At 44.4% G+C, this 121896-nt stretch overlaps 1 protein-coding gene and 2 non-coding genes across 9 annotated transcripts; all 3 read right to left on the reverse strand.

Annotated features, from left to right (window-relative positions):
• Positions 1-48480: 48480 nt before the first annotated feature.
• Positions 48481-111607, reverse strand: LOC140198067 (uncharacterized). 7 transcript variants are annotated; one of them, XM_072258938.1, is made up of 10 exons: positions 111078-111607; positions 74004-74312; positions 68845-69096; positions 65683-65796; positions 63197-63295; positions 60532-60654; positions 60375-60446; positions 56840-56938; positions 50955-51004; positions 48481-50401 (listed from the first exon to the last, which is right to left on the reverse strand). In XM_072258938.1, the coding sequence occupies exons 2-10, from the start codon at positions 74272-74274 to the stop codon at positions 50342-50344; spliced, it is 1140 nt and encodes a 379-aa protein (XP_072115039.1). In that variant the 5' UTR covers positions 74275-74312; positions 111078-111607; the 3' UTR covers positions 48481-50341. The 7 variants fall into 7 exon arrangements, 5 of the variants coding, with proteins under 5 accessions (XP_072115039.1, XP_072115038.1, XP_072115036.1 ...); XM_072258937.1 differs by lacking the exon at positions 111078-111607 and adding an exon at positions 92961-93381; XM_072258935.1 differs by lacking the exon at positions 111078-111607 and adding an exon at positions 86378-86569 and having other exon boundaries at positions 65689-65796.
• Positions 106207-106370, reverse strand: LOC140198512 (U1 spliceosomal RNA). The gene has a single exon (XR_011886180.1). It is a non-coding gene; the product is annotated as a U1 spliceosomal RNA (small nuclear RNA).
• A 3384-nt stretch (positions 111608-114991) lies between the features above and the next one.
• LOC140198516 (U1 spliceosomal RNA) lies at positions 114992-115155 on the reverse strand. Its single transcript, XR_011886184.1, has one exon. It is a non-coding gene; the product is annotated as a U1 spliceosomal RNA (small nuclear RNA).
• Positions 115156-121896: the final 6741 nt, after the last annotated feature.

Raw genomic sequence — 121896 nt, forward strand, 5'->3', positions numbered from 1 at the left:
TTTACACTCCCCTGCCCTGGGAGCAAGACTGTGACCAACTACATTATCAATATCTCTTATGATTTTATATACCTCTTACTCCCAGCGTCCTGTGGACCAGGGAAAATTGTCTCAGCTTATCCAGCATCTTAGAATCATGGAGCCATTGAGCCATAGAGCACTACAGCATAGTAGCAGGCCCTTCAGCCCATCTAGTGCATGCCAGACTGGTTTTCTCCTAGTCTCCTTTACCTGGATTCAGACCATAGCCTCCATTCCTCTCCCATCCATGTACCTAGCAAAACTTCTCTGAACTATTCCAATTGAGCCTGCATTTACCATTTCTGCTGGCAGCTCGTTCCATGTCCACACCACCTTTCCTATAGCTCAAGCCCTTCAGTCCAGGCAACATCCTTGTGAATATTTTCTGCAGCCTTTCCAGATTAGTGACACCTTTGCTATAGCTGTGTGGCCAAAAACTACAATGAATACTTGAAGCGAGGTCTGAGCAGTGACTTGTAGCTTGAGTCCCAAATCCTGTACTTATTGCCCTGCCCGATGAAGGTCAGCATGCTAAATGCCTTCTTCATCACCTTATCTACCTCTGTTGGCACCTTCAGGGAAATATGTCCCTGAATCCATAGGTCTCTCAGTTATACAACACTGTCCAAAGCTCTTCTATTTCCTGTCCTGCTTAAATCTCATATTTGTCCAATTTAAATTCCAGCTACCATTTATTGACCCACTTTCGATCTAGATCCTGATGTAATCTTAGACGCTTTCTTCACTGCACACTGCACCACCATTTTTGGTGCCATCTGCAAAATTATTAACCACTTTAAAAACATTATTATCAAAATCATTAATCTGGATGCAGAACTACAGAGGACCCAACATCTGTGGTCACAGGCCTCCAATCTGAGTAACAGCCCTCCATCACCACCTCCGTTTCCTTCCACAATGTTGTAAGCACCCGAGATCCCATGTAATCTAATCTTTCAGACAAGCCTGGCATGTGGGTCCTTAACCAAGGACCTATTAAAGTCCAAATAGGTAACATCTAGCATCCTGATCTTGTCACTCTTCTTCAACACCTCTTCGAAAGCTCTGAGGTTCCAGCTGTCCCCGGAGTTGTGGCCTCATTCATAGACAACATCCCTGTCAATCAGGCGTTAAGTTTGCTGATGACGCCGCTGTTGTCAAAGGTGGTGATGAATCAACATAAAGGAGGGAGACTGGAAATCTGGCTGAGTGGTGCATCAGTAACAACCTCTCACTCAATTTCAGCAAGACCAAGGAGCTGATCATTGACTTTGGGAGGAGGAAATTGGAGGTCCAGTGCGCTTTGGTGGATCAAAGGGGGAGAAGAGCAACAACTTTAAATTCCTCTGTGATATCATTTCAGAGGAACTTTCCTACACAAAAGTGCAATTACAAAGAAAGCATGGCAGTGCCTTTACTTGGAAGTTTAGATTCGGTATGACATACTTCTATAGATGTGCGGTGGAGAGTAGATTGACTGGTTGCATCACAGCTTAGCTTCGAAACACTAATTTCCTTCAATAAAAAATCCTACAAAAAGGTAACAATATGGCTTAGTCCAGGGATGGCCAACCTATGGCGTATGCGCCAGAAGTGGCGCAATGAACAGTGAGAAAATGAGTTCTTATTCATAGCGGGTCCATCAGGAAAACTGTTGTGCATTGTTTGTGAAAACACTTTCTCACATAATAGAAGACATGATCTTGTTAGACACTATAAAACACAACATCAGACTGAAATAGAAGGAAAACTGGGGCTAGTGCTTGGGTCTGAGTTACAGAAAGAATATGTGATTAAGGAAAAGGAAGAAATCAAAAGAAGACAATCAAAAGTCTCATTAAGGTAAGCGATGTTTATCTTGTTTCATATTAAATCAATATATCATGTAAAAATGCTAAATATGTCTATGTTAACATATTTTTACAAGAATTGAATGGAGGTACTAGAGTTGTATGGCGCATCTGAACTCGTGCGTGAAAAAATTGACGCATGGAATGTAAAAGGTTGGCCACCCCGGCTTAGTCCTTCACTTCATCATGGGTAAAGCCCACCCCATCATTGAGCATGTCTACATGGAGTGTTGACCTACAGGAAAGCAGCATCCATCACCATGGACCCCCACTATCCAGATCAGGCTCTCTTCTCACTGCTTCATCAGGAAGAAAGTACAGGAGCCCCAGGACCCACACCAGCAGGTTCAGGGACATTTATTACCCCTCCACCCTCAGGCTCTTAAACCAGTGGGGATAACTTCATTCAACTTCTCTTACCCCATCACTGAACTGTTCCCACAGCCTATGGATTTGCTATCAAGGATTCTTCATCTCATGTTTCCAATATCTATTGCTTATTTATTTATCATTATTATTTCTTTTTTTCTTTTGTATTTCACAGTTTGTTATCTTTTGCACTTTGATTGTTTGCCCGGTTGGATCTGGTCTTTCATTGAATCTATTATGGTTCTTAGAGTTACTGAGTATACCCGCAGAAAACGAACCTCATGGTTGTATATGGTGACATATATGCACTTTGATAATAAATTTACTTTGAACGTTGAACTTCTTGACATTGTTCCTGTATGTAGTGACTAATACTGCACACAATACTCCAACCTAGGCGCACCAATGTCTTATACACTTTCAACATAACATCCCAACTCCTGTACTCAATACGTTGATCTATGAAGGCCAATGTATCAAAGACTTTCTTTATGACCTATCTACTTGTGACCACACTTTCAAGGAACTATGGACCTGCATTCCCAGATCCCTCTGTTCTACCACACTCCTCAGTGCCCTCCTCAGACCTACCCTAGTTGGTCCTCCCAAAGTGCAACACTTCCCACTTGTCTGCATTAAATTCTACCTGGCATATTTCAGCCCATATTCTCAGCTAGTCCAGATCCCACTGCAATCTCTGATAGTCTTCCTCACTGTCCACTACATCCCACCGCAGTTCTTATTGAGATGTTTTAGTTTTGTTTATTATGTACTGCAAAGTAATGCTGCAGCAAAGCAACAGATTTCACCACCAATTCAGTGATATTAAACCTGATTCTGATTTTGTGGCCACAATGGTGAACTTCTGTTCCATCACCTCAACTCCCCAGAGCTGCAGTCTGTCCCTGTAAAACCAGTTACTATGGTTTCAGACAATGGGAATCAACAACAAGCTGGAAAATCCCCAGAAGTGAAACCAGGAACCAGGTCACAGTAACCACGGACTCCATGTGATGGTTCCCGCTTCCCTGCCAGTATTCGCCAATCATAGGCTGAGCCAACCTAGCATCATCGGTTGCTGGGTAAACCATACAGCTGGCGGTGCTGCTAAACTGCAGTGAGTGCAGGCTGACCCCCAGAGGCTGGTGGCGGGACTGCAGGTGGGCCACTGTTTTCTCTCCTGCCCCAATCTGTGGGTCAACTAGGTCCTGATGAGGCTGATCATTCAAAGAGCCATAAAGCATTATTAACCCAGAGCTCAGGTGCAGCTAGTTTCCAATGGTCTGGTCCCTGCACCCTGAAAATGCTATTTGGATCATAAGACTATAAGATATAGAAGCAGAATTAGGCCATCCTGCCCATCAATTCTGCACCATCGTTCTATCATGGTTGCTTTATTATCTCTCTCAACCCCATTCACCCACCTTCTCTTGTAACTGTGGGCACCATTACTAATCACAAATCTATCAACACCTGCTTTAAATATACCTACTGATTTGGCCTCCACAGCCATCTGTAGCAATGAATTCCACAGGTTCACCATGCTCTAGTGAAATAAGTTGCTCCTTAGCCCTGTTCTCAAAGGACAACCTTGTAATATGAGGCTGTTCCCTCTGGTCCTAGCTTCACCTACTATAGGAAACATACTCTCCACATCCATTCCAACTAGGCCTTTCAATTTTTGATAGGTTTCAATGAAATCCCTCCTCATTCTTAAACTTCTAAGCTGAGAGCCATCAGATGCTTCTCATTCACTAACCCTTTCATTCACGGAATCATATGCATCAACCTCCTCTGGACCTTCTCTAATGCCAGCTCATCCTTTATTAGATAAGGGGTCCAAAACTGCTCACAATGCTCCCAAGTACAGTCTGACCAATGTCCTGTAAATCCTCAGCATTACATCCTTGCTTTTATATTCCAGTCCTCTTGAAATGAATGCTAACATTGATTTTCCTTCCTTACCATCAAATCAACGTTCAAGTTAACCTTGAGGGGATTCTACATGAGGGCTCCCATGTTCCTTTGCAGCTCTGATTTCTGAATGTGCGCCCTGTTTAGAAAAAAGTCTACACTTTTATTCCTTCTACCAACGTGCATGACCGTACACTTCCCTTTACTGTAATCCATCTGCCATTTATTTGTCCATTCTTTTAATCTGTCTAAGTCCTTCTGCAGACTCATTGCCCTTCCACCTATAAACTTGGCCACAAAGCCATCAATCTAATGTTCAGCTAATGTTGTGCCTTTATTTCAGAAGGGTAACAGGCATAAAGCAGTGAGCCATGGGCTGCTGGCAGGAATGTTATTGGAAGGGATTCTGAAGGACGGGATTGAAGGGAAATCCCAACCCTACCCAAACCCAAACCCTCTCCAGATCCCTGCTATTCACTGTGTATGTCATGTCCTGGTTTACATTCTCAACCTGCAAGACCTCAAATGGAAAATTTAACTTTCTCTGTTGACCTTTATTCTTCTTCACTGTCCACCACACCAACAGTTTTGTTGCAATCCACAAACTTACTGATCACGTCGCGTATAATACAATCTCATTAATATGTATGGGATTGCACAGTAGCATAGCGGTTAGTGTAAAGCACGGGCTGTAAGCAGTTTGTACGTTCTCCCCATGACCACATGGGTTTCATCTGGGTGCTCTGATTTCCTCCCACACTCCAAAGATGTAAGGGTTGGAGTTAGTAAAGGGCATGCTACAGTATGTTGGAGCCAGAAGCATGGCAACACTTGTGGGCTGCCCCCAGCACATCTAGGATGTAAGTAATGCATTTCACTGTATGCTTTGATGTACATGTGACAAATAAAGATAATCTTTAATCTCTCTAGCTCCCTGTACATGGGGACACACATAGAGTAGTGAAGAAGGCATTTAGCTTGCCTGCCTTAGACAGGGGTATTGAGGAAACATGTTGGAAGATCATGTAGCTGTACAAGACATTACTGAGGCCACACTTGGAATATTGTGTGAAGAAATGACGTAGTGGGAGACGAAAATGAATGCAACCCCCTAGGATGTTACCTGGAGTGGAGAGCTTGATTTATAAGGAGATACTGGACAGGCTTGGACTGTTTTCTTTGGACTGAAGGAGACTTTTAAGGACTTTTTAAATTCATGAGGGGCATAGAACAGGTCAATAGTCCAGACTTTTTCCCAGGTTAGGAGAGTCCAAAGCTAGAGGGCATAGGTGCGCAATGAAAAAGGAAATATTGAAAGGGGGCCTGAGGGACAAGCTTTTCACACAGAGGGTGATGGGTCCATGGGATGAACTGCCAGAGGAAGCGGTTAAGAGCAATGTCTAAAAAAACATTTGGAACAGTTCATTGATAAGAAAATATAAAGGAATATGGCCAAATGCAGGCAAGTGGCATTAGCTCAAAGACATCTTGGTCAGCATGAATAAGTTGGGCTGCAGTGCCTGTTTCTATGCTGTATGAGCTCAAGGCTCTATAGAAGGAGCTGTCTTTAGCAGTTCATATCTACAGTAACCACACGAATGTGGACAAGTCCCAAAATCCCCTCCACTAGTCTACAGTTCCCCGTTCTGTAATGTAACTTGTGCAATAATTTGTGGTTCCCTCTCATACTTCTGCTTTGGCCCCCGTCACACGATCTGTCCTGTCCCGTCCCCCGATGAAGTCAGCTGGAATGTGGAGGGACCCTGTGTAGGTTTTTGCAAATAAAACGAAGTGAGGCTTTCTGTGTTTTATTGAACAAAACCTCAACAGAAAAGTGCGCTAAATATCTTCACATCATCATGTCACCACATCAGACCGACCTTTTAAAGTGAAACACCAGCTAATGTCAGTGGTTGTGAATTATGTACATTTCTCCCAATTATGTTCCCTACCCTGCCCCCCGCCCCCCAGAGTTCACTATAACCGGCACTGTGAGCCTGTCTGGAGCTCAGGTGAGCCGCCTGGCTCGGCTCCTGTGTTCGACGGGTGGAGGAACAGCAGTTGCCTCCGGCTCATCCAGAAGTGTGTTGATGTCCTCATGGTCGTGTTGTAACATCAGGGGCATGGCAGCGGGGTACTCCAGACCTTGGTGGGCTGGTTTAAAGTGATCTACCAAAATACATTCAGGTTTACCCCTCTTGTCTATGATAAAAGTCTTTTCTCCCCATTCCTAAACTCGGGACGGGCCATCGTCAGGAGGGATGAGGGGATGTTGGTGCACATTATGGAGAATGAAAACAAATGAGGCAAACAGGAACCCAAGGATGCTTTACGCCATGATGGGAGGTAGGAATAGGTGGAAAAGGAATTGAATTTGCTGAGGAGGGTGGAACACTTTTGAGAGGCCAATCAGGTGGTCGCAGCATCAAGAATGAAATCATCAGGCACTTGTAATAGCTACCCGTGTACCAACTCTGCCACGGACGACTGCAGGCCCTCTTGTGGAGATGTTCTGAGCCCCCGCAGGACTGACAGGAGACAATCATCTGTCAGAGATGTCCTCAGAGCAGACTTTAAAGAGCGGTGACATCACTCACATTGGCCTTTGCACTGCCGGTGATACACCGTGGTGTTATGTAGCCTAACGCCAAGGCCCAGAGGTCTGAAATTAATTACAGAGCACGGTCAGAAGAAATAGCAGATTGGGTGCCAAACTGAGCAACCCAGGCGCTGACGAATGCCCGAGCCACATCTGCAGCCATCATCGATGCTAGAAGGACATCCTCTGACCAGCTGGTGGTACAGTCCACCATGGTAAGAAGGTGCATGAAACCACAGGAAGGGGGGATGAGGACCAACAAGGTGCACATTGACATGATCAAACCGTCACCTATGGCGCCTGAACATGATGTTTAGTTTTCGCCCACTGGCACTCCACACAGGCTGCTGTCCAATCACATACGTCTTTTCTAAGGCCATGCCACACAAACTTTAGTGCAACCAGTTTCTGTGAGGCCTTCCAGCTCAGATGTGAGAGACCATGTGTAGAGTCAAAAATGGTCCGTCTCCAGTTTGTGGGCACGATGGAGCAAAGGCGACTATTTGAGACATCGCTCAGGAAAGAAGCCCCAGGTTCCCCAAACTTAATGGCAGCCAACCTCAGGCCCGTGACTGCTGTTCAGTAAGCCCGGACTTCTGGGTCAGTACTTGGTTGGCTGCCATGCCAGCACAGTCAACCCCTATGTGTACGGCCTCAGTGGCTGGCAGTGAGATGAATTATTTTTCCCTTGATATGTTGTATATCAGTTGTGAACTTGGATATGTAGGCCAGTTGGTGACGCTGCCGTGCAGACAAAGGTTCTGATATTTTGACCATCGTGTGCATGAGGGGTTTGTGGTCAATGAATGTTGTGAAATGGTGCCCTCGAGAAGAAAACAAAAATGGTGGATGGTCAGATAGAGGCCGAGAAGCTCACGGTCAAATGCGCTGTACCTCGTTTCTGGCGGGATGGAGCTGAATGCTGAAGAAGATGAGCGGCTGCCACGTGCTTCTGACCAACTATTCGTACACAACACCCACAGCATTGTCTGAGGCATCAGTAGTAATGTTAACAGGTGGTTTAGGGAATGGGTGCACCAGTACGGTCAAGTTGGAAAGAGCTTGTTTGGTATCATCAAATGCCCTGGTCATGTCCACTGACCAGTCGTGCATGTGATCAGGGTGAGAGAAATCCACCATGCCTGTCATTTTTCAGTAGAGTGGGGCAAAGAGAAATCCATAATAATGGCTACTTTTGATGGGAGGGGTTTTGCACCTTCTGCAGAGATGCGACGGCTGAGAAAATCAATGGTTGACAACCCGAACTGGCATTTAGCAAAGTTAATAATCAACCCGTAACGACTTAAGTCCTCGAAAATTATGCAGAGACCAGATACATGTTTGGATTTGGAGAAGTATGTCATCCAGGTAAACAAGAAGAAAGTCTAAGTCTTTTAATGGAGAGTCAATCAGCTGATGGAATGTCAGCGCTGCATTATTCAGTCCTAACGGCATGTGCAGAAACTCGAAAAGGCCAAACAGGGTTATCACATCTGTCTTAGGAACGTCCTCCATGCACACAGTCACCTGATGGTAGTCCCTAACTAGATCAACTTCAGAAAAAAATAACTTTCTGGCTAAACATGTTGAAAATTCTTGGTTGTGTGGGAACGGGTAATGATTGGGGTGGTGGCCTCATTAAGGCATCAGTAATCACCACATGGGTGGCAATCACTGTCAGATTTAGGGAGCAGTTGGAGGGGTAAAGCCCAGGGGCTATGCGAATGGAGCACGATGCTGAGCCTTTCCATGTTGGCAAACTCAGCCTTTCCAGTTGCCAGCTTCTCTGGGTCCAGTCTACGCGTGCGGGCACAGACAGGCAGGCCAGTTATGGGAATGTGGTGCCTGGCCCCATGTTTTGAGACTCAGTGGAGAATGTGGGATTAGTGAGATCTGGGAATTCACCCAGCAGTTGAGTAATCTCACATGTGGTTCTGCATGCACTTGACAGAGTCCTAATGACCCAAAGACCTTGACATCCACAAGCCGGCAGGATCGGCTAACAGTCCTTGGACAGACAGGAAATCTACACCGAGCGGAGGTCTAGCCTCTTTAGTCAGGACAAAGTCCCATGTGCAGTGCACCTACTGAAGCAGAGTGTCACCCGTCGTCTGGATCCTGCTGCCATTGGCAGCTCCAGCAAGCTTCAGCGCTCTTTGCCTTCTCATCAACAGGCAATGCTGGTGGCACACTCACTCGAGCAGCCACGCCACACACGAAGTGTTGCCCTGAAGGGGTGTCTGTAAAGAACAGTAGGCCACCCCGGCAGCTGGAACTCATCGTGTTCACAGACCCTTGACGTCCTGGTGTGCTGGCACTGTCGGAGCTGCAAGGCGGTTGGTACTTCGTAGTGTTCATACCAAAGCATCCACGGTAAAAACACAGGCCTGGTGTTGGCTGTTTCACAGCTGCGGGTCCTTATGTTGGGGGCCTTGCTGACTGGGCTGATTGAGGTAGAGAAAGGAGGAATGATGCACCACTGCCTAGCTGAGTGTAGACTATCAGCCTTTTTAGCAAGCCCCCTATAGTCTTTAGTGAGGGCTATGCAAACTTGATCAGGAATTTGCTGCATGAAGAGTTCTTTAAAAATGCAACAAGGATTTTCCAGGAGAGAGCATGTGTTTCATTAGCTCCAAAGGCTTACCATCACGAAGGCTGGGCAAGGTGATTGCACTCAGACTCTAATAGTCCAAAAGTCCTGAAAAGATGAGTTTTCAGCGATCGGTATTTATCGTCTTCAGGCGGGTGTTCAGTCAGGCTCACCACTCTCTCAGCCGTTGAGCTGCTGAGTGGTGCTACCTTGTAGCAGAATTTGGTGTCATCGGCCGTGATTTCTCACAGAGTGAATTTGGCCTCAGCTTATCCAAACCAAGCAACGGCATTTTGCTCCCAGAACGCCAGCAGTTTCACAGCGACCCCTGCTGGCCAATATGTTCAATTACTCTGGAATCGTCCCAGGGCATCAGGGTCACCAATGTAGGCTTTCGCAAATAAAATGAAATGAGGCATTTAATATTTAATGAAACCCGTAACACATTTTATTGAACTTCAATACCACAGCGCAAAAGTGCGCTAAACATCTTTACATCGTAACATCATCATGTCAGTCCATGCCTCACAGGAAGTGTCACCCCGAACGGTCAGTGGTGGTGAATTATGTACGTTTCTCCCAATTATGTTACCCTACACCTGTCTCTCCCAGAGGTGAACACACACCTGGTGTAGATCATCACACACCATCCCTCCGCTGTACTCGAGACCTAATGATCAGGTGAATGCTGAAGAAGGAGATGTTGTCAACCTAATGTGTTCAGTACTAGCCCCAGAAATGGGCAGGCTTCCTCGCAGGAGCTTGTGTTTACTGGCAACTCAGTGATGGGACGTTGCAGTGAGAGCTTCAGTCTGTGTTCGACCTGGTCATTAGGTGTGATTTGCTGTCAAAGTTCAAACACAAACAAACAAGAGAAAATCTCCAGATGCTGGAAATCCAAGCAACACACAAAAACTGCTGGAGGAACTCAGCAGGTCAGGTAGCATCAACGGAAAAGACTATAGTTCACATGAGTCCTGATGAAGGGTTTCTGCCCCAAATGTCGACTGTACTCTTTTCCATAGATGCTGCCTGGCCTGCTGAGTTCCTCCAGCACTCCGTGTGTTGTTTTCAAGGTTGCCTGATCTCCCCTCTGCCTCGGTAATCACTTGGGTTATCTAATTCATCTGGGGATCCAAGATCAAGTGAGTCTGATGAGTTATGATGCACGTCCCTTAATAATGGAGGCAAAAGTATACCCAACACTACCTTTATCCTGATGACTACCTTCATATGTAGCTTCATCGTGCATGTGTAGACCGAACAAACATCTAGTGTTAGTGCGTTTGTTATGCTGCGGAAGATAGGTCTGTCCCCTCAACCATGTAATGCCCAGTCAGCTGGACATTGCCACACCACCTGCCCTTTGTGGAAGAGTTCTTCGGAGTAAACACCTTTGACCACAAGTCCATCTAGCAGAGATCAGCGCAGAATGTATTGTAGACTCTGTGGCAGAGGGTCATTGTGGATTCTGTGGGCAGGTTCCCCGAGCAAATGTTCAAAACTTTAAGGATGAAGGCCTCCTTGCCAGGTCTGACCAATAAGCACAAAGACATCACTTGGCTGGTGGTAAGAGATGCCCTCCGACTCAAATCCTTCCTCTACAGATAACATATCACTCCTCCATATGCTGCCTTTGGGACAGTTGCGGTTGGGAAGAAACAGTTACATACTCTTTGCAGGCTGTGAATATGCTAAGAGGGTGTGGAGTCTGATGTAGGGATGGAGTCCCAGTTCATGTGCAGCCACTGTATAACAGAGCACTCTCTGATCTATAGTCTGTTCCATGGGACACTCACCAAGACAGGCATCAGGTAGTGCCAGACAGTCATTGATTCAGTGAAGGATGCCCTTTGGTTTGCCTGAAACTTTTTGGTCTTCCAGCACTGCAAAATGTCTGTGAAGGACTGTTGCCAAACGGCTCAGTCCAGGCTGAAGGAGTATGTCCTGAGAGGTGCACCGAAGTTCAGTGCAGCCAATGCTAAGGCTTTGTGGGGAAGGACCACACCTTAGGCTCCATCTGCTACCACACACTGAGAGGCAGCTGTTGGGTGAGGAATGATGTAATATACTGACAAAGAATGGAAAGAGTTTTGTTTTTTCTGTACTGCTTCTATATATTTTTTATCATGAATAAAGTCTATTTTTTAAAATAATGAAAAATGAGGTCACAGGATGAAGCTATCCCATTGCACTTTGGGTTGTGCTGATGCCTACAATGTCCTAAATGTGGAGTACTCAACTGCACAATTTGTGGTGGGGAACTGTGTTTGCACCCTCACCAGGATTTCAAAGGATAAACAGAGTTGACTTGCTTTCTCACAGGGTTAATTTTTTAAGAATATGTCCACTTCTTCAATATTTTCTTGATTTATAGCTTCAGTGCTTTCTCTTCAATCTGAAAATTCTTCCTCCATCACACTTTCACTTCTGCATTTCCTCTTCCATTAACTGATACTAACGAACTTCCTGCTATGGCTGCAACTTCCCTGTACATGGAACGAGCCTCCATCTCTGCTCCAATCCGAGGTCAGTACACAGATTGATCAGCATCTGGGAACAGCTTGAGTTGGTATCTGGAGCCAGAGTTAACAGCATGAAGAGTGAGGCCATGCCCTGGTATCTGGCCTGACCTATCCACTGTCCCCTTTATCATCAGCTCTGACGACTTGGAGGTGCTACTTCAGTGAGGCCAAGGCATGCAACGAGATTTGTCTGGGGCAGATAGGGAAGGTAAAAACAGAAATTGGGACTATGGGACTGGCACTCTCTCTCAATAACTAGGAAAAAGTTAGTCATCAGGTTTAAAGTGTTGGGATTTTGAGCAAATGTGTCCCATCCCCCACTCAGCTAGGGATTTGTTGAGTATTTAGTATTTAAGTTGCCGGCTGGTGGCTCAATGACATCAGTGCCAGACTCCGGAGTGAAGGTTCCTGAGTTCAAACCCGGTTGGGCCGCTCCTGGGCACGCTTTCCGTCCATGCCGGATTGAGTGTCGAGCTAGCAACTCGGCCTTGTAAAACAAGAATAACTTGCTACGGAAACACCATCATAATGGTGCCCAATAACTCCACTACCGAGTTAAGGGCTATTCTTCTTCTTCTTCTAATATTTAAGTAATATTGTAAATATATTGTTTGATTAAACATTCTTGTTTGTTTAAATAATTCATTATGGGTTATATGTATAAATACACGAATTGTGTAATCATCACTCTATCATGTGATATGTGTGCACCTCATTTAAAGTAAACCTAAAGTTAGACCCACATTCCCAGTCTCCCATATCTTCCTTTGAATTAGATTAATGTTTTGCAGTTATATGACAGAACATTGACGATGAGGTATTTTTAAAATGAATCCAAGACGGCTACCGATCTGTTAAAGTGCAGTGAGACATTCCAACTAAGAGAACTCAGTGAGAGCAGCGGCAGGTAAGAAATCCAAACCCAGCACACGCCGGGACAGTCGAGTTAAAAAAATAACAGTACAGCACATGTTCTTCGGAAGTCAGAAAATGGAAGAAATCACGGATTCATAAAGAGTGAATATTGGGTGATAATAATAATTTTTTAAAAGAGCAGAAAGGGCTGGTTGCATCAGAAAGATTGATGCATTTGATTACAAGGCAGATAACTGGATTTTATATACTGAACAGTATTTTGAAGCAAATGAAATAGCCAAGTGTATTGAGTTTAAAAGCAACACACACAAAATGCTGGTGGAACGCAGCAGGCCAGGCAGCACCTATAGGAAGAAGTACAGCCAATGTTTCGGGCCGAGACCCTTTGTCAGGACGTAGGGTCTCAGCCCGAAACGTCGACTGTACTTCTTCCTATAGATGCTGCCTGGCCTGTTGCGTTCCACCAGCATTTTGTGTGTGTTGCTTGAATTTCCAGCATCTGCAGATTTCCTTGTGTTTGGGTTTAAAAGTATTCAGTTTGCTTTGAAGTTTAACTACTTCAGCCAAACCAGCAGAAATGAGTTTGCTGATATTGTAAAATTAATGCAGGAGCATTTAGAAATGAAGCTGTTGTTGATTGCAGAACACTTTAGGTTTCATAAATGAATCAAAAAGAAGGGGAGCCCATTTCAGCATACATAGCTAAATTGAAGAGATTGTCAGAGCATTGTCAGTTCTATAATGCTACACTAAGAGATCTTATAGTTTGTGCAATCTTATAAGAAAACATTCAAAAATGGCTCCTAACTGAAGCACAACTTACATTCAAAAGAGCAGTTGAAATCACTGTTTCAGTGGTAACAGCAGACTGGGATGCGATTGAGTTGCAGTCAGGAATGAAAGTGAGTGTGAACAAAATTGGAGTGATGAAATGGAGGCCTGACTGGCTGAACAAATTGTGCTATTGTTGTGGCAGGGGTTACCATACATCAAGCCAATGCAGGTTTAAGGGTGAAACTTGTAGAAAATGCAGCAAAGTAGGACACATAAAAAGAGCATGTCAGGCAGATGAAAATAAATGCACTGGACCAAAATAGAAATACCTAAAAAGTCATGTTATAGTTTCAAAAAGAGCACTAATCTGCATGCTGTTGATGATGAATCTGATAATGATGAGAGTGACGCAGGACTGAATAACCTTAAGATTTACAACATGAAAAATGACAAGAATCAAGCAATATGGCTGACACCAGAAGTGAACACCAAATTAATTAAAATGGAATTGGACACTGGTTCGGCTGTGGTTCCACAAAATGAGTTTGATCAGCAGTTCCAAGATACTGAACTAAAGCCTGCAGATATCCAACGAAGAACTTACACTGGAAAAAAAATAATTTCTTTTGGAGTGGCAATGAGAGGGGGTGCAGGAGCAAGATATACCAACTAGTGGAGTGGTGTCATAGCAACAACCTTGCACTCAATGTCAGTTAGATGAAACAGCTGACTGTGGACTTCAAGAAGGGTAAGATGGAGGAAAATTTACTAATCCTCATAGAGGGATTAGAAGTGGAGAGAGTGAGCAGTTTCAAGTTCCTGGGTGTCAAGATCTCTGAGGACCTAACCTGGTCCCAACATATTGATGCAGATATAAAGAAGGCAAGACAGAGACTATACTTCATTAGGAGTTTGCAGAGATTTGGTATGTCAACAAAAAACACTTAAAAACCTATAGATGTTACATGGAGATCATTCTGACAGGTTGCATCACTGTCTGTTTAGGCCAAATTACTATGAGGAACATCTAGACAAATGAGTGCGGGAGAAAAGAGGACAGGAATTTGAACATTGTGGGATATAAAATAAGTAGAAAAAATATAGAGGGGGAAAGGAGAGATAGAATATGGTGCTGATATAAAGGCAAGAGTAAAAGGGATGGAGCTACAAGCAAAACAAAACCAGAATCCTTGTGGATGTTGTTGGAGGGAAGCAGAAGGAAATGGCTCTACCATCTGCAGTGTTGAGCTTTGGCTGGGTGATGCTGGCTCCCCTTCCATGCCTTTATCACTAAAGGGAGTGGTGGGGGTGGAAGAATATCCCCCAAGGTTTAACTGCATTGGGGAGGGGGGAGTATTGGTGGGCACTTTTCCCTACTTTGGTGTCATTGGGCCAAGCAAAGGTATTGTGGAAATGACTGGTTTGGAAACAATACATTAGTTGGTTTAATGCATTTTAAAAAAGTTACATTAATGTTATTGCCTTAATCACACTAATTGACAGCCTGACTTACTTGTTTTTGCTCTGTGTAAAGTGTTGTCTAACAATATTGTTCCACAAATGTGTGCTTTACTGTATTAAAGTCTATGTTAAAATGTGATGGGTGCAAGGACATGATGTGAATTTACCCAGGGGCTTCACTGTTGTACATTTCAGATGAATATTGTGGCAGCAACTTCATATCATCATAGCTATCATATCAATGGTTGAATGTGAAATAATGTTATCCAGCACATTTCTGGTTTGCCACTGTAAGTATCAAAATAATCAGATTCAGATTTGTCACGTGTACATCCAGACATACAGTGGCATTAACAACCATCACACCCAAGGATGTGCTGGGGGCAGCTTGCAACTGTCACCATACATTCCAGTGCCCACAGTGTTCAGTAGAACAACAACAACAAAATGATACAAGACAACGACAGCATAACAAACCCCTTTCCTACCCTCTCCACCAACTGTCCCACCCACTCACTCACACAGACAGACCTCCAATCCCTGCACAGTTCACCTCCGGACTTCCAGTCCTCGGGCCCAGACTCTCAGATCCGCACACATTGAACATCCAATTTCGGACTTTGCCCCAGGACTCACTGATCACAGGTTTGACCTTCGGGCCTAGACCGCAGGACTCACTGATCATGGGTTTGACCTTCGGGCCTAGACCACAGGATTCACTGATCGTGGGTTTGACTTTCGGGCCTACACCGCAGGACTCACTGATCATGGGTTTGACCTTCGGGCCTAGACCACAGGATTCACTGATCGTGGGTTTGACTTTCGGGCCTACACCGCAGGACTCACTGATCATGGGTTTGACTTTTGGGCCTAGACCGCAGGACTCACTGATCATGGGTTTGACTTTTGGGCCTAGACCGCAGGACTCACTGATCATGGGTTTGACTTTCGGGCCTACACCACAGGACTCACTGATCATGGGTTTGACCTACGGGCCTAGACCGCAGGACTCACTGATCATGGGTTTGACTTTTGGGCCTAGACCGCAGGACTCACTGATCATGGGTTTGACTTTCGGGCCTACACCGCAGGACTCACTGATCATGGGTTTGACCTTCGGGCCTAGACCGCAGGACTCACTGATCATGGGTTTGACTTTCGGGCCTACACCGCAGGACTCACTGATCATGGGTTTGACCTTCGGGCCTAGACTGCAGGACTCACTGATCATGGGTTTGACTTTCGGGCCTAGACCGCAGGACTCACTGATCATGGGTTTGACCTTTGAGACTCAACTTCCAGACTCACATGGACCTCCAGCGAAGTGGGGTTGATCACTGGTCCTTATGACTTCCACCCATAACTAGGAGTCACCACCCATAAAGTCCTTTCAACCACCAACCAGGGGATTGTTGGTCTTCTCAGCACCTACTGACTCAAAATTCAGAACTTAGTTTCTGATAGATAGCAAATAGGCCGGCTGGTGGCATAGTAGCATCAGGGCTGGACTTCGGGGCGAAAGGTCCCGAATTCGAATCTGGCTGGCTCCCTTGCACGCACTCCATCTGTGCTGGGTTGAGTGTCGAGCTAGCAAATCGACCTTGTAAGAAAAACTGGAGAGGGATGGGCTCCGCCAGATGCCCAAGGCATGCCAAAAGATCGGTGCAAAGCTTGTCATGACAGCACCCCGACAACTCCACCAGGAGTTATGGGCGCGCGCGCGCGCACACACACACACACACACACACACACACACACACACACACACACACACACACACACACACCCACACCCACCCCAAATGTGAGTAAATTTCCAGAATATGAGAGCAGGGTGATTATGCTACAACTATATGAAACATTAGTTGGCCACGGCGGGAGTGATTTATTCAGATCTGTCCTCCACACCTAAGGAAGCATCCGATTTCACTGGCGACGGTGCAGACATTCACCAGAATGTGGTCTGGGATGGAGAGATTCAGCCACCAGGAGAGACTGGCCAGGTTGTGTTTGTTTTGTTTCGAGTGGAGAAAACTGAAGAGGGACCAGAGTGAGAATACAAAATCATAAGAACTATATACTGTGGAGGGATGGGTCAGTAAATTTGCTGATGACACAAAGGTTGGGGGTGTTGTGGATAGTGTGGAGGGCTGTCAGAGGTTACAACGGGATATCGATAGGATGCAAAACTGGGCTGAGAAGTGGCGGGTGGAGTTAAACCCAGATAAGTATGAGGAGATTCATTTTGGTAGGTCAAATATGATGGCAGAATATACTATTAATGGTAAGACTCTTGGCAGTATGGAGGATCAGAGGGATCTTGGGGTCTGAGTCCATAGGACACTCAAAGCTGCTGAGCAAGTTGACTGTGTGGTTAAGAAGGCATACGGTGCATTGGCCTTCATCAACTGTAGGATTGAATTCAAGAGCTGAGAGGTAATGTTACAGCTGGTCAGACCCCACTTGGACTACTGTGCTCAGTTCCGGTCACTTCACTACCGGAAGGATGTGGAAACTATAGAAACGGTGCAGAGGAGATTTACAAGGATGTTGCCTGGATTGGGGAACATGCCTTATGAGAATAGGTTGAGTGAACTTGGCTTTTTCTCCTTGGAGCGACGGAGGATGAGAGGTGACTTGATAGAGGTGTATAAGATGATGAGAGGCATTGATCGTGTGGATAGTCAGAGGCTTTTCCCAGGGCTGAAATGGCTAACATGAGAGGGCGTTGTTTTAGGGTGCTTGGAAGTAGGTACAGAGGAAATGTCAGGAGTAAGTTTTTTATGCAGGAGGTGGTGAACGGGTGGAATGTGCTGCTGGCAACGGTGGTGGAGGTGGGTACAGTAGGGTCTTTTAAGAGACTCCTGGATGGGTACATGGAGCTTAGAAAAATAGAGGGCTATGGGTAACCCGCAGTAATTTCTAACGTAAGTACATTTTCAGCATAGCATTGTGAGCCGAAGGGCCTGTATTGTGCTGTAGGCTTTCTATATTTCTATGTTCTATGTTTGTATGTCTCGCGCTCTCTCTCTCTCCCTCCCTCCCTTCCCCTGCCCCCCCTCCCACTTTACACTAGTACTTTCCTATGCATCCGGTACCTGCACCTGCACAATGACCTCACCTTCCAGGCAAACATGTTCCTCACCATTATCCACTATGCTGGCTGCAGACTTGTTCTCTTTTGGGTTTCTCAAAACATTCCTGTGGACAGGTTCTCTCATACTTTCTCAAAACAATCCCACTCCATGCTAACAGTCTTACAGAATTTCATTTTAATTTATCATATACCAAGGAGGAATCACCTTTTAATGTATCCTTACACTCCACCCTCCATTCCTCATTGAATCATTACGGCAAATACAACTAGAATTGTTATGATATAATTACTTAAGTAGCGGGATTATAACACAAATTCAATATAAATTCAAATAAGCCGCACTATATGCACAACTAATATAAGTTCACTTCCCCTATTTATTCCTGTCCTACATTTTAGTTTGTATAATGCTATAACGCAAACCCGATCGCAATTAATCACGTTTAAATTTCAAACGTGTGTGTGTGTGTGTGTGTGTGTGTGTGGGGGGGGGGGGGGCATCAGAGGACATCTTCTGCTTCTATAATCGGTCTTAGTATATTCTTCTGGCACCTCCAGACGGTGACTGCCAATCAGCGGAAGGTCCATGAGGTTGGAAGGATTAATTCCAGGGCTGTTATTTCACCTGGGAGTAAACAAAGTATCTGTTATTATTGGTCTACAAAGATTGAATTAAGTCTTGTTTGGAAAATTCTCCCTGTTTAAACTCACCGGACGGTCTTTCCCTTGTACCGATACCCAGTATGTGTTACCAGCTCCGTTTGCTACCCCCTTGCAAACCGGAGAAATTGGAATGTACACTCATACTTTCCCCACCTACCGTGGGAGCCCTTTCTTCAGTGCCCGTTTCCTCCGGTCCGGTCCCAGGGTACACTGTATCATCCTGGTCATCGGTGATCCTTGGTCCGTTGTTCAGGGTGGACAAGGCTTGGGACAGTACAGTCAGCCACCCCTGTAAGGTGTCAATAAACAAACCTGTTGTTTTTAAAGTCCATTCGTTCCTTCCATGAGCCCTGACGTTTGGGGAGTGATGCCTTTATTGGCAACCCAGTCTTTCACAGCTTGTGCTGAGAAATGAGACCCAGTAACCAACTGTATCCCTTGAAGGTCCCCATAACAACTAATTAATTTCTACAATCTGTTCAATGTGTGATCGTGGTCAACTGTGTACAAGGAATTGCCTTTAACAGGCCTGATGTGGTGTCAAACCATGGTAAGCAAATATTTTAATCTCTGCTGCCATGGCAGGGACCCGATGTCATCAATCTGCTATACGTGGGCTGGGCCAGCTTCACCCCTCCCTACCTTCCCCCAACTTTTAATGTGGGCAGTTAGCTTCTCGGGGAGTACTCTTCTTTTAAGCTGCTGACAAATATCACAGATGGTAGCAATTTCTTTAGTCACGTCACAAGCAGGAGCGAATCTGCAGATGCTGGAAATCCAAGCAACACACATAAAACGCTGAAGGCATTCAGCAGGCCCGGCAGCACCTGAGTCCTGCCGAAGGGTCTCGGCCCGAAACGTCGACTGTAAGTTTTTCCATAGATGCTGCCTGGCCTGCTGAGTTCCTCCAGCATTGTGTGTGTGTTCTTTAGTCACATCTACAGGAGCAGGTAGTTGCTTAGCCATTCGATCGTACCATGCACTCCCAAATGACCAGCCATGTTATGTATCTATTGTCCTATCGCACGGAACCTTGCATACACGAAACTAACTGGTCCACTTTATTATTAAAGGTGGTAGACATAAATGAGTCTTTCTGCTGTGCATCTACGTGAATAACAATGGTCTTCATTTGATGGGCTGCTTCCCAGATCTTTATCCAGAGAGGCTGCCCCACAGGGGCTTTCCCTCTATCTGCCAGGTTCATTGTAGCTACCCTATCATCCACACAGTCATTCCATTTGCATCTGCCCAAGAGTCTGTGTATAGAGTCATAGAGCTAAAGAAAAGTACAGCACAGAAACAGTCCATTTGGCCCATCTAGCCCATACTGAACCTTTTAAACTGCATAATCCAATCGGGGACATAGCCCTCCATACCCCTACTACCGATGTACCTCTCTAAACTTTCCTTAAACGTTGAAATCGAGCTTGCATGCACCACACTCTCACCATCCTCAGAGTGAAGACGTTTTCCCTCATGTTTCTCTTAAACTTTTCACCTTTCACCCTTAACCCATGACATCTAGTTGTAGTCCCAGTCACCCTCAGTGAAAAAACCTTTGCATTTACCCTATCTATACCCCTCAAAATTTGTACACCCTTAGCAAATCATCTCAATCTTTTATGTTCCAAGGAATAAAATATTAACCTATTCAATCTGTGCTTATAATTCAGAGCCTCCAGTCCTGGCAACAGCCTTGTAAATTTTCTCCTTATTCACATATTTCCTGTAGGTAGGTGACCAAAACTGCACACAATACTCCAAATTAGGCCCCGCCAACTTCTTTAACATCCGATCTCTTGTACTCGGTACTTTAATTTGTGAAAGCCAATGTGACAAAAGCCTTCTTTACCACCCTATCTACCTGTGACACCACTTTCATTAAATTATGGACCTGTACTCCCAGAACCCTTTGTCCTACTGCCTTCCCCAGTGTAATGCCATTCACTGTGTAAGACCTCCCTGGTTGGTCCTACAGAAGTGCAACACCTCACACTTGTCTGTACTAAAGTCCATCTGCCATTTTTCAGCCCATTTTCTTCTAGCTGGCCCAGTTCCCACTACAAACTCTGATAGTCTTCCTTGCTGTCCACTATTCCTCCAACCTTAATGTCATCCTCAAATTTGCTGATCCAATTAACCACATTATCATCCAGATCATATAGGCAACAAACAACATTGGACACCGCACCGACTCCTGCTGCACTCCACTGTTCACAGGCCTCAGATCAGAGAGGCAGTCATCTGCTACCGCCTTCTAGCTTCTCCCACAAAGACAATTTCTTGAATGCCCAGCAACTGAACTTTCTTGATGGACCTCCTATGCCAGTCCTTGTCAAATGCCTTGCTAAAGTTCATGTAGACCACATCCACTGCCTTACCGTCATCAATTTTCCAGGTAACTTCCTCGAAAGACTCTAAGATTGGTTAGACACGATCTACCACACACGAAGCCATGCTCACTATCCCTACTCAGTCTGTCTCTTTCCAAATACTCATATATCTGGTCCTTTAGAATACCTTCCAATAACTTTCCCACTACTGAAGTCAGGCTCACTGGCCTATAATTTCCTCGTTTAATTTTAGAGCCTTTCTTAAACAGAGAAACAATATCAGAATCCTCCAATTCTCCAGTCCCTCAGCAGTCGCTAAGGATGATTTAAATATCTCTTCAGCTGACTTGTTTCACGGTGCTAAGGCAATGTGACCACTGCCAGTTCAGCCAGCTGGCTGCAACTACTCTCTCCTGTTGCTAGAGGACTGTTCCTGTGACTGGGCTCAGCCCAGCAACTCCCCACCCCCTGGGCACCAGCTTTCCAGCGACTGGAGCCATCCGTAAACCGGGTTTGTCTGCCTCAGACATGACCGGGACAGCAGCAGTTAACGGGCGGGCAAGTTTAGTTAACTGGCGATAAATCAACTGTCCTCCTCCCGCTGCAGTCCGATTTCTTCACTGGCGAGACAGGACTCAAAAGTTGTATGCCTTGTTTTAACAACCCTGCTCCGGCGTCTGAGACTTCCAAATGTCCTCTCTGTATTCGGTACCTCTTCACACAAACCATGGATTTCGGTAGGGATAATGTCAGAGCTAGCCCCACTAAGGCAGTTGTTTTTAAAACACCAAATGTGAACTTCCCCAATTTAGTCTGCATGTTCTGTCCCTACAGCACATTCCTTCTAACTAAGTTTTCAGGTAATGTGGCTATCAGTCCTCAGGCTTCCAACTGCATTTGCTGCACAAGGTGTGGTGTCCCCGACACTGAGCAGGTGGGGCTCTTGGCCTGGGGCTCTCCCAGGGTGCGTGCCTGCATTGAACTGCCTGAGGAATCTACACTCCCGGGAAACAGGTCTGAACCACACACAGGGTATTCCTCACAGTCGGAATATGGGGAGACCAGACGGATCCTGAAGGCAAGGACCTGCGGGGTGACCTAGTCCTTATGCTGCGATTTGAGACCATGAAAACGGCGATCATCCGAGACAGTGACCCAGCAGAACCTGCCGACTGATCAGTCGGAAATTCACCCAGAATGTGGCCCGAGACAGATGCAAATAAAATGCCGGAAGTCGGCCCTGTTGCGATTGAAAACTGACACGATTGTGCAGCCAGAAACGCAGTTCTGTCAGAGGCTGTACGTTTCCAACAGGGAGGAAGGTGAAGAATAAAAAATATCAAATCAATGAACATTGGAAACAATGGTGCGTGTAGAATTACTGAATAGAACTCTATAACACAAATATATCTCCCCCGTCGGAATTATTTCTGGTTCTATTGGGCTGATTGTGGAAAAGTGATACTAAATTGGACAAAGCAGCTGGTTCCTTCAATACCTATCAACCACCTGGAACATTTAAGCTCACCCCATCACCCGCGTGCAAAGGCCACAGTGGGCACGGCCGACAAAATACACCACTGTTACTCGCCAGTCAATGCTAAGTGAACCCCTGAACCTGCAGACTCTGCCTCCAAGAAGGAGAAGTTTTGTATTACCATGTGCTCCTGTCCCTGCTCCTGCTCTACTCCGTCTCTCACCTGTTTCTCATTTTTACCTGTATTGCTGCCACCTGTGTCTCATTGTGCTCCACCTATCATCTGCCTCTCTGTTCATTGCTCAGTGTAGTCCTGCGTTTTCACCTCTTTGTTGCTAGGTTGAGCCAGTGAATTTTCCTGAGCCTTTCCAGCATTTGTATCTACTCTGTCTGTCTGAATATTGACTCTGCCTGTTTCCTGGTTCTGGTTTTTGGATTTCTCTGGATGTTTTGATCTCTGCCTGAACTTTGATGCTGACTTTGTTTGCACCTTGGGATTTGTTACTCAATTACTATCACTATGTGCACAGTACTGGGTTTGTGATTGGATCCCTGCTCCAGCATCCTGACAGAGATATGCAGAGCAGTTGTTTCATAAACACTGAATATACTTGGTTGTTGGAACAAAAGACGGAAATGGCAGATAAGCATCCACCCCACTCCCTCCCTACCAGAGCTTTTACGGTTGTTTCTTTCATTACGCTTGCCCAGCTTACTTAAGGAAGCATATACTGGCTTTGAAGATGGTGCAGAGGAGGTTCTCCAGGTTGATTCTAGAGATGAGGGGCTTAGACAATGAGGAGAGATTGAGTCACATAGGACTGTGCTCACTGGAATTCAGAAGAATAAGAGATCTTATAGAAACATATAAAATTATGAAACAGATAGATAAGATAGATGCAGCAAAGTTGTTTCCACTGGCAGGTGAGACTAGAACTATAGGACATGGCCTCAAGATTTGCGGGAGTAGATTTAAGATGGTGATGAGGAGAAACTACTTTTCCCAGAGAGTAGTGAGTTTGTAGAATTTTCTGCCCGATGAAGCAGTGGAGTCTACCTCAGTAAATATATTTAAGACCAGGTTGGATAGATTTTTGGATAGTAGGGGGATTAAGGGTTATGGGGAAAAGGCAGGTAGGTGGAGATGAGTCCATGGCCAGATCAGCCATGCTTTTATTGAATGGCGGAGCAAGCTTGATAAACCAGATGGCCGACTCCTGCTCCTATTTCTTATGTTCTTATGGAACACCAGAAGAGAAAATAACAAGTCTAACAGATAGGATTTTAGCTTTAACTCCCACTGTTGAGTTCTTTCCTACATCCACACAGCAAGGGAGAGTTGAACCATTTTCCTGAAACAGAAGTAATGCTCACTATTTTAACGTTATCCCATACAGGGAGCGTCCCCTCTCTGCTCTGGGTGAGTCTTCGTGTACCATGCAGCTCATTAACGTGGACAATAAGGTCTGATGCCCCTGACTGAGCAGAGACTGCAGTTAACAGACTTGTAATTTTAGCCAAGCAACACACAAAATGCTGGAGGAACTCCGCAGGCCAGGCAGCATGTATGGAAAAATGTACAGTCAACATTTCAGCTGGAGAATTAAAAGGAGCACAGTTGCCCCTCCATGTTAGGTAGAAATTTATTCTCTCAGAGGGAGTAGACTCAGGAATTTTCTATTTCAGCAGGTGGTGGAGGTTGGATCATTGAATTATGTAAAATGGATGTGGATGAAGGTTGGATAGGAGGAGGGAAAGATGGGTGTGGGGAAATGTCCCTGAAGAGGAGTGAAGATCAGCATGGATCACTCAGGATCGTGTTGAATGGCTGGGTGACTCGGTAGACCTGATGACCTACTCCTTCTCCTAGTTACTCATGATCATGTGCGTTCTTTCATAGTGATCATTCAATCTCTGTTTGGCTTCTTCAGTGTAGAAGAGGGCACATTGTGAAACCAAATGCACGAGATTGGAAGAAATGCAAGTATTTCAGATGGAAAGAATGTTTGAGTCCCTAGATAGTGGGAAGAGAAGAGGTATACACAAAGGTGTAGTTCCTCATGTTGTATGGATACGTATGACACAACGTGAAATGGTTGATGAGGATGGAAGCCTGGACCAGGAAGTTTCAAAGGGAGTGATCCCTTCAAAGAAGAGGTGAAGATGATTCATCTGTTGTGACATCATTGTTGATGGTGAAATTGTGAAAAGGGACGGATGAGTCTGGTCGGCTGGTTCTGGCTTCAGGTGAGCTCTGCAGGACTGGATCACTACAAAATTGGAACCTGAGCAGGGAACGTCTCTCTGAGAAGAAAGGTCCCTAACTGGTGACAATCAGGTTGATCAAAGTCTTATCAGCAGAGAGGAATGAAGAGATTGAGGGAGTGTGAAAGGCCAAAAGGTGGGGATTCTGGAGTTGGGAGAAAGGGTGCACAGTCTGGGATAGAGCTCCTGCCAAAGGAATGGATATAGTGGTACAGACAGCAGGTGAAGATTTCATCCTCATATTGGGCTCAGTATTCATTAAACTGAAGACAGAGGGGGTCTCTGACAAATGCCCCATTTCAAAGGCTCCTATTACCACCTTCTTCACAATGGAGTAACTCCTGATTCTGCTTCCATATCTTCTGCCAATGAATTCCAGACAACAACAGTTTGCTGTGAATTTTATTTCCTTTGCATTTCCACCAGCTGTTCTGATAAACCCCCCACACTGCCCCAAGGTTTACAGGCACTCCTGCTGCTGGAGACAATTATCAGCTCCATCAAACCTTTCATGGTTCTGAACACTGATCAGTCTCTTAGTTCTTTGCTGTGTGGAGGATAAAATACATCATCTTTGATAATGCCATGTAGCTGGTGTCTTTTATTCTTGGTGTCTTTTATTCTTGGTGTCTTTCCAGTAAGTCCCCAACTGTCCTGGATATTCATCCTAGACTCTTGCGTCCAGCATGGAATCAATAACACAGGAGGTGTGTGTAAAGGTCCAGCACTATTTTATGTGTCTCTGCTGTATGTTCCTGTTTATAAAGCTCAGGGTGAGGTGGTTTAGAAGGTTCTCAATGTTAGAAATGTCCCTGCAGCACATTTCACTTTGTAAGATGTGGTTTATATGCTTTTCCTGATTCTTCATGTTTTCCTCTGTTAAATACTTCTGCTGTTGGGTTTGACTTTTTATTCCATGTGTTTTGATCCTGTGGAATCCTAGAATTATGTAACATGAATTAGAGGGACAGAGGTAGAGTACATGAAATATCACATGTTTACATCAAGGGCTTTCACAATAAATTCTGTGCTGAAATTTTACCAGGACAAGTGATTACAGACTCCTAAAGACTATCAATATATTTCTCATTAATAGCGGAGGATAATTACAACGTTGAAGAATGTGCTCTCCCTCTTCAGCGCCTCAAAAATTCCATTGAATTGGTAGACATGGCCTAACACACAAAAAGCCACACTGACTATTCGTAATCAATCCATACCTATCCAAACGCTCATATATCCAGTCCTTTGGAATACATTCCAATAACTTTCCCACTACTGATATCAGACTCGTCAGCCTATAATTTACTGATTTATGTTTGGAGCCTTTCTTAAACAGTGGAACAACATTGGCTATCCTCCAATCCTCTGATACCTCTCCGGTCGCTCAAGATACTTGAATATCGCTGCTAGCATCCCGGCAATTTCTGCACATGCCCCTGTAGGGTCCGAGGGAACACCTTTTCAGGCCCTGGGGATTTATCTGCCCTGATTTGCCTCAGGACAGTAAACACCTCCTCTGTAATCTGTATAGGGTCTCACTTCTAAAGACTCTGTATCTGTCCCCTGAGTAAATACAGATGTGTGTGTGTGTATATATATATATATATATATATATATATATATCTAAGATCTCCCCATCTCTTTGGTTCCACACATGGATTACCATTTTGATCTTCCAGAGGACCAATTTTGTCTCTTGCAATCCCTTTGCTCTTAACATATCTGTAGAATCCCTTAGGATTCCTCTTCACCTTGTCTGCTAGGGCAACTTCATGCCTTCTTTTACCCTCCTGATTTATTTTTTAAGTGTTCTCTTGCACTTCTTATACTCCATAAGATCTGCATTTGTTCCTACTTGCTTATACCTGCTACGCACCTCCTCTTTTCTCTGATTGGCTGCTGCTCAAAGCTGTCTGTACCAGTCTGATGTTAACTTTAGCTAACCATTTCACGTTTACACATCTGTAAATATTAGGCTTGCAAGTTTCACAATGACTCCTTTTGTTTCTAACTTTCCCTTTCCTGGTCATCTCACCGCAGAATTCTGAAATATTCCTAGTCCTCAGGATTGCAGTTTCCTTAGTAGTTCAGAAGAATACTTTGGACTGGCGCATGTTATGTTTGGCTTTCAGGATACAGAAGCCAGCTGGATAAGTTCTGAGATAGATGTCAAGAGGACGCGGGCAGATGGGACTGGCAAATGTAATGGGGGAGTCTGACTCCACTATCTTTTCACTATGGATGTGTTGGCCCAAACAGCCTGTTTCCATGGTGTACAACTCCACCTCTGAACCCCACAGCATCAGACACAACCTATATCACCCTCTTAAGGTTGCCTGAGTCCTCACCACCTCAGCCCATCTACTATTGAAACCCTCATCCTTGCTACTGTTGCCTGTACAGTCCAACAACCCCCCTCATTGTAAACTCACGGTCATCTAAAACTCCTGCACCTGTGAGTGACTAGCACCGGGTACCGTTCACTCATCAGCCCTGACTGGATTCAATTCAATTTCTCACCCCCATTTCAGACCTTCCCACAGCCTCATCCCTCCCTTTCCCTTCCACCTCCTCCCACCCTACTGTGATACCTGCACTCCCCCCAATCTCAGCTTCCCTGCACATCCCTGGATTTAGTTCTTCCAACAAGGGAGATAATACCGGTAGTTTCCTGGTCTTAAACCCTGGCATTCCCTCTTATATTCTCATCAAAGTCTCCTTTTCATCCTCTGAAAGGCAGCTTGATATTTCCTAGAAATGGTAGAAAGTCCCCTTTAAATAATTCAGCTCATCCAGACTGTCTCAAGAGCTATGCACTGACATCACACGGCAGCGGGTTTGAAGCCCTGCATCTCCAGGCTCTTCGAGTACACATTGCAGTCCTGCTTAACTGTGGCGGGGAAATCTGCCTCCATCATCTTTCCAGCAACTAAGTTCAAAGTAAATTTATTATCGAAGTATGTATGTGTCACCATATGCTACCGTGAGATTCATTTTCTTCCAGACATTCACAGTACGCGCAAGAAATACAATAGAATCAATGAAAAACGATACAGAAACAAAGCTGGGCAAGTATATATACCGCAGTGCATTTATCATTCTTTGCCCTTTTGCACAGTTCCAGTGAGGTTCAGTATGAGCTCTGGAAATTGCACATCATCTTCCCTCCAGGCCTGTTGCTTCCTTCAGGACTCAGTACTATTCAATTGGGTGTAAATTGTTACTTTTCTTTCTTTTCTTTTTAAATCTTTTTATTGAATAAGTATACAAAAGGGTAAGCCATACAGGCACTAATACACTGTTAGAATATAATAAAATTACAGGAGATATTAATACAAAAAAAATGATACAAACAATGTAATTTAAACATAACATACTAAGGTAACATAATAGTATACTAATTTTTATATATATATATCAATAGAGTAAAGGAAAAAAAAAACCCCAAAAAACCCACCGTGCAACTAACTAAAAGCAATGGGCTAACTTGGAACCAAGCAGAGTTAAAAAACTTAAAATCACGTCCTCAATCCCGACCTCCATTAAAAACAGTAAAAAAAAACAAGAAGGGTATATAAATATGGAGCAAAAAAAAGAGGAGAAAAAAAAATTACATTAAATGAAAATATTGAATAAAAGATCTCCAAGTCTATTCAAATTTAAGTGAGGAATCATAAAGATTGCTTCTAATTTTCTCCAAATTCAAGCATAATATCGCCTGAGAAAACCAAAAAAAGGAAGTTGGAGCATTAAGCTCTTTCCAATGTTGTAAGATACATCTTTTCGCCATTAAAGTAAGAAATGCAATCATTCTACGGGCTGAAGGGGAAAGATTACTGGAAATTTTAGGTAGTCCAAAGATAGCAGTAATAGGGTGAGGAGAGATATCTATATTCAATATCTTTGAGATAATATTAAAAATGTCTCTCCAAAAAGTTTCCAGAGTAGGACAAGACCAAAACATATGAGTTAAAGAGGCTATCTGCCCCTGACATCTATCACAAAAAGGATTAATATGAGAATAAAAGCGAGCTAATTTATCTTTGGACATATGTGCTCTATGAACAACTTTAAATTGAATTAGGGAATGTTTAGCACAAATAGAGGAAGTATTGACTAATTGTAAAATCTGCCCCCAGTCATCCACGGAAATGATAGACCCCAATTCCTGTTCCCAATCTACCCTAATCTTATCAAATGGAGCTTTCCTAAGTTTCATAATAATATTATAAATCATAGCCGATGCACCTTTCGGACATGGATTAAGGTTAATTATAGTATCTAAAATGTATGTAGGAGGAAGCATTGGAAAAGAGGAAAGTATAGTACTTAGGAAATTTCTAACTTGTAGATATCTAAAAAAATGTATTCTTGATAAATTATATTTATTAGATAATTGTTCAAAAGACATAAGGGAACCATCTAAAAATAAATCCAAAAACCGTGAAATACCCTTAGTCTTCCAAATTTGAAAAGCACGATCCATAAAAGAGGGAGGAAAAAATATGTTACCTAAAATAGGAATCAATAGCCCAAATTGGTTAAGATCAAAAAATTTCCTGAATTGAAACCAAATACATAAGGTATATTTAACTATCAGGTTAGATACCTGTTTGAGGCGTTTCAAATCAAAAGGAAGAGAGGAACCTAAAATAGAGCCAAGTGTATAACCCTGAACAGATTGTAATTCCAATGCTACCCATTTAGGAATGGATAGTATATCCTGGTCAAGTAACCAAAATTTCATATGTCGAATATTAATTGCCCAATAATAAAATCTAAAGTTGGGTAATGCTAAACCTCCATCTCTCGTAGCTTTCTGTAAATGTATTTTACCCAGTCTCGGGTTTTTATTTTGCCAAATAAATGAAGAAATTTTTGAATCAACTTTATCAAAAAAAGATTTTGGAACAAAGATTGGTAATGCCTGAAATATATATAGAAATTTTGGCAAAAAAACCCATCTTAACTGCATTAATACGACCAATCAAAGTTAAATATAAAGGAAACCATTTAGATGAAAGTTGAGTAATATGGTCAATTAAGGGTAAAAAGTTAATCTTAAATAAATCTTTGTATTTACAAGTAATTTTAATTCCAAGATATGAAAAATAATTATTAATCAATTTAAATGGAAAGTTATGATATAAGGGAAGTTGTTTATTAATCGGGAAAAGTTTACTCTTACTAAGATTTAATTTATAACCTGAAAAGGGACTAAATTGTGCTAATAGCTCTAAAACAGCAGGGATGGATTTTTGAGGATTAGAAATATATAAAAGTAAGTCATCAGCATAGAGTGATATTTTATGGGACTTTAAGCCCCGAATTATCCCAGTAATATTTGGAGATTCTCGAATGGCAATTGCAAGAGGTTCTAATGCAATATCAAATAATAAAGGACTAAGAGGACAACCTTGTCGAGTGCCTCGAAAAAGAGGGAAAAAAGGTGAGCTTAGAGAGTTAGTACGGACCGAGGCCACAGGAGAATGATATAACAGTTGGATCCAGGATATAAATTTCGAGCTAAAATTAAACATTTCAAGCACCTTAAATAAGTAAGGCCATTCTACTCTATCAAAAGCTTTCTCAGCATCTAAAGAGATAACACACTCAGGAACATTTTGTGAGGGGGTATAAGCAATATTTAACAGTGTGCGAATGTTATAGAAAGAGTAACGACCTTTAATAAAACCCGTTTGGTCTTCCAAAATAATAAAAGGAAGTACTTTTTCTAATCTGTTTGCTAATAACTTAGAAAAAACTTTAGAATCAACATTTAATAAAGATATTGGTCTATAAGATGCACATTGAGCAGGATCTTTATCCTTCTTTAATATTAGAGAGATTGACACTCTATTGAAAGATTCGGGAAGTTTACCAAGTTTTAATGAAGCCTCGAAAACCCTACAGAACCAAGGGATTAATGAAGGTGCAAAACATTTATAAAATTCTATGGTAAACCCATCAGGGCCAGGAGCTTTCCCCAAATTCATAGAGGAAATAACATTCTTAATCTCATCAGTGGTAATGGGAGTATCTAACATAGAAGACATATCCTGTGAAATCTCAGGGAAGTCTAGGTTATCTAAAAAATCATACATATATTTAGAGTCTCGAGGAGACTCTGATTGATATAAGGAAGAATAAAAATCACAGAAGGTTTGATTAATCCCCGCATGATCAAGTATCAGTCGGTCATTTTGATTATAAATCTGATTAATTTGAGACTTAGCATAATTAGACTTCAATTGGTTAGCCAGCAGTTTGCCAATTTTGTCACTATGTACATAAAATTCACCTCTTGTTTTCTTTAATTGGTTTACAATCGAGGACAAAAGTAATAAACTGTGTTCCATTTGAAGTTCAGTTCTTTGTTTATATAACTCCTCAGAGGGAGCTGTAACATATTTCTTATCAATTTTCTTAATCTTGTCCACAATTACCAACTCCTCCTGCTTCAGCTTCTTCCTCAAAGCAGCAGAATACAAGATAATCTGACCACGAATATAAGCTTTAAAAGTATCCCAAAGAATGTTCACAGAAATATCCTCTGTATAGTTGATTGTAAAAAAAAGATCAATCTGTTCATTCGTAAAGTTAACAAAGTCCGAGTCCTGAAGCAACAGCGAATTAAAACTCCATTGTCTATTATTTTGTGTATTGGCCTGAATTTTAATAGAAAGCTTAAGTGGAGCATGATCCGAAATGGTTATAGAGTCATAATCACATTTAATCACTGAAGAAATAAGATGAGAGTCAATAAAGAAGTAATCAATTCTTGAATAGGAATGGTGAACATGTGAAAAAAAAGAAAAATCTTTTTCCTGAAGATGCAAAAAACGCCAAATGTCCGTCGACCCAGAATCAGAGAGGAATGAATTAATCAAAGTTGCAGATTTATTAGGTAAGGTCCGTAGAGGAGCCGAACGGTCCAAAGCTGGAGATAAACAGGTATTAAGATCTCCGCCCCAGATCAATGAAAACTCATTCAAATTCAGGAACTGATTGAATAATGACTTATAAAATTCCGGATAGTCCATATTAGGAGAATTGTTACTTTTCTTGCAATTTAACTTTCCTGTGCTTGATTGTATTTTTACAGAATCACCCGCATAGTGTTATTACTCAGTGAGTTTTCCAGTAATTATGGTAGAGCTGCTTCTGTATTTCTCTAGAAACTTCGTTTGCAGCAGCAGGTGTCACACTGCTTGAATCTAACTCTTTTTCTAGTTAATGGTTATCACTGGAATTTTATGTAATATCTATTTTGAATGTGAGACAAAAACAATTTTTCCTTTGTCTTCTCTTTGTTCTCTTCTTGTTTTTTTTACACACTCTTCAAACAATGATTAACTACAAGTTTTACACCTCATTCTTGACTTCCAAAGAACTTTCGGATCACAAAGCCATCAGGATCCAATTGTAACCTGCCTTTCCTATTGGTGTGACGAGAGTCCTTGATGAGGATGGTTTGGACCATGGGGTATCCAAACCAAGGTTCGAGACATGGTATCAAACTGGGTCTGAGCTCAAAGCAAACACTAGATGATATCACTAGTAGGCTTATGATTGAGCACCGAACCACTTTCAGGTGCTCCTTAAATGCTCATTTCTTCATGCTCAAAACATGATTACCAATTAGTAAGACCTCTCCCTGATAGTTTTGGGTATGCTAGTTATAATGTATGAGCTTATATTCCACCTCTGCTTAGATGTTACAAATGTTTGGGCATGTTGCAGCAGTAAGTCATGGGAAACTAAGGCATAGCATGTGTGGTGAGGAACGTAAGTATGAAGATTGTGAAGACATAAAGTTTAATTGTTGTAATTGTGGAGGAGAACTTAGTGCAGCTTATAGAGGATGTGAAGTGCTTAAGAAGTCAGCTGAAGATCGACAGGTTAAAGTACAGTTAGGTCTTATGCAGAGGCCTTGCAAAAAAAGTTAAACCAAATGTTGATGAAATATTACCAGTCAGAGACTGTATGTGGGCATTACAGTTCTCTTAGTAAAGATAGTTTAGTAGCTGATAAAATGAAGTTTGTGATGTTTATAATGGGTGTGGTGAATTGTGCTGTTCAGACATCTAGTCGTACTGAGAACATTAAAATTATTTTGAAAGCTGTAGAGACGTATCCTGGTATAATTAGTGTTATGTGGGAATCTGTAAATGAAGCTCTAATGGCTGGGGTAGCTGTATCCCAGTCTACTTGGGAAGGAACATAATGGGATTAGGAATATGGCAGTGGAATGTGAGAAGCCAGATTTCTAATGGTCAAGACTTTAAGAAGTTTATTTCTGATTTATTGAATCCACCTGATGTTATATGGTATCAAGAAACCTGGGTACCATGTTTAAGTTTTTCTTTGCAGGATTATATTGTAATTAGATGTGATAGGTTAGTTGGTAGAGGGGGCGGTGTTGCAAGTTTTATAAGAAAAGGGGTAGGATATGGAGTTGTGGATGTGAATGAAGTGTATGAGGTATCAGTAGTAGAAGTATTCAATTCAACATGTAGGGGTACTAAAGTGGTAAATTTACAACCTTTGTGGAAAGTTTTTGATTGATTTACTAGAAAGTGTATGTGGCTCTAGCTCGCTAAGATGTGGGGATTTTAATGCGCTTAGTGGGGGGTTGTTTGCGGAAAGATGGTAATGGTTTGATTGTAGAAAAATTTTTAGATATTTCCCATCTTGTGTGTCACAATGATGGAGGAGTATGAGACTTAATTTTCATAATAGTTCTAAAACTGCTATAGATATAACTTTAATTTTGAACATTCTGGCTGGAGTGAGTGAGTGGGATGCCATCGGAGATGAAACATTTGGGAGTGATCATTTTCCTATATTTATCACCTTGGGTGTTTAGTTATATAGGGGACAGGAGACCACTTTTAGGAGGTGGAATTTTGGTAGAGAAAATTAGGAGAAGTTTAAGGTTTTATGTGATGAACCTCTGTGGGCTGAATGTTGAAGATGATGTGGATTTCTGCAATGAGAGGTTAGGTTACATTATTCATCAGACTGCGGTGGAAGTGATTCCTACTAAAAAGGGCACTAATAGGAGAAAGGCTGTACCATGGTGGACTGTGGAGTGTGCAGAGGCAATTAGGGAGTGAAATAAGATGTTTAGGAAAGTTAAGATGCATCACTCTCTCAGTGACCTTATTAAGTATAAAAGGGGCACAGGCCATGTTGTGGAAAATGGTGAAGGTTATGAGAAGGTTTACTGGAGGTCATATTGTGATAGTATTGGAAGCGATATTACACTTGGAGAAGTTTGGGGAATGATTAAGAAAATGGGGGGGAATTCATAGGACTAATAACATTCTAGTACTGATTAAAGAAGGTAATATGATTGTTAATGAAACAAAGAAGTTTGAGTTTTTGGCTCGGTCATTTGCTTCAATTCATAATCAGTGTAATTTAAGTGAAGAGGCTAAACAACATAGGGGTAAGGCTCAAATTGAATACCCTGATGTTTTGGAAGCAGCTGTAGCAATGAGAGTATTAGTGATGTAGAGTTTCCTTTGTGTGAATTTATGAAAACTATTAATAGTACAGGTCAGACAGCTCCAGGAAAGGATGATATATGGTATTGTATGTTTAAACATATGACCGACAACTCTCTTGAGATAATATTAACATTTATGAATCGTATTTGGAGTTTAGGCCATCTTCCCTTATGGAAAACTGCAGTAGTTCAGGTTCTTTTTCGTTTTTGACTAGTCTTAAAACAGGTCATTCTAGCAGTAGATCAGATTTACTGCTGGAAGCACAACAAGCTTTATATCACATTCAAAGTATTGGTCTACTTGTGCTCTCTTTATGAGTCCCTGCACATAGAGGTGTTAAGGGGAGTGAGTTGGTTGATTGTTTGGCCAAAAAGGCTGTTAAGAGTTCAATTGTGGATATAGACCTTCCACTTAGCAAATCAGTAGCTAAGGGGTTGGTGGGGATGAGAATGACGGGATGATGGCAAGACTTGTGGGATAATGGGCATAAGAGGAGACACCTTTACAGAATACACAAAACTATTGGGTTGATGGGAGAAGGGGGTAAGACAAGAAGGGAATGAATTATATTGGCTCAACTTAGAATTAGGCACACTATGCTTAATTATTCTTTGTGTCTTGTCGGAGAACATCACTCTGTATTGTGTCGGTTTTGTCAACATCATGAAACAGTTGAACATATTCTTTTACAATGTGAAACATATAAGTTTGAAAGAAAGCAAATGCAGTCTGCACTATCTTTGGGGGTTGATAGCTTTCATTTTGAAACTTTACTAAGCTATGCAAGTGACTTTAATTCACAGTATTGTCTTTCATTATTTACAATTTGTAGGGCTTTTTCATTTGATAAAGAACTAAAGTAGGGGGTTTATCTCCCAGTCCTCTACACCACATTCCAGTCCAGTTGATGGCAGTAATGCACCTTTCAGTTGGACTGTCAACCACCATTAAGTCAGAAGAAGAAGAAAAATGTTCAGTACTCAATTGTAAACCTACCAGTAATTTTGTCTAGAGTTTGTTTTGTGCTCAATTTCTTGGTCCTGTTTGAGACAGTGTCTCGATGCCAGACTCAGATACTCCAGCACTTGTGACGAAGCCATCCTCGTCAAAGACTCTCGTCACAGATAATAAATGTAATTTGAACTTTGAACTATTGTTGAACCTCCCCAGTGCCATTACCTCGTGGTTCTCTGGATCCGTTTCCATTTTCTGACCAATGTCCGGACTCCCAGAACATTGGGTAGAAGCAGGTGAAACCAAGGTGAGGACCCTGCACAGAATCATCTGAAACTCATTGTTCATTGTTTCAAAAATGGCTTCAATGATACTTTAGGCACGCTGATGGATCTTCTGTACACCTTCGAGATACATACTGACATTTTCCCATAACTCCTTCCATAGGACCAGGAGCCACGTTCGAATCTCCGCGCTCCCAGTCTGGGCTTGTTGAACACCAGCCGGACCAAGGATGTTGAATTACTGCCACCCTGCAGTACCGGTTTTTGACAGCAGGTGGAGGTCGCGCGCCGTGGAACAGCACAGGCCCCTGCACAGCTCGCCATCGCCATCATGTGGTAGGATCCGGCTCTACAGTAACTGTCCCGGACTCGGGGAAACACTCATCTCCCTGGCACATACGAGATGCCGAAGAAACTCCACGGCAGCATCTACGGAAGGAACCGGATAGTTGACATTTCGGATCGCGACCCTCATCTGGGCTGAAGGATATAAGGGAGATGGTATAAAGGTGAGGGAAGGAGCGGAGCAAGAACTGGGAAACGTTAGGTGAATTCAGGCGGGGAGATAGGAAAACGGTGGAGGAGAGAATGGGAATAGTGTCAGAGGGTGGGAGGTGAAAGGTGACAGAGAGGAAGATGATGGAATTTGAAAGGAGAGGAAGGTGGAGTGTGGAGTGTGGGCAGATAGGAAAAGAGGATGAGGGGACCCTGTGGGGAGAGTAGGGGATGTAGAGAATGGATGTGGTGAGGATATTTCCTATAGTAGGGGAGTTTAAGACCAGAGAACACAGCCTCAGAACAGAAGGCCATCCCTTTAGAACAAAGATGAAGAGAAATTTATTTAAGTAGAGTGTAGTCAATCTGTGGAATTCATTGTCTCAGACGAATCAGTTGAGGAACAGTGGAAAAGTTTCAAAGAGTTTTTTTCATGATGTTCAAAAAAAATACATTCCAGTTAAATGCATTTGTCAGAGAGAACCAGCCTTGGGTAACTAAGGAGTCATCAACTTCCACACCTGGATGGCAAGGTCGATGAAACCAAGAGAGGGAGAAAAAATTACACACAGCATCTGAAAGCAACCACCCCAGCCGGAATGGGAGTGAACACAAATGAGCTGGACTCATTTCAGTGGTTGGTCAATGATTGAAAGGACAGTCCAGGAGGGGATGTCACCAGGGTGAAGTCCTTGTAACTATTCAAGTAGAGCCCACCACAAACCCTCCTGTAGTTCAATCAAAGGGACTGGGAGATTTGTTGTCAGTTTATTCTGACAATGTTCTGTCATGGCTTCGAACATGAACTGTTGCCTGTGAACCTGGAGCAGCCACCTTGCTGGGTCCCCCTGCCCACACAGTAACTGCTGATAATGTCTGATAGTTTCAATTAGTGTTCCCTCTGAGATGCACGGGTGTGTGGCCACACAGTAACTGAAATGCTCCTGCACACATAGCCTTCATTGCTACACAGCTGGAATTGGATGCAGCTAGAAAATGTTTATGAAATGTAAAGAGTTTCTTTGCTTTACTATATTTCATTATATCCTTCAAAATAGAGGGCAATGTGGTTTCAGTTGTCAGGAATTGTATTGGCAAAGACAGGATGTTATATATATATATATACCTCAGTGGGCTAGGAGGGAAGGAGACAATGAGCAAAGTGTCATGAATAACAAAGCCGCATCTTAAAGACTGGCTGGAATTGAGAAGACAAATATGTCCACACAGATAGACGGTGTAGATGTCTGATCTAAAAGCAGTGTTTAATGCTGAAACAAGAAAGACTACAGCGGTATGAGGGAGGAGTTGGCTAATGTATGAGGAACTGTGAAGGAATTTCAAAGAGTTTTTTCATGGTGTTCACAAAAAGGATATTATGCCTGGAGGTCATTGAGTAAAACTGTTCTATGGGGATCTGCTGTTTGTGATCTTAGAAATGACTTGGATGAGGGGGTTGAAGGGTAAGTTTGTAGGTGACACAGAGGCTGGTGGTGAAGTGGATAGTGTAGAAAGTTTTTGTAGGTTACAATGAGATAATGATAAGATGCAGAGCTGGGCTGAGAGGAGGCAGATGGAATTCAATCTAGAAAAGTGTGCAGTGACATTAGATTCCAAGGAGCTTAGGAGGAGGATGGTGCCTAACAGCCACTCCTTTGCCTGCATCTTCAGAAACAGCTCTGTTTCTATCTTTAATATCTCTATTTTACCCTTTCAGGTTTCTTTCGAAGATCCTGACCTGGAGTTACATGCTGACTTCGGTTCTTTGTGGGAATGGGAACCGCTCCCGAGGCCTCACAACTGGCAGCTGTTCGATATGCCAAGGACGCAGCCTAGAAGATTAGCGCACCTTCAGGGTTCCGCGATTTTGTGGCTCTGGAGGCGGGCAGACCCGGGGTCGGTGCCTCCGCAGCAAATTGGTGTGTCGTGGGAAACAGAAGATCGAAAGCAGCAAAAGAACTTGAGTTCTTTGGGCACAGAGCTCAGAAAAACCTACGCAACAGACTTTTAACATCATAAATCAGCGAGTTGATTTCTATGTCTCCCCCTTGCTGTGAAACCGGGACACCTCTTTTTCCCTTATTAGGGAGGGAGAGAGCCTGTGGTATGTCAAATACCGGGTGAACGAGCAGTCTTTGGAGTACTGCAAGTTGTGTCTTTATTGATGCTTTGCTGCAGGCTTGAGTGCTCAGTGGGGGCACCGATGCTTTTTTGCTGGTGGGGGAGGTGGGATCATTGCTTTGGTGCTGCTTATGTGTGGGAGGGGGAGCTGGGGGGTACTTTGGGGTTCTACATTTAACTGTCATTCATTCCTTGGGGCCCTCCTCTGCTTTTGTGGATGGTTGTGAAGAAAAATAATTTCAGGATGTATATTGTATACATTTCTCTGACATTAAATGTACCTTTGAAACCTTTGATACAATTTGAAAGGTCACTCTTCTGGTACTATCCTGTGGCCAGTGAGGATGCAAGGATCACCGCCAAAGATGCAGCAATCTCTTTGCTCACTTCCTGTAGTAACCTGGGGTATATCCCATCTGGCCCTGGGGAGTTATATATCCTAATGTTTTCCAAACATTCCAGCACATCCCCTTCCTTAATGTTACAACACATGAGCCTGTTGTACACTGCCCTCACATTCCACAGGGCTCCTCTCACTGGTGGTAACTGAAGCAAGGTAGAGTATGCATTAGGGATTGCCCCCATCTCCTCTAACTCCAGCACACGTTCTCCTCTACTATCCTTGATCTGTCCTGTCCTCCCTCTGGGCATCATCCTGCTCTTCATATACATGTCAAATACCTTGGGGTCTTCCTTCATCCTACTTGCCAAGGACTTCTCATGCCCCTTTCTAGCTCTCCTTCAGCTCCTTCCCAGCTATCTTGTAACCCACTAAAGCCCTGTATGATCCTTGCTTCCTAAATGTTAAGTAAGCTTCTTCCTTTCTTTTGACTAGACATTCCACATCACTTACTCAGTGGGACAAACACATGCAAAGACTCCCTAAACAACAGCCCACATAACTGCATTCATTCCCCTGGGTGCACCTGTCTCAATTTACTCCCACAATTTCCTGTCTTAATTCCCCTTTTCCCAGTTAAATACATTCCCATACCGTCCCTTCCTGTTCTTGTCCAGGGCTATGGTGAAAGTCAAGGAGTTGTGGTCATGGAATGCTCACCCACAGAGATCTGACCATTTCCTGGTTCAATGCCCAGCATCAGATCCAGTATGGCCCCTCCTCTAGTGGGCCAATACATAATAAATTCTGCCCTTTCTAACCCTTTTGCACTAAGGAGGTGGAAATCAAAATTAGGGAGATTGAAGTCACCCATGACAATAACACCTCTATTTTTGCACCTTTCCAGTCTGCCTCCGATCTGCTCCTCAGTGTTACAGTTGTTGAGGGTGAGAATGGGGTCCCTGTAGAATACTCCTTATAGAGACACTGCTTCTTTCCTCTTTCTGACTTCCAGCTACACCTTTTCCTGAATTTCTGGTTCCTCCTGGAATTTGGGTGTTCCAGCACTGAGGTAGAGAGAATTTCAGGATTTCTCCCAAAATCTTCTGGAACCGGCGGGGTGAGGGGTCAAAGTGAGGTCACACTGTAGCATGAGCCCACAAACAAGATGGTGTGATTGACACAGAAAACACAGCAAGTACTCAGTAGGCAGGAAATATCTTGCCTGTTGATTATTGTCACATGTACGGTGAAAAACGTGCCCTCAGCCTTCTCATTACTCCGGAGTGAGGGAATTGGGGGTGTTTATAGTAGACGCAGTGGTAATCATTTACCAAAATTCATTGCACTCTGGGCAGGTCCCGGCAGATTGGAAGAGAGGGAATGTCACTCCATTGTTCAAAAAAGGATGTAGGCAAAAGGCAGGTAACTATAGGCCAGTTAGTTTAACATCTGTAGTTGGGAAATGCTTGAAGCTATCATTAAAGCAAAAATAGCGAGGCATCTGGGAATAAATGGATCAATCAGGCAGATGCAGCGTGGATTCAGCAAAGGTAGGTCCTGTTTGACAAACTTACTGTCATGAGCTGGGCGTTGGAGCAGACCCAAATGCAAGACACAGACACTGACGTACTAGGAACAGGACTAGGACTAGAGTTAAGCAAACAAGGAAAGTGGGGAAGAAAGGATGCTGGACATGACACAGGCCCTGGACGAGATAAGGATTCAGGGCTTGGGCTAGGACTGGACTAGGATAGCAGAAACAGGACATGGAACTGGGAACAAGGAGCCGAGGCTTGGGTTCCTTGAGGCGAGGACATGACGAGGCTTGTGTTCCTCGAGGTGAGGACATGACGAGGCTTGGGTTCAGACTCCAAGCCAGAGACTGGACGAGGTCCCAGAACCAGGGTCTTGACTCAGGTTCGGACTCCGGAACTAGGCAAAGACATGATGTGGTCTTGGGAAACAGGAACCTCGGAACACAAAGCTGGAAGCCTGGACTTGGTCAAGGGAGAGACAGGAATGCAGGGACATAGAACACAGAGCCAGGACCCCTCCTTGGGAACAGGACGTAGGGTCGGGACTCATACACAGAATGCTGAACATGACGAGACGGTTCTCAGCACTAGGTAGCGGCAAACAGCCGGACCTACCTAGTGAAGGCGTGGACACAGAGACATTTCAAAACAACAATAGACAGTTCCTTATCTTGCTCCGGCAGTTGAACTTGACAGCGATGGAGGCGAGGCGAGGCAAGGCAAGGCAAGACAAGGCAACCTGAAATATGGATTGATGGACTGGACCGTGAACCGGAATGTGGACATCACGGACTGGACCATGACACTTACTGGAGCTCTTTGAGGATATAACCAGTGCAGTGGATAGAGGGGAACAGACGGACATTATTTACTTGGATTTCCAGAAGGCATTCGATAAAGTGTCACATAAAAGGCTTATTGATAAGGATACACAGAGTTGGGGGTAATGTATTAGTATGGATAGAGGATTGGTTAACCAATAGAAAACAGAGAGTTACTAACTTTAAATTCCTTAGTGTTTTCATGTCAGAGGATCTGTCCTGAGACCAGCATGTAAGTGCAATTACAAAGCACAAAAATGCCTTTACTTTATTAGAAGATTGCACAGAGTCGGCATGCCATCTAAACCTTTGACAAACTTCAAAATATGCAATGTAGAGAGTATCATAACTGGTTACATCATGGCCTGACATGGAAATACCAAAGCCCAAGTGTCTACAAAAAGTGGTTGATACAACCCTGTTGATCACAGGTGGAGCACTCCCTACCATTGAGCATATCTACAGGGACACTGCTGCAAAGAAGCAGCGTCCATTCTCAAGGACCCTCACCATCTCTTCTCACTGCTGCCATCGGGAAGGAGGTACATGAGCCCTAGGTTGCACACCACCAGATTCAGGGAACAGTTCATACCCTTCAACTGGCACCTGAACCAGTGTGGATAACTTCACTCACCTCAACTCTGAATTGTTCAAACAACCTATGGACTCACTTTCGAATGACTCTACATCTCATGTTCTCAATATATCTCTTTACTTGTTTATTTATTATTATTATTTTGTATTTGCAGTTTGAATTTTTTGCACATTTGTTGTCAGTCTTTGAATGTCGATTTTCATTGATTCTATGGTATTTATTTTGTTCTACCTTGAATGCATTCAAGCAACTGAATCTCAGGGTAGTATATGGTGACATTTATGTAATTTGATAATAAATTTACTTTGAAGTTTCACACTTCTTGTACCTGCCTCCCTGACCAAACAAATGTGGCAGTTGCAAGACCACGCTCCAAGCGTTGAGTCAGGAGAACTCTGTCGAACTCAGCAGACCAGGCAAAAGAGTTAACAGTTGACGTTTCGGGGCGAGACCCTTCATCCTCTGCCTGGATTGCTGAGTTCCTCCAGCATTTAGTGTGTGTTGCAGATTTTCTGGCCTTTGAACTTTATCGAGTTCACGTTCTCAATCCCCTCCTTACCAACCACACATTCCCAGACAGGCTGCCCCTATCTTGGCGCTGAATTATCCAGATGGACCAGTATTCCTCTCTCTCTGACATGCACTATTTTTTAAAGACAAGATTATTTTCATTTTCAACAACTAACGTCTTACTTCTTCTAGGATGGAGTGTGACATACACATATTCGGGCTCTCACGACAGTTTTTTCCCCTAAGTCATCAGACTCCTCAATACGCAGAGCCTGGACTGACACCAATCTACTGCCCTCTACTGTGCCTATTGTCTTGTTTATTATTTATTGTAATGCCTGCACTGTTTTGTGCACTTTATGCAGTCCTGGGTAGGTCTCTAGTCTAGTGTAGTTTTGTGTTGTTTTATGTAGTTCAGTGTAGTTTGTATTGTTCATGTAGCACCATGGTCCTGAAAAACGTTGTCTCGTTTTTACTGTGTACTGTACCAGCAGTTATGGTCGAAATGACAATAAAAAGTGACTTGACTTGACTTGATATACTGTATATTTCAGTGCTTTAGTAGCCACACAGTCTTTAGTTGACATTGGTTGATGGTGAGGTAGATTTTATCTTTCAATGCGGGCAATGTTTACCCGGAGCCTGGTGCTAACGCGCACCAGAGATAGCAACACCTCAAAACACAGAACCGACTGATAGGAAGTCATAGGTGACCTGACTGACAGTGCTTCTTTGCAGAAGCATATCCAGCCTGTTAACTGCCCTCTGCATTTCTCCATAGTGATCTGATGTCGGACGCCCACTCTGGGTTACGATTTATAGCTCCGGTTAAGAAACGAATTTACAGGTATTTCTATTCACACGGAACACCGAACATGGAGCATCATGTCAAATGCCCATCATGTCAAATTAATCTAATTCCATTTGCCAGGCACACGGTCTCCATCCTCCCATTCCCTATCTGTTCGTGTGCTAAATGCGACTATCGTATCTGTTTCCATCACCACCCCTGGCAGTATGCTCTACATAGCCCCCGCTCTCCGTGGAACATAAAAACATGCTTCATTAATCTCTTTTTAACTTTCCCAACTTCGATATGTTTTCTAGTATTCGATGTTTCCACAATGGGAACTGTCTACTCTACATATGATGCATACTTTTATAAACCTCACTCAGCCTCCAGCACTGCAGATAAACAGTCCAAATTTGTCCGGCATCGCCTTATAAACAATACACTCTGATACAGGCAACTTCCTAATGAATTTCTTCTGCACCCTCTCCAAAGCTTCCGCATCCTTCCTGTAATATGGCGACCATAAGTGCACAGAATACAGCAAGCGTGGCCTAACCAAATCAACATAACTTCCTGACTTTGCTCCAATTGATGAAGGGAAGTGAGCTGTACTCATTTACCACCCTACCTCCTTGTGTTGCTAGTTTTAGGGAGCTGTGGACTTGCATTCAAAGGTCCCTCTGTATATCAGTGTTTTTAATGGTCCTGCCATTTACTGTCTCCAGCGGTGAGTGTGAAGCCCAGACTGTGATTCAATCCTGAAAGAAACTTTAGGAGACGCTGAATCCCACATTAGCCAAAGAATACGTTACACAGTTGGTGCCAAGGAAGAGGACTACCGATGTTTTCTGTGTGAAATTATACCGACCAGGAGCATGGAGTCGGCAGTTCCAACGTTCTACACGGAAAAGGCATCAGGAAATACAACGGAACACAGAGTGTTTAATAAAGGAACACACACAGAGCGCCATAAATTACACTTGGTCTTGCTTTGTGCTGGAGGAGTTGGAGACCAGACTGTCGGCGAGGAAGAACCTCGAGAGTGAGAGCCCAGGACATTAGGGGTCAGGTGTGTGTTCCATAAAGATCATTGGCCGGAGTCTGAGTATCATGGCTCAGTCATGGGATTTGCGGTCGGCGTCTGAACTGAGCCTTTGGGGGGTATCAGAAGCTGTGCGTTATTGACCCGACCGTACACTTTATACCCATTAAATACTCCACTCTATACGCACCAATAAAGCAGAATATTGAAATGGGACATAACTTGTCCGTGAAATAAACATAGATTAGATTAGATTAGATTCAACTTTATTGTCACTGTGCCGAGTACAGATACAAAGCCAATGAAATGCAGTTAACATCTGACCAGAAATGCAAAGAATAGTGCTATTTACAAAATAACTGTGAATAAAAAGTACACAAATATAAAAGTACTGAGACAGTCCAATATGGGTGCAATACTGCTTAGCGCTGTGATGTGAGGTTCAGCAGGGTCACAGCCTCAGGGAAGAAGCTCTTCCTGTGCCTGCTGGTGCGGGAGCAGAGGCTCCTGTAGCGCCTACCGGATGGGAGGAGAGTAAAAAGTCCATGGTTAGGGTGAGATGCATCCTTAGTAATGCTTTTTCGCCCTGCCGACGCAGCGTTTATGGTAGATGTTCTCAATGGTGGGCAATTGGGTGCCGATAATCCGCTGGGCAGTTTTCAACACACGCTGGAGTGCTTTGCGGTCCGATACGGGACAATTGCCATACCACGCTGAGATGCAGTTGGTGAGTATGCTCTCAATGGTACAGCGGTAAAAGTCCGTCAGTATCCTGGGACAGAGGTGTGCTGATAGTGACCTCATTTGTCCTCATGGTTCAATGAACCTGCTATTTACAGTATAACTGTACTTTGAATTCCTTATACTGTATTGGCTGTAGGAAGATCATAGACCTGAACCATTAACTCTGATTCTCTCCCGTTGTGCGATCTGAGTTTCTCGCGTTTTCCGTATTGACACGGAAGAGCTCAGAGATCTGATCTTTACCACACCCTTCTGCTGATGACGGGACACTGTCAGGGCTTAGAACGGGAAGATCATTGTCAAGGGATGGTGAAAGAAACTTTGATCTGGGCAATAAACGACTCAACTGAGGACAGGCATCGCCTGGTCACCTCTCAAGAAGTTAAACATCGTGTTCTTAGGCTGTTTCCTCGGCTGGTGCAGCGCATCTGACAAAGTACTTTGTCAATTCAGGTTCTCTAATAAATAAAACTTCTGTATGTTTCATCAAGGAAGTACGATGAAATATATTTGTCTCAGTATAGTTGAAGCAAAATGGCCCATAGTGAATGTTACCTCACCAGGCCTGCCAGGTACAGAAGGTTAAAAAGCATCACCTCCTGGAGAGGGGGGTGGGCGGGAGAGAGTGAATGGGGGAGAAGGGGAGTTTTGGTCACTGGTGAGGTTTGTTTGAAATCATCTGAAATTAAGAATAAGTTATATTTAGATTTTATGAGCAGCTTGCAAGTAAGATTGACCTCTTGGGTGGAGACGGGTTTGTACCAGGAATTAAATTGCAGGATACAGAACTCAGAGGTCACATCGTATATCTAATCTGTAATATTTTCATCTAACGCCATATGATTTATAGTGCTTATATTTTATTGATGGCATTGGGTGAGGGGGTCTCTTTGAGCTGTGACTGGGTTCCCTACCTGGATGAGTTCATGCCAAACTCAGACAGAGAAACTACCCAAACCTCCCTTGTTCGATTATAAGGAACCAGTGAGATCATAACTTATTTGTTGATATTGCAGCATTTTGATCTTGTCTTCGTTAATGTTTCCCTACAACAGGCATAAGGAACAGTGCCATGTTCTAACCAACAGGTCACTCATAATCTGAGCTTCACAGCAAGAATTTGGAATGCCCCAGCTTGACACAGGGCATCAACACCTCAGAGGATCCAACCTGAACCTAATACACATTAATGCCATCTGGATCTCACAATGACCTTGTTATAGCCTTGCACTTTATTGAGCACCTGCTCTGCCCCTTCTCTGTAACTGCTTTGACATACAAGCAAAAATCTGCAGATACTGGAAATCCGAGCAACGCACAGAAAATTGCGGAGGAACTCAGCAGGCCAGGCAGCATTTCTGGAAAAAAGCACATTTGACGTTTTCAGCCAAAATCCTCTGGCAGGGCTGGAGCAAAAAAGCTGAGTAGATTTAAAAGGTGAGGGGAGAGAGAGAAACACCAGGCGATAGGTGAAACCTGGAGGGGGAGGAATGAAGTAAAGAGCTGGGAAGTTGATTGGTGAAAGAGACATAAGGCCATGGAAGAGCACTAGAGGGAGGCAATGGGCAGGCAAGGAGATAAAGTGAGGGAAAAGGGGATGGTAAATGGTTAAAGTTTGGGGTGGAAGGCAGTACTAGAAGTTAGAGAAGTTGATGTTCATGCCATCAGGTTGGAGGCTACCCAGATGGAATATAAGGTGTTGCTCCTCCAACCGTGTGGCGTCATCACGACAGTGGAGGCAGGCGTGGATAGGCATATCAGAATAGGATTGGGAAGTGCAATCAAAATAGGTGGCCACTGGGAAATCCTGCTTGTTCTGGCGGAGAGAGTGTAGCTGCTCAGCCAAGCGGTCTCCCAATCTACTTTGGGTAGATTGTAATTTATTTGTAGATTGTAAATTACCAATATGCAGGAAGCCACACCAGGAGCACTGAACACAGCATGTAACCCCTCACCTAGAAGGACTGTTTATGGCCCTGAATGGTAGGAAGGGAGGGGGTGGGGCACTTGTTCCATTTGCAAGGATAAGTGCCAGGAGGGACAAATGGGCAAGGGAGTTACGTGGGGAGCAATCCCCACAGAAAGTGAGGGGGAGGGAAAAATGTGCATGGTGGTGGGATCCCGTTGGAGGTGGCGGAAGTTTCAGAGAATTATGTGCTGAATGTGGAGGCTGGTAGGGTGGTAGGTGTTTGCATCGATATTGTTTCTTGTGACACCACAACACACTGATGTGACGAAATGACCTGTTCAATGGCTTGCAAAACAAAGCGTTTTCTTTTTAATAACTTTACCTTAGTGCATGTGACTCTAAGAAAACAATTACCAATCTTTGGGCTACCATATTCCCTCCTTAATCTTGCGACCAGTGAATGTCAACTGGAACAGCTCCATCAGTGCCTTGCCCACAGGAGCAGGTCAGACCTGTTGTAAATGCTCATATTTTTACCCCAAGATCATTCCATCATTGACAAGGCACAAGTCAGAACATGATGGAATACACTCTCCTTGCCTGGATGATTGTGGCTCACTTGAAAAATTTCCTGCCATCCTTTATCTCTGTCACGATGATGGAAAATATCTTGGAGGCAAATTACCTTGAGCCAAGTTCCAATGCTTAGACCTTTCTCTATTGTGTTTTTTTAGTGTCAGTGGATGTCACCCTTCTCTCTGGCTGCACCAATGTCTTTGAATGGAATATCTACAGAAGGTAGTGCATTTGGCCTTCCCAGCCACTGAGCACATCAACATGAAACACTGTCATAGGCAAACAGAGATCCTCACCACCCAAGGCCATGCTCTTTTCATGCTGCTGCCATCAGGCAGAATGTACAAGACCTCAGGACTCGCACCACTAGGTTCAGGAACAGTTTCTACCCCTCAACCATCAGGCTCTTGAACAAAAAGGGGGATAACTACACTCATTCTTTTGAGATGTTCCCACAACAAATGATCTCACTTTGAGGGACTCTTTATCTTGTTATTTCATGTTCTCATTATTTATTTATATTTGTATTTGCAGTTTGTCTTCTGGTTGATCTTTCATTGATCCTGTTGTAGTTACCATTCTATTGACTTGCTGAGCATGCCACAGAAAATAAATCTCAGGGTTGTTTGTACTCTAATGATAAAAGTTATTTTAAACTTTGAACTCTGGTGGTGGCTGGGGTTTTTGATATGGACCTGCTGTCTCTAGTGTTGGCCAATATTTCAGCGAATGACTCCTGGTCATGCCAGGTTTGAAAGTACATCTCTTCAGGGTTCTCCCACTGAGACTAGGAGCTTCTTCCTCACTCGCTGGTTTGTTCACACAGTTGTCCTTGTAATTCCAAAATCAATCACTTAAAAGTGTTTAGACATATTTACAATATTTAAATCTTTCTCTATTCAATATTTTAAAAAAATACACCAAATTAACTCATCACCCTTACAAGATGCACATCATACCCTGTGGTGTCACCAATCGCTGAAGATCTCCAATAAGCCAGGGGCACTGTGTACTCTGTCCTACAAACCCAGACATGCACTAATTCTCAGAACCGGGGCAGGCTGTTGGCTTGGGCAGAGGCATGGATGGTCTACTTCCTGGGCCTTGGGGCAGAACCAGGAGCAAACTGACAAGGTTTCCAGACTGGCACACCTTGCTCTGCACCAGGGGCCCGGAGATCAGAAGCGTGGGGCTGAAGTGAGATCAGAACTGGCAGAGCAGCTTCTTCAGAGTGGCAGCAACCCCCTCCAACACTTACACAGAACACTGACTTCTCCAGGCCAGTCTGAAGGCTGCTCTTGCTTGTACACACTCAAATTCTGCGGAGAAAATGCAAATATCAAGCTCTGATATTTAACGTTCACGAGGCAGAGGGAGATACTGTTATGTAACCAGCAACAATGAATATCAATCGAGACAGGTTATATAAAAACAACCAAACATTTATTAAACACAGATAAACGATAAAATAAACGAACGAAAACCTTAACCGGAAGTTAACCACTATGCAGCCGTTCAACAAATCGTCACTTGGCACATGTTCTTAAAACGTTAAATACGAAAACAGTTCTTAAAGCGGTAAAGTTGGATATAGTTCTTAAAGTGGTAAATTCGAAAGTGCAACAGATTTATACATTCAATTGGGAGAGACTTCTCTGGAGAAGGATTTCTTCATAGACGCCACTTTCCTGTTGGTTCTGACCAAAGGAATCACGATTCAGGAAATAAACAGTTTAAAACAACTGACCTTAATTTCTTTTAGAGAGAGAAAACCTTTGAATGAACTCTTTTCTCTTTTGGCAAGAGTTATCTTCGATGCAGGTCACTACTCCTTCAACAAAGACTCAATAAGGTCGATCCTTTGTTAAACTGCCAAACGAAACCAACTCCTCTCAATCCTTCGGGTCCAGTACCTCAATAAAGTCTTCACTCTCCCTTCTACTACTGCTGGAATAAGGTACATCATCACATCTAGCAAAAATTGCCAATCCAGCACTATTGTACCTTGCAACAGAATGTAACAACCGTCTTAAAAATGAAACTGCGTCATAAAATAAATACGCAACAGAAACAGAGACACAATACGTTCTAACTGGAAATCTAAAAACTAAACTGCGTCATCTGGGGTCTTCCCTTATATACCCATGGTGCACGTCATCACGTGACCTCACATCAGCAGGCAAATTACATCAGGTGACCTCCAAAAGACCATTACATCATTCTCACAAAAAAAAAAATCACAGGTCTCCTTGAGGTATGTAACAATACAAAAATCACAATATAGAGGCAGAAATAGCCAAGGCATTTGCTGGTTTCAAAGTAATTTTGAAACTAAAAGCTCAGTGTATGAGAAAAGAGTTACAGAGACAATAACATTTACTCACGGCCTTTAATACTCCAAAAGCTGTGACATCACAGTACAAAATTATCACCTACAGCAAATCAGCTGTAAGATTTTCATCTCAGCTTTATAAACTGTCATAAATGTGCTTTAAGTAAACATAATACTAAATTTTATAAAAAGTTAAAAAATTTAAATAATTTTTTGATACAAAAATTGCTAATGCTGTAAATCTGCAGCAACACACAAAATGCTGGAGGATATCAGCGGGTCAAGCAGCATCTATGCATAGAAATGGACAACAGGATCCCATCACCAAGCATATCTTCCCTTTCCTCCCCACCTTTTGCAGGCATCACTCTGACTTTATCTGCTTGTTTTTCCCCACTTATCCATGCAACCACTTTCCCCTACAAATTCCTCATCACCACCTTCCTTCCAGCTGAGGCACTCCCCTTGCGAATGTATTAGTGCAATTTACTGTATCTGGTGCAGATGCTTTTACACCAGTGAGATTCAACACATTTGTGGGCTGGGGAGGGGGCTTCAAATCACTTTGAAAACACCTTCAGTCCACCCACCGTAAGAACCTGGACATTCTAGATTCAGATTTATTTATCGTGTCCAAACGTACAGTGAAATGTATCAGTTATACTAACAAGAAATACGCCCACAGAGATCCTCCCGTTTTTTGTGTATTGCACAAGTGGCCCAGATACATTTTCCTGTCGGTAATTTCAGCAATCAGAAAGTAATTTTACTTTCTAAAAGTGCTAAAAATGTTGAACATATAAAGTTTTAAAAAGTCAAATACATTATTCAGTGTCTGCCTGAGTTTTCCAGTTTATAAACCAAAAGAGCAAGTATTTTTGCTCAGATGTATGTGGTTTTTAAAGGGAAAGGTACTCTGGACATGACGACCGCGCTACATGAGGTGGTAGAAATCATTGATCATCTGGGTGATCTGGTGCAGACTGCTTCAATTCCTGCACTTCTCCATCATCCTAAAATGAAAATGAAGTATATTGTTATATGGAATGGCAAATCCCAATCAATCAAGAGCAGCATTGTTCGGTGGGGGAGATACAGACAGACGATCAAAGGCAGCATCAGTGTTAAGAACCAGGCACAAATTTGGAATGATTCAGGAATGTAAGCATTTTATTTTATTTAAGAGATACGGGACAGTAACAGGCCTTTCTGACCCAACAAGACTCCGTTTCCGATTACAGCATTGTGACAAATCAACCTACTGATTGATGTGTCTTCGGGACGTAGGAGGAGCGTGGAGCACCCGGTGGAAAGCAATGGAGTCACCGGGAGAACGTACAAACTCCTTGCAGACAGTTGCAGGAACCGAACCTGGCGCTGTAAAAGCATTGCGCTTCTGTGCTGCCCACAGAGATCACCCCAGATGCTGAGATTCTCCCTGGGCTGCACCTGAGGGACAGCAGCATTATGAATTGTGTTTGGGTTAACGTGGGGGCTTGTGTCAGTCAGCTTAACACAGGAAATGAACTTTATAACAAATGGCAGCAATTCGCATTGACTACATACCTGCTCTCCTTTGACAGTACTGCCATCCTCACTTCCGCGTTTGTCTCTACCTGAAATGAAGTAAAAGCTCTTTATAAATTCTGGATATATAATGCACAATATTGTCAGGGGTTATTTGCATCTCACCACCAGGCTCTAAACAGGTACAATTGACTCTTTCGTTCAGATAGTCTGGTCTTTTCTCTACATCCTTGCCTCACAGTTAGCACTAAGTGCAGATGGCATCTCTGGTTACCAGACTGGGCAGCAAAAGGTTAACCCATCAACAGAAAAGCCACTTTACTCACAAGGCCCACAAGTAAGCCTCCCAGGGTGTTTCACTAGGAGGAAACCAGGAAATTCTGCTTCCCTGGCCAGTGCCTGAAACTGGATGGAAACCCATTGGCTGGATACAGTCTTTCAACTTGTTTTGGGAACTGGATCAGGAAATCTGCCCCTTCTCATTACTCCGGAGCAAGGCTTTCCCCATGGGAAGATGGATCATCTCTCTCCCATTCAGGCCATTATTCCCTGTATCAGTGCTCCTGCCAGACCCTCATAAATCAATCAGTTCATGTGTACAGTCTGCGCATTTCATTCCCTGTGAGGTGTTGCAAACAGCAGTGCTGTGTGCAGTACGCTCGGGTGAAACTCTCCATTCGCTCCACTGAAGAAACTTTCTGCACAGGTGCCTCTGAAAGCTCTTCCTTCCACCTGAACCCTGGCTTCTCCTCAAACACTGTGCACACAGCCCATAACCACAACTCCTGCATTTCCCCAATCTCTGTATTTACCCCTTTCTCCTGGACTGAGGTCAGAGTGCCCCCTGCCTTCAGCAACAAACTTTACAATTCCTGTGAGGTCCCAACAGACCCTTATTCCCTTCCCCTCCACTTTCAGCATTTTAAAGGGAACTCTTACTGTCGCCTGCCCTGATCGTCCACCCCCACCATGCAGTCTCCATCTTGTGGCATTTTCCCAGGCAATTTCAAGATTTAACACTCCTTTCACTGTTTCTCTTCCCCAAACCAGGAACTCAAACCGTCCTTCCAGGTGAAGCAGGGACCCACCCATATTTGTTCCCGCCCAGTTCAGTGCCCTGTGTTCAGAGTACAGATTAAATGCAGATTGGGTCACAACTTTATTGTCCCCCCCCCCCCCCGCAACTCGTATTCAGTCTGCACCTGTGCCCCTCACATACCAGTTGCCCCATTTCCACTCTGTCCTTTCTATCTGTGGCATTTTCTACTGCTACAGTGAGGCCCAACACAAGTCAGAGTTTTCCCAACAGGGAGCCAGGTCCACAGTTTCCTCACAGTTTCACCTTCTCTGGACTGGAACACCCAAGCCCACTACTCAAGTCTGCTCCAGGTCAAGCAGGGCCTAGGATCACGCTTGTGACAGGGTGAGACATACTAACTGAAACAAGCTCTGCCCACAAAACCACTCTTGAAACCTCAGGTACCAAAGCCAATCCCCACCCAGAAACATTAAAACCAATGAAACTTAAATCAGTGAAAAACAAATCGTTTTGAAAGGAATACAAGCAATTAATTAAAGCCAAAAAAAATCAATATAAACAGGAAATGCTGGAAACACTCAGCAGGTTGGACAGCTTCTGCAGAGACAGAACCAAATCCAACAGGAGTTCAATTTTTTTTAAAAAAGTCAGTGGACTGGGCAATATTCAGGGATTCATCTTCAAATCTGAATGAACATGCTACAGTTGTCATCAACTTCATCAAGACCTGTGTGGGTGAACGTGTGCTTTCGAGAACACACTGGATACACCCAAGCCAAAAACCGCGAATAACACAGGAGATTCGAGGTCTGTTGAGGGCTAGATGTGTGGAATTCAAGACTGGTGATCCAGAACCACACAAGGAGTCCCAATACAACATACAGAAGGCTATTTTTAAGAACGAGAAAACAATTCTGATTGAGGCTAGAGACGGAATTGGAAGCACATCAGCTCTAGTCAGGCTTGCAGGCCATTACTTCCAACGAGATGAAACCCAACATCATGAACGGCTGTGATGCCTCATTGCCAGATGAGCTCAACACTTTTTATGCTCACTTTGAAAGGGAGAATGAAACTACACCTGTGTGAATTCCTGTAGTACCTGGTGACCCTCTGAGCTCTGTCTGCGGAGGTCACACCAGAACATCTTTCAAGAGGGTGGACCCTTGCAACGTGTCGGGCCCCTCTTGGTGCAGCTGGTAGGAAACTGAAAATCTTTTCCATCTGTGACGAAAGACCAAGTTATCAGAAGATTGATGATGATAAGAGAGATAAGAGAGACAAAAGGGAGAAGCGTTCAAAATGTTAATGAGAGACGAGAGAGATTAACGAAAAGAGACACAGTTCCGAGTATTGACAGACCGGTTGCTTTGAACCAGAAATGTTTGAAGTTTGATGGACAGGTGATACCCCACCAGGGGGATAAAAGGAACAGGTTCGCTAAGGCACGACACATCACGAGATCACGAGATAACGAGACCCTGGAAAAGCAGTGCGCCCCCACAAGTTGGTGGGAGTTTGGAGGTCTGGTCGCGGGACCGACCATAGACGCACAGGGTGAAAAGGTACGATCGGCTGGAACCTGGTGTGTGTGTCCGCCCTTGCCTGGGTGCCGGGTTCACCGCGGAAGAACGATCGTATCCGGAACGGAGGGGTCACAGTCGGTGACCTCAGAAGACATTAAAAAGGGCTCGCCCGAAAGCTAACTGCGAAGAATATCAAAGGTCTGTTTGAATCCGATTTGCATATCATCATTCGCGCGCTCTCTCTCCAACGGCACAACAGCGATTACTGCAAACTGTACTCAGCTGAACTGAACTCTGCGTCACTTGAGACTGATCATTTTACCCCGAGACTGCGATAGAGCTTGATTGATTGCTATTACCCTAGTTCTGTGTACATGTGTGTTTTATCATTGCTAATCTGTTGCATTCATATCTTTACGATTAGAGTACTGTGTTACTTATTTCTTTAATAAAACTTTCTTAGTTCCAGTAATCCAGACTCCAACTAAGTGGTCCATTTCTGCTGGTTTGGCAACCTGGTTACGGGGTACGTAGCACATCCAACTGGCAGGAGAGTTCAAGGACACCTTCAATCTCTCACTGCAGCAGCTGGAAATTCCCACATGCTTCAAAAGGGCATTAATTATACCAGCGCCCAAGAAGAGCAGGTGAGCTGCCTCAACGACTATTGCCCAGTTACACTCGCTTCTACAGTGATGAAGTGCTTTGTGAAGTTGGTCATGGCCAAAATCAACTTCTGCCTAAGGACCTGGACCCACTGCAATTTGCCTATCAGCACAACAGATGCAATCTCACTTGGCCTTAGATTACCTGGACAATAGCAATACCTGTGTCAGGCTGCTGTTTATTGATTATAGCTCAGCATTCAACACAACATGCCCTCAGTTCTAATCAACAAGCTCTAAATTCTGGGCCTCTGTACCTCCCTCTGCAACTGGATCCACGACTTCCTCACTAGATGAGTCAGTGCAGAAATAATCATCTCTCTGTCGCTGACAATCAACACTGGTGCACCTCAAGAATGCATGCTTAGCCCATAGCTCTAATCTCCATACACACAACTGTGCGGCTAGGCGCAGCTCAAATGGCCTCTATAAATTTGCCGATGTGTTAGCAGAATTTCAGATGGCAACGGGGAGGCTTACAGGAGCGAGTTAGATCACCTAGATGGGTGGTGCTGCAACAACAACATCACTAAGACCAAGGAACTGATTGTGTACTTTATGAAGGGGAAGTTTTGGTCACAGCCAAAATCAACTTCTGCCTAAGCAAGGACCTGGACCCACTGCAATTTGTCTTCACAAAGCACTTCATCACTGTAGAAGTGAGCGCAACTGGGCGATAGTCGTTGAGGCAGCGCGCGCACGCACACAGACGCACATGCACTCACGTCTTCATCACTGGAAAGGGTGAGCAGCTTCAAGCTCCTGGAAGTCAACATCTCTGAACATCAATACTGGGCCCAACATATCGGTGCAGTTTCAAAGAACGCACGACGGTGGCTACATTTCATTAGGAGTTTGAGGAGACTTGGTACGTTACCAAACACGCTCACAAATTTCTACAGATGTACTGTGGAGAGCATTCTAGCTGGCTCTATCATTCACTTCACCTGTGAGTCGGCTGGGGTGATATACTGCGTCCGGTGCTCCCGATGTGGCCTTCTATATAATGGCAAGACCCGACGCAGACTGGAAGACCGTTTCGCTGAACACCTACGCTCTGTCCGCCAGAGAAAGCAGGATCTCCCAGTGGCCACACATTTTATTTCCAAGTCCCATTCTGATATGTCCATCCACGGCCTCCTCTACTGTAAAGATGAAGCCACACTCAGGTTGGAGGCACAACACTTTATATTCCGTCTGGGTAGCCTCCAACCTGATGGCATGGAACATTGACTTCTCAAACTTCCGCTAATGCCCCACCTCCTCTTTGTACCCCATCCGTTATTTATTTATTATTATTAATTTTTTTCTCTCTCTCCTTTTTCTCCCTCTGTCCCTCTCAATATTCTCCTGGGCCATCCCCTGGGCTCCCCACCCTTTCTTTCTCCCTAGCCCTCCCATCCCATGATCCTCTCATATCCCTTTTGCCAATCACCTGTCCAGCTCTTGGCTCCATCCCTCCCCCTCCTGTCTTCTCCTATCATTTTGGATCTCCCCCTCCCCCTCCAACTTTCAAATCTCTAACTATCTCTTCCCCCAGTTAGTCCTGATGAAGGGACTCGGCCTGAAACGTCGACTGTATCTCTTCCTATAGATGCTGCCTGGCCTGTTGCGTTCACCAGCAATTTTTATGTGCATGGTTCTATCATTGGCTGGTTTGGAAGCCACTGCACAGGATCAGAAAACACTGCTGTAAGTTGTAAACTCAACCAGCTCCATCATGGGCATTAGCCTCCCCAGCATCAAGGACACAGTCAAAAGGCAATGCCCCAAAGGGCGGCATTCATCATTAAAATGGACCCCCATCACCTAGAACATGCAACATGACCTCTTCTCATTGCTACCATTAAGGAGGCTGTACAGGAGCCTGAAGAGAGACACTCAACGATTCAGGAACAGCTTCTTCCCCTTTGCCATCAGACTTCTGAATATATAATGAACATGCAACTACCTCAGTACTTTTTCTTTTTTGTTCTCTTCTTGCACTACTTTTCAAATTTGTTTATATACGTTTCTTCTCGTAATTTATATATTTTTTCATTAATATGCATTGCAATGTACTGCTGCACAAAATAAGTTTCACCACATATGCAGAGATATTAAACCCAAGTCTGATATCCCACCAGTTGGGATATTCAGGCAGCTCTGTACTAAAGGTCCAGCAGGATTCAGCGAAATAGAGGCCGGAGCTGTTCCGAACGTCAGCAACCAGTACGGGACAGACCTGAACGTCAGCAACCAGTACGGGACAGATCCGAACGTCAGCAACCAGTACGGGACAGACCTGAACGTCAGCAACCAGTACGGGACAGACCCGAACGTCAGCAACCAGTATGGGACAGATCCGAACGTCAGCAGCCAGTACGGGACAGATCCGAACGTCAGCAGCCAGTACGGGACAGATCCGAACGTCAGCAACCAGTACGGGACAGACCCGATAACCAGCAGCCAGTACGGGACAGACCTGATAACCAGCAGCCAGTGCGGGACAGACCCGATAAGCAGCAGCCAGTGCGGGATAGACCCGATAAGCAGCAGCCAGTACGGGACAGATCCGATAACCAGCTGATGATTTCCCTACTTCTCCCTTTCAGAAGCTGAAGTGCTAGTGAGAACCGGCAAAAGTTTTCACTGAGACCAAGTTCCTGGGGAAGGGATGGAAATGCTGAATGATTTGATAATTTTGACACTTACAGTACTGGGCCACAACGGATAAGAAAAACACCACCGCAGTCCAAATCCTTGTAAAGAAGAATATCCTCCAGGTTTCCGGGCTGCTGTCACATCCTGGATCTGAAAATGGATATGGTGTAGTCATTGAGTGACCTGATACAGAGCCCCCACTTCCCCTCATATCTCTATTAACAACCAGCTTTATTCACTAAATTCTAAATTTGCTGTGCATTTGTTGGCGTGGCAAGCAACTGAAAACAACAATGTTCAATAATGATATAGGAGTAAAATGCACACAAACACCAGCATGTATTTACAATGAATTCAGCATTATAATACAGTGCAGTGTAGTAACTGAAGTAATAGATATAGAGGGTGGGGCGGGGGCGTAACTAGAATGATTGATCAGACTAACTGCTGCTGAAAAAAGATTTTAAGATGTAGTAACCCATCCAAAGGCACTTTACAGAACAACTTCATGTACAATCTGCACAGACAATGAGGAACTGATGTAGGACTGTCACTGTTAGCTGCTGTTAATCATCGAGTAACAAAGTAATATGTCTGCTCTACATACATAAAAGTCTGGATGCCACAGGTACAAAGCATTCCTCCTTACCTGTTCTAAAGGGTCGCCCCTCAATTTTGAGGCTGTGCCCTCTAGTTCTGGATTCTGCTCCTCATCAGAAGCATCCTCTCCACATCCACCACATCTAGTCCTTTCAATATTTGATAGCTTTCAATGAGATTCCCCCCTCCGCATTCTTCTAAATTCCAACGAGTACAGGCCCAAAGCTGCCAAACACTCCTCACATGTTAACTCCTTAATTCCCAAAATCATCCTCGTGAACCTCCTCTGGACTCCCTCCAATAACAACACATCTTTTCTGAGATATGGGGCCCTAAACTGTGGACAATACTTCAACTGCGGCCTGGCAAGTGTCTTATAAAGACTCAATGTTGTCCCCCCGTTTTTATATTCTATTCTTCTTGAAATAAATGCCAACATTGCATTTGCCTTCTTTACCAGAGACTCAACCTCTAAATTAACCTTCTGGAAGCCATGCATAAGGACTGTTAAGTCCCTCTGCACCTCTGACATTTGAACCTTCTCCCCATTTAAATAGTCCGCAATATTGCTCCTTTTACCAAAATACATCATAGATTTCCCAACACTGTATCCCATCTGCCACTTTTTTTGCCCATTCTTCCAATTTGTCTAAGTCCTGCTGCATCGCATTGTTTCTTCAGCACTACCAACCCCTCCACCTATCATCGTATCATCCACAAACTTGGCAACAAAGCCATCAATTCCATTATCTAAATCACTGACAAACAATGTGAAAAGTAGTGGTCTCAATACTAATGCCTGAGGAACACCACTAGTCACCGGTAGCCAGTCAGAAAAGGCCCCTTTTATTCCCACTCGCTGCCTCCTGGCTGTCAGCCATTCCGCTATCCAGGCCAGTACATTTCCTGTAACACCATCTTGTTAAGCAGCCTCATGTGTAGCACCTTATCAAATGCTTTCCAAAAATCCAAGTAAATGACATCCACTGCCTTTCCCTTGTCCACCCTGCTTTTACTTCCTTGAAAAACTCCAATAAATTTGTCAGGCAAGATTTCCCTTTACAGAAACCATGCTGAGTTTGACTTATTTTATCATTTAACACTCTGGGAAAGGTTTCACTGCTAATGTAATGGTCTTTCTGTAGAAGCAGTGTTTGGGTTATGGTTAGAGATGACGGGTGCTTTGGAAAGTGAGCCATCCAATGAGTGGAGTGTGTTTTCGTGGGGTGTGCCTGACACTGAAGAGATCTGCGTCTTCTGCTCGGTGGGAGGTGGAGAGAGAAGACACCAGAAAGAAGAGGTTGTAGACACCAGAAAGGAGTGGACTTGGAGTTGAGCCGGGAGTCAATGAAGCCCGTGGAAATCGAAGGAGGATCGGCGAAAGGGAAACCATGAGCTCCAACTTGAGCACATTAGACTGTTTCATTAAAATGGACCTTTTCTTTTTGTTTTTCTTTACTAACCCTTTAGTCAAATTAAGAATTATAAAGCTAAATAGTTTAATTGCATATGGTGTACTGTTTGTTATTTCATGATACTGATTTGTAACAGGGTAACAAGTCACGTAGCATCCACACAAACAGGAGGTTTTGCACCTCAATTTCACACGTTTGGCGGGGCCAGAGATTGTCTTCCCCAGACTTATGCAGCCGACAGAACCTGAGGGTTACAATTAGTCTCCAAGTACCTCGAAACCTCATCCTTAGTATTAAACTCCAACATTTTCCCAACCATTGACGTTAGGATAACTGGCCAATAATTTCCTTTCTTTTGCCTTCCTCACTTTTTAAAGATTGAAGTGACATTTGCAACCTTGCAGTTCTCTGGAACCATGCCAGAATCAAGTGATTCTGGAAACATCATGACCACCGCATCTGTCATCTCTTCAGCAACCTCTCTCAGGACTCTGCGATGTAGTCCATCTGGCCCAGGTGACTCATCCACCTTAAGACCTTTACCTGGAACTTTCCTTTGTGATTGCAACAGCACTCTGGCTCCCTGAAACTCAAGGACCTCTGGCACACTGCTAATGTCTTCCATAATGAAGACAGATGCAAAGTACCCATTAAGTTAATCTGCCATTTCTTTATCCCCCATTACCTCACCAACAGTTTTCCACTGGTCCAATATCAACTCTCACCTCCCTTTTACTCCTTATGTAACTGAAAAAACTTCGGGTATTCTGCTTTATACTATTGGCTAGTCTGCCCTCATATTTCATCTTTTCCCTTCTTATTGTTATTTTTAGTTGCTTTTTGTTGGATTTTAAAAGCTTCCCAATCACTTTTGCTACCTTATTTGCCCTCTCCTTGGCTTTATACAGTCCTTAACTTCCTTTGTCAAACACGGTTGCCTATCCCTGCCATTTGAGATCTTCTTCCTCTGTGGGACATATCCATTCTGTGCCTTGTGAACTATCCCCAGAAACTTCAGCCACCTCTGCTCTGCCATCATCGCCACCCGTATCCTTCTCCAACCCACCTGGGCAAGCTCCTCTCTCATGTCTTTGTAACTCCCGTTATTCCATTGTGATACTGATACATGTGATTTATGCTTCTCCTTCTCAAATTGCAGTATGAATTCAATCATATTATGATCACTGCCTCCTAAAGGTTCCTTTACGTTAAGCTCCCTAATAAGATCTGGGCTATTACACAACACCCAATCTAAGATAGCCTTTCCGCAAGAAGGCTCAAGCACAAGCTGCTCTAAAAAGCCATCTCGTAGGCATTCAACACATTCCCTCTCTTGTGATCCAACACTGAGCATCACTTGGAAGAAGCAATGAAAGCAAGGTGACTGAATCCACTCTGGGTGGGATAATTCAAGGTTCACCACCAAAACTGTCACACCTGTGTTATTAGGGCAGCAGAATTTGCAAAGATATCACAGATCTGACTTTAATCGTTGGGAGTGATCACTTCAGTGTAGATGATCAGAAGCTTGTAATGTCAGAACAGAAATGAAGAGCTCTTAGCAAACTCACTGATTCCATAAATCACAAAGAACGTGACTGAGGCGATGACCACAACGATGTATAAAATCCAGTCCCATGCCCCTGACAAGTATAGATGGTGCGATGGTTAGAGATTGTTTCATTGATCAGATTGGAAATTTCAATAAATTAATGATCTGCTCCTTACCGAGAAATTTTTGGATATACTTAATAGGTGGGCAACTTAACTTCCGAATAATGAATGGTAGAATCAAAGCCAGAAGCTGCGCAGGCATGGTGCATAGAACCAACACTGATATAAAGGCAACACCTGGAGCAAAGTGAAAAACAAAATCAGTTCGCACAGTATTTCAAAGGAAATTAGATTAGATTATGAGGACACGCAGTCCTCTTTTATTGTCATTTAGTAATGCATGCATTAAGAAATGATATAATGTTCCTCCAGAACGATATCACAGAAACATAAGACAAATCAAGACTGGACTGAAAAACTGACAAAAACCACATAATTATAACATATAGTTACAACAGTGCAAAGCAATACCGTAATTTGATAAAGAACAGACCATGGGCACTGTAAAAAAAAAAAAGTCTCAAAGTCTCTCGAAAGTCCCATCATCTCACGCAGACAGTAGAAGGAAGAAAAAAAAACTCTCCCTGCTATGAGCTTCCAGCGCTGCAAACTTGCCGATGCAGCACCCTGGAAGCACCCGACAACAGCCGACTCTCGAGTCCGTCCAAAAACTTTGAGCCTCCAACCAGCCCTCCGACACTGAGCACCGAGCACCATCTCTGCCAAGCGCTTTGACCCCGGCCCTGGCAACAGGCAATAGGCAAAGCCGTGGATTTGGGGCCTTCCCCTCCGGAGATTCTCAATTGCACAGTAGCAGCGGCAGCGAAGCAGGCATTTCAGAAGTTACTCCAGATGTTCCTCCGTGCCTCTCACGTCTGTCTCCATCAAATCAGGATTGTCACGGTCCCTACTTAACAAATATGATATCATTTTGGAGCGGCCACAGGTGCTGCGTCGCGCCGCGTCGCCATCTTCTCCTCCCGTCCCCCAAAAGTTCAAATTAAATTTATTATCAAAGTACATGTCACCACACACAACCGTGAGATTTATTTTCTTGTGGGCATTCACAGTAAATACAAAGGCACATAACAGGATCAATGAAAATCTGCACACCACGACAGACAACCAATGTGTAAATGCAAAACTAGAAAAAAATAATAAATAAATAAGCAATAAATATCAAGAACACGAATTGTAGAGTCCTTGAAAGTGAGTTCATAGGCTGTGGAATCAGTAGGTAGGGTGAGTGACCCTTTGGTTTAACAGCCTGATAGTTGAAGGGAAATAACTGTTCCTGAAGCTGGTGGTGTGGGACCAGAGACTCCCGTACCTCCTTCCTGATGGCAGCAGTGAGAAGACAGCATAACCAATATGGTGGGGATCCTTGCTGATAGATGCTGCTTTCCTGAAACAGCACTCAAACCAGTAAGATGCAGTAATCCCAGTCCTCAGCACTGCGTTATGATTTCTGCATTGGTTTTAGGTATGTGAATGACCATGTCTGGGCTGCATTTATTTCCCATCAGATTCCTTCTTCATCCCTTCATCCCATGGCCAAGTCATTACTCTCCCATTCTGAGTGTGTCAGCACATTGATGCCAACAATGCAATGTTCTCACTTTTGGGCCCAGAACTGCTCCCCAACTCCAATGAAGTCTAACCAGGATATTGCTTGGCTGCAGCATAACTTCTACCCTCCTACACTCCAGTGTTCTGGGTTTGAAGACCACCATTCCAGTACCCAATTTACTCTATTTGTGACATTTTAATGATCCATGAATACAGATTCCAGGAATATTAAGCCTCCAACTGCTCCTAACTATTCAACTTATTTTTAAAATAGTTTCTAACTATTCAACTTCTTTTTAAAATAGTTTTTAAATTTTCTTTTTTTTTGAAGTCCAAGCCAAATTGCAGTGAAACCCTCTGGTCAGTTTCATCTGTGTGCTCGATCTATTAGTCACTGGGAGTTATTGTTGCAGTTCACAGTTCAAAATGACACCCAACTCTGCATCAGTGGTCAGCACGGTGATGAGCTTGTACCTACCACACTTCTTCCAGCACTGAAACCTGGGGACTAGTTACACCCCAACACAGATCTGTGCAGGACACCATTAGTCACATCCTAAGAGACAAGAGATGGCAGATGCTGGAATCTGGAACAACTAACTATCTGCTGGGGAGAACTCAGCGGATTGAGCAGCATCTTCTTTGGTAAGGAATTAGCCATGTCCCAAGTGCGGTGCAAGATTTCGATCCAAAACAACAACTCCTCCCCCTCCCACACTCATCCCATAGACACTGCTCGACTCACTGAGCTCATCCAGCAGATCATCTGTGCATTAGTCACATCCTAGAACCACAGCTCCTGCAGGTTATCCCCACACTTTGCATCCCACCACTAAACCAATTATCTAACCCGGTCTAGAACACACCTTCAGTTCCGTGAGCTTCAACTTAAACTTCTTCAAATGCCTTCTGCCACTCAGTTTGACCTCACAAAACTAATCTATACTGGGCCAAACCACGCTGGTTGTGACCAACAGCTTTGAACTGAATCACTGATGTTCAGCTATTAAAGTTTAATCCTCCAGCAGGTTTCCCTAACACCACCCACCCCACTCCACTCCCGACAAGGGCTGTGGGGCTGAGGACTGCAGGTGCTGGTGTTCCAGGTAAAGCAGCTCACAATGTACTGAGGTACTCATTCCATTCCAGTTACCCTGCCGAGTGCAGAAGTGATCATTATTTTCCAAGTAAATAATATCTGTGCACCTACCTTTAACCATAATCCAGTATATAAAAGCAATGAAGATAATGAGAAGAAGCAGAATATCAGTAAGATTCAAGCACAGCAAACATTTTCTGCTCATCAGGGCTACAGAGGAACAAATCGAGAACATTTAATATGTGAAAGGCAGAAAAATGGTTCCACACAGGAATCAGCAAGATCTCACAGCCAACAGCAACAACGTGAGGGGCTGGTGGGGGGGGGGGGGGGGGGGAGGGGGGGGAGAGAGAAGAGACAGAAAGGAGGAGAGGGGAGTTCAGGGAGGGGCAAAACACAACAGAGGGAAACACCTTACATTTTAGTATCTTGTGTAATCTCATTATCAAGTAGCAGTCACTAGTGACAATAACCAACCCCAGCTGTACCACTAAAGTTTCAATGTCTGATCCTGAAGCCTCTTCTGATGCTGAGGGTTGCAACATCATTGAACCCAGATGCTCACAGGCACTGGGCAGTGTTGTGGTCCAGCATGCAAACTGTTACTCCTGTTACCTGAACTGTCCAAATGAAGGGACAGAATATAGAAAGAGTAAAGGCTGTCCAGGGAGCCTAATGATACCTGGTGAACCAGATCCTAGGAATTCACCACCACTACATCCAGGGGACACCTCTTCTTCTCTTAATTCATTCAGGTGTTGCTAGTGGGGCCAACATTTACGATTCTCTTTCTATTCTGCAAGAATGTAGTGGCGAGCTGCTTTCTTGATTTGCTCCTCACCCATACTCCAATCTTCAATCCTACTCCTGGAAAAGTTTCTTCCTCAAATCCCTTCCCATGACATTTTGAAATTCATATCCACGTATCCATGCTTCAGAAGCTACTCAGTCAGGTATTAGATCACACCCTCTTCAATATCGCTGAATCCTTTGCTCCCACTGCATCATCACTCTCACCTTGGTAGGAGAAAAGGGCAGAATAAAAGATGCTGGTGCTCAGAGGGACCCAAATGCCCTTGTGCACAGATGACCTGAAATTAAGTTACAGGTATGGACATTGATTAGGAAGGAAATCAACATGCTGCCCTGTAAGGAAAGAGTTAAATTCAATTCCTCCTCAGTATGCGCCAAGATGTGTAACAAAATAGAAATTTATATGAGAAAATGGAGGGAGTTAGTCCTGAACATGGATGCTTTGAGAAAGCACAAGGGAACTAGTCTCAGCAATGTTTTGGAAATTTATTGTGAGTACTAGTCTACAGCTTTCCGAGTAGAAATGGGGGGAAAAAAGTTTGTATGGAAAAGTATTAAGAGTAAAGGATCTTGAAATGGTATAAAAAGGGACAGTTTCTTTAGGCAAAAGGGAATCTTCTCTTAGGCTGGGCAGTGACTGGTGGTAAGAGCTGGAGATAGAGGCACAAGGACATCAAGATGGGTGAGGGGTGACTGGAAAAGGCAGGTGGATATTTGTGGTTCCTTGCGTAAATTGGCTTGGTGATTATGCACATTGTCTCTTACCATATTCATTAACTATTTTTCTCTCTGTATTTATTCCTAATCAAGTCTAATAAAGCAATTTCTTCCAACTTTTAACACATGTACAGATCTGGTTTCCTCTACTCAGGAACGGGTGGACGTGGGATAGGAGGAAGAGAGTGCAGGTTCAGCATTTGAAGATTAATCCTATAAACCTCCATGGCAGAAAAGGAGAGCAGGAGATCCCTCTGAAACATTTAGTGGGGCTTGCTTATCATGAAGTGGAGTTGATGGCAATCCTGTCTGGGATAACTTCAACGAGGAATGACAGGCTCAGAATAAGGTCTCAGCCATTCAGGACAGATGGGGGGGCGGGTGGAAAAACAGGTTTGGTTACCTTTGCGGTTCTCCGAAGGGCTGTGGAGATTCGGTCACCAACTACGTTTAGGGCAAAGATTGATTTAGAGGTTAACACAATGCAGTGATATGGGTTGGGACTGGTAACTGACAGAGGTAAATGTTCAGACAAGGGCTGAATGGCTACCCCCTGCTTCTGTTTCTGATATTCTTGGGTTCCTACCCCCTCTCCATGGTTTACCCTCCATCTCAGCCATTTCATGTCTAAGGGACTGAGTGTGAACACTGGCTTAACTGACCATCACAAGGTCCGCCTGCGCTGAACTAATCATCACTACGTCCTGTGTTGCCAGCAAACTGTTTGTTCAAAGATTATGTAGAGGTGCAATGATAACCCCAATTCACTGATGTCTCCATCATTCACCCAGAGATCTCCCTGCAAAGTACACTGAACCCATGGATGGCTCTGACTGAGACTGTTCATCTGTCCTGTGACTATTCTCTTCCCTTCATCCACTGGACTAAACTCCGAAATGTCCCTTGCTGCCCTGGAGTTGGAATTACATCTCTTCCCAGATTCCATCAGCTTATCTTTAAAAACCCATGCCCTATTCACTTGACGCTATTCATTAGCAACTTCCCTTCCAGAGCCCAATGTTAACTGAGTGTTTACATTTAAATATAATTCATACAGTGATGGATACCTTTACCCGATTCCTCTTTCCAGCAGCAAAGAAGCACTGGCACGATACGACACAGCGAAACCGCTAGCTCTATGATAAACAGGACCACAATTGCGATGTTCTCGGAGAGAATGCCTGCATATGAAAATAAATTGAAAGAATCTATCAGCGCACCAGAGAAATGACCATGAAAGCTATCAACTCCTGCAGTATAAATGCCTTACAGACAGCAGTGGGAAATGAACCTGGGTCACTGGCATTGTGATAGCATTACACTAAACTCTATGGTACTGCGACACCCCAAATGCTGGATTAGTGTAAAATTGTTATTTTTCTTGTAGATTAACTTTGCTGTGTTTGCTTCTAATTTTATATAATCACCTACGTGTAATTAGTCAGTAAGTTTTCTAATAGCTTAGCTAATTGATTATTTTCTAGAAACCAGTTTTACTGCAGCAACTGCATCACACCACTTAATAATTAACCTACAAAATAGCCAGAATTATCACTAGAATGTTGTTATTTCTAGTTGGAGTACGAGACGACCATGATTATGTTTATTAGTATCCAACAGTTCGATGACTATGCCAAAGTAAGAGAAGTGGAAGGATGCGGAAGAATCACAGAAGAAGGGGAAAGATTTTTGCATGCATTACTTAACAAGAGGCAAGACCATTCTCCTTATTTTCATAATTGTCAAAGAAGGACCTAGCCCTTATTTCAAAACACCATCCAAAGTCCTATGTAAAGCATAGACTTGACTCTACTATTTCTTGCTTTGTTTTTCTGAAGATAAATTACACTACTACAGGTCCAGTCTTGTTCAAAGCAAATTAATAACCCAAGTACATATATGTCACCATATACAACTCAGATTCATTTTCTTGCAGGCATAGTAAACACAAGAAACATAATGGAATCAATGAAAGTCTGCAGCCAACAGGACGACTTGCCCTACCAAGAAAGTGAAGAAATGCAGGACTGAAGACAGAACATGAAGATCTGAAAGGAGACGAGTGGTTTCGCACCAACTGCCTAAACCGGAAAATAGTTCGAAATGGTCTAAAGAGGTTTCACATTCTAAAGTTGGAGGTTCAAAACTTTGGGCCAAGCTTCAGCAAGCACATGAACAACATATACAGCCTGTGTCTATATTTACATGGAGTGCTGCTCCAGGAAAGCCGCATCCATCATCATCTGTTAGTCTTGCGAGACCATGGATCTGCACCTGGAAAGTCTTCACTCTCCAGGGCGCAGGCCTGGGCAAGGCTGTATGGAAGACCAGCAGTTGCCCATGCTGCAAGTCTCCCCTCTCCATGACACCAATGTTGTCCAAGGGAAGGGCATTAGGACCCATACAGCTTGGCACCAGTGTCGTCGCAGAGCAATGTGTGGTTAAGTGCCTTGCTCAAGGACACAACGCATTGCCTCTGCTGGGGCTCAAATTCACGACCTTCAGGTCGCTAGTCCAATGCTTTAACCACTTGGCCCCCACTATCCAGGCCATGCTCCCCTCTCACCAAAGGGAGAAAGGGAAGGAGCAGCACCGGGGAAGGTTATAGGCAAGTGAGGAAAGGAGAAGAGGCAAGATGGGAACAAGTGGGGAAAGGAAGAAGAGGTAAGAGGGAGTGGGGAAAACTACCAGAAGTTAGAACAATTGATTTTCATGTCATCAGGTAGGAGGCTACCCAGACAGGATAGGAGGTGATGCTCCTCCAATCTGAGAGTGGCCTTGCCGTGACAGTAGAAGAGGGCATGAACTGACATCTTGAAATGGGAGTAGGGACTGGAATTCAGATGGTTAACCACTGGGAAGTACTGCGTGTTGCAGATGGAGTGGAGGTGCTCGATAAAGTGGTCCCCTAATCTACACTGGGTCTCATCAATGTAGAGGAGGTCGCATCGGGAGCACTGAATAGAGCAGACAACCCCAATAGATTCAGAGGTGAAGTGCTGCCTCACCTGGAGGGACTGTTTGAGGTTCTGAATGTACGTAAGGGAGGAAGTGAATGGGCAATGGTAGCACTACTTCCACTTTCGGTAGGGAGGGAGATTAGTGGGGAGGTACGAATAGACAAGATAATCATGGAGAGAGTGATCCCTGCAGAAAGCAGAGAGCAGTGGGAGGGTTTAGGCATAAAGATGTATTTGGTGGCGGGATCCTATTGAAGATGGCAGAAGTTGCAGAGAACTGTGTGCTGGATGCGAAGGCTCTTGGGATGGTAGGCATGGACAAGAACTCCCAGCTCTATCCCTGTTCGTGTGGCAGGAGATGGGGTGAGTGCAGATGTCTGGAAATGGAGGAGATGCAGGTGAGGGCAGCGTGAATGGTAGAGGAAGGGAAACCATGTTCTTTGCAGACGGAGGGCATCTCTGATGTTCTGGAGATGAAAGCCTCACCCTGAGAACAGATTTGGAGGAGACGAAAGAACTGAGAAAAGGAAATGGCAATTTTAACAGATGACAAGGTGGGAAGAAGTATAGTCAAGATAGCTGTAAGAGTAGACAAGTTTATAAAAGATATTGGTAGACGGTTCATCCCCAGAGATTCAGAAAAGGGAGAGAAGTGTCAGAAATAGACTAACTGCACTTAAGACAGGGTTGTTCTCCTTGGAAGAGAAGAGGACATCAGATGGATAATAGTGTTTAAAAACAGAAGGGTATGGACAGATTAGATAGGTAGGGTAAAAACAAGATGACGTAGGATGGAGATGGTTGCAAGAATCTAACTGATTAGGGTCTGAACCGCTTTGCTAGGGGGTCATAATGGAGAAGAATTTAACTTTAGTGCTCAAGGGGTCTGGATAAGTATCTCAAAGAAAAGGATTTGTATGGCAGGGGGTTGTCATTAAACTGGAGAGAGGGGGAAAAAGATTTATGAGGCTGTTACTGGGACTGGAGAGGCTAGATACGTTAGGCATCTTTCTCCTGGAAGATGCGGGCAGCGTTGGAGACATTTATAAAATAATGAGGTACATCAATACGGTCACAGTAGGTAGGGGAGCCTGAAACTGAGCGTTTAGACTTGGTGGGCTCAGTGATCTCCATCTGAACTGTAATCCTGAAAACCCCAAATCTGTGTTGCTGCTGTTGTGCTGATTTGCTCAAGTTGCATTCAACATTACATCAACTGCAAGCGATAACAGAAATTTACCCAGATTGTTATCCGTAAAGCAAACTCACCAGGAACAGTTTGGGTGTAATTTGCCCTGACAGAGTTGACGAGATTGGTTGCCACACAGGTGAAGGTTCCACAGTCACGTTTTGAAGCCATAAGAGTTCTGTTCCCGTCCATTAGCTGGTGACGCTTCAAGATTTCCCCTCCATTGTACCGCCACTGATACTTAAGATGATCTCCGCTGACGTTACAGGTGAGTTGGATGGTGGAACTGAGGGAGCTGAAGTTGGCCAATATCATAGCGTCAGACAGCTCTTCTAAAGAGGAAAATAAGATTAATGAACTACAATTACTTAGATTAGATTATGAGGACACTCAGTCCTCATTTATTGTCATTTAGAAATGCATGCATTAAAAAATGATACAATGTTCCTCCAGAAAGATATCACAGAAACACAGGACTAACCAAGACTAACTGACAAAACCACATAATTATAACATATAGTTACAACAGTGCAAAGCAATACCGTAATTTGATAAGGAGCAGACCATGGGCATGGTAAAAAAAAAGTCTCAAGTCCCGATAGCTCCATCATCTCACGCACATGGAAGCGCCGCAAACTTGCCGATTCATTGGAGCACCCGACCACAGCCGACTCTGAGTCCGTCTGAAAACTTCAAGCCTCCGACCAGCCCTCCGACACCGAGCACTGAGCAGCATTTCTGTCGAGCGCTTTGACCCCGCCCCGGCCGCTGAGCAACAAGCAAAGCCGAGGACTCAGGGCCTTCCCCTCTGGGAGATTTCAGATCACACAGTAGCAGCGGCAGCGAAACAGGCATTTCAGAAGTTTCACCAGATGTTCCTCCGTGCTGTCACGTCTGTCTCCATCAAATCAGGATTGTGCACGGCATCCTACTTGACAGATAACAGACATCACCACCGGAGTGGCCGCTGCCAGCTGCGTCGCGTCGCCATCTTCTCCTCCCAAGTCTTGTGACAAAACTTTACTTGGTGCTTTGTATCAAATATGCAGGAAAAAATGAGCTGCCTTTATGCAACATGGTTGTATGTGCTACAACTTACACACGAGCAGCGCATTTTTAAAGTCAATTTATTTTGTAATTTCTCTTCAGCCGCAACAAAGAGGAAGGAGGCGGGTGAACAGGTAATAGGGCACTGGGAGGGAAACACAGGAGAGACAGGGGTGTCCCAGTCTTTTTCTGCAACTGTCTGTAAAGCGTTTGTGTTCTCCCTCTGACCACATGGATTTCCTCTGGGTGCTCTGGTTTCCTCCCACATTCCGAAGACGTAAGGGTTATGGTTAGAGAGATGTGGTCATGTTATGTAGCCAAAACCATGACAACTCTTATGTCAATGACCAACACATCCTCGGACTGTGTTCGTCATTGACACAAATGACTCATTTTAACCATATGCTTTGATGTACGTATGACAAATAGAGCTAATATTTAAATCAATGAAACGTAGCAGGTTAATGGTGGTCAAATTGGCCACTACATTGCTCCTTGTACACAGTGCCTAGAAAAAGTATTCAGCCCCCTTGGTAGTTTTCATGTTTTATTGTTGTACAACATTGAATCACAGTGGATTTAATTTGTTTTTTTTTCACACTGATCAACAGAAAAAGACTCGTGTCAAAGTGAAAACAAATCTCTACAAAGTGATCTAAATTAATTACAAATATAAAACACACAATAATTGACTGCGCAGGTATTCACCCCCTTTAATATGACACACCAAATCATCACTGGCATAGCCAATTGGTTTTAGAAATCACTTGATTAGTTAAACAGAGGTCACTGTGTGCAGTCAGGGTGTTTCAACTGATTGTAGTAAAAATACACTTTGTATCTGGAAGGTCCAACTGCTGGTGAATCAGCTCTGGGAGGAGTTACAAGCTTCAGTGGTTGAGATGGGAGAGACTGTGCATACAACAACTGTTGACCATGTGCTTCACCAGTCACAGCTTTATGGGAGAATGGCAAAGACAAGCCATTGCTGAAAAAAAAACTCACGTGAAATCTCGGCTAGAGTTTACCCGAGAGCATCTGGAGACTCTGAAGTCAGCTGGAAGAAGGTTCTATGGTTTGATGAAACCAAAATTGAGCTTTTTGGCCATCAGACTAAACACTGTTTGGTGCAAGGCAAACACCACACATCATCAAAAACACACCATCCTTCCGTGAAGCATGATGGTGGCTGCATCGTGCTGTGGGGATTCTTCACTGCAACAGGCTCTTGAAGACTTGTGAAAGTAGAGGTTAAAATTAATGCAGCAAAATACAGGGAAATCCTGGAGAAAAACCTGATGCAGTCTCCAAGAGAACTGCAACTTGGGAGAAGATTTGTTTTCCAGCAAGTCAATGAACCTAAGAATAAAGCCAAAGCTACACAGGCTTACATGGCCTAAAAGCAACAAAGTTATCGCCCTGGAGTGGCCAAGTCAGAGGCCAGACCTCCATACAACTGAGAATTCTTGGCTGGACTTGAAAAGGGTTATTCACTCACGATCCCCATGCAATCTCACAGAGCTTGAACAGTTTTGTGAAGAGGAATGGGGAAAAACTGCAGTGTCCAAATGTGCAAAGCGGGTAGAGCCCTATCCATACAGATTCAAGGCTGTAATTGCTGCCAAAGGTGCATCTACTAAATACTGATTTGAAAGGGCAATCAACTACTTTTTGTTTTATATTCGTAATTAATTTAGATCACTTTGTAGAGATCCATTTTTACTTTGACACACGTATACTTTTCGTTGGTCAGTGTCAAAAAAAAGACAAATTAAATCCTCTGTAATTCAATGTGGTAAAACAATAAAACATGAAAACTTCTGGGGGGCCAGGGTGAATACTTTTTATAGAAACTGTAGGTGACTGGTAAAACCTATAAGGAGCTGATGCAAATGTGGAGAGGGTAAACTGGGATTAGTAAAATGTGATTAGTGCAGGATTAATGTAGATGGGTGTAGACACTGTTGGCCAAATGAATTGTTCCTGTGCTTGATGACGATATGTGAATGACAATGGACCTAAAGGCCTGGTTCACAAAGGTCCAGAGCTTTCTTGGGATTGGCAAGGCAAGTTTATCATTTAGCTATATACACATAGCACACAATAATTTATAAAGACAAGGATAAAATTTTAAAATATTTTAAAAGGAACAGCCCTTTTCAAGTCCAGCCAAGATACAATATTTAGAACATTAAATATTGTAAGGTATGGAACAGATTAACCAGTGGCATTTTGAATACAATGTGGCAGGGAGTTCAGAAACCTAATGGCCTAGGGGAAGAAAGTATTTCATCCTATCCATTCATGCTTTTATGCATCGTAGTCTCCTGCATGATGGTAGAAAGTCAATGACGATGCTGGATGAATGGGGGGGGGGGGGAATCCTCAATAATACTAAGAGCACTCCTGATAAATGACCCTGATGGATGATAGGGAGACCCTCATGATCCTCTCAGCTGTTCTCACTGTACTTTGTAGGGACTTCTGGTCTGATGCTCGACTGCTCCCATACCAAATGGAGATGCAACTTGTCAAGACACTCTCAAAAGTGCTCCTGTAAAACAGAGTTAGATAGGGAGGAGGTGGGGGAGGAGGGAGAACCTGGCTTGCCTCAATCTTCTTAGGAAGTAGAGATGCTGCTGTGCCTTATTGCTCAGGGAGGTGATATTAAGGGACCAGGTGAGGTCATCCTTGATGTGAACTCCCAGGAATTTGGTGCACTTAACTCTCCCTACATGGGGAGTGATGTATTCACAGAGGGGGATGGTTTGTCTGCATCTTTCTGAAGTCCACAAGGTTTCCTTGGTCTTCTCCATGTTCTTCTTACACCAATCCACCAGCCACTCCACTTCCTCTCTATACTCCTAGTCATCGTTCCCGATAGGCCAACCACTGTTGTGTCATCTGCAAACTCGACGACGCGGTTTGAACTGGATCTCGCGATCACTCTGCATCAGCAGCGTGAACGGTATTAGGCTGGGCACACAGCCCCGGGGAGCAGCAGTGCTCAGCATAACGGGATGAGAAATGTTGCTGCCAGTGATTGTACCCCTGTGGCTTCCGGTTCTCAAACCTGCTGCCAGCGCAAGCTGGATTTCCTCTCTCAACTCCTGATAGCACTCAGAATTCTGAAAACTTCTACCAGCTTCCTGATTTGCCTGGCCCGACTGAAATGTTGGATACTTCCTCAAATTCCATTAAATCCTCCTAAAGACCAGGTATCTTCCTAGGTGCAATGCCAAGGACACTTCAATTTCCTTGCCCCTGTTTTCTGTTAACACACTTTCCCGGCTGCCCCCCACACCCCACCTCATCACCTTGAGCTGACTCAAAGCTTCAACATAGCCCCTGAACAGGAGGTCGTCAGTGTTTGTCAACGTCATAGAGCACGGAAACAGGCCTGTTAACTCAACTCCTCCATGCTGACCATGATGTCTAACCACGCTAGTCTAATTTTCCTGCATCTGGCCCACACACCTTTTAATCCAAGTACCTGTACAAATGTCAATTAATCGCTGTAATTGTACTTGCCTGGAAAGCTTCCTCCGAATGCTCATTCCTCATATGCAAAATAGTTTTCAGAGTTCTCTGGGTCTTCATTCCTCCCTCTCTTTCTGGAGCATCCTCCAGACCCAAACACCAATCTTAATGCCGTTCATCTTCCCCACAGGCAACTTACTAATGTCCTAGTCTCTGCCTCAGCAATAAGGGTCACGAAAAGTAGAACACATTGCTGATTTCACAAGTATATTGTCACAGACATACTTCAGAGTGGGGTGGGGGAGAATGGAATGGGACTGAGGCTCAGCAGAGACTGCAATAATCCTACTGTTTCATTTGCACACCTTTCTCCCCTCACCTTCCATCCTCCCTCCAATTGAATTCTGCAGTTTTCCCATCAGTCCACACTACCACTTCACCCCCTCCCCCAAAATTCAACCCTCAGGTCAGACAACAGTTCTTCATCTCGCACCTCACCAGTCCAGGGATAGATGCCGGACCATTTTGCCGTGCAGGCTTCCCTGTGGGCTGCCAGATGTATCATAGCCGCCTTGGCTGAATGAACAGCTACATTCAACTTCCGTATTTTGGTCTTTAGGTCCGATATCCCACTTATCCTCAAACAGAAACAACGGCAGGCAATTTGATGAGTATTTCACATATAGCATCACAAATAAGCAAGATAACTCACCGTAAACATGCAAAACTACTTCTTTCTTCTTTTCTCCCTGTACATATACGATGTAAATTCCTTCATCACGGCGTTCCAGTGGATTTATCGTCAGCGCGCAATTAGAAATATTGAACTGTAAACGGTGTTCGAACTGTTCACTTGGAAACATGGAAGATCTACTAGGGACATGATCTAAAATAACCAGAGATTTGGTGCTATTCCAATTTTTCCACTCCCAAACAACTTCTTCCTTGCTGCGATTGACTGTAAATTTGGGATCCAGTAACATCGAAGAGCCAAAGCTGCCAGTCGCTACTTCCCTTCCACCTGATTTGGATAAGAAATGTAATCAATTATGCTGCATTAACAAGAAAAATATTTAGATAATGCACAAGCAGCCTAACCTCAGCAAATGAGTGCATTTTTTTTTCCCAAAAATACTTTATTCAGAAATATTACAAAATAAAAATAATTACATACAGGAAAAGAAAACCATTCGTTGACTGAGTCCTTATTCAATACAGTTATTAACAATAAAAATTTTGCGTTGACTCTCTGTTCGTTTACAAATGAAAGATGTTTACAGTAAATCATGCGTTTACTCTCAACCCTTGGTCAAGAGTTAAGACTTATTAACATTCAAAATTTTCAACAATAAAGGCAGGCAATGGCTCTAATACTTTCCCAAATTAACAATTCCACCCACTCCTTGGGCACCATGTTGATTATCTGTCCACACCGCTGATGAGGGTCGGTCTCCTCCCCACCCAACCTCTCCCCCTCCTACGGGTGATGAACGTTAAACTGTGGTCCTTCCCCACCGGGCCTTTGCGGTGGCCGCACCAAGTTTGAGTGCATCCCTCAGAACGTACTCCTGCAGACAAGAGTGTGCCAGTCGGCAGCATTCAGTCACGGACATCTCTGTCAGCTGGCAGACCATCAAGTTTCGGGCCGACCACAGAGCGTCTTTCACCGAATTGATGATCTGCCAGCAGCACTGGATGTTGGTCTCCGTGTGCGTCCCCGGGAACAGCCCGTAGATCACGGAGTCCTCGGTAACGCAGCTGCTGGGCATGAATCTTAGTACTGTCCCTTCCATTCTCTTCCACACCTTCTTTGCGAACCCACAGTGTGCAAAGAGGTGAGCCACCGACTCCACCCCATTACAGTCCTCCCGTGAGCAGTGGGGTGTGGAGGAACCGTTCCGGGCGTACAGGAGGGATCTGACTGGGAGGGCCCCTCTCACCGCCAGCCAGGCGAGGTCTTTGTGCCTGTTGGTGAGATCTGGCGATGAGGCATTTTGCCAGATGAACTGGACGGTCTGCTCAGGGAACCACGCCACTGTGTCCATCACGTCCTTCTCCTGCAGTGCCTGCAGGACACTACGTGCCGACCACTGCCTGATGGCCCTGTGGTCAAATGCATTGGTCTTGAAGAATTTTTCTACGAAGGACAGGTAAGGGGGCAACAACCAGCTGACGGGGGCGTTGCGCGGGAGTGGGGCCAGACCCATCCTTCGTAGCCAGGGCGACAGGTAGAACCTGGGCACATAGTAGTACTTTGTGCCCACGTATCTGGGATCCACGCACAACCTGATGCAGCCACACACGAAGCTGGCCATCAGGGTGAGGGCGACATTGGGGACGTTCTTGCCCCCATTGTCCAGGGACTTGTGCATGGCGGTCCGTCTCACCCGCTCCATCTTGGATCCCCAGACGAATCTGAAGACAGCCCGGGTGATTTCCGAGCTGTAGGAGCGGGGGACGGGCCAGACCTGCGCCAAGTACAGCAGCCCTGAGAGCCCCTCACACCTGATGACCAGGTTCTTGCCCGTTATCGACAGGGAGCGCCCTCCCCACAGTCCCAGTTTCTGTTTCACCTTGGCAGTCCGCTCCCGCCAGTTCCTGTTGCACGACTCGGCCCCTCCGAACCAGATCCCCAACACCTTCATGTGGTCAGACCTGATGGTGAAGGGGACGCTGGATCGGTCTGGCCAGTTGCCGAAGAGCATGGCTTCGCTCTTCGTGCGGTTGAGCCTGGCCCCCGTCGCTAGCTCGAACTGTTCGCAGATGCTGATCAGCCTACGAACTGACCTCGGATCAGAGCAGAAGACGGTGACGTCGTCCATGTACAGGGAGGTTTTCACTTGGGTCCCTCCACTGCCTGGCAGCGTCACCCCTCTTATGCCCTCATCCCTCCTGATGGCCTCGGCAAAGGGCTCTATACAGCAGACAAACAAGACAGGGGAGAGGGGACAGCCCTGCCTGACTCCAGACCTGATGGGGAAGCTGTCTGTTTCCCACCCGTTGACCTGGACTGCACTACGGATGTCTGTGTAGAGCAGTCTGATCCAATTCCGGATTCCCTCCCCAAATCTCATTTTGGAGAGCACGTCCGCCATGTACGTGTGCGATCAGGGACTGCTCATTGGGCTTTAGGACCAGATACGTGGGTCTAGAGTCACAGAGCACTACAGTAGAGACTACAGTACAGTAGGTCCGGGTGACTAACGTATCTTTAGGCCTTTCAGCTTTTTGAGCACCTTCTCTCTTGTAATAGTAACTGCACCCATTTCTCTTCCTTCACACAACCTCAGGCATACTGCTACAGTCTTCCACAATGAAGACTGATGCAAAATACTCATTTATTTCATCTATCATCTCCTTGTCCCCTGTTATTACTGCTCCAGCCTCATTTTCTAGCGGTTCTATATCCACTCTCAGCTCTTTTTTTTTTACATACTTGAAAAAGCTTTTACTATCTATCCACTTTGATATTGTTTGCTAGCTTGCTTTCATATTTCATCTTTTCCTTCCTAATGATTCTTTTATAGTTACTCTCTGTAGGGTTTTAAAACCTTCCCAGTCCTTTGCCTTCCTGATAATGTTTGCTTTGTTCTAAGCCCTCTCTTTTGCTTTTACATTAGTTTTGACTTCCTTTTTCAGCCATGGTCATACTATTTGCCATTTGAGTATTTTTTTTTTTGTTTTTGGAATACATCTACCCTGTACCTTCCTCATTTTTCCCAGAAAATCATGCCATTGCTGCTCTGTTCATTCCTGCCAGCATCTCCTTCCAATTTACTTTGGCCAACTCCTCTCTCATACCACTGTAATTCCCTTTACTCCAGTGAAATACTGCTACTTTAATTTCTCCCTACCAAATTTCAAGTTGAACTCAATCATATTGTGATCACTGCCTCCTAAGGGTTCTTTTACCTGTAGCTCCCTAATCAACTCTGGTTCATTACATAACCACCCAAACCAGTATAGCCAATCCCCTAGTAGGCTCAACAAAAAACTGCTCTAAAAAGCCATCTTTATACTTTACTGTCGCCAGACAATTGATACTAGAACGTAAAATCATCACAGCGATATTTGATTCTGCATTTTCCGCTCCCTGGATTACAAATTTTAAATATTAAAAATAGTACAAATTAGTAAATATTAAAAATTTAAATTATAAATCGTAAATAGAAAATAGAAAAATGTAAAGTAAGGTAGTGCAAAAAAACCGAGAGGCAGGTCCGGATATTTGGAGAGTACGGCCCAGATCCGTTCAGTAGTCTTATCACAGTTGGAAAGAAGCTGTTCCCAAATCTGACCGTATGAGTCTTCAAGCTCCTGAGCCTTCTTCCGGAGGGAAGAGGGACGAAAAGTGTGTTGGCTGGGTGGGTCGTGTCCTTGATTATCCTGGCAGCACTGCTTCAACAGCATGCAGTGTAAAGTGAGTCCAAGAACGGAAGATTGGTTTGTGTGATGTGCTGCGCCGTGTTCACGATCTTCTGCAGCTTCTCTCGGTCCTGGACAGGACAACTTCCATACCAGGTTGTGATGCACCCCAGAAGAATGCTTTCTACAGTGTATCTATAAAAATTAGTGGGCGCTTTAGGGGACAGGCCAAATTTCTTTAGTTTTCTCAGGAAGTAAAGGTGCTGGTGGGCCTTCTTGGCAGTGAACTCTGCTTGGTTGGACCAAGTCAGGTCATTTGTGATATTGACCCCAAGGAACTTAAAGCTTTTGATATCTTGTAGGCATTCAACCAACTCACACTCTTGAGCTCCATTACCAACCTGATTTTTGCAATTGACATGCATGTTGAAACTTCCCATGACTATCATAACATTGCCCTTTTGACACACCTTTTCTATTTCCCATCGTAATCTATGGTCCACATCCCAGCTACTGTTGGGAGACCTGTATTTAACTGCCAGAGTCTTTTACTTTTACTCTTGCAGTTTCTTAACTCAACCCACAAGGATTCAACATCTTCTGTTCCTATGTCACATCTTTCTACTGATTTGATACCATTCTTTACCAGAAGAGCCATGACACCCACTCTCCCTACCTTCCTATCCCTCCGATACAACGTGTAACCTTGGACTTTCGGCTCCCAACTACAACCATCCTTCAGCCATGATCCAGTGATGTCCACAACATCATACCTGGCAATCTGTAATAGCACAACAAGATCATCCAGCTTATTCCTTATGCTCCGTGCATTGAGATATAACACTTTATGAGTACCGTGTTTGCTACCCTTTTTGATTCTGCATGCCTAATGCACTGATATTCACCCTGCTGGCTGCAACTTTGTCCCATCATCTGCCTGCCCTTCCTGACAGTATGGCTGCTCGCTATCTTTGCTTTTTTACCATCCGTCCTACCCCGAGTCCCTTCACTCTGGTTCCCACCCCTTGCCAAATTCGTTTAAACCCTCCCCAACAGCTCTAACAAACCTGCCCGCAGGCATATTGGTCCCCCATCGGGTTTCAGATGACAGCCTTGGTATTCGTGTGATCCCAAAACTAGGTAAGCGTTAAACTGCATTTGCAGGAGCTATCCCTTCCAGTACGACTGCACATCTACAGTCCAATCCAAGCAGGATCTACTTCTGTCATATCCACCCCTTCACAGTCAGGCTACTGGCTGCCAAAGTATCACCTCCATTTTCCATTTCAGTTGTGAAGTGACCCAGTAACTAGCATTGAAACAATCAGGTACACAGGAGTATGGAACTGATGTGACCGTGCTGGAAGGGGCGTAGAACAGACTCACCAGGACGTTGCTTAAAATGGAGCAGTTCCGCTATGCAGAGAGTGGAGAAGCTACATCTGTTTTCTCTAGAGAGGAGGCTATAAAGGGACATGCTTGAGGTATATAAAATTGAGGGGTATAGACAGAGTAAACTGAAGGAACCTTTCCCTTATTCAAGAGGTAGATAAATTGTGCTGTAGGTTTTCTGTTTCTAAAACAAGAAGATATAGATTTTGGATAATGTGGAAAAGATCTAAAGGGAATATGAGGCAGCTTTCTTCACCAGGGTGTAGCAGTATTTGGAATACACTTCCCGAGGGTAAGTGAAGCTGGGTCAGTGGCAGCATTCAAATGTTGCATTATCTGTCCCTCTCGCCACCGTGGTAAAGCAGCAGGCATACTCAAAAACCCAACCACACCTTGTAAATACAAGAGAAGATCTCCAGATGCTGGAAATCCAAGCAACACACACACAAAATGCTGGAGGAACTCAGCAGATCAGGCAGCATCTATAGAAAAAAAAAAGTACAATGTACAGTAGAGAGAGAGAGAGAGAGAAAAACACAAGGTGATAGGTAAAACTGGGAGGGAGAGGGATGAAGTAAAGAGCTGGGAAGTTGATTGGTGAAAGAGATACAGGGTTGGAGAAGGGGGAGTCTGATAGGATAAAAAAAAAGAAAGCCCATGGAAGAAAGAAAAGGGGGAAGAGCACCAGAGGGAGGCGATGGGCAGGCAAGCAGACAAGATGAGAGAGGGAAAAGGGGATGGGTTATGGTGATGTGGGGGCATTACCTGAAGTTTGAGAAATCAATGTTCGTGCCATCAGTTTGGAGGCTATCCAGACAGAATATAAGGTGTTGTTCCTCCAACTTGAGTGTGGCCTCATCATGACCGTACAGGAGGCTATGGATTGACATTTCGGAATGGGAATGGGAAGTGGAATTAAAATAGATGGCCACTTGGAGATCCTGCTTCTTCTGGCAGATGGAGCATAAATGCTAGGCGAAGCAGTCTTCCAATCTACATCAGGTCTCACTGATATATAGGACGCCACAGCGGGAGCACTGGACACAGTATATAACCCCAACAGACTCACAGGTGAAGTGTCACCTTACCTGGAAGGACTGTTTAGGGTCCTGAATGGTAGTGATGGAGGAGGTATAGGGGCAGGTGTAGGACTTGTTCCTCTTGCAAGGGTAGGGAAGTCAGTGGGGAAGGACGAATGAACAAGGGAGTCATGTAGGGAGTGATACCTGCAGAAAGCAAAGAGTGCGGGGGAGGGAAAGATGTGCTTGGTGGTGGGATCCCATTGGAGATGGTGGAAGTTGTTTAGAATTATGTGCTGGATGCAGAGGTTGGTGGGGTGGTAGGAGAGGACAAGAGGAACCCCATCCCTGGTGTGGTGGCAGGAGGATGGGGTGAGGGCAGACATGTGCGAAATGGCAGCGTTGTTGGTGGAGGAAGGAAAGCCCCTTTCTTTGAAGGAGGAAGACACCTTCTTAGTTCTGCATTGAAAAACCTCATCCGGAGAGCAGATGCAGTGGAAACAGAGGACGTGAGAGAAGGGGATGGCATTTTTACAACTAACAGCATGGGAAGAGGTATAGTCTAGGTAGCTGTGAGAGTCCATGGGTTTGTAATAGACATCAGTAGATAAGCTATCTCCAGAGTTAGAGAATGAGATCTAGCAATGGGAAGGAAGTATTGGGAATAGACCAGGTAAATTTAAGGGAAGGGTGGAAGTTGGAGGCAAAGTTGATGAAGCGACGAGCTCAGCATGTGTTAAAGACAGCTTCTACCTGCAATTATAAGACTATTCAATGGTTTCCTAGCATTGGACTCTTGACTTCTATCTACCTTGTTATCATCTTGCACCATGTTGTCTACCTACAGTGTGTTTTCTCTGTAGTTATTGCACTTCATCCTGCAATCTGTTAAAGTTTACCCTGATGCTTCCTCAACACATCGTGTAATAAATTGATCTGGACGAAAACTATGAAAGACAAGCTCCGCACTGATTACATGGGGCAATAACAAACCATTCCAATTCATGTGCAGATGGACACTTGGGCAAGAAGGCCACGTACCAAGCGCTGGGCAATGGGATTAACATGGATGGGTGCCCACTGGCGGGCATGGACTCATTTGAGGAAACGGCCTGATTTCATGCAGGTTATCTTTCAGGAACAACAAGCTGGAAGTGTGCAGTGAGACAAGCAGCTTCCGAGGAACCTTTCAGTCTCCATTGCTCCATCCACAACAGGCAGGGTTTCCCAATGGCAAACCAATTTAATCTTACTTCCCACTCCGACATGTCGATCCATGGCCTCCACTATTGCCTTGAAGAGGCCTTTTGAAGATTGGAGGAGGAAAACTTCATGTTCTATCTGGATTAACTCCAACCAGAACATTAATTTGTCTAACCTGGTAATTCCTCCTCGCTCCCCCTTTCCCTTTTTCTATTCTGGATACTGTTTTCCCACTTACCCCTTCTCTTCACCTGCCTATCCTGAACATGTTCTCCAATGGCCCACTCTGCTCTCCTATCAGATTCCTTCTTATTCAGCCCTTTACCTTTTCTGCCCATCACATCATTCCTCTCCCCCACCCACCTACCTTCATCCTCACTTGGCTTCATCTATCTCCCCATCTTCCCACCAACTTAACCAGTGGTAGGGTTACTCTTGTCCTTACCTACCTCCCGTGAGCTTCTGTATCTAACACATCATTCTCCGCAACTTCCTCCGCTCGAAAGGGATCCTACGACTAAACATATCTTTACCTTCCCCCAACACCCCACACACACTTTCTGCGGGGATCACTCCCTCTGTGATTCCATTGTCCATTCGTCCCTCCCCACTAATCTTCCTCATGGCACATCCTTGCAAGTGGCCAAAGTACTACCCCTCCCTCACCTCCATTGTGGGAGCTAAACAGCCCGTCCGGGTGAGGCGGCACTTCACCTGTGAATTTGCTGGGGTTGCATTGCTGGTGACAGACCAGTTGCACATATTAGACCAATGTTATTTTTAACCTTAATTGTCAAGTATGGAGCAGATGCCACTGAAGCAAACCAATCACTCTGCTCTTGAAGGCCAGTACGGCTCTCCTCCTGATTTACAAACAGTAATTCAACCACTCTTCATCACAGGACAGTTGGCAAAATAATACCGCCCGTGTCTCAAAAGAGAAGATTCTCATATACCTTCCCTTGATCAGTTGGGGAACTGGCCAGAAGAGTGGCAAATGGATTTCAATACAGATAAGTATGAGGTGACGCACTTTGTAAGGTCTTGTACTATGAATGGGGGCGTAATGAAACAAAGGTCAAGTGCATAGTTTATTGAAAGCAAAAACACAGGCAGAGAGCGTGATGAAAAAAGGTGTTTAGCACACTGGCCTTCATCAGACAGAGCACTGAGTGTGGGAGCAGATGTAATGTTGCAGTTCTACAAGCTGGAGGGTTGTGTCCAGTTTTGGTAATCCTGCAACAGGAAAGATGTGGTTAAACTGGACAGCATAAAGAGAAGATTTACGAGGATGTTGCTGAGACTAGAGGGCTCGAGTTAGAGGGAGATGACCAGGCTGTTCCTCATTCCTTGGAACATAGAAGAATGAAGGGTGACCTCACATACGCATTTAAAGTTATGAAGGGCATAGATAAGGTGAAGGGTTAATGGTCTTTTCCCCAGGGTAGGAGAGTCCAAAATTAGGGACCACAGGTTTGATGTGAGAGGGGAAAGATTTAAAGGTAATCTGAGAGACAACTTTTTCCACACAAAGGGTGGTGAATACATGGAATGAGCTGCCAGAGGAAGTGGTTGAGGCAGATACAATAGCAGACATCCCACCCTGCAAAAACTGATTTCAGGGAGGTAGCACCATCAATTTGCGGGAGACTTCCAGGAGAGGTGGGATGTCTGCAATAGAGTAGCTCCTTAGCAGCTAGCCAGCTAGTTTAAATAACGTTAGCTATGCTAATGAATGAATGACACCTGTTAAACTCACCTCAACATGTCTTTTACAGTCTTAACCCACCATGGGCAATAGAAAAGTCACTGTTGCAAACAGTGCAGCGAGCAACACCGTCATTATTTTTGACCCCTATTAGGCAGGGGTATACTTTACTGTAGTCTGGGGTGATGTACGGTTTATATTTTCTTTTTTTGGAACACTCTGCCATGGTTCGTTCGTTCTCTCTCTCTCTCTCTCTCTCTCGTGGTAGCTCGCGCACTCTCTCGCTCTCTTTCTTGCTTACTTGCTCTCTCACTCTCTCGCTTGCTCGCTCTCAAAAAAATTGATTTCCGGGATATTGTATATAATTTGCGGGCATCAGGGAGCCACTATTAATATACGGGAGACTCCCGGAACTTTCGGAAGAGGTGGGATGTCTGCAATAGTATCATTTAGGGGCACTTGGATATAGGTGTACATGGAGAGGAATATGGGCCAAATACAGGAAATTGGGAATGTCGTGGGTGCCACACAGTATATTGGGTGGGCAATGAGTCAGCTAGGACTGGTTATGACAAAAAGGTCTGGATTCTTCTTCTTCTTCTACTTCTATTTCCGGCTGCTTAGATGCACCTAGGCGTATTACAGCCCTCCGCAGGATGAATAATTACAGAACTTCAAGGAACTCAAATTCTTGAATACAACCTAGTCTCACATATAATCTGAATAAAAGACTCTTCAATCAGATGTTGATTCTCTTGGTGGCCAAACAAAGATTTCTATGACCTTCCTTTTAGATAGTTTACCTGTGGAGAGGCTCACCACAAATCTAAATGTTAATATGAACTGTATACGGCACCATGCAATGTTACAAGGAACACTGATCAATTGGCATGAAACTTCTAGGGAAGGTATCAGAGAAAGTAACACCAAAGATGGGATAGTGGCTAGTAATGGAAGGAGGCATGGAATGATGCAAGATTCAGGACAAAGCTGACGGAAGTCAGCAGGGAATTTCAGAGATTTGGGATGACAAAAAAAAAACAGGCTGGAGGACAAGACGTGCCAGGGAAGAGTTACAGAGTGAAAATCCAAGCTGCAAAGGGGCATTTAAAATGAGAGGACATTTAAAAGGAGCCAGCAATAGCGTTTAATGAAAGTCTAGTTTAATCTAATATAGTATGCACAGTACTTGCTATGAATATTCCACGGAATGTTTTACATTTGCATATGGGAATGTTACTGTATATTGGAACATTACAGAGACTCTGCTAAAGGACATTAGAAATGACAGGAACTCTCAATTGGAATGACAGCAATGATAGATTGAAGCATGAAGAATTCTCTAATGGAAAGAGAGCAATCGAAAATTGACACATTTACAGGGATTCTGCTAAAGGTCATTTAACATGAGAGCAATGGAATGAAAAGTGAAAACTTCATGCTGAAGGATGGAATTCTTCAGAGCAGGGTCATGGCACTGGGAGAGACACCAACAAGACCAACAAATCAACAGAGGAGGGAGGAACAGAATCTGTTTAGGGCAATTGGTGGTAGTGGTGGTGGGGCGGTGTGAGGAAGAGAGCGAGTGGAATCTCATTGCATATTGAAAGGCGTACATAGAGTGGATGTGGAGAGGATGCTTTCCATAGCCTGGGAATCTACAACCAGAGAGTACAGCCTCCCAATGGAACAGAGATTAGGAGGAATTTCTTTAGCCAGATGACGGTGAATCTGTGGAATTTATTGCCACAGACAGATGTGGAGGCCAAGTCACGAGATATATTTAAACAGAGGGTGATAGGATCTGGATTAGTAATGGCACCAAATGTTATGGGCAAAAAGCAGGAGAATGGGGTCGCGGGTATAATAAATCAGCCATAATGGAATGGCAGCACAGACTTGATGGGCCAAATGGCCTAATTCTGCTCCTATAACTTGTAGAAAACGTGGGGATTTGTAATTAGCCATTTGCAGGTTAATCTCTGCCAGGCTTTCACAAACCTGTACCAGACCCTCAGCTTGCTGCCCTTGCCCAAAACAACAGCCGGAACCTACCACCTCTGCTATCCAATGGCAGTCACAGCTGCCTCACTTAATGTTATTTCAGTAACTTCTTAATGTACTTTACATCAATTTTTAATTTAAAAATGGCATGAAATTAAAGATAAACCAATTTATAAATCAAGTCATAAAACTAAAATTTAAAAGAATAATTCTGGTTTAGAAACATATACAAAGTGTAACAAAGCCTCAAAGTTTTGGCAGGAGATGGGTCTCCAACCACAGCATCACCTCCTGCCAGTTCCTCAGGAGATCCGGCCAATGCCTCCTGAACACTAACTGGATACAAGGCCTCTCAGAGGGACAGAGTCAGCTCACTCCCCCTCCTCGGGCCATATCCAAGAAGGAGATGGGAAAGGGTGCAAGGGCAGTCTGGAAGCCGGGTGACAAGCTGAACATTGCATCATGGAGCCTTTTTATGTTGGCCTTTGGCCCAACCAGTCCATGTCAACTAAGATGCCCATTCATTTAAGTTCATTTGCCCACATTTGATTCATAATTCCTTTAAGCTCCTCCTATTCATGTAATTACCCAAAGCCCTAAATGTTACCGTACCTTCTTAGCCACTTTCTCTGACAGCTCATTTCAAACACACACTACCCTCTGAGTGAAATTGTCCCTCAGATATTTTTTCAATCTTTCATCACTTGGCTTAAACATATCCACCTAGTTTTTTTTTCCATTCTCTTTTCCCAGGAAAAAAGCCATATGCATCCAACCAATATATAGATAGATAAAATCATGAGAGATATACACAAGGTCATCCCTCAATCTTCTCCTAAACTCAATCCCACGATTGATGAAGGCCAATGCACCGTATGCCTTCTTATGCCTTCTTAACTGCAGAGTCAACCGGTGCAGCTGCTTTGAGTGTCCTGTGGACTCAGGCCCCAAGATCCCTCTGATCCTCCACACTGCCAAGAGTCTTACCATTAATACTATACTCTGCCATTCTGTTTGACCTACCAAAAGGAACTACCTCACACTTATCTAGGTTGAACTCCATCTGCCACTTTTCTGCCAAGTTTTGCATCCTATCATGTGAGGTGTATAAGATGAGAGGCACTGATCATATGGATAGCCAGAGACCAAGCTATCCCAACATCACAACCCTTCACTAAATGAGTAGGAAAGCGAAGGCAGCCCCAACTGGCTTACATTTGTATACCGCACTGCCATCAAAATGATGACTAAGCACCAGAGACAGTTTAATGAATGAGTCACAAAAGTTTCTCATCTAAAAATAGAATGCACAAACAGAACAAACCAAGAACGATCACTTTGGGCCGAACTCCCATCCCATCCATTTTAGCCGGCGCCAAAAATACTGGAGCATACCTGCGTCTGGCCTTGGATATGCAGCGCTCCCTTTCACGTCTAAATGTGTGTCGGCTCCATTATACACAAGGGGCACGGACAACACCAGCAGCACGAGAGGTAGCAGAAACAAAATCATCATCAAACCGCAGTTGCTCCCAATAACAGTTTGCATCCGAACGGAGAGAAAAGTTTACCAGGCCCACGGCCCCGCAGCCATGCAGGAACTGATCACGTGATCTTGGACTTTTTTTTTTATGCCCACTACCGCCACCAACTGGACAGGAGTGTGTGCAACACTCACAACACGCTGGAGGAACTCAGCAGCGAGCTGTCAGTGTCGCTTTGACCCCAGCATCTGTAAATTATTTTGTGTTTTGGACTGGAGTGTGGTACAGAGAGTTGGGAAATAAACCCTGACTAGTGCTTTAACAAATGAAAACTAAATTACTCCAAAATACCCTATAGATTTTAAGTAATGAAAGACATTATCGTGAATTTATCGGAAAATGTAAACGCATACATTGTATTTTCTATGTATTACAGTATTTACTCAACAGTATTTCAGTATTTACTCGAATGCACACATTATATTTTCTATATTTACTATGTAACCACTGCTAGCTGAATAGAGGGTATTCACTATGTAGCCATGACTTTTGACCTAATCACTATTAATTCAGGAAGAGAACTAGAATGAAACCAAGTAGAAAGATAACGGTGGCGAGTAAGGTAATGAAATATGTGGTAGTATGTCACAACAAGACTAATTAAGAAATAACTGTGGTTAGGGATGAGGAGACACCTGGTCTAAAATGTAAACTAGGACATAATTAAGTTGGGGAGTAAAACAATAGTGGAAAGTCGAGAGCGGACATATTGATGATATGTAATCACAGGCTGACTAGATATGATAATGTAGCTAAGATAGGAAATTGTTATAAAAAATGTTGTATACAAGCTTTTATGGGCAGTCAGCTACTAGCTTTCTGATTGTCTCAGCTTTGATTTGCAAATTCAATTTTAAAACGTCTTGAAGGATTTTCTGCGTCTCCTTGTCGTTTGTGAGAAATGAGAAACCACGACAAATTAAATTCACTTCCATAACTTAAAGTTTTTAAATGAAAAAGCTAGTAGTGCAGCCTATATTGGCTTTCTTTCAACCTTATATGCTTCACATTGTAAAATATGTTCAACTGTTTCATAATGATGACTAGACAAGACCTACACACCCCAAAGTGGTGTCCTCTAACAAGATACAAGGAATAATTAAGCATAGTATGCACAATTCTAAGTCGTCAATATAATTCCTTCCCTTCTTGTCTTGCCCACTTCTCCCATCAATCCAACAGTTTTGTGTATTCTGTAAAGGTGTCTCTCTTTATGCCCATTATCCCAAGTCTTGCCATGATCCCCCCAGTTCTTAGCCCCACTTATCGCTTAGCTTCTGATTTGCTAAGTAGAAGGTCTATATCCACAGATGAACTTTTAACAGCTTTTTTGGCCAAACAATCAACCTGCTCATTCCCCTCAACACCTCTGTGTGCAAGAACCCATAAAAAGAGAACATGTAGACCAATACTTTAAATATGAGATAAAGTTTGTTCTGCTTCCAGCAGTAAATCTGACCTACTGCAAGAATGACCTGTTTTAAGACTAGTCAAAACCAAAAAAAAATCTGAACAAATTATAACTTTGCATAAACAGATTTCCTCCACCCACTGTAAGCCCAAAATGATGGCAACCAGTTCCGCCATATACACTGATAAAATAGTTAGTAAGACATTTCTTTATTGTTACAGATACAAAAACAGCCACACTGACTTTCCCTGTTAAATTACCTTTTGATCCATCAGTAAAAATTGTTAACATATCACAATAATTTTCCTTAGCATACTGATGAACCAACAGACTCTCGGGCATACCAGGGTCCTTGGATTTCATTAAATCATGCAACCTAAAATCAATTAAAGCCATTGGAAAAAATCACGGGTGGATTACCAAAAAAAGCTACAGTGGGACAAATTACAAAATCCAACAAACCCATATTCCCAGTGAGATAAGAACCCAGCCACCTCAATCTAAAAACACTCTTCTTGTGATGTTCCCAACAGTCTTCCAACACACTTATAACAGGGTGATCATTCCCCTGCCCCTCAACTTAACCCAGTATGTTAACAACTTCAACCTCTTAGCTTTTCGAAAAACTCTTCAACAACTTCTAACCCCTTAGGGTAATTGACCCATTTTAACCAGTAAAGTTGAAACAGGAGATGACCTTACTGTATCACAACACAATCTTAAAGCCTGAGCTTGTATCACACCCAAACATTTTAAATTTGAAAATGACACTGATCCATAAGCCACACAGTCATAATCAAGTACTAAATATATACAGCAAACAGGGGTTTTTGTGTAGTACCCCAAGAATACCCACAAAGACACCTAAGGATATTTAATGTTTCTTTACATTTATCAATTATTTTACTGATATGGTGCTTCTATGTCAGCTTATTATCCAGCCACATGCCAAGAAATCTTACCACCGACACTTCTTCAAGAGTTTGACTAAATAATTTCAAATTAAGCGCATGTCTATAGATCCTCTTTGTAAAACATATAACTTGTTTTAGCTATTGCTCTTAGAGATTCTAATACTGTTCAGGGTACTGTATTAAGAGAGGGGACAAGGTACACAAGGTTTTGTTGTATGCAAGGGACCCGTTAGTTTGTATTTCAGATCCTAGGAAATCTATTCCTTCTATGTTATTTATATTATTTGAATTTAGTAGTTTTTCTGGATATAAATTAAATTTACATAAAAGTGAGTTATTTCGCATTAAAATTACTCAGATCAATATCATCAAGTGCCTTTTAGTATTGCTAGAAATTACCTTACTTATCTTGGTATCAAAATTGCTAAAGATTTTAAGGACCTGTATAAATATAATTTTCTCCCATTAGTTGATTACACCCAACAATTGCTTTCTAAATGGTCACCTATGACATTATCATTAATAGGTCGAATTAATGCTATTAAAATGATAGTCCTACTGAAATTCTTATATATATTTCAGGCAGTTCCTTCCTTTGTTCCTAAAACATTTTTTGACAGGATAGACTCTATAATCTTATATTTGGAATAATAAAAATCCTAGATTGAGTAAACCCTTATTGCAGAAATTTAAAAAGGATGGTGGTATGGCTTGGCCAAATTTTAGAATGTATTATTGGGCAATTAATACTCGATACATTACTTTTTGGATTCATTATTCATACATACATGAATGTCCTTTACGGTTGGATTTGGAGGAAAACTCGGCGAAGGGGTTCTCTTTGGCCTCTTTACTGGGAGCCCCTCTTCCCTTTTTGTTTTCTAAGATTAGTAGACAAGATTTTAATCCCATTATTAAACATACATTAAGAATTTGGTTTCAGTTTCGTAGATTTTATAAGTTAAATAATTTTGTTCTTTCTAGTAATATCCATATCGATTATTTTTTTTAAACCATCAATTTTGGATAAGGCTTTTTTAATTTGGAAAACCAAGGGATCAGCTCATGATAAAATGGTAGAGCAGACTTGATGGGCCAAATGGCCAACTTCTGCTCCTTTGTCTTTGGTCTTATGGAATAGCAACTTTTTCAGATTTGTTTTTATGGGATTGTTTAATGTCTTTTTCTCAGTTATTGGATAAATATGATTTATCTAATGTACACTTTCTTTTAGGTATTTACAAATTAGGAACTTCTTACGTGGTTTGCTGCCAAATTTCCCTTCTGCTTATCTGCCTAATATGACAAATGTTCTCTTTCAGCTTAAACCACTTCAAAAAGGGTTGATAGCTATAATTTATAAACCATTATTGAATTTACGAATTATATCTAACAATAAAATTAAACGTGCTTGGGAATTAGAATTTCAAGAGTCATTTTCAGATAATCAATGGAGCAAAATTTTTCATTTGGTTAATAACTCATCTATTTGTGCCCATCATTCCTTGATACAGTTCAAGGTAGTGCATTGGGCCCATATGTCAAAGGATAAACTAGCACGTATTTTTTCCAACATTAATCCTATCTGTGACAGATGTAATATTGAGGTGGCCACTTTAACTCATGTGTTTTGATCTTGTATAAAGCGAGATAATTTTTAGAGAGATGTTTGTAAAACGCTATCAAAAGTCTTAGATCTGGACCTACAACCTAATTTACTTATGAAAATCTTTGGGATTATCCCATCGGAGCCAGCTGTTTCCATTCAATGTATGATAGCCTTTTCAACTTTATTGGTTAGGAGAGCCATTTTATTGAAGTGGAAGATCTCTAATCCACCTACTGTCTTTTTTTGGCTTTCCTCCATTATGTGCTGTTTAAGTTTAGAGAAAATAAGAAGTCAGACATATGATACATCCTTTAAATTTGAGCAAATATTGCAACTTTTTATTCAATATTTCCATTTGATTTGATTTATTACTCTTCCAATTTTTTTTTCAAAAGTTTAGATTTGATCAGAAAGTTTTTCCTTTTTTTTTGGTCGTATCCTCAGAATGGACTGCCCAGTCCCTTTCTCCCCCCCCCTTTTTTTCTTATAGTGTAGTGGGGGGGGGGTCTCTTCTCATTTTAAAATTTAAAGTTATTTTTTCTCTCTATGAATTGATAAGAAGAGAACTAGTTGTCTTTTTTATTATATATTACATATTTGTTTAATACTATGCATGATTTTGATCATGTCTACTTCACCTTCTGTTTGTACCATTATTGATATATATATATTTGAGATAATTCTCCTCGTTTCTATATATGCTCTTTTTAAATCAATAAAAAGACTAAAGAAGAAGAAAGAACTTGTTTTAGCTTCTGAAAGTTTAACCCCCCATCTATTTACCCTCTGTTCGACTTTATTAATCGCTAATTGTATCCTGTATACAGTTAAATTGAATTTTTTCCTCTAATATACAAAACCATATAACCATATAACAATTACAGCACGGAAACAGCCCATCTCAGCCCTTCTAGTCCGTGTCGAACTCTTACTCTCACCTAGTCCCACCGACCTGCACTCAGCCCATAACCCTCCATTCCTTTCCTGTCCATATAGCTATCCAATTTTATTTTAAATGACAACATCGAACCTGCCTCAACCACTTCTGCTGGAAGCTCGTTCCACACTCTCTGAGTAAAGAAGTTCCCCCTAATGTTACCCCTAAACTTTTGCCCTTTAACTCTCAGCTCATGTCCTCTTGTTTGAATCTCCCCCACTCTCAATGGAAAAAGCCTATCCATGTCAACTCTATCTATCCCCCTCATAATTTTAAATACCTCTATCAAGTCCCCCCTCAACCTTCTACACTCCAAAGAATAGAGACCCAATTTGTTGAACCTTTCTCTGTAATTTAGGAGATGAAACCCAGGTAACATTCTAGTAAATCTTTTCTGTACAATCTCAATTTTGTTGACATCTTTCCCATAATTCGGTGACCAGAACTGTACACAATACTCTAAATTTGGCCTTACCAATACCTTGTACAATTTCAACATTACATCCCAACATCCCAACTCCTATACTAAAGCTCCATCATCTGCAAAAAGTGATTTACCCACCCCAGTACCTATCTCAAAGAGAGTATCATTAATCATAATGTTAAACAATAAAGGGCTACAAATACTGCTTTGTGAAGTCCCATTCTCTATCTCATAGAAGCCCGAATATAACTTTTCTACCCTTACCTGCACAGACTGTCCAAATAAAAAGCTTGGGAAAAAATTATATAGCCTTCCTCTCACTCCTAATTTCCATAATTTAGACCCTTCCTCTATAACATATCATATACTTTATCTATATCAAAGAATACTTACTCTATCACAACTTCTTTATTTAGCTATGCTTTCCTAATATCATCTTCCAAACATAAAACTGAATCAATATCATTCTACCCTTCCGAAAACCGCTCTGTTAAAATGGTATATCATATCTATTTTCCAGAATATAATTCAACCGCTCTATAATCATAAGTTTACACAAATGGGACGTTAATGATGTTGGTCTTAACTATCATGTGACGGGACTGACGGGAGGTGTTTCAATTTCTCCCGCGTCAAACGTCAAGACGTAATCACGCAGACCTGACTGGGGGAGAGAGGGTGAGGCATTGATAAACGTGTGATGGGCCTTTGTTTAAATAGGCAGCGGGTTAGCTCGCTGCATCGTTCACAGTTTATGTGGACAGTGAGGAGGGCCGGAGGTTGGGTCCGATCTCGGGCTCGGTCTCCAGCGGCAGAACAGATTTGTTCGCTATTTCTGCGTGTGGTCAGGAGGCAGCACTGACTTTCCCACCACCTCTACCGGGGTCTCGGTACCGCACTGACTCGGTGTGTCCCCGACCGGCCTCGTCCTCTCCCAGGGTCTCTACACTGACCCCCAACACAGCATCTGACCCTTATTGTTGCATGTTAACACAAACAAGTAGACCTGAACATTTGGCACAAACGGACTGCGGTATGCGCAATGTTACCGAATTCCCCTGGGGACTATGATGGTGATGGTCGCGGTCCCAAGGGAAGAGACGGAAGATGTGGCGCCTGGATTCGCATCTGAACCATACCTGCAGCTCCTTGCATCCCGTCGCAAGCACATACACAGAGCAAGCGGCGACAATGTCAGGTCACGACTTCCCGCAGTCCTCGGCCTGAGGTGTCCCGGAGCCTCTCCACGCCGCCCGTCTCGCCTTCAAATAGAGACATGCTACCCAACCGGAGCATCTCCATACCGACCCCCGTCTGCCTTCCACACTGGGGTGAGCCCGGACCGGGAAACTCGACCCGCCAGCTTCCGTTTTTGGCCGGGCTCCGAAGCTCTGCAAAGTTGGGGTCCTCGGACCCTGAACCTGCTGGAGGTGGGCAGATAGCTGACGGCGGCCCGTCTCTGCCGGGGGCGGGGGGTGGGCGGCAATGCTGCTGGTGGCGATGGCGGTAGTGTTCTGGGCACTTTACACAGGTGGAGAAGTCAATGCCGCCTAAACTGGAGGAAGTTTCTGTCAGAGCTTCCGGGTGGGTTGATGTTCAGTCTCAGTGAAAAACCGAATAAAAGAAGGTTTTCACTTCGCGTGGGCGTGGGAATGAACAAAGAGGGAGGGTTCAGCATCAGAGTGAAACTGAATATGGTGGTCGATTTAGCGTCGGTGGCAAACTGAATAGTTCAGAATTAGAGTGAAACTGGACACATAATAAAACTTAATTTGCTTTATGAAAAGGGAACAAGGTCTTTAAATGCTTAATCAAAAATTGACCATAGTGGGTCTACGTCTACTTTGGGGTTAGCTATTCATCAACCTAGGATGCCTTGTGATTAAAACTTAATCCCCTCCTGGCTGAGAGGGTGAAGACTCCCGGCTTTCCCTGTAAGTAGAATGGAAAGGATCCACGAATACTCAAATGGACAGGATGCGCGGTATCAGGAATATGTAAAGGGTTTGCTAAAAGAGAGAAAAAAACTTCCATGCTTGTTCAATCCGGGACTTGCAACCAACGGGCCTAACTGGGCAAAGGTCAGCCTGGCGGAGGAACCACATGGGGGGGGGGAGTTTGGTGGGCGCACCAATCAATCCGAATAGGATCGGGAGTGTACCACTGCCCCGTCAAACCTGCCCTGCCATTCAGTGAGTTCACGGTAGAAACGACCCAGGCCTCAACTCTTCATTTTTTTTACCAGTTTATGTAAAGTCTGTAATAATATAAGTTACAAACAGGAGGGAATCTGCAGATGCTGGAAATCGGAGAATCACACATAATATGCTGAAGGAGCTCAGCAGACCAGGCAGCATCGATGGAAGCGTTTCAGGCCGAAAACCATCTCTGAGCTTTCAAAACTGGACCCACCAATGATCTAGTGTCTGCAACATGCTTGGCTGGATAGAAACTTTATTGATCCCAAAGGAAATTACAGTGTCACGGTAGCATTAGAAGTGCACAGATGTACAAATATTAGAAGAGAAGTAAGAACAAATAAAAAAAGGTTACCTCAAAAAGCCCAACAGGAGGGGGGTCGTCACTTCCCTAGCTATTGGTTGACTAATAGCTGAGAGTACGAATGACCTCATATTGCCACTTTGGAGCAGCGCAGTTGTCTTAGCGAATCCAAGAGATTTGCCGCCCTCCATTTTAAATAACCACTCCGTTATAATGATGTCCCTTATTCAGGCATTCCCATGGTGGGAACACTACCCTACAATTTTTTTTGTAATTTATTTTTTATTGAATTTCATCATCAAACAAACATTTCCATACGATGTATTTCAGATACTATACATATATATCATATCATATTTGTCACAAATATCCACATAATATTTATCTGAGGTACACACTTATAGCAAGGAGAGGAAAGAAAGAATAATCGAAAGAAGAAAACTATGTACAGAGTAGGGAGCGATTTTTTTTTACAACATATTCATTGACTTGTGAGAATAAAATCAGGCCTATGAGGTGTTATGTAGTTAAACCATTTTTTCCAGTATGAATAAAATTGTTCCAACTTATGATTAACAGATGCTGTTATCTTCTCCATTTTGTAAATGTCCATTGTAATTTCCATCCATACATTTAGAGTTGGGCTCTCCTGTGATAACCATTTCCTGGTAAGGGTCTTTTCACCAGCCACCAGCAGTACATTCATTAAATATTTATCTCTTTTCAACCATTCTTGAGGTATATACCCAAAATATATGGTCTTACTCTCAAAGAGTATTTCACATTTAAGGATGTCTTGTAAGGCATTATGTATCCCACTCCAATAGTCTTTGATAATGGGGCATTCCCAGAAAATATGATACTGTAATGGTTTGCATTTTGATTTCCACAATTTCTCCAGCAAACAGGGGGTTATTATCATAATGGGATTTCTGAGAGGGTGTAATAAAATATCTCATCAAGTTTTTCCACCCGAATTCCCTCCATTTCTGTGAACTGGTACACTTCCATTGATACCTCCATATTATTGTCCAGTCTTCCTCAGATATTATTATCTCTCCTTCCTTCTCCCATTTTGTTTTAATATATGAAGTCGAATGTGTTTTAAGATTTGACAAACCCTTATACATGCTTGAAATGATATTACTACCATTGTCTGAATTATATGCTTTTCGAAATAGCTCTGTCAGACATGTACTTGCCTTGGTTACATTTTTAACCATCCTATTGATACTGTCGCATCTGTAAATACCGGTAAAAGTCTTGTTTTTCTAATAAGTGTTTCTCTTTGAGCATTTCAAAACTGAAAAGTGTTCCTTCTTTCATTATATTGCAAATAGCTGTTATTCCTTTAGCTGTCCAGTCCTTAAATCTAGCATCCAGTTTATTTGGCATAAAATCTGAATCATATGCACACCATTTAAGAATTGTAATGTCTCTCTCTAGTTTATATTATTTTATAATAGTTTTCCATATTTTAAGAGTTCATTTCACCCACGGGTTGTCAGTATTATTTATGTAACTTTGTAGGTTGTTATCAGCCAAAATTGCCTGTATGGGGATGGAAAGAATCCTCTCCTCAATGTTTTTCCATTGAGCGTCATATGATGGGTTGCACCAGCATATCACGGTTCTCAACTGTGCTGCAAAATAATAATCTCTAAGAGAAGGTAGGCCCCATCCCCCCTTTTCCTTGGCTAATTGCAAAGTTTTGAGATGAACCCGAGGCCTTTTACCTTGCCATATATATCTTGATAGCATCTTGTTTCATTCATTGAATTGATTTTGGTTAATCTCTATTGGGAGGGTCTGAAAGAGATGTATTAGTCTGGGCAGTATATTCATTTTAATAGATTCAATCATTGAACTGGGACCAAGAAAAGGAATTGGGTTCCACCTTGTTATATATTCCTTAATTTTTTTATATATAGGCTGATAATTGCATTCTGATAATTTTGCCAAATCTTTTGGCATAATGATGCCCAAATATTTGATGGACTCTATTTGCCATGCCCAAGTATATCTACTTTCAATTTCTCTTGATGGGCTATAGTTATATGAAAGTAGTTGGGTTTTATCTATGTTGCTCTTGTATCCTGATAATTGGCCATATTGTTCAAAGGATTGTATCAATTTAGGTAAAGAGTCTGTTGGTTGCCCTAGATAGATCAAAATATCATCTGCGTAACAGGCCAATTTATGCTCTGTCCCTTTAATAGTAATTCCCCTGATATCTTCATTTTGTCTCATGTATTGAGCTAATGGTTCCAGATATAATGCGAAGAGTAGCGGTGACTGTGCACAACCCTGTCTCGTGCCCCTTTCTAGGGTAAAACTATTAGATAAATATCCATTGATTTTAATCCTGGCAGTAGGATTGTCATATAGTGCCTGTATAGTTTTAATAATTGTGTCACATAGAACAAATATATGTAAAACTCTATAAACAAAATTCCAATTAACCGAATCAAATGCCTTTTCAGCATCCACGTTGATCACTATTGCTTCAATTTCATTTCTTTATATGATCCATAACGTGAAGTGTCCTTCGTATATGGTCTTGTGTTTAGCATTGTTGTATGAAACCTGTCTGATCATTTTGTATCAGTGTGGGTAGAAACTCTTCTAATCATTTGGCCGTGATGGAGGTAAGTATTCTATAATCCACATTAAGAACAGATATTGGTCTAAAGGACCCACATTCCATTTTATCCTTGCCTTCTTTCGGTATAGCTGAGATTATCACCTCCTTCCAGCTGGGTGGCATTTGTGCTTTTCTCAGGGTCCAGTTCAGTGTGGGGAGTAAAACAGGGATTAACTCACTTCTAAACTCTTCATACCACTCTGCCGTATATCCATCTGATCCCAGTGACTTGCTTAATTTAAGCCTACTAAATGCAGTTTTTAGTTCAGCTTCAGTTATGTCAGCAGTCATCGTTCTATTTTGTTCTTTGCTGAACATGGGTAACTCTAAAGAATTCAGGAAGGTGTCAATTTGGGTTAAGTTTCCCCTGTAACTTTGGAATATAGAGTTTTGTAAAACATTTCAAAAGCTTCATGAATTTCACTTAGCTTATTCTTTTTATCACTTTTGTTCTTGAATCCCTAATTTTTTCAGTTTTGACGCCAGTATTTTCATAGATTTAGATCCACTTTCGTAGTGTTTCTGTTTCAGAAACATTAATTTTTTTCTAATTTCTTGTGTAGTCAAAGTATTAATTTCATTCCTAATTTTTTTAGTTTCTTCTAGTGTATACTGTGCCAAACTCAATTTGTGTTTTTTTTCTAGTTCCTTCAGCTTATTTTGTAATTCCTCTAATGTTTTATTCCTTATTTTTTTTCTTAAATGAAGATATCGCTATAATTTTCCCTCTTAAGACAGCCTTCAGAGTATCCCATAGAATGGGAGGTGAAACCTCTCCATTATCATTGAATTCTAAGTAAAGACCAATTTCTTTTTTAATTTGTTTCTTAAAATAGGGATCATTGAGTAGACTTGCATTTAGTTTCCAAATAATATTCTTTGGTTGTAGGTCAAAATCAACAGATAAATGTATAGGTGCATGGTCACTCACATCTATTGTCCCAATTCCACAGGTGATTATTTTGTCTCTGTCTTTTCCAAATGTTATGAAATAGTCTATTCTTGTATATACGGAATGGGGGGCAGAATAATGAATGTAATCCCTTCTGTCGGGGAAAAGCTTCCTCCACATATCAATTAGACCAACATCCTCAAAAAGAGTGTTAACTTTCTTATGTAAGGACTTTGTTTCATAAGTTTTTCTATTGGAAGAGTCTAACTTTGGTTGTCATTTTAAATTTAAATCTCCCCCACATATCAAGAGACCTTCTGTTTCCGTTACCATAATATTAGTAATTTTCTGGAAGAAACTAATATCACTTCCTGGGGGTGCATTTATATTCAATAAAGTAACTGGATTTCCATCTATATTCCCCCTTACCAGAATATATCTGCCCTCCTTATCTCCCATTTCGAATACTTTTTCAAAATTTAGCTTGCTTGATATGAGAATAGCAACTCCTCTTCTATGTCCTGATTTATATGAGGAGAAAGACAAATTAGTGAAGCCCATTCTCTTTAATTTTCCATGCTCATTAAGTGAGTTTCCTGTAAATATACTACATGGGCTTGTTCTTTTTTCATTTTTGATAGAATTTTACTGCGCTTGACTGTATTCAACAGCCCATTGACATTAAAAGAAATGAATTTTACTTTGTTCTTAGCCATGTGTATTTATCTGTTAGTATATCATTGAAATTTGCAGAATATAACTTAATCGATCTACTCCCTGAACAAATAAGAGCCAAGAAATGTGAATAATTTAAAAAAAGGTAACGAAGGTGTGATTCCAAGACTGGGGTCTCTAGATGACCCTAGGTTGAGCTGGAAGAAAAGTCTAGCCCTGGGGGATAGCCCCTCCTACCTGTGAGTTGAGGGCCCCCGCTGCAGTGCCTATAGAAGTAAGTAAAAAAATCTATGTGCATTACACATAACTGATTTCCCTGTGTATTCCTCCCATGTATATATTCTCATTTAGGTGGGGAGAAAGGAATGAATGAATGAGTTAAAAAAAATTGAGTAATATAAAATCCACATTATAATACGTATTTCTCGATATAGGTATATCACCGTCTATTTTTGCTTACGTTTATTTTAATAGCACTTTCAAAGTTAGCCAAACCTTATGGCTCTTCTGGAGGAGGTGAGGGCTGTCCTCGGAGAACTCACAGTCTCTATCTAATATCCTTCTCTCGTCCTGTTCCTGTCCCCTGCTTTCTCGGTTCTCTTACTATTTCCCAAGCAGATCTTTTTTCCCCATTCTTGCCCCCTTTATCCATTCAGATATTTTCGAAAGATCTTATATTTGATGGATTAACGGGGCAAAGGATGCGTTTTTCCGGAGGAGCTGTTGATTTAAGCTGCCATTCTGGACGATGATGTCACTGGAACCCCTACCCTACTACCATTTAAACTCGCACTGCACACCACCTCTAACCTCCCCCTGTCTCATCTAAATGCACTAGACTTTTTGATCCTGGGGAAAAAAGATACCAGATATCTGTTTGATCTGTGCCTCTTGTAAACTTAATAAATAAGTTTCCTCTCAGCCTCTGCTGCTCTAGAGAAAACAACTCTCATTTGTTCAACTTCTCCATATATCATTTAAGCCCATGCACTCTAATTCAGGCAGCATCCTTATACATAGAACATCTGCTCTTCAGCCCACAATGTTGTCCCATACTTATAACCTACTATACAAACAGACTTCAGTTTTTCTATCGCTCATGTGCCTATCTGAGAGATCCTTAAATGTCGCTAATGTACGTGTTTCTATCACCACACTTGGCAGGACATTCCGCACACCCATAACTCTCTTTAAAAACACACTTTTGACATTTCCCCTCCCCACCCTATACTTTCCTCCAATCACCTTAATTCTATGGCCCCATGTATTCACCATTTCTGCACAGGGAGAGTCTCTTATCATCTTGTACATGTGTATCAACTCACCATTCATTTGCTCCAAAGAGGGGAAGAAGCTGTTCCTGAAATGTTGAGTGTGTGACCATTTGTGTCACTACTCATAAGTGGTGACTATCTATGTCAGGCCTTTCAGGAAACCATGTACCTCTATCCCTAGGTCTCTGTTCTACAACACTCCCCAAGGCCCAGTCGTTCACTGGGTAAGTCCTGCCCTGGCTTATCTTCTCAAAATGTATCACTTCGCATTTATCCAAATTAAGTTTCACCTGGCATTTATTTGCTCGCTTTCTTGGTTGAGCGAGATCCTGTTGTATCTGAGACAACATTGGCAGCTGCTCATTACACCTCCATCAGTGGTGTCATTTGCAAACTTATTAATCGGCCTAGTTATTAATATGCACTCAGCTTTCACTTTGATAGGTAGCTTCTATTGGGTACAGGAAATACCTAATAAAGTGGCTACTGAGTGTATGTTCATGGTCGTCTGCTGCTGTAGCCCATCCGTTTCAAGGTTCGATGTGTTGTGCATTCAGAGATGCTCTTCTGCACACCACTTTTGTAACACATGGTTATTTGAGTTGCTGTCACCTTCCTGTCAACTTGAAGCAATCTGACCATTCTTCTTTGACCTCCCTCATGAACAAGGCATTTTTGCCCACAGGATGCTTTTGTTTCTCGCACCGTTCCCTGTAGGCTCTAGCGACTGTTGTGTGTGAAAATCCCAGGAGATCAGTAGTGTCTGAAATACTCAAACAACCCTGTCTGGCACCAACAATCATTGCACATTCAAAGTCACTTCAATCACACTTCATCCCTATTCTCATGTTTGGTCTGAAAATCAACTGAACCTCTTGACCATTTCTGCATGCTTTTATGCATTGTCATGCCGCTACATGATTGGCAGATTAGATAGAGCCACAGAACACTGTAGTACAGAAACAGTGGCTCAGCCCATCTTGACCAAGCTGAACCATTCAGTTGCCTATTCCCATGGACCTGCACTTAGACCATAGCCCTGAATACCCTCCGATCTACAGACCTATCCAAATTTCTCTCAAATGTTGAAACTATACCCACAACCACCACAAATTGGGAGCTTGTTCCACATTCTCACCACCCTTTGAGTGAAGAAGTTCCCACTCATTTCACCATTCACCCTTAACCGATGACTCCCTAGCTTTAGTGTCATCCGACCCCTGTGGAAAAAGCCTTCTTGTATTTACCCTATCTATAACCCTCACACTTTTGCACACTTCTAACATATCTCCCCCAATCTTGTACGTTCCAGGTAATAAATTCCCAACCTATTCAACCTTTCCCTATAATTCAAGTCTGGCAAGATATAATTCAAGTCTGGCAAGAATCTTTGTAAATTTTCTCTGCATTCTTTCAATCTTATTTTCATCTTTCCTGTAGGTAGGCACCCAAAACTGCACTCAATACTAACCTACTATCAAAAAATTTATGATCTGTATTCCCAGATCCCTCTTTTCTATCGCATGTATCATTGTCTTTTTAAAACCTTTTGTTACGATTGCAAGATGTTCTAGACATTAAGAACTTAGAGTAATGCAGGTCTACCCCATCAGTGAGTTGTTCATTGGTGGAGAAACTGAAGGAGCAGGACTTGGTGCACGCCATGTTGCTGGCGAGGCCTTGGAATTGCTGTGTGTAGGTGGTATGCAATCTAACAATGAGTTTTTGTCGTAGTTAGATTCTTGTGATCGCAACACTGTGTTGGACATTGGTAATGTGGAATGCTGCAAGTCGAGTTTTCTGGTTTATTGGCAAAAGGCAGGAGCAGGCAGTGGGGGAGATAGCCATGTTTGCAGTAAGGGCTTGGCCTCAAGTCATGGTGTCGCCTGTTTGCAGTATTCCAGCAGAGAGGCATTGGATTCAGTGCTGCCCTCCAGTGTTCACTTGGCAGAAGACAAGCTGTGTTGGGTTCGACTGCAGACTGCTGCAACATTCATGGAGTCAGGGACTTAGACATATTTTTTGTGTAACTGTTTTACTTCTATCTTATATGTTCTAAATGTGCCTTGTACTGTGTTTGACTGTTGGTACTATGTTTTGCATCTTGGTCCTAGAGTAATGTTGTTTTGTTTGGCTGTATTCATAGATACAGTATAGGATTTCTGTATGGTTGAATGACAATTAAAAATAAACTTAAACTGTGTCCAGATATTTGCATTAACAAGCAGGTGTACAGATGTTTCTAATAAAGTCACTGAGTGTATGTTAGAGGTTCTCAAGATAAAGTGTTTAATTAATAATATTAAAATATGGCCATTCTGTTGTTTAATATGTTGTGTTTTTTTTCCAATTATGAATCTTTGTAAACTGTAGCTGTGTTTGGAAGCTACAAACAGGAAAGATTTACTGGGCTATTGGGAAGAAGGTTTGTTTATTTATTTAATTTCGAGATATAGCACCAAAACGTGCACTTCTGGCACACGAGCCCTCACTGCCCAATTACATTACACCCGTCACCAGTTAGCCTCCTAACTCACATGACTTTGGAATGTGGGAGAAAACCGAAGTACCTGGAGGAAACCAATACATAGAAACATAGAAAACCTACAGCACAATACAGGCCCTTCGGCCCACAATGCTGTGCTGAACATTCACTTACTTTAGAAATTACCTAGGGTAACCCATATCCCTCTATTCTTCTAAACTCCATGTACCTATCCAGGAGTCTCTTAAAAGACCCTATCGTATCCGCCTCCACCGCCATCACTGGCAGCCCATTCCACACATTCACCACTCTCTGTGTAAAAAACTTACCCCTGACATCTCCTCTGTACCTACTTCCAAGCACCTTAAAACTGTGCCCTCTCATGTTAGCCATTTCAGCCCTGGGAAAAAGCCTCTGACTATCCACAAGATCAAAGCCTCTCATTTTCTTATACACCTCTATCAGGTCACCTCTCATTCTCCGTCGCTCCAAGGAGAAAAGGCCAAGTTCACTCAACCTATTCTCATAAGACATGCTCCCCAATCCAGGCAACGTCCTTGTAAATCTCCGCTGTACCTTTTCTATAGTTTCCACATCCTTACTGTAGTGAGTTGACCAGAACTGAGCACAGTACTCCAACTGGGTTCTGACCAGAGTCATATATAGCTGCAACATTACCTCTTGGCACTTAAACTCAATCCCACAGTTGATAAAAGCTAATGCATCATATGCCTTCTTAACCACAGAGTCAACCTGCGCAGCAACTTTGAGTGTCCTGTGGACTCGGACCCCAATATCCCTCTGACCCTCCACACTGCCAAGAGTCTTACCATTAATGCTCTATTCTGCCACCATCTTTGACCTACCAAAGTGAACCACCTCACACTTATCTGGGTTGAACTCCATCTGCCACTTCTCAGCCCCAGTTTTGCATCCTATCAATGTCCCGCTGTAACCTCAGACAGCCCTCCACAATACCCCCAACCTTTGCGTCATCAGCAAATTTACTAGCCCATCCCTCCACCCTCTCATCCAGGTCATTTATAAAAATCACAATGAGGAGGGGTCTCAGAACAGATCCTTGAGGCACACCACTGGTCACCGACCTCCATGCAGAATATGACCCGTCTACAACAACTCTTCGCCTTCTGTGTGCAAGCCAGTTCTGGATCCACAAAGCAATGTCCCATTGGATTCCATGCCTCCTTACTTTCTCAATAAGCCTGGCACGGGGTACCTTATCAAATGCCTTGCTGAAATTGGCGGGAGGAGAGAGAGCAGTGCACCGCGTGTGCACAGCCCTCCGGTGAAAAATGATATCGTATCTGTTAAATAGGGGCTGTGGACAATTCTGATTTGATGGAGATGGACATGAAAGCACAGAGGAACATCTGGAAAAATTTCTGAAACACTCGTTCGCCGCTGTCGTTACTGCGCAGTGGGGAATCTTTCGGAGGGAAGGCCTCAAAATCCCCAGCCTTGCCTGCTTTTGGCGACCGAGAAGGAGGTCGAATCGTTCGGATAGAGATGGCGCTCAGTACTCGGTGTGGGAGAGCTGATCAGAGCTCAAAGTTTTCAGGTGACTCAGAGTCGGACCGTGGTTAGATATGGCAGGGAGAGTTTTTCTTCCTTCTCCCCGTCTGCGTGAGATGTGGGACATTTGAGAGACTTTGAACTTTTACTGTGCTCATGGACTTCTTCGGCAAGTTATGGTATTGTTGCACTGTTGTAACTATATGTTATAATTATGTGGTTTTGTTAGTTTTTTTCAGTCTTGGTCTGTCCTGTATTTTGTGATGTCACACCGGAGGAAATATTGTATCATTTGTTAATGCATGCATTACTAAATGACAATAGAAGAGGACTGCGTGTCTTCATAATCTAAAAAAAAATCCATATACACTGCATCTACTGCTCTACCTTCATCAGTGTGTTTAGTCGCATCCTCAAAAAATTCAGTCAGGCTTGTAAGGCACAACCTGCCTTTGACAACACCATGCTGACTATTCTTAATCATATTATGCCTCTCCAAATGTTCATAAATCCTTCTTCTCAGGATCTTTTCCATCAACTTACTAACCACTGAAGTAAGACTCACTGGTCTATAATTTTCAGGGCTATTTCTACTCTCTTTCTTGAATAAACCCTCCAATCCTCCGGAACCTCTCCCATCCCACTGATGATGCAATAGGGTAACGGGTAAGAACTCGGTCCTCAGGTGTGGCCCAGGTGTGTTCCGTCCGCTGCTCCTACAGCTTGGAAATCGCCCGAGCTGTCTTCAGATTCATCTGGGGATCCAAGATGGAGCGGGTCAGACGAGCCGTCATGCACAAGTCCCTGGACAATGGGGGCAAGAACGTCCCCAATGTCGCCCTCACCCTGATGGCCAGCTTCGTGTGTGGCTGCATCAGGTTGTGTGTAGAACCCAGACATGTGGGCACCAGGTACCACTATGTGCCCAGGTTCTACCTGTCGCCCTGGCTACGAAGGATGGGTCTGGCCCCACTCCCGCGCAACGCCCCAGTCAGCTGGTCGTTGCCGGCATACCTGTCCTACGTAGAAAAGTTCTTCCAGGAGAACGCCTTTGACCACAGGGCCATCAGGCAGTGGTCGGCACGTAATGTCCTGCAGACATTGCAGGAGAAGGACGTGATGGACACAGTGGGGTGGTTCCCTGAGCAGACCGTCCAGTTCATCTGGCAAATTGCCTCATCGCCAGGTCTCACCAACAGGCACCAGGACCTCGCCTGGCTGGCGGTGAGAGGGGCCCTCCCAGTCAGATCCCTCCTGTACGCCCGGGACGTCGTCTCCACACCCCGCTGCCCACGGGAGGACTGCAGTGAAGAGGAGTCTGTGACCCACCTCTTTGCACACTGTCAGTTCGCAGAGAGGGTGTGGAGGAGGATGGACGGGCTAGTGTCACGTTTCATCCCCAGCAGCTGCGTAACAGAGGACTCTCTGATCTACGGGCTGTTCCCGGGGACGCACACGGAGACCAACATCCGGTGCTGCTGGCAGATCATCAACTCGGGGAAAGACGCTCTTTGGTCGGCCCGAAACTTGATGATCTACCAGCACATGGAGATGTCCGTGGGAGAATGCTGCCGACTGGCACATTCTCGGCTGCAGGGGTACGTGCTGAGGGACGCACTGAAACTTGGTGCAGCCACCGCAAGGGCCCGGTGGGGAAGGACCACAGTTTAGGGTTCTTCTCCTGCGGGAGTGGGAGGGGTCGGGTGGCGGGGAGTATACCCCTCAACAATGGTGTGGAAAGGTGATACAACAGAGTGCCACGTGAGTGGCTAAAAGTGTGGAAATGTATAGACCGTAATGGAAACATTTGTAAAGGGATTGTCAGACATTGAGTGGTTTATTGTACATAATTTTATTTTTGAACGAAGTATATTTTGGTAAAAGAAATAAGGAGAACATGCAAACTCCTTATAGAGAGCAGTGGGAATTGAACCCCTGGCGCTGTGATAGCGTTATGCTAACTGCTTTGCTGACATGTGTTAATGTGAAATATTGTTACGCAGAGACAGAATGGACTCAGTGAGCCATACTAGGACAGTGGAACGTGTACAAAGAACTAATCTTTGTATGTTTTTCATGCAAGATCTGAATATGTAATCTCACCTCCACAGATACTGCCCAACCCATTGTGTTCCTCCAGCCATTTGGTTTTATTTTGCTCCACAACTTCAGTCACTTGCACCGTGAACTTTTATTTCATTTGTTTGAGATTCACATTCTATGTCTGCAAAAGGACCCAGCTGATGTACTTAATGAGGGCTGCAAATTCATCATCACACACAGAAGGGCATCGGGCATCATCATCGGCCCTGGTGAAAGGTCGAGATGCTGCCTGACCGGTTATATAGTAATATTTAATCTATTTTTGGTTGAAAAAGGTCAGGGGAGAGCGCGAACGCAGTCCCCCACTACCACAAATTTTGCAGTCGAGTATCCCGCATTTGGGGACATCGCAGGCGTCAGCACACCCGCAGTGCAATGGGATAGCCTCGTCCTGGAACCTCGGCCTTACTGATCACCGACAGTTCCCTGCCAGGTAAGTATGATCTCTTAGCCGCCTCACCCCCGGCCAATCATGCACAATACTCCTTAACATCCACACGACCTAGAATTTCAAACCTTACATTGCAGTTCCTCAACGGAAATAGCCCACACACACAAATGTACTGCATGGATTATAATTCGCATCTTGTAAATTACTACAGCTTCCAAACATTCCGCATCCGTTGCTTCTTTGCATATTTACCAAAATAGGAAAGGGCCTGACACCCGCCTGCAGTTCTCAGGCTGGCCACTAGGTGTCATAATATCCGGCCGCGGCGGTTCATTCAGCAGCTGCAAGCGTGAGACTGGTGAAGGTCCGCGGCTCCAGTCCAGTCTCGGCCTCGTCCCCTTCAACAAGGGATTTTGGGCTGTCACTATGTGCACGCAGTCTTAGTTGGCGCTCCTGGAGGACAGCTGGGGCAAAGCCGGGAGCTAAAGTATGTCGGAGTATTGAGGATTCAATGAGGGAACGGATTATTTGCATATGCTATTGTGTCAGTGGGAAGGGTTGATTTCAGGATTGAGGAATTGAAGATCAGTGACCATAACATTACTGAATTATATATACTGTACCCCGCTTAGACTCCGTTCCGTCTAAAGCTGGAAAGGTAAATCTGAATAAGGACCGTGATAGGAAGCAGATGTACGAGATCGGTGCCCGGAGGGACGGATCAGACCCTCAGACCCTGAAGCGGGTGGGAGTGGTGTAGGAAGCGCCTTCCTGAAGGCAGAGCAGTGAGTGACTGCAGAGGAGGATGTGATCGGAGCGCCACGCGGTCCTGGGCCTGGTCTGCATCAGGTCCCGGGGTGGAGTGAGGAGAATCACTTCTGGGTTCTACACACAACCTGATGCAGCCACACACGAAGCTGGCCATCAGGGTGAGGGCGACATTGGGGACGTTCTTGCCCCCATTGTCTAGGGACTTGTGCATGGCGGTCCGTCTCACCCGCTCCATCTTGGATCCCCAGACGAATCTGAAGACAGCCCGGGTGATTTCCGAGCTGTAGGAGCGGGGGACGGGCCAGACCTGCGCCAAGTACAGCAGCCCTGAGAGCCCCTCACACCTGATGACCAGGTTCTTGCCCGTTATCGACAGGGAGCGCCCTCCCCACAGTCCCAGTTTCTGTTTCACCTTGGCAGTCCGCTCCCGCCAGTTCCTGTTGCACGACTCGGCCCCTCCGAACCAGATCCCCAACACCTTCATGTGGTCAGACCTGATGGTGAAGGGGACGCTGGATCGGTCTGGCCAGTTGCCGAAGAGCATGGCTTCGCTCTTCGTGCGGTTGAGCCTGGCCCCCGTCGCTAGCTCGAACTGTTCGCAGATGCTGATCAGCCTGCGAACTGACCTCGGATCAGAGCAGAAGACGGTGACGTCGTCCATGTACAGGGAGGTTTTCACTTGGGTCCCTCCACTGCCTGGCAGCGTCACCCCTCTTATGCCCCCATCCCTCCTGATGGCCTCGGCAAAGGGCTCTATACAGCAGACAAACAAGACAGGGGAGAGGGGACAGCCCTGCCTGACTCCAGACCTGATGGGGAAGCTGTCTGTTTCCCACCTGTTGACCTGGACTGCACAACGGATGTCTGCGTAGAGCAGTCTGATCCAATTCCGGATTCCCTCCCCAAATCCCATTTTGGAGAGCACGTCCGCCATGTACGTGTGCGATATCCTGTCGAAGGCTTTCTCCTGGTCCAAGCTGACCAGGCAGGCGTCCACCCCCCTGTCCTGCACGTAGGCGATGGTGTCCCTCAGCAGCGCGAGGCTGTCTGAGATCTTCCTGCCCGGTACAGCACAGGTTTGGTCCGGGTGGATCACCTGTCCCAGAGCAGACCTGACCCTGTCGGCGATAGCCTTGGACAGGATCTTGTAGTCCACATTCAGGAGAGAGATGGGTCTCCAATTCCTAATGCCCTCCCTTTCCCCCTTCTGCTTGTAGATGAGGGTGATGATGCCCTTCCTCATGGACTCAGACATGCTACCCGCCAGAAGCATAGCGTTGTACACTTCCAGCAGGTCTGGGCCCATCCAGTTCCACAGAGCCGAGTACAACTCAGCCGGTAAGCCGTCGCTTCCGGGAGTCTTACCCGACCCAAAGGAACGGATGGAGCCTGTCAGCTCGTCCAGGGTCAGTGGCTGATCCAGACTCTCCCGCTTACCGTCGTCTAAGACCTGCGTGATAGACGACAGGAAGTTGCGGGAGGCTGTGGATTCTGTGGCCTTTTCCTCGTACAGACCGGCATAGAAGGACTTGCAGATCCTCAGTATGTCGGTCTGCGAGGTCGCGACTGAGCCGTCCTCTTCCTTAAGGTTGTGGATCACAGAGCTCCCCCTGTGCACCTTTTGGAAGAAGAAGCGTGAGCACGTCTCGTCCTGCTCCACGGTTCGGACCCTTGATCGGAAGATGATCTTGGAGGATTCGGCGGCGAGGTGCTGGGCTTGCCGGCCCTTCACCTCTCGCAGTTCCTCCCTGACATCCACCCCCTTCGACTGCAGAAGAAGTTGCTGCAACTCTGTCTGGAGTTTACGCAGTTCCCTCTGCTCCTGCCTTGCCTTCTGGATACCCTTGCGAATGAAGAACCTCCTAATGTTCTCCTTGGTAGCTTCCCACCAGTGAACCGGGGAATCAAAGAAGGCTTTCAAGGTTCTCCAACCTGTGTACTCCTTCTCTAGTTCCTCGATGTTCTCTGGGGTCAGCAGCTTAACATTCAGCTTCCACGTCCCCCTGCCTGCCTTCTGGTCCTCCCGTAAGCGACAGGTGGCTCTCAGGAGGCAGTGGTCAGAGAAGAACACCGGCGTGACGTCGGTGGACCTGACCGTGAGGGACTCAGACAGGAAGAGGAAGTCGATCCGGGAGCGGGCTGAGCCGTCCGATCGTGTCCAGGTGGCTTGCGGCTGTGCTCCGCCTGTGGGGGTGCCACAGGCGTCGCGCAGCTTGGCTGTCTTCACCATTTCCCTCAGGAGTCTAGAGGTACTGTCCAGCCTGCCGGGTCCTCCAGCCGCATCAATGGTGCAGTTGAAGTCTCCGGCCAGAACGACCGGCTGGGGCGTCACCAGCAGCTTTGGGAGCTGCTCGAAGACGGCCAGCCGCTCGCTCCGCACGGGGGAGGCGTACACATTGACCAGCCGGAGCGGAGTGCCCCGGTATTTGACGTCTGCTACCAGGAGGTGCCCCGCAACCACCTCTTTAACTTGGGTGATTGAGAAGTTGCCTCCCCGCAGCAGAACCCCCAGGCCAGAAGCGCGACTATCGTTGCCCCCCGACCACACCAACAAACCCTGGGACCACCACCGTGACCACCGTCGATAACTCCCGAGGTGCGGCAGACCGCACTCCTGCAGGAAGGTCACGTCGGCGTTCACGGTGTTCAAGTACCGAAGCGCGCTGACGCAACGCCCAGTACTCTTCACACTGCGAACGTTTAAGGACGCCAGTTTAAGGTCCATCACCTTTTATAAATCCTCGATCTCTTCTTCCCCGTCTGGAGGCCTCATACCCACAGTCTTGGTGAAGTCTTCCACCTGCTGAGGGTTCAGGTACTTCTGGCACTCCCCGCCAGGGAGGGGCGCCACCGGTTCGGCACCAAATGGAACCTCCGGGGGCGCCCCTCCATCTGGCTGCAGACCACCAGAAGTATTACTGCTCCCGGATTCCCGGAGCTGAGAGACTCTGCTGATCCCCCCATCCTGCGACTGGGGGGCGGCTAGCAGACCTTCACTCTTCCCCTGACTCTCCTCTGCCCGATTAACCCGCCTCTTCCTATGTCGGTGTTTCTTGCCACCCCCACCGCCCTCCTCCTCCGAGGAAGACAGGTGCTCAGAGGATGAGTGATGCTCAACCTCTCTCTTAGAGCTCTCCAATTTCTCCGCCCTTTGTCTTTTTGGCGGCATCTTTAAGGTCTTTTTCCTTTTTGTGACCACCCTCCACTTTTCCTCTTCCCCCTCGGCCCTCCCCTCTTCCATTGACTCCTCCTCATCAAGCGGGGGGTCTTGGGTGTCCTGCAAGGTGGAGGGGGAGCTCAGGGTGGGCTCTTGTCCCTCCATCGCAAACTGCGTCTCCTGTACAGAGACGGCGGGCTGGAGCTATCCCGATGTCATCACTACCCCTGGCCACCTGTGCATAGGAGGCCACCCGTTTCGGGCAGGTCCTATAAAGGTGGCCCGCCTGCCCACAGAGGTTGCAGGATTTGGCCTCTGTACAGTCTTTGGTAAGGTGACCCTCCACCTTGCAGTTTCTGCACACCACAGCCTTACACTGGGCCGCGATGTGCCCTGCCTTGCCGCAGTTTCGGCACAGTTTCGGTTGTCCGGCGTAAACCAGGTAGCCCCGGTTCCCTCCGATCGCAAAGACTGAGGGTGGGTAGAGGACATAGCCATTGGTGTCCGTCCTTAACTTAACCCTGACCTGCCGTTTAGATGTCCAAACCCCCAGAATGTCGTCAACGTCTTCACACCCCCACACTCTCTCTACATAACGTGCTAGGAAAGTGAGGACGTCGACGACAGGTACATAGGGATTAAACATATGTACCGTAACTGTTCTCTCCTGCGACCCCTCGGCAAAGAGAGGTTGCACTTTAAATAGCGACAGCGGCGCCTCGCTCCCCTTCTCGCATAAGCACTGGCGCATTTTCCGCCACCCCTCGGCACGCCGGAAGGTGACATCATAGTAACTCGGGAAATCCTGCACACAGTACAGATCATCTACCTTAAAGCCGCAGCAGTCGAAAAGCACCTTCCGAATGAAGGTAATCCGGTTGAAGCCGTTGCCATCCTTCAGATCCTTGACAGTCATTCGCGCAGTGTTCTTGACCCCAGCTCCACGAGCGGAAGGGCTTGTCTCCCCCGACTTCCTTCTCGGTGCGCTGGTCTCCCCAGCTCTTCGTCGTTTCGCTGCTCTCCGCAGCTCTCTTCCCCGCATCGCTGCTCTTCCTCGTACCACTGGTCTCCCCAGCTCTCTTCGTCGATTCGCTGCTCTCCGCAGCTCTCCTCCCCGAATTGGGGCTCTCCTCAGCTCTTTCCCCGGAATCGGGGTTTTCCTCAGCTCTTTTCCCGGAATCGGGGTTCTTTTCAGCTCTTTTCCCGGAATCGGGGTTCTTTTCAGCTCTCTTCCCCGATTCACTGGTCTCCGCAGCTCTCTGCCCTGATTGGCTGGACTTTCCAGCCGCCTTCTTCGCTACTACTCCGGATTCTTCAGTCTGCACCGTTGCTGCTTTGGACGCTACAGCTCTCATCTCCGATCCACTGCAGCCCTCAGCCCTCTCCTTTAAATCGCTGGTCTTCCCAGCACTGCTTCCTGATGTACTGGTCTTACCAGCCATCCTTTTCCTTGCTCAGGCACCGCCCGCTCGGCAGTGCCGTCACCGCCCAATCTTCTCTCCGCGAAGGATCTCTCCGTTCCGAGAACGGTAGAGACCGCTACGTTCTTAGAAGAACGATGGGATAGCCCCGTCCTGGGAGAACAGCCTTCGCGATCACCGTCTCCTCGTCCTGGAACCTCTTTTTTTTTTCCAAAAATACTTTATTCAGAAATATTACAAAATAAAAATAATTACATACAGAAAAAGAAAACCATTCGTTGACTGTGAGTCCTTATTCAATACAGTTATTAACAGTAAAATTTTGCGTTGACTCTGTTCATTTACAAATGAAAGATGTTTACAGTAAATCATGCGTTTACTCTCAACTCTTGGTCAAGTGTTAAAACTTATTAACAATCAAAATTTTCAACAATAAAGGCAGGCAATGGCTCTAATACTTTCCCAAATTAACAATTGCACCCACTCCTTGGGCACCATGTTGATTATCTGTCCACACCGCTGATGAGGGTAGGTCTCCTCCCCACCCAACCTCTCCCCCTCCTACGGGTGATGAACGTTAAACTGTGGTCCTTCCCCACCGGGCCTTCGCGGTGGCCGCACCAAGTTTGAGTGCATCCCTCAGAACGTACTCCTGCAGACGAGAGTGTGCCAGTCGGCAGCATTCAGTCACGGACATCTCCGTCAGCTGGCAGACCATCAAGTTTCGGGCCGACCAAAGAGCGTCTTTCACCGAATTGATGATCTGCCAGCAGCACCGGATGTTTGTCTCCGTGTGCGTCCCCGGGAACAGCCCGTAGATCACGGAGACAGCTGCTGGGCATGAATCTTAGTACTGTCCCTTCCATTCTCTTCCACACCTTCTTTGCGAACCCACAGTGTGCAAAGAGGTGAGCCACCGACTCCACCCCATTACAGTCCTCCCGTAGGCAGTGGGGTGTGGAGGAACCGTTCCGGGCGTACAGGAGGGATCTGACTGGGAGGGCTCCTCTCACCGCCAGCCAGGCGAGGTCTTTGTGCCTGTTGGTGAGATCTGGCGATGAGGCATTTTGCCAGATGAACTGGACGGTCTGCTCCGGGAACCACGCCACTGTGTCCATCACGTCCTTCTCCTGCAGTGCCTGCAGGACACTACGTGCCGACCACTGCCTGATGGCCCTGTGGTCAAATGCATTGGTCTTGAAGAATTTTTCTACGAAGGACAGGTAAGGGGGCAACAACCAGCTGATGGGGGCATTGCGCGGGAGTGGGGCCAGACCCATCCTTCGTAGCCAGGGCGACAGGTAGAACCTGGGCACATAGTAGTACTTTGTGCCCACGTATCTGGGATCCACGCACAACCTGAGGCAGCCACACACGAAGCTGGCCATCAGGATGAGGGCGACATTGGAGACGTTCTTGCCCCCATTGTCCAGGGACGTGCATGGCGGTCCGTCTCACCCGCTCCATCTTGGATCCCCAGACGAATCTGAAGACAGCCCGGGTGATTTCCGAGCTGTAGGAGCGGGGGACGGGCCAGACCTGCGCCAAGTACAGCAGCCCTGAGAGCCCCTCGCACCTGATGACCAGGTTCTTGCCCGTTATCGACAGGGAGCGCCCTCCCCACAGTCCCAGTTTCTGTTTCACCTTGGCAGTCCGCTCCCGCCAGTTCCTGTTGCACGACTCGGCCCCTCCGAACCAGATCCCCAACACCTTCATGTGGTCAGACCTGATGGTGAAGGGGACGCTGGATCGGTCTGGCCAGTTGCCGAAGAGCATGGCTTCGCTCTTCGTGCGGTTGAGCCTGGCCCCCGTCGCTAGCTCGAACTGTTCGCAGATGCCGATCAGCCTGCGAACTGACCTCGGATCAGAGCAGAAGACGGTGACGTCGTCCATGTACAGGGAGGTTTTCACTTGGGTCCCTCCACTGCCTGGCAGCGTCACCCCTCTTATGCCCTCATCCCTCCTGATGGCCTCGGCAAAGGGCTCTATACAGCAGACAAACAAGACAGGGGAGAGGGGGCAGCCCTGCCTGACTCCAGACCTGATGGGGAAGCTGTCTGTTTCCCACCCGTTGACCTGGACTGCACTACGAATGTCTGTGTAGAGCAGTCTGATCCAATTCCGGATTCCCTCCCCAAATCTCATTTTGGAGAGCACGTCCGCCATGTACGTGTGCGATATCCTGTCGAAGGCTTTCTCCTAGTCCAAGCTGACCAGGCAGGCGTCCACCCCCCTGTCCTGCACGTAGGCGATGGTGTCCCTCAGCAGCGCGAGGCTGCCTGAGATCTTCCTGCCCAGTACAGCACAGGTTTGGTCCGGGTGGATCACCTGTCCCAGAGCAGACCTGACCCTGTTGGCGATAGCCTTGGACAGGATCTTGTAGTCCACATTCAGGAGAGAGATGGGTCTCCAATTCCTAATGTCCTCCCTTTCCCCCTTCTGCTTGTAGATGAGGGTGATGATGCCCTTCCTCATGGACTCAGACATACTGCCGGCCAGAAGCATAGCGTTGTACACTTCCAGCAGGTCTGGGCCCATCCAGTTCCACAGAGCCGAGTACAACTCAGCCGGTGAGCTGTCGCGTCCGGGATTTTTAAACGCATCGAAGGAACGGATTGAGCCATTCTTTTTTCTTTGTAACAGACGAGAATGAGCGGCGACGTTATACAAGTGCAGCGCCTTATGTGAAGCATGGATAAGGTGTATGGTGACTTTACCTTAAGGGTAAGAGAGTCCAAAATTAAGGGGCATAGGTTCGGGTGTGAGAGGAAAGACACCTGAGAGGAAATATTTTCACGCAAAAGGTGGTTAGTAAATCGGTTCGGGAAGTTGCAATAGCATACTATAAGAAGCATTTTCTTAGTTACATGAAGAGGTGAGGCTTGGCGGGATGCGAGCGTAACACAGGAAATTAGGGCCAGCTGTGATGCCACTGAGATTGGCTGTGCAGAAGGGTGTGTATCCATTCTGTATTGCCTCTCTCCCTCTCCCCAGAATCAACCGCTTTACCCACCCAGTCTGCTCATGGAGTCACATGGAGGCACGGACTGACAGGGTCGAGACCTTCGGCACCTCAGACTCAGCCCGGCCCTTGTGGACCCAACGAAGACTCAGTCAGCGGCTTTTCTCACTCCCTCTCTCTGCATCCCGTACGCCGAGAACGCAGTGTGAAGTAGGATGAGGAACGGAAGAAACACATGGAATGCTGGAGCAATTCAGCAGGTCGGGTAGCATGTAGGGGACCAGAGTTTGAGGGTTATCGCTCAGAAACGTTCCTCACCCCAGATACCGCACTCAGATCCTATTTTTGGTTGAAAAAGGTCAGGGGAGAGCGCGAACGCAGTCCCCCACTACCACAAATTTTGCAGTCGAGTATCCCGCATTTGGGGACATCGCAGGCGTCAGCACACCCGCAGTATAATGGGATAGCCTCGTCCTGGAACCTCGGCCTTAATGATCACCGACAGTTCCCTGCCAGGTAAGTATACTTAGAACGGCCTATCACACCCAACCAAACCCAAATATCCCTCCTTAACATCAACACGAGCCACAATTTAAAAACTTACACTGTTTTCACAAGAGGCAAACGTACGAGAAATAAATGTAGCTCCACATTTTACTTTTCCATTTTGTTAGAAACGAATGCTGCTTTTCAGCATTTCATATTTTCTGTTTCTCTCTGCTATTTACATATCTTCCCTAAAAGGAAGAAAGCTCTCTGGCCTCTGACATATTGATGCAATTACCAAGAAAGCGCGGCACGGCAGCAGCTTATATTTCACTGGGAGTTTGAGAAGACTTGGTATGACATCAAAGACGCTTTAAGTTTCTACACTGGTATCGTGGGGAACATTCTGTCTGGAGGGGCCGCCGCATACGACAGGGAAAAAAGCTGCAGGAAGTCGTAAACTCAGCCAGCTCCAACATGGGGACTAACCTCCCAGCATCGAGGACATCTTCAAAAGGCAGCACCCATCACTGAGGACCCTCACCGTGCAGGACATGTTCGCTTCTCATTACTACCATCGACAAAGAGGAACAGAAGCCCGAAGACGTACACTCAATATCTTAGGAACAGCTCTCCCCCTCCCGCTGTCCGCCAGAAGATTTCGGAAGGGACAATGAACCCAAGAATACTACCTCACTATTTTGTTCTCTTTTTAACTACTTATTTAATTTATAACTTACTGCAATCTATAATTTATTTTGTGTATTTCACTGGACTGCTGCTGCAGGGCGGCACTTTCCACATTAGTCAGTGATTCTCCTACTTGCAGTTCCGAAGATGCCCACTAGGTGACACTGCGGCCCAGCTTTTCATTGCCCTACAAGACATCTTTAAATGTGAAGTACCCTTAGAGAGTAAGACCATATATTTTGGGTATATACCTCAAGAATGGTTGAAAAGAGATAAATATTTAATGAATTTACTGCTGGTGGCTGGTAAAAAGACCCTTACCATGAAATGGTTATCACAGGACAGCTCAACTTTAAGTGTATGGATGGAAATTACAATGGACATTTACAAAATGGAGAAGATAACAGCATCTGTTAATCATAAGTTAGAAAAGTTTTATTCATACTGGAAAAAAATGGTTTAACTGCATAACACCTCATAGGCCTGATTTTATTCTCACAAGTCAATGAATGTGTTGTAAAAAAAAACACTCCCTACTTTGTACATAGTTTTCTTCTTTCGATTGTTCTTTCTTTCCTCTCCTTTCTATAAGTGTATACCTCAGATAAATATTATGTGGAGATTTGTGACAAATATGATTATATGATATATATGTACAGTATCTGAAATACATCTTATGGAAATGTTTGTTTGATGATGATATTCAATAAAAAATAAATTACAAAAAAAAATCAGGACAAAGAATTTGGCAGGACATGGCCGCAGCAAAGTGGGGAAACCAGATGAAAAGGTATGGTGGCAAACAGGTAGTGGTGAACACATTCAAAGTTCAAAGTGAATTTATTGTCACAGTACTCGTATGACACCATATACAACCCTAGGATTCGTTTTCTGCTGGCATTCACAGGAAATACAAGAAATGCAATAGAATCAACAAAAGACCTTCGCTGCAGGAGGGTAAACTGTGTAAATACAAAATAATTAAATGAATAATAATAATAAATAAGCATTAAATACCTAGAACATGAGATGAAGACTCTTTGAAAGTGAATCCAGAGATTGTTGGAACAGTTCAGTGATGGGGCAAGCAAAGTTGATCGAAGCTGTCCTCCCTGGTTCAAGAGTCTGATGGTTGAGGGGTAATGACTGTTCCTGAATCTGGTTGTGTGGGTGCTCAGACCCCTGTACCTTTTTTGTAATGGCAGCAGTGAGAAGAGAACAAGGCCTGGACAGCAGGGGTCCTTGATGATGGATGCTACTTTCCTGGTACACTGCTCTGTGTAGGTGTGCTCAAGGGTGGGAGGGTTTTACCCACGATGAACTTTGTTGTATCCACCAGATCATTGGTGCTTCAGTGCCAGGCCGTGATGCAACCAGTCAATATACACCTCACTGCACATTTATAGAAGCTTGTCAAAGTTTTAGATGACTTGCCAAATCTGCACAAACTTATAAGAAAGTAGAGGTGCTGCTGTGACTTCTTTGTAATGGCTCTTACAGGCTGGACACAGGACAGGTCCTCTGAAATGATAACACCAAATAATTTGAAGTTGCTGGTCCTCTGCACGCCTGATCCCTGGATGAGGACTGGCTCATGGACCTCTGTTTTCCTCCTCCTGGAGTCAATAATCAGTTCATGTGATAAAGTATCACCAGGGTTCAAGTCATACACATCGACAACTGACCAGACCGAACTCCTTAACCAGTCTGACCGAAGGTGCGGGGGATCTGCTTCAGAGGAGCTAACGTGTATAATTGGCTGGAGCAGACCATGAAGGCAAAACAAAATCTGGGTCTGTGGAAACAGTGTTCTCTGTCAATGACAGAGAATCTGGTCACTGGTGCAATGTGCTCTCAGGGCTGCTGTACTTGGTGCAGGTGTGACCCATTCCCTGCTCCTCCGCCTTGGAAATCAATTAAACAGTCTTCAGGTTCATCTGGAATGGAAGATGAAGCCTGCCAGGCAGGTCTAGTCGTCTGGATGTGGACGTAAGTGTTTGAGGAAGTGTTATTTCAGGTAAACAAATTTAATCCCAGTCCTTTGGTCTCAGTATCTGAAGATGGCATGTGGGCTGCCTTCAAGAGTGAATCCAAGGTAAGCATCTGGTCCAGACGGAGTACCTGGCTGAGTATTGAAGACTTGTGCTGACTAACTGGCTGGTATATTCATGGATATCTTCAACCTCCCGCATCAGCAGTGTGTGGTACCCTGCCTAAATGACTATCGTCGACTGGCACTTACGCTCACAGTGATGAAGTGTTTTGAAGGACTGCTGTTGAAACATATAGGCTCCTGTCTGAGTGGTGACTTGGATCCACTCCAATTTTCCTGCCGGTTCAACAGGTTCACAGCAGATGCCATCTCATTGGCTCTTCACACAGTCCTGGAACATCTGGACAGCAAAGATGCATACATCAGGATGCTCTTTATCGACTACAGCTCAGCATTCAATCATCCTCTCAAAAATAATCAGTAAACTCCAAGATCTGAGCCTTAATACCCCCTTGTATAATTGGATCCTGAATTTCCTCACTTGCAGACCCCAGTCGGTTTGGATTGGTAAAAACATCTCCACAATTTCCATCAGCACAAGTGCACCTCAGCGATGTGTGCTTAGCCCGCTGCCCTGCTCTACTTGCTTTACACCTATGACTGTGTGGCTAACTCCAGTACCAACACCATATACAAGGTTGCTGATGACACCACTGCTGTGGGCTGTATAAAGGGGGTGATGAATCAGCAAACAGGAGGGAGATTGAAAATTTGACTGAGTGGTGTCATAACAACAACCTCTCACTCAATGTCAGCAAGACCAAGGAACTGATTGTAGACTTCAGCAGAGGGAAACCAGAAGTCCATGAGCCAGTCCTCATTGGAGGATCAGAGCTGGAGAGGGTCAGTAAATTTACATTCCTGGGTGTTCTGGACCCATCACATAAATGTAACTGCAAAGAAATCACAACAGCACCTGTACTTCCTCAGGAGTTGCAGAGATTTGGCATGGCGTCAAAAGCTTTGATAAAGTTCTATAGCTTAGCTGTTACATACCCCGTAACTGGTTAAAGAACCAGCAGAAATGGGAAGCACCTCGGAGTCTGGTATTGCTGTTAACTAAAGCTATTTTATTAGTAGCTACACAATACAGTAATATATAAACAGATAAATCAAACAGGTTAGCAAAGTTCATGCATATATAAGTGTGGAAATATAAAAGCCAAGCTTCTTCCAGCTTAGGAGTACGGTCTTATGATAATGGGTAAATGAAGTCAGTTCAGTTCATGTTATTGAGTTGAATAATGGTGGAGAGAGAGAGGTGTGTTAGTTGTCCAAGTACGCTGATGTCATATCTTCCTGTTGTCCTCCGAAATCCTTTAAAGTAATTGAATGTGACCACACAAAAAGGAGACCATCTTCTGTGGTAAAGTTACCAACCCAGGCGAGGGTTGGACACACTGATAACTTCCCACCGGTCACACCTTTTCCACACTGCGAGAGCCACTGATCGACTCTCCTGACCGATCCTCCAAAAACCCATCTTTCTGTGGGCACAACAAAGCTCATCCAGTGTCCAAAACCATGTGTGTGTCTAACAACCAGCTGACCTCGTATTTATCTCAGCATGCTGAACACCAGCTGTCCATCACATAACACCGCCCTCGGTTACCGTGCGACTCACGAGCTGCTCGTTCCTCTCTCTCTTCAAGTCAGTTGTACCTTCTCTCTCTTTTTAAAGGTACAGTCCATAAGGGATAATTCAGGATATCATCACACAGCATTTAATAGCATTATTCCCATAATCCTGATTGAGAAATTGCAGAACCTGGGCCTTTGAACATCTCTCTGCAATTGGATCCTCGACTTCCTAACCGGAAGACCACAGTCTGTGCAGATTGGTGATAACATATTCTCCATGCTGACGATCAACACTGGCGCACCTCAGGGGAGTGTGCTTAGCCCACTGCTCTACTCTCTCTTTATTCATGACTGTGTGGCTAGGCACAGCTGAAATACCATCTATAAATTTGCTGATGATACAACCATTGTTGGTAGAATCTCAGGTGGTGACGAGAGTGTGTACAGGAGTGAGGTATGCCAACCAGTGCAGTGGTGTTGCAGCAACAACCTGGCACTCAATGTCAGTAAGACAAAAGAGCTGATTGTGGACTTCAGGAAGGGTAAGATGAAGGAACACATACCAATCCTCATAGAGGGATCAGAAGTAGAGAGGATGAGCAACTTCGAGTTCCTGGGTGTCAAGATCTCTGAGGATCTAACCTGGTCCCAACACCTCAATGTAGTTATAAAGAAGGCAAGACAGTGACTATATTTCATTAGGAGTTTGAAGAAATTTGGCATGTCAGCAAATACACTCAAAAACTTCTATAGTTGTACTGTGGAGAGCATTCTGACAGGCTGCATCACTGTCTGGTATGGAGGGGTTACTGCACAGGACCGAAAGAAGCTGCAGAAGGTTGTAAATCTAGTCAGCTCCACCTTGGGTACTAGCCTACAAAGCACCCAGGACATGTTCAGGTAGTGGTGTCTCAGAAAGGCGGCGTCCATTATTAAGGACCTCCAGCACCCAGGGCATGCCCTTTTCTCACTGTTACCATCAGGTAGGAGATACAGAAGCCTGAAGGCACACACTTAGCGATTCAGGAACAGCTTGGACAATGTCCTAAATGGACATTGAATCTTTGGACACAACCTCACTTTTTTTTTAAATATACAGTATTACAGTTTTTGCACTTTTTAAAAATTTATTCAATATATGTATACTGTAACTGATTTACTTGTTTGTTTATTTATAATTATTATTTTTAATTTTGTTATTATTATTTTCTCTGCTAGATTATGTATTGCATTGAGCTGCTGCTGCTAAAATATAAATGTGCAGTGGAAAGTGTCTGCATCACGGCCTGCTGTGGGAACACCAATGCCTTTGAGTGGAAAATCGACAAAAGTTAGTGGATTTGGCCCAGTACATCACTGGTAAAGCCCTCCCAACCACTGAGCACATCTACATGAAACGCTGTTGTAGGAAAGCAGCAACCATCATCAAAGATCCTCAACACCAGGCCATGCTCTTTTCTAGCTGCTGCCATCAGGTAGAAGGTACAAGTGCCTCAGGACTCACACCACCAGGTTCAAGAACAGTTACTACCCCTCAACCATCAGGACTTGAACAAAATAAGATAACTACGCTCATCTATTGAGATGTTCCCGCAACCAATGATCTCACTTATCTTTATCTTGTTATTTCATGTTCTCCTTATTTACTTCTATTTATTTATATTTGCATTTGCACAGTTTGTTGTCTTCTATGCTGTTTCACTTAGCCTGTTTACCGTTACTATTTTATAGATTTGTCGAGTGCCCGCAGGAAAAAGAATCTCAGGTTTATATGTGGTGACGTCTACAGTATGTTCCCTGATAATAAATTTTACTTTGAATTTGACTTTATCAGGCAGTGGCCAATGTGGAATGTACTGCAGATACTGTAGGCAGGGACACTATAGATTCTGTGAGCTTGTTCTCAGAGCAAACAATCCGTATTATCTTACAGAACACCTCCTCCCCAGATCTGACCACAAGAATCAAGACCTTGCTTGGCCGGTGGTGAGAGAGGCCCTCCTAGTCAGAACGTTCCTCTGCAGATGACATATCACCCCAACGTGCACTGCCTTCAGGATGGCTGTGGTTGGGGAGAGATGACACCTACCTCTTCACAGTCCATGGATTTGTTGAGGGGGTGTGGAAACAGATGTAAGTGTCATCCCAGTTCACCCTCAGCAGCTGCAGAGGATGCTCTGATCTACAGACTGTTTCCAGCGTCAGACACCGAGACAGACATCAGGTGTTGCTGCAGATCAGAAACTCAGTGAAGGGTGCCCTTTGGTCTGTCTGAAGATTGTTGGTCTGCCAGCACAGACAATCATCTGTAAAGGAACGCTTCGAAATGGCACATTTCAGGCTGCAGGAGTATGTGCTGAGGGGCACACTGAAACTCGGTGCAGCCAATGCTGGGGCCCTGTGGGGAAGGAACGCAATCTGGGCTCCTTCTGCTACCACACATGGAGGGATGGGT

Source organism: Mobula birostris, chromosome 5 (genome assembly GCF_030028105.1).
Source record: "Mobula birostris isolate sMobBir1 chromosome 5, sMobBir1.hap1, whole genome shotgun sequence".
NCBI classification, from domain to species: Eukaryota; Metazoa; Chordata; class Chondrichthyes; order Myliobatiformes; family Myliobatidae; genus Mobula; species Mobula birostris.

Excerpts from the sequence above, each read along its gene's own strand:
- LOC140198067 (XM_072258934.1), bottom strand. The coding sequence starts at position 86,531 with ATGCAAACTGTTATTGGGAGCAACTGCGGTTTGATGATGATTTTGTTT. Across the intron at positions 60,447-60,531 it reads GTATATCCAAAAATTTCTCG|GGGCATGGGACTGGATTTTA; the intron begins GTAAGGAGCAGA and ends TATACTTGTCAG. Across the intron at positions 50,402-50,954 it reads GTACTGTCAAAGGAGAGCAG|GATGATGGAGAAGTGCAGGA; the intron begins GTATGTAGTCAA and ends TTTTCATTTTAG.